Genomic DNA, 144,179 nt, shown 5'->3' with positions numbered 1-144,179 from the left:
CATATCTAATTTTATTGATTTCAGTCTTCTCCCTTTTTTCCTTGATGAGTCTGGCTAATGGTTTATCAATTTTTTTTATCTTCTCAAAGAACCAGCTTCTGGTTGTTTTTTTTGTGTGTGTGTGTGTGTGTGGTATGCGAGCCTCTCACTGTTGTGGCCTCTCCCATTGCAGAGCACAGGCTCCAGACGCACAGGCTCAGTGGCCATGACTCACAGGCCTAGCCACTCTGCAGCATGTGGGATCTTCCCGGACTGAGGCACAAACCTGTGTCCCCTGCATCGGCAGGTGGACTCTCAACCACTGTGCCACCAGGGAAGCCCCAGCTTTTAGTTTTATTGATCTTTGCTATTATTCCTTCATTTCTGATCTTATCTTTATGATTTCTTTCCTTCAAACTTTGGGATATTTTTGTACTTCTTTCTCTAATTGCTTTAGGTGTAAGGTTAGGTTGTTTTTTTGAGATGTTTCTTGTTTCTTGCGGTAGGATTGTTTTGCTATAAACTTCCCTCTTAGAACTGCTTTTGCTGCTTCCCATAGGTTTTGGGTCATTGTGTTTTCATTTTCATTTGTTTCTAGGTATTTTTCTATTTCCTTTTTGATTTCTTTAGTTATCTCTTGGTTATTTAGTAGTGTATTGTTTAGCCTCCAGTTGTTTCCACTTTTTACAGATTTTTTCCTGTAATTGATATCTAGTCTCATAGTGTGTGACCAGAAAAGATACTTGATAGGATTTCAATTTTCTTAAATTTACCAAGGCTTGATTTGTGACCCAGGATATGATCTGTCCTGGAGAATGTTCCATGAGCACTTGAGAAGAAAGTGTATTCTGTTGTTTTGGGGTGTAATGTCCTATAAATATAAATTAAGTCCGTCTTGTTTAATGTATCATTTAAATCTTGTGTTTCCTTATTTATTTTCATTTTGGATGATCTATCCATTGGTGAAAGTGAGGTGTTAAAGTCCCCTACTATGATGGTGTTACTGTCTATTTCCCCTTTTATGGCTGTTAGCATTTGCCTTATGTGTTGAGGAGCTCCTATATTGGGTGCATATATATTTATAGTTGTTATATTTTGCACTTGGATTGATCCCTTGATCATCATATAGTGTCCTTCTTTAGCACTTGTAATAGTCTTTATTTTAAAGTCTATTTTTTCTGATAAGAGAATTGCTACTCCAGCTTTCTTTTGATTTCCATTTGCATGGATTATCTTTTTCCATCCCCTCACTTTCAGTCTGTATATGTCCCCATGTCTGAAGTGGGTCTCTTGTAGATAGCATATATAAAGGTCTTGTTTTTGTATCCATGCAGCCTGTCTGTGTCTTTTGGTTGGAGTATTTATTCCATTTATATTCAAGATAGTTATCAATAGGTATGTTCCTATTACCATTTTCTTAATTGTTTTGGATTTGTTACTGTAGGCCTTTTCCTTCTCCTGTGTTTCCTGCCTAGAGGTGTTCCTTCAGCATTGGTTGAAAGCTGGTTTGGTGGTGCTGAATTCTCTTCACTTTTGCTTGTTTGTAAAGTTTTTAATTTCTCTGTCAAATCTGAATGAGATCCTTGATAGGTAGAGTAATCTTGGCTGTAGGTTTTTCCCTTTCATCACTTTAAATATGACCTCTCACTCCCTTCTGGCTTGCAGAGCTTCTGCTGAAAGATCAGCTGTTAACCTTATGGGAATTCCCTTGTACGTTATTGCTTTTCCCTTGTTGCTTTTAATATTTTTTCTTTGTATTTATTTTTTTATAGTTTTATTAATATGTGTCTTGGTGCATTTCTCTTTTGATTTATCCTGTATGGGACTCTCAGCACTTCCTGGACTTGATTGACTATTTCGTTTCCCATATTAGGGAAGTTTTCAACTCTAATCTCTTCAAATATTTTCTCAGTCCCTTTCTTTTTCTCTTTTTCTGCTGGGACCCATATAATTCGAATGTTGCTGCATTTAATGTTGTCCCAGAGGTCTCTGAAACTGTCCTCAATTCTTTTCATTCTTTTTTCTGCTCTGAAGTAGTTATTTCCACTATTTTATCTTCCAGGTCTCTTATTCGCTCTTCTCCCTCAGTTTTTCTGCTATTGATTCCTTCTAGAGAATTTTAAATTTCATTTATTGTGTTGTTCATCATTGTTTGTTTGCTCTTTAGTTCTTCTAGGTCCTTGTTAAACGTTTCTTATATTTTCTCAATTCTATTTCCAAGATTTTGGATCATCTTTACTCTCAGTCCTCTGAATCATTTTTCAGGTATACTGCCTATTTCCTCTTCATTTGTTTGGTCTGGTGAAATTTTACCTTGCTCCTTCATCTGCTGTGTGTTTCTCTGTCTTCTCCTTTTGCATAACTTACAGTGTTTGGTGTCCTCTTTTCTCAGCCTACAGGTTTGTAGTTCCCATTGTATTTGGTATCTGCACCCAGTGTCTAAGGTTGGTTCAGTGGGTTGTATAGGCTTCCTGGTGGAAGGGACTGATGCCTGTGTCCTGGTGGATGAGGCTGGATCTTGTCTTTCTGGTGGGCAGGACCTCATCCAGTGGTGTGTTTTGGGGTGTCTGTGACCTCATTATGATTTTAGGCAGCCTCTTTGCTTTGGGTTGGGTTGTGTTCCTGTCTTGCTAGTTGTTTGGCATAGGATGTCCAGCACTATAGCTTGCTGGTCATTGAGTGGAACTGTGTCTTAGTGTTGAGATGGAGATCAATGGGAGAGCTTTCACTGTTTGATATTATGTGGAGCCAGGAGGTCTCTGGTAGACCAGTGTCCTGAACTCAGTCACCTCAGAGGCATAGCCCTGACACCTGGCCTGAGCACTAAGACCCTGTCAGCTCCACAGCTCAGAAGAAAAGGGAGAAAAAAAGAAAGAAAGAAAGAAAAAATAAAATAAAATAAAGTTATTAAAATAAAAAAATATATTAAAAAGTAATTTTTAAAAGTAACAAAAAGAAGGAAAGAAAGAAGAGAGCTACCAAACCAAAAAACAAATCCACCAATGATAACAAGCACTAAAAACTGTACAAAGAAAAATAAAAGGACAGGCATAACCCTAGGAGAAATGGTAAATACAAAGCTACACAGACAAAATTACACAAAGAAGCAGACACATACACACTCACAAAAGACAAAAAGGAAATATATATATATATATCTACATATAAAAAGAAAACAGGCAGAGTGCAACCAAATTAATAAATCTACCAATGATTGTAAACTCTAAATACTAAACTAAGGTAAGCATAAAAACAGAAACAAATTAGATGCAGAGATCAGCTTTGGATTTGGCCCTGCCTCTGTGTGTAGGTCACCTGAAGGAGTCTGCTCTTCACTCAGACAGGATGGGGTTAAAGGAGCAGCTAATTAGGGAGCTCTGGCTTACTCAGGCCCAGGGAAGGGAGTGGTATGGAATGTGAGGCCAGCCTGCAGTGGCAGAGGCTGGTGTGACGTTGCAACAGCTTGAGGTGCACCATGTATTTTCCTGGGGATCTTGTCCCAGGATCACGGGACCCTGGCAGTGGCAGGTTGCACAGGTTCCCGTGAGGGGAGGTGTGAATAGTAACCTGTGCTTGCACACACACTTCTTGGTGGCTCCAGCAGCAGCCTTAGTGTTTCATGCCTGTCACTGGTATCCACATTGATAGCCGCAGCTCACACCCTTCTCTGGAGCTCATTTAGGTGGTGCTCTGAATCCCCTGTCTTCGCACACTGCGAAACAATAGTCTCTTGCCTCTTAGGCATCTCCAGAGTTTTTCCCGGACTCCCTCTGGGCTAGCTGTGGTGCACTAGCCCCTTCAGGATGTGTTCACGCAGCCAACCCCAGTCCTCCCCCTGGGATCTGATCTCTGAAGCCAGAGCCTGAGCTCCCAGCCCCCACCTGCCCCAGCGCATGAACAGACAACCCTCTCAGGCTGGTGAATGCTGGTCCACAGTGATCCTCAGTGTGGGAATCTCTCTTCTTTGCCCTCTGCACCCCTGTTGCTGTACTCTCCTCTGTGTCCCTGAAGCTTCCCCCCCAGCACCCCCCATCTCCAACAGTGAAGGGGCTTTGTAGTGTGTGGAAACTTTTCCGACTTCACAGCTCCCTCCCAGAGGTGCAGGTCCTGTCCCTATTCTTTTGTCTCTGTTTTTTCTTTTTTCTTTAGCCCTACCCAGGTATGTGGGGAGTTTCTTGCCTTTCGGGAAGCCTGAGGTCCTCTACCAGTGTTCATTAGGTGTTCTGTAGGAGTTGTTCCACATGTAGATGTATTTCTGATGTATCTGTGGGGAGGAAGGTGAGCTTCACATCTTACTCCTCTGCCATCTTGAAGATCTCCCTCTTAGAGAATATTTAGTACTTAAAAATCCTCTTTGGCTCCATATTTGCTCTTTAGACCCTTCAGGGCGGTGGTTTTGACCCGGCAACTCGGTTGGGGATCCTGCTCCCAGAATTCTGTAGGGCAATGGTAGAGCCCCTAGTGGCTTTAGGCAGAAGTTAGCTGGCCTGCGGGAAGTAAGCCTATAGCTCCAACTTTTGAAGCAAATGAGGCAGTCCTGACCATCTTTGAATTGCCTTTAGGGGTTATTCTTCCCTTGTCTAGAAGAATGATTTTTACAGCCAAGTAACTCTATAGTCCTACCTTGTAAAATTGAAAATGTCGGACAAACTTCCTTCATTCTTTCTGATCTCCTTTTCATTCAGTTCAAACTGCAAGTTTTCTGTTGGGTTGTTGATTAAGCCCCTTGTTCGCACCCATCTTAATTTCTTTATCAAATAGTTGCTTGGCCTTATTCCTAATGTTCTCTTCTGAATGTGCTTTCCCTTTTTCTGAAACATGGATAGGGTAAGAATTTCTGAATTTATGTTCTAGTTCCTTTTCTCTTAACAATTCTGTCTTCAGGTTACTTCTCTCTTCTCACATTTTACTGTAAGCAGACAAGAGGAACTACAATGTTCCTTCAACACTTTGTTTAGAAATGTCTTTAGTTAATTATCCAATTTCATTTCTCACAAATTCTACCTTCCACAAATCACTGGAACAGGGACACAATTCAGTGAATTTCTTTTTGCCATTTTGTAACAAGCATTGCCTTTCCTCCAATTTTCAGTAACATGTTCCTCATTTCCATCTGAGGCTTTCATTTCCATCTGAGGCTTCAGCAGATCTCCCTTAATATCCATATTTTTACTACCATTCTGGTGTGATTATTTATGTTTTCTCTAGGAAGATGGATTCTCTAAAGCAGGGGTCCCCAAACCCCCGGGCCATGGACTGGTACTGGTCTGCAGCCTGTTAGGAAACAGGCCGTACAGAAGTAGGTGAGCGACATGCAAGCAAGTGAAGCCTCGTCTGCAGCTCCCCATTGCTTGCATTCCCACCTGAACCATTCCCCACCCCCCAACCCCGGCCATGGAAAAATTGTCTTCCATGAAACCAGTCCCTGGTGCCAAAGTTGGTGGGGACCGCTGCTTTAGAGCTCTCTTCTATTCTTTGAGTCCTTATCAGAATTGCCTTCCAAATTCCCTTCACAGCAATATCAACTTTTTCTAGCATATGTGTCAGTACTTTTCCAGTTTCTGCCCAGTTCCAAAGCTGCTTCCAGATTTGGGGGTATTTGTTACAGTAGCACCCTACTTCTTGGTAGCAATTTCTGTCTTAGTTCAGGCTGCTCTAATAAATTACCATAAACTGGTTTAAAGAGCAAACATTTATTTCCCACAGTTCTGGAGATTGGCAAGTCCAAGATCAAGGTGAAGGCAGATCTGGTGTTTGAGGAGAGCCCACTTCCTACTTGCAGACTGCTGTTTCTCTTTGTATCCTCACAGAAGAAGTAGCTCTCTGGCCTCTTCTTACATAGGCACTAATTTCATTCATGAGGGCTCTACTCTCATAACCCAGTTACATCCCAAATGCCCACTTCCATATGTCATCACATTGGGATTAGATTTTAACACATGAATTTGAGGGTGTCTAACAATCCCCAAATCTCACCCACATGTCAATTTATACTTTGGCTATGTTCCATGTCTTATTTATTATGGGAATAAATACACTAAGAATACAATTTCTATCTCATTTGTGAAGCAAAAGAAAAGTGCATGGTAAAACCAAGGGAAGGCTCCTACAGTTTCTACTGCAAAATAAAACAGCTCAATTTTTTAAAATTTTATTTATTTATTTATTTAGGCTAAAGCATGTAACCAAAGATGGTCATGCCTACCTAATAGAGTGTGGAAGTATACTCGTCCCTCAGTGAAGCATTGCAAGCCACATGGCAATGTATGGGATGTAGTCATCTTTTTCCAGAGAGAGTAGAAAATAATTTATAAATATATACATTGATTTTGGGGAGAACTGACATGTTTTTCTGACATGTCCTTCTATCAAAAAGTATAATACAAAATTAAAAAATCTGTTCAGGTCTACTTTGTGTGTCTTTGGAGGTTTTCTCATTTATGTTGAAAAAAAAAAAGTTACATTTAATGTCCAGACAGTTTATCCTATTGTTATGTTAAATTAAGACTTTTCTCTCATTGTGTTTAATTCAAACAATTTTTAATGTATTTTTCTTATTTATTCATCAATGAACAAATATTTTTAAAGACCTCAGTCTGGGAGGCAATATATAATGTGAAAAATAAATAAGAAAGTGTCCCTGCTCTTAAACAGCTTGTAATACTATATGAGATAAAACATATTCAGGCAATAGGATTTCTAATGAAATTTAATATAGTAGGTGACAAATATATAAAATGCTTTGACTTTGATGAATTTAGGCCAATATTGCTCCATTGAACAATTAATTTAATTGAGCTGAGTTGGTTTAAACCATGTGGCTGATTGCTATTCTCTGAATATCTCTCCTGAACCAGAAAATCTCATTCATTAATATGAACATGCATGTGAAAGAAAAATTTTCTCTGTCTAGTGACTTGTTACTTAATATAAACCTTCCAAATAAATATGAGAGGTATAGATAAAACACTGCAAAGCAGATGAAAAAGCGATTAATTCTGATTGGCATAGGCACTGAAGTTTAAAGCAAAATATTTTATTTTCAATTTTCTGAAAGTAAGCTAAGATTTCAATCATGTTAGATAATGGATACACTGAAGCACCAATGCTTGAGATCTCAAAAAATGACACATGGTATTATTGTTCTGGGGTATAGGTGCTTGAACAAAATGGTTATTATTTAAAATTCAAAAATATAAGTTTCATTAAAATAATGGAAGCCATTAGAATTTGATTTTTGTTTAATATTTGAGAGCCAAAGAAACTGCAGTCCTTCTGACACCAATAATACTATTAAATGAATTATTAACATGTCAAACATTTTATTAAGTATTTTACATGTATTATCTCATTTAATATTTAATAAACTCCTATGAAACAGGGATAACTAGTTCATGTTGCAGACTAGAAATCTTAGGTTTAGAGAGTTTATGTAATTTACTCAAAAAGCTAGAAGTCAGAACTTAAACTCTGGTCTGCCTTTTCCAAAGCAGAATACTAAATACTTCACTGTGGTTCTTATGTGTATCTTATGTGTTTCATACTTTGCAAGATAAAGGAACTGGAAGTTTGGAAACTGGCTAGAAAGGGATAATATTTAAGAGATCAAGTGATAATAACCTGAATTATAAATTTTCTGTGAGATATTGATTAAAGTGTTAAAAGTAACTTTCTGTAAGATAAGGTGTTAAATACATATTATAATGTATTTTAGTACTACTGTTGCAACCAGATATCAAATAGAAGATAAACACATAGCATTATAAAATTATAAAATTATGTAAGAAAAAAATTGAAGACACCAGTATTATGGAATTATAAACATTATTTAACAAGTTTTCAAGTGATTTTAATTTTAATTATTGACATTCAGATACTGAATTTAAGGGTATAAATTATAGGAAGAATATATAATTACCATTTTATTGTTGGTAAATGCTAATAAGTGAAGCTTTTTATATGGAGTTGATAGGCTTATATTATACAATTAATGTCAAATAAATCACACTTATTTTGAATTATGGCTTTCTCATTTTAATTTTAAATCATTCCTAATTTGTAACATGTTTCTGAGTTTGCTGGGTTTATAATTGCAAAATAAGTAAATAAAAATCCTAATCCTATATTTGATTAAAAAGTAAACAGATTGTTAAATAAGAGTCCATTGTATTATTTGGTCTTTGAAATACTGTCAAGATTTTGAATTAAAAAGAAAAAAACATAAAATGAACAGGTTATACCTCAAGTCAAAAAATATTATTCAAGAAACACAAAAAGTTTTAAATTAATATTGTGTGAAATATACACAAGACAGATTAGCATATTAAAATATAACAATTTTAAAATTTACATAGTGATTAAATAATATATAATACAGCTAATGTCACAACTTAATGGACAACATTAAAATAAGAAAAGAGTAGTAGAAATTAAGAGAAAAATCGATGGTCATATTGGGCACATGCATGATTATTTTTCTTATTTACATTTTTCCAACCAATTTTATGTTTGTTTCATACAATGCATGTGAGAATTCTTTCATTCAGCAACAATTTCAATCAACATGTTTTTGTTGATATGCTCTTTCAGACACTATTCTTGATATAGATACTGAGGATATAATAGTTAACAAAATAAGGTGATTGCTGGTAACAGAACCCTTCCATTCTAATACTAGCATTGTGACTCATATATTTAGATTACAGAAATAAAATTTTATCCTAATTCTTCATTAAAAAATAAGAAAAAATTTCCGTTTTCATTTGTTAATAATTTTTTATGCTAAATGGGAAATAACTGAAGAACAAATTATCTGTATATTCTAACAACCATCCTCTGAACACCGAGGAAGACCATACATAGCCTCAGCTATAATGCTGCATGTGTGCTAAGGTTAGGTGACATCTATTTCCTTTATCCAACTACAAAATGAACCTGTAAGACATGGCCAGTAATAGCTAAATGAGAACAAAGAAAGGTTAACAGTGGTGTCAGTCTCCAGTGCTTCTTCACTATCAAGGCATTAATACAAATTACTGCCATAATCTCTGCAAACTTCTTCAAGAAGATTATGCATAAAGGTAAATATAATAAAGAATTAATGTCTTCCCTTAAAACAATACTTAGCTGTGCTAGGCTTCCATTTTTGAATACTTCTTTTATTATTTGGTGATATAAGATTTAGTCACAAAACATCAGAGGAGGCAGAGATTGTTCACAAAAGAGCAGAGTTTACAACATAGCAGACCCACTCTTGACTGAGGTTCTGCTTTTCTTGTTCTTTAAGAAGAAAGAATCCTACTTTTGAACATCAGTTTTCTCCAAGGGCCTTAGGCTAAGGCTGTTACAATTAAATGAATAATTTATCTCATGTGCTTTTTACCTTCCTAAGACCCTGGGGAAAATAGGAAAACATTTATTATCTTTGTGTTACTTGAAAGAAAATTTAATACCAATAAACATGAAATATTTCTTTATTAGATCCTGATGACCAGTTAACATTATCTTATTATGAATTTTAAATAAAGTATTTTTAACATGCAAAAATAAATATAAAAATATTCAGCAATGGAATTTGTATTAAGAGGGTGACGCCTACTTTACATTTTTCCTGTCTTTCAAAATTAAAGAGTGACAGAGAAAAGTTTAAGAAATCCCTTCTAAAAAATACTTACTTAGATTTTTAAGTTTAAAAAAAATCTTAATAATAGAACACAATTTTTTAACCTATGCTATAAAGAAGAGAGTATTTCTTAATTTGATGTAAACAATGGGGACATTATTTTATTAATATTATATATCAACTGTATAAAGCAATGACAATTTTACCATAAGGTAGAACATGTTGGATTCACATGTTCTCCCATGACATGCTTTTAAATTGAGGCTAAGTTTGGATACTTTTGCCATTAAGGCTTTACAATAGTATATACTTATGTTTGCTTTAAAAACTCACTGAAAGAGTAAGTTTTATGCCATTCTATTGCCTTAAACCTAATATTAAAATTGATTAGTGAAAAAATACTACAATAAAAATGTTTATAATTTCTATTAATATTTTATTCAAAATGTTTCAGGCATGAAGAATACTAGATGATAAGAAAAAGCTGTAAGGATGCATCACTGAGAAAGAAAGAACACGATAAAAAAAAAACTCCTTATCTATACAGAAATACTGGCCAAACTGTTGTATCCTACTGTTCCTGATAAAAGGAGAGGTCATTTTTGTACATATTTTCTGACAGAATGAGGACGTTCATGTTATCCCTGATTAGCTGAATAATGTCCCATGGCATTTTCTCCATTGATGCAACTTAGCAATGACAGCCTCATTTGCTGTTCATCCTGACCTTCCTTTCCCCCCCTTACTACACCCCTCCCCTCTGACAGACTTAAAGAGATCAGTATGTTCAAACTCTAAAAATAAAATGCAATTTTTTCTGGCTTACAATACTAAAATGAGATCATTTTCATTAACATTCCCACCAACATTTTGTTTTTTAAAAGTGTGCTTTTCTAAGAAAGGCAATAATGCTTATAAAAATTAATTACTCACTAGGAAAGATTTTGGTTTGGATAAAATTTAATTGAATTTTCAATATACTTTATCTTCACTATATTTTTGTATATACAAACTGAATCTGTCCATTTAAAAAATATTTTAAATATATTTACTCAATTTAATATAAATAACAAATATAGCTATGAAGTATATTTGTAAGAGAAAAATATATAAAATTAATATTCACTTATTGATAAGCTAAATAACATGTCCACAACTTACCTTTCAATTTTCTATTTACATCATCTAAACTAATTATCAGGAGGCAAAAAAGGCAACTTGGAAAATCTTACACTTACATAACAAAAGTAAATACATTGTTTTCACCAAAAAGAAAATGTTAGTATCTTGAGTGATGATGGAATATAGACTGCTTTCTTAATGACATCATGTAATATCCACTTAGAACATGGGGTCTTTCTTTATAGTTTGAACATCTGCAAGAAATAGATGATATAGTAACATTAACAAGGGAAAGATAACCTAGTACACTTCCCAAAATATGTTTCATGTTTCATTAGTTGTATTGAAAGTTTCATGTATGGCATCACATATTGTTCTTGTTTTTGGTAAAGTTAGAAAGAACTGTATGAAACAAACAAATGCATTTACTTATTTCTGCTTGATTCAGCAGCAGTATTTAATGTGCATTGTGACTTTCATATTTCTAAAATGTAATGAATGTAAAAACATTTTCCCCAGAGGACCTCATGGAATTAATTTTATAAACACATATTTGGGAGGAGGATAATAATTTAGTGTATTTTAGGATGCTTTAAAATGATAAAGAACAGCTAAATAAACTTAAATGGAAACTCAGGTAAGAGAATTATAGTAGGCCCATAACTCAAATAATTAAGTTCCAAGATAGAAACTACATATTCTTATTTAACTTGTTTGAAAACAACTCAAAATGACTAATAACAAGAAAGTAAAAAATTAAAAAATTGAATATCAATTTATAACCATCTGTTGGCTGTTTCAAGTGTCCCTTGTACCTGTGAAGCTAATGAGTAAAAAGAAAGGCAAGCAATCAGCAAGCAAGAAAAACTAAATAAGCAACAATGAAGTCATTTAAAACTCACTTCTACTTCACAAACTCAAGTGAGTGCATCTGCTTGCAAGAATTTAATATATATTCATAATCCAACCTGCAAAAGGTGCTTAAAGATTTCCAGGTTCTGCAGTGAAGGGCACACAGGAAAAAAGATGGAATGGATGAGGAAGACTATCCACCACATAGAACACACTGATGACCAAGATTATGGAAGTTCATTATCAAATGCAAATATAAAATAGACAATTATGGGTTGAATTGTCACCCTAGAACTGATATGTTAAGGTCCTAACCCTCAGAACCTCAGAATGTGACCTAATTTGGACATAGGATCTTTAAAGAGGTAATCAAGTTAAAGTGAAGTCATTAGGGAAGGCCCTAATCCAATATGACTGATGTCCTTTTAAAAGGAGGAAATTTGTATATAGAGACATTCATAGAGGGAATTTGGTGTGAAGAAGCAAAAGGAGAAGACAGTCATCTACAAGGAAAGAGGTTTGGAACAGATCCTTCCCTCATAATTTTCAGAAAGTCTCAACCTAGATAACACCTTGATTTTAGACTTGTGGTATCTGTAGAGTGGTAAGTTACCTATATTTCACATAAAGCAGAAAAATTTAACTATAAATACATTATGAAAATTTAAGGATGCATATTATAATCCCTAGGGCAATTAAGAAGGAGAAGAAGGAGAGGAAGGAGAGAAAGAGGAAGGAAGAACAAGGAAAAAGAGGAAGGGAGAAGCAGCAAATAGGTATAGTTAAAAAACAAACTAAAAAGAAATTCTAAAAATATTAGTAATAGTCACAAAAGAGGCAGAAAAGGAAGAACAGAAACAAAAAATAGAGGGAATAAAGAAAGGAAATTTTAAAATGGTAGTTGTAAATCTATTCATATCAATAATTACATTTACTCTTAAAACTGTAGAAAAGGACATAAAATTAAGTCCCAACTAAATGCTGTGTATGTTAAATGCCCTTTAAATATAAAAAATAGTTGTTTTCAAAACAAATAAGAAGGAAAGTGTTATACAAACCAAAAGAATAAGAAGAATGAGTTGGCAATATTAATATCAGATAAACTTTAACACAAAAAGTATTTCCTGAGATTAGGAGGAACATTGTAATGATACAAGGAACAGTACTAAGACAAACTTAGAAAACTTAAACTACCTCACTTCAAGTCCTATTATAAAATGATATTAATCAAGACAGAGTAGTATTAGCATAAATATTGATAAATAGATTAGTAGGCTGGAATAGAGAGCCCAGAAATAGATACTCAGTTTTATGATCATCTGAGTTTTAGAAAAGGCACCAAATCAATCCTATAGAGAAAGAAATGCCTTTTCAGCAATTGTGCTGGCATAATTGGATAGCCACAAAGAATAAAACAAAACAAAATAAGACAAAACGTTGACTCTACCTTATATCATATACAAAAAAAAAAAAAAATGAGGGTAATTTAACTATAAATTAACTGTAAAGCTTTTAAAGAAAACACAAGGTCCTAGTGATTTGGAAATATGTAAAATTTATCTAGAAAAATTACAGAAAGAAATAATGTTTATTTTTCTTTTGTTTTAAATGATAAATTAGACCTCATCAAAATTAAAACCTTTTGGCTCATCAAGCTACACTATTTGAGAAGTTTTAAATGCAAGCCACATATTGGAATAAAATTATTTATAGATAATATATATGATAAATATTTACAGTACATAGTTACATGTACTATGATATACATATAATATTACTATACTATACATATATATAATACTGATATACAACATATACTTAGAATACTTAAAGTCAATATTGTCAAAAGAAAGAATCTAGTTAAATAATAAGCAGTATTTTAACGGATATTTTATCAAGGATTCAAATGCCCTACAAGCACATGCAAAATTACTCAACATGATTAGGCATCAAGCAATGTGAAGTAAGACCACTTTACACTCAGCAACATTACTAAATGTTGGTAAATTTCAAATTGCTTCTGGAAATGTTATAGCTTGTTTGTGGGTGTGTAAAAATTCCCACATCTTTAGGAAACATTTTAACCATTTCTTATAAAACTAAATATTTAAATATTTCTTATAAAACTCACCCTATGACCCAGCAATTCCACTTTTAGGTAGTTACTCAAGAAAATGCAACATGCATTTCACAATAGCTTCATACTACAATGTTCATAAAAGATTTATTTTTAATAGCCAAAAACTGAAAACTTTGTCATCCATCTGTATGAGGTAGAGGGTGTGCTTACATGGAAAACAAACATCAAACTGAATGACTCTCAAAACCTTATGCTGACTGAGATCAACCTTTTACATAGAGCAAATACTTTCTTACTTCTTACTTTCTTCTCTGCCAAGCAGAGAAGAAAGAATGTTTGTTTAAATCTCATTAATCTTACTTTACTTATAAGCAGCATTTAACATTGACAAACACACCTCATTGATATATCAATACTTTTAACTTGACTTTTAAGAAACACATGTGCTCTTTCTTTTCTAAAAAAATTGAGCAAGCCCTTCATAATTTTCTTTGCTGAATCATCTTACTTTTGTGTGTGTGTGTGTGTGGTACGCGGGTCTCTCACTGTTGTGGCCTCTCCCGTTGTGGAGCACAGGCTCCGGATGCACAGGCTCAGTGGCCATGGCTCACGGGCCCAGCTGCCCCGTGGCATGTGGAATCTTCCCGGACCGGGGCACGAACCCGTGTCCCCTGCATCGGCAGGGGGACTCTCAACCACTGAGCCACTAGGGAAGCCCCATCTTACGTTTTTGACAAACAATCATTGGAGCGTCCCAGAATCAATATATTTTCTTCTCTCTTCTATTTACAAACATTATTTGGGTGCACTCATTTGGTCTCTTGCTATTAAATACTGTGTATATATTTTCAGCTCACAATTGTATATCTTTGGGCCATGCAACTCTTCTAAATTCCAGAGTTTTCCTACTCAGTATCTCCATTTGGAAGTCTAATTTCATCTAAAACTTATAATATCCAAATACTGAGCCACTGGTATTTTCCAAAACATTCTATATACGCAGTCCTCCTTACTTAGTTCATTACGGTATCATCCTTCCAGTTGGCCAAACTAAAAAAAAAAAAAAAAAAAAAAAATCACTGTAGAGTCCTCCTCTTCCTTTTTCTCTCAGACCCCTTCCTACCTACTAGACTGTTCTATTAAATCTGTCTTCAAAATATATTCAGAACCTGGCTACTTGTCTCAATCTCCATTTCTAGGACCCTAGTCCTAGTCACCATCATTTCTACCTGGATTTCTGCACCTGCCTCATGATTGCCTCTTTCCACTGAGTGTATTCTCCAAGAGCAGATAATCCCATTAAAACAGAAAGAAGAGCATGTCATAACTCACCATTTCACATAAGTTAAAGCACAAATCTTACTACATGGTTTAGTTCCATGTCTCTTCTCTGACTTCATCTGCTATTACTCTTACTCAGGTTTCATTACCTCATTCATGACACAAGATCATGTTTACTATTTCTCAAAACTGCCAGGCATATTCCCAAATAAGGGGATTTGTACTGTCTCCGCTGACTGGAAAGAGTATCTGTTTGACTCCCTCCCTCACATCCATCTAAGACATCTGTGTACAGAAGTTGCCTTTCAATGAGGTCAACATTAATCAGGTTATATAGTGTTGCAAATGTTATGTAACGTTAATGATACCTCATGTTACCTCATGTTTCCCTCATTCATCATCTCTAATTTCCATTTAATTATTTAGTTAGTATGTTGATCATTCCTAACCTGTCATTACAGAATTCAACTCATTAAAAGTTTTGTCAATTTTATTCATTCACATTTTCCAAGCATAAAGGCCAAGGCTCAAGGTATAGAAGGTACCAATAAGTACTTCTTTCATGACCAAGTTTAAACAGCATAATTTAGTGCATCTGTGTATTAAAAATATAAAATGAACAACTGAAGAATATGCATTCTTTTTAACATACAAAAGATATTTATATAATTTAAGAGCAAACTGGACCATTTGAGAAAGTTTGTAAACTTAAATCATTGATATCATTAAATAACATGCTCTGATAATAACAGAATTTGGATAGACATTAATAATGAAGAAAGATATATTTTGAACATAATTACACATTTGGAAACTTGTAAACACCATTGTAAATAACAAGAGTTAAAGTATAGTATAGCAATCAAAAAAAAGTAAAAAAAAAAGTAAAGTATAGCAATCAAATTGTAAAATACTGTAAGCTATGCTATAAAAAATTTACAGTTCTGAATACTATTTGTAAATATCTCATGATTCAAAGAAGAAACAATAATCAAATTTTAAAATAATTTGAGCTCTTACATGAGGAAAATGTATATTCTTGAGTGCTAATACCAAAAAATTTAGAAACACTAAAAATGTATTTTTAAATGTGCTTGTAGGAAGTTACAAAAAGAATGACAAAATTTAAAAGTGTGGCAGATTTTATTTTCTAAAGCTGGTTGAAGAAATATATGCTCTTCCAACAATATGACTGACTATTCTCCCAACAAAGGGAGGTGTGGTCTTCATTTGCTTCCCTTGAATCTCAACAGAAATTTGGGACTATTCATTTAAGTAGAGGATATTGGAATGATGCTGTCAAGTCTAAGGCTTGGTCATAAAAAGCATAGACCTTCCACATGACTTCTCACTCCCTAATGATAGGTGCCATGGGAGACCTGAGTGGACATGCAAAAAAGCCCAAATACTTTGAAGCCTCTATGCTAAAGAGGTCACATGTAGACACCACATAAAATAAATATGCCCAAGGAGCTTCAGCTTAACTGGCCCTTAGCTCTTTGAGTTTTCCCAGTACCAACCACCAGACTTGTAAATGAATATGTTTTGAGATGATTCCATGTCCTGGCCTTCAAACTGCAATAGGAGATGCCAAGTAGGGCAGAGACAAGTCTTCCCTGCTGTGTCCTGTCCAAATTTCTGGCTCACAGAATCTGTGAGCATAATAAATAGTTGACAACTTAGCTAAAACTGGAAACTACATTTTCCATATTCTCCTTTCATATGTATTTCTAAGTTAGAGTTGACCAAAACAGGAAAATGAATAAGAAAAGTTGAAAATAAAGAAGGATTACTTTCCAAAAACCTTAGGAGCAGGTCAGAGCTAGACACAGAGGTGCCTAGAGGACTCCAGAATCCAGGTGATCTTTCAGACTACTGGCCCCAGCAGCCAATTGTGGACCCAAGACAGCTGCCAAACCCTTCACTGAAGTTGAAAAATAGCAAATTCCACAGATATCTCTACCAGATTTCCCTTTGTGGTTTCACTTTGACAGCTAGACATGTGACTTCCAGGATTTCCCTTAAAGCTCAAATCTGCCCAACTGTTTTTGTGACTCAGGCTGTTATTGACAGTGATTGTACCTTATTACCAATTCCCATCTTTCTTATTTCATTTAGACAGTTTCACTCACATTTGTGTAAGTCCTAATTTCTACAGTAAACTCTTTAGCCTTATAACATTTTAAATAGTTATGTTCTAATTAAACACTGGTTAATACAACCATGAATTTATCACCTATTATATTAAAAAATGTCTTTGGTAAATATAAACCTTTTAAAAATTCTCTAGCTTATATTAGAGGCTACATCATTGGATAAGAGATCTTGAACATAAAAAAATTTACAAAGCAAACAGCATATATTTAACCTTCAAGGATTTTCATACATCTAGAGTGGGGTTGGCTACTTTTTTTGCAAAGGATGAGATAATATTTTAGAGTTTGTAGGCCGTATAGTCTCTGTTACAACTACTCAACTCTGCAGGTGCAGTGTTAAGTCAGCCATAGACAATACATAAAAAACGATTGTCCTATGTTCCAATAAAACTTTATTTACAAAACAACTGTTAACAGGTCAGACTTGGTCCACAGACCATAGTTTGCTGAACATGGTCTATGGAATCAGGTTGAAACAACTAAAAAGAGAAGAAACTGAGAATCTACTCTACTTTGGATTCTACTTAACTAACAAAACTGCTATGTGCAAGCCATATTTTATTACATGTTCCTGCCTTAACCATTAATTACTCCCTAATTTCTATCACACATGCATTTTTCTTCTGACACTAAATATCTTAGATATTATTACACTTTGATTTTGAAATGTACAGCTCATTTCCAATTAAAATCTAATTCCACATATCAGTTGACAAATTACATAGACTTGAACTCTCACAATCTCTTGTGTATCAGCTCATTTTATGCTCCAAATATCCTCTCATATTTGTTATGGAAACCTGGTAAATGTGTGGGATCCCCTATGGTAAAATGTCAAGGGAAATAGTGGTACATGAAATTTAAATTGATTAAGGCCCACAATACTGAACTTCAGCTTGTAAAGCAAATGTGAGGATTTATTCCCTTTGCTCCTTGCTAATAATATAACACCTGAAGAGTGAAAAATAGAAAGAATAAATGAACACTAGTTCAAAGAGCCTGAAGAACTTGTTAACATGCACATCTTGTGGACTTTACCTCTTTTAGGCAATGAAATCTCAGATTTATTTGGTTACCCTCAGAAGAAAACAAATTACTGTGACATTCCTGAAACGTTTGTAATTCTATCCACAGGCGGCTTAGAGCCTCTCCTTCATTAAGACTCTACATTCTGTAGCTGCTGTTGTCTGTTAAAGTCACAGTAAACATTTCTGACAGTCAGCTGTTTCTTTCTTATACCATAACTGAACTTTTTTTCTCTTATATATATATATATATATTTTTTTTCTTATTAGTTATCTATTTTATACGTATTAGTGTATATGTCTCAATCCCAATCTCCACAACTGAACTTCTTAAAGTAAATCATTAGTTGTATTAAATCCACACACATTTTTGTCACTCAAATGATAAAAATATTCATCTGCAAGTATTACTAATGTGAATTTTGAGTAATATGACATGCTTCTCTGAGAGAAGAATTACATTTCAAGTTAAAAAAATCTATTCTTAATTGTACACAAAAGTTCAAATACTATTGAATATTTATGTCACTATGTTTTGACTTTGAACAGTGACTGGTTAAGATTTGTTTTTTCTCCTATGTGAAATGGCATTATTAGAAATGTTAAAGCACTATCAGTCAACTATAGCTGTTGATTGTTCAGTTTACAGTGAGCTTAAATTTTAGGCATTTAAAGTGAATGTCATCCTTTTTCCCAAGTAAATGATGATATTTTCACCTTTGATTTTAATTCAGGCAGGTATTTTTAACCGAGATACATGGACATATTTTGGTGTCCTTAAATCCCCTGAAATTGTATGCATGCTTGTGCATGTGATTTTTTTCTGGTGAAAAAAAGTCTATAGATATTAGTAGATTAAAAAATGGAACCATGAACCAAAATGATCATTAACAGGAAAATGATTGCTATGACATTAGGATAAAAAATATAACTTTTCCCCATTTTTTATATAATAATAACAACATATGTTTTAACTTTATTGTGAAAACTCAAGACTCTAAAAATAATTCTGTTTCTGGATTTAAAGGCTTTAAATTAACACTTAAAGACAATTTTCATATCACATGCAAAAAGGCATTGCCTAAGACTTAAAAGAAATGACAGCAGAATCAGTGCCTTTTGCTGAAATCAATCAAAAACTAACATTATGTGAAAAATATATTGTAAACCAGAACTTTTCACTGTGCTTCTAATAATGACATGTGGTCTTATGATATAGGAGAGCTATAAGAACTTCTTTCAAGGTTTTGATGTAATCAGGCTTGGGTCTGTGCCAGGGCACCAACTGTTTTCTGCTATATACCATTTGTAAAGTTCCAAACAAGTTTTTATTGGTTGCTTGATTTTGTTGTTTAGGCTTTCTCCTTCAATGAATTTTTAAACCACAAAATCATGTCTTTGGAGCATGTTCATCTAAAAAATTGGTCTGGGTTAGGCTAGAAGAGAGCTAGCAAATAGGACATATTCTAATTATCCTTACATAGCATTCAAGTTAAAAATAAAATAGAAACCAGTTTCAGAAGAATGACTTAAAAGGAAGACATCTAACCTTCCCGATTCTTTAGTTTTATCATTTGTAAAATCTCCTTTAGCTTGAAACTGCTGTGATTTCAGTTTCAAGAAAAGTCTAGCAAATGAACCATAAAAACAATACTGCATTGATCAGGATAATGGATTGAAAAGGATGTAATGAGTATCGGTGATACCCTCTCAGTGGAATCAAGCTATTTAAACACCTAAGGTCAATTTCAGCCATCAGCTACTCAGATATTTTCACTTCAGCTACTAGGTAAATTTAATTGAGCAGAATCTGGGCCTGTGTACTTGACTCAGTAATGTACAGTGAAAACACCACGACATAGTGTCTAATGCTAATGAGGCAGATAACCCATCTATTCCTCCAGGCTTATTGGATTGACCTAAGAACAATACTTGCTAAATATTATAATTGGTGAGATGAACCACTCTTCACTGCCATAGAGCAAGAGGAGAAATAGACCCCGGTGGAGGTGTATCAGAGAAATGAATATTCTGAATTGAAATAAATATGTGAATGCTTCTAAACTGAGAGTCTGCTGAAAAAGAATAACACAACTTCTCTTATTTTTTAACTATATTTAACACTTGGCTATTTATCCAGTATAAAAATGTATAGATATTTTAGTTCTGGAAGCTTTATCTTTTTGCTTGTATGATCATACCAGAAGAATTGACCCCTCCTATTTCAGTGAAATGATACAAATAATTGCTTATATTTAGAAACATGATATTCAGCTACAACTGGCAACATTTTAAAAGTAAGTTCAAGGATGCTAATGAGAAAGTTGCCTTCATCACATCATTTAAAAATAAACATGAGCAATTAAGATTAAGAAATACAAACAATACAAAACACCCAGGGAAAATAATTATAAATGTAAGAGATAAAAATAACTACAACATATTTCTCTGTGCAGTCATTTATGGTCAGTTAGAATGTGCTTTTAAATTACCTTTACTAGAAAAATTATAAGATTTTTTGTCTTAATATTAGTCTTTTTAGGAACTTTGTGAAATATGGTTTAATTTTGTGAGGTGGAATGTGTACACATTAATCATATAAATGAGTATATAAATTGAACATCTAAACAGATTTACATTTAAAATCAGATTTATTTATTGAAGAAAAATGGCACATCTAGAACGTGAGAAACAGAGAAGATTAAATTGATATTTTTGTGAGAGGAGCTACCATTATAAAGAAGCCTTTGAAAAAATAAATGAATGAGTTAGATTTTTAGGTGCTTTTGCTTTCTATTATGAGATGCAATCCTCTATTTTGTGCATTTTCAGGGAACCTGGAAAATATGTTAATTAGTTTACAATAATATTTAGATATCTGATTTAAGAGTTTTTAAGTAGAAAACCATGAAATTTTTCTTTATGATTACATAATTTTGTTCAAATTATGAAGAGTATCATAAGATCTTGTTAGGAAAAAATACTTGATCTTTTAAAATAACTGATTTTGTTCAAAAGTCTCTATTTATGAGAAAATAGAGATGTAACAATTGTCTTATTAAAGGACAATATTACTTAACTGAAATTAAAATTCTGCCTTCCATTTCAGTGATTTTCTCTAGTTTCAAGGGTTACCTGTGATTGAGAATCTAGTGATTAGATAGGAAGTAGGAAGTGTTACAGTCTAAAGCACAACACCCTTCAAATCCTGGCTAAAGTGCCTTGATTCTTTTCATATAAGAAAAAAACAGCTTGAAGTACAAATATTTTTGACATAAAAATATTTATTTTCAAAACTTTCCCGTGCAGACAGCAAACTTTTTCATTCAACCCAGTGGATTTTGTTGGATGGCTTACTAAGTACTCTTGGCAGAGGAATGCAAGAACGTGAACATCAAAATTTTGAGGCTATAGAGATATTTATTATGTGCTGCATTGCAGTGTAGCTTCCAGACACTCCATTTGGTTAATTTAATACATAATAAGTCTTTGGATATGTGAACTGAAGGTCCCAAGCACTCTGAGTTCAATAAATACTTTCTGTAACAACAAGTGGGCTGTGCATTCAGGCAGGACTTAAGACCAAAATAAAATGAATATAAATTATGAATAAAGATGATGCTTATTACATGATTTAGAAATAGAATGTGGAGGTTAAGGTAAGAGATTAAAACTTACTTGGCTAAGGCTCTGGAAATTTATCAATTGTCAGACTTAAGTGGGGATGAATAGAGAAGTAACTAGTATTATTGAGTTATTATTATGTGGCAGGTGCATTATGCATATAGTGTTTCACTTAATCTAATAATCTAGTATCTTAATTCCCATTTTTATAAATAAGAAATCAAAGATATATTTACTTTAAAGATTCCATGTACTGATAACAATGAGGACACTTAAAATCCCATTTAGAGGTCAACTTGGAAGGTGTCAACGTTCTCCTGCAACTGAGCATGTTTGGGGAAGACAAAAATGACTGCTACATTCCAATTTAAGAAGAGTTTTAAGTGAGTTTTCTTTAAATTCTCAAATACCTTTCTTCTTGGCAGGCCCATCCTTTCTTCTCCAAATAAAAATCAAATCTGAAGCACAAACTCTGTGTAAATTAAACATTCACTTTCCATGCAGTGTTGAAAAAACTTGAAAATCTAGTATGTTATCTTTAGAGATTTTAGAAATTTACCCCCAACCTGGAAATATGAAAAAAATATTCTTCTGTTAAAATTATCTCAAAATTAAATAGGATAAGAAAGTACTCATAAATGTAAGATTTGAACATACAGAATCTCAAATGCAAATATTTACGTGTGTGTGAAATCACTAATTACAAAACCATGGATTTTCTATGCAGCTCTATTTAGAAGACTGATGGGGCCCAAATTTTATACAGTGGGCCCTCTGTATCTGCAGATGTGTAACTCGTGGATATGGAGGGCCGACTGTAAGCGACTTGAACATCAGAAGATTTTGATATCCATGGGGATCTTGGACAAATTAGCAAAATTGATGGATGGCAAAAAAATATATACATATTATAATAACCATTGTCCTTTTTGACTATTTTAATTTCAATAAGATTTTGGATGTGATAGTAATAAAACATATACAGCCTTGAAATGATGAAAAGACATTAAATTTTCAGCAGAGAAATGGAAACTATAAAAAATAACTAAATGGAATTTTAAGATTTGAAAGACAAATACTTCAAATTTAACAAATAATTTACTAGATGGGTCAAATGACAAAATAGAGAACTGATGAAAGAGAGAGTAGTTGGAAAGATAGATCAGTGAGCATTGCTCAATCTGAAGAATGGAGAATAAAGATATTTTTTAAAAAATGAATCAAGACTCAAGGACATATGAGACAATGTCAAATGATTTAACATTCATGTCATAGTAGCCTTCAGCAGAGACTTCCCAGATAAGAAAAATGTATGACATCAACCAATTCACAAATCTGGTAAAAGGCAAATGCTCAATAAACAAGAAATGAACAAATATAAAAATACAAAGATATTATAAACAAGCTGCTGAAAAAATTTTAAAATCCTGAAATCCAGCAGAGAAAAATAAAATATTACATATGGTAACAATAATATAAATTACAGTAGATTTATCACCAGAAACACAAGAGGTAGAAAAAAAGAACAACTTAAAAATAAAAATATTTTCAAAAAATTATATGACATTCTACACACCAAACTGAAAAGAAAACAAGAGAAATGGTGACTATCTGGATACATATAAAGGACTAACATTCTTCTTTTAAATAATTTTAAATATATATTACTGTTTAACACAAAATTAGAACATTGGTGGGGTTTTCACTTATGTAGATGAAATATATATGACACCAATAACAAAAAGGGGGGGAATAAAGGGATTTATATGACTTGTGTTATATATTTTATTTGAAATAATGAAACAACTCTAAATAGATTGTAAAAGTTAGTTGTACATATTGTAATCCCTACCTATATGTAAAGCAAAACAAAACAAAAAACCCACCAAATTTGGAACATTCCACTATACGAAAGCTGAGCGCTTATTTGCTGCTTGGCAACAGATTCTTCTTCCATCTTAGGGGAAACCTTTCCCATTTTCTAGGTACACAGTGAATTTCTTTGTATTTCTTAAGAGTGTGCATTATATGGCTTTTGGCCAGTCTCACCAATATATCTCTCCCTCCAGGAAGGGAATGGTATCTTCACCTGCATCACAAGAGAGGTACATGCTGTCCATCACCCTGAATCAGCTATGGGGAGGTCCTGCTTGCTAGTGGGAGACCTGCACACACTACAAACATTGAATTGTTTTATTTCTTTTCCTTTCTGTAAGTAAAACATTGCTCCACCAGTGACTTGTGAGTTGAGTCTTTCTTGGAGATTCCAAACCTGTAAAATATGCCGTGGACCTATGTCTGCAAGCACCTACTTCTGGAGGTTGGAATTATGACTTTTGACATCTTCCACACCACGGGAATCCTCAATTGTGATTTGTAATTTGGAACTTCCTGATCAGCAGGTAGAGTAGCCCACATATGTCTGTTAGATCTAGTTGGTTGCATTTTTCAAGTACTCTATTTACTTGCTGGTTACTCTACTCATTATTTAAAATGTGATATTGAAATCTTTATTATTGTAGAACTATCAATATCTCCTTTTAATTCTGTAATTTTTTGCTTCATATAATTTGATGGTTTATTATTAGGGACATAGGTGTTTATAATTGCTATGTCTTCTCAATATATTGAAACTTTTATTAATAGATGATGTCTTTTTTGTCTCTAGTAAAATTTTTGATTTAAAGTATATTTTGTCTTATATTAGTATAGCCATGCCAGCAATGAATATCTTTTTCCAACATTTCCCTTTCTACCTATTTATGTCTTTGGGTCTAAAGTGAGACTCTTGTAGATAGCATATAGTTGGCTCATGTAATTAAAAAAAATCCATCCTACAAATATCATTCTTTTGTTAGAAAGTTTAATCAATGTATATTTAAATTTCTTACTGATAAAGAAGGGCTTAATTTTGTCATTTTGCTATTTGTTTTCTATATGCCTTCTAACTTTTTTTTGTCCCTCATTTCCTGCATTACTCTCTCTTTTATGTTCAGCTGACTTTTTCTAGTGAAACATTTTAATTCCCTTCTAATTTCCTTTGTGTATATTCTATAACTATATTTTTGGTTACCATGGGGATTACATTTAGCATCCTAACATTATAACACTCTAATTTGAATTTATACCAGCTTAATTTCAATAACACACAAAAACTCTGCTCATTTACAGCTCTGTCCCTATTCTTTTCACTTATTGACGTCACAAAATTACATCTTTGCACATTGTGTGTCCAAAATCATAAAGTAATAATTTTTAATGCATTAGTCTCTTAAATTATTTAGAAAACAAAACAAGGAGTTATAAACCAAAGTTACAATAATACTAGCTTTTAGACCAATAACTTTATAAGGTATTAGTCTCATATCATGTAGAAAACAAAAAATGGAGCCATAAACCATTGTTACAACAACGCTAACTTTTATAATCGCCCATGTATTTTCCTTTACTGAAATTTTTATTTCTTCATATGGCTTTCTAGTTACTGTCTGGCATCCTTTTATTACAACCTGCAGGAATCCTTTTAGAACTTCTTTCAGAATAAGCCTAGCAATAACAAACTTCCTCAGCTTTGTTCATCTGGGAATGTCTTAATTTCTCCCTCATTTTTGAAGGATATTTTTACCAGATATGAGATTCTTGCTTGGAAGTTTTTTCTTGTAGCACTTAAATATATCACCCACTGTCTTCTGGCTTTCAATGTTTCCAGTAAGAAAACTACTGAGGATCCTTTGTATGTGATGAATCACTTCTCTCTTGTTGCTTTCAAGATTCTCTTTGTCTTTGTCTTTCCAGTTTGATTATAACATGTCTTGGTTTGAGCCTCTTTGAGGTCATCCTACATGGAGTTCATTTAACTTTTTGGATGTTTATATTCAGGGTTTTCACCATATTTTTGAATTAAATTTATGTGAAATGGTACTACCTTTTCAAATGTATTTCATAATTCATATGACCAAAGACATTTCTATTTGTCTCTTAAAAATGTTCCCTTGATTTTTAAAAGTCTTCTGTACTTCAGAGAAACCATGTTATTCAGTGGACTAAAAAGAGAACTAATCAATATATAGTTTCTAATGAACATATTTTGCCAATAAATACTTGTGTGAAATCTACCTTTACATTTACACCATCATCCTTTGGGTGGGAAAAAAAAAATAATCAACTGCACTTCCAACTAAGTCTTCCATGAAATGGAAGACTTAAAAAGACTCAGAAAAATACACAATTCAAATAAAGTTTCCAAAATGAAATATGTTATTTTAATCTCTGATAGACTAGAAACATCTATCCATAGACTTATTTAACCTTTCCATTCCACATCACTGATTTCTGAAGGTAAATGTTTAATTGAAGTTTAATTTTTATGTAGTGCTGCCTAGACTTTCCATTCAATACCACAAACATTTAATAGTATTTTGGCAAATTTTAGTAATCTGTCTAGTATATCCCCACCCCTTTAGTTTATTTAATCTATCAAAAAAAATGACTAAATGACTGTTCTCCTTTGTCTACTTTCATTTCTTTTGATACTATACTTTTTTCGTGTGTTATTGTCTGTAGATTGTATATGTCAACAAGAGAAATAAAATTGTAATTGCATTTTCAAAATATTTCTGAAAAATAACATTCCCAGTGCTTCTCAGGGGTAAATGTCTTGTCATCATGTTTTATAATGCACTATTCATAAATAATAGTGTAGAAGCAGTGTGATCATTCACTACACCTACTCTAGGAATGAGAATATTAAAAAAAAATTTCTCACATGATATGTGTTTTATAGCCCTTAGAACATAAAGCTGCTTGCTTTGCTTTGCATTTCCCAGTAGCGTGTTGCGCGTGTACAGACGTAGTGTTCTTATATGAACTGAGTTCTAGTAGACAAAAGTGACCATTTTCTCTAAATACTTACTGAATGATAGTCCAATTGTCAGTCTTTTAAAACTGAGCTTTTCCCCATGAAGCAGTTGCCAGAAAACTTGTCATCTGAATCATACTATTGTAGAACAAAAACTGATTTCACATTAAGAACTCTAGCTTCAACATTTCCAACTGAGAGAGAAAAAGAAAGGGAAAGAAATAACCCTAAAATTGAGCTTTTATAAGTGTGTCATCTCTAGATTGAAACCTCTATAGTATTCTTTAATTACTCATCACTGCAGATGCATGGATGATTAAAGCTTGATTCTTGACTTTAAGAAAAGCAGAGAGTATACTATCTATTAATGCAGGAAGATAATAAGTATATGTAACATGATATAAGATAGATAACCTGCTCTAATAGAGTATATTTGAGTATAACAAGTATAGTAAGCATATTTGGGTGCCCCAAAGGAAAAACAACCAGAACCTGCCAGAAGAGAAGAGAAAAAGAAAGGGTCAGGTTATGGAAAGTTTTATAGAGAAGCTGGCAATTCAGTTCATCTTTAAAGATGATTTCTTAGCTTTATGAAATAAAATTTTTCCCCTTTCTGAATAAACATACGTGTGTGTGCATACACACACACACATTCTGTCTCTCTGTCTCTCTGTCTCTCTCTCTCTCTCTGTCTCTCTCTCTCTCTGTCTCTCTCTCTGTCTCTCTCTCTCTCTCTCTCACACACACACACACACACACACACACACACACACATACACACACACACACACAATTAATTGGAATGGAGATGAAGGCTGTTAAAAGTCAGATTAGACAGACACCTTCAAAGGACATTTTGAATAAAATTTGGCCCCATACTGTTCGGTTGGCTCAGAAGCTAGTACTACCTGAAGGCAGAACGTTATTTTCACTTACATTTAAATTTAACTTAAATCCACATGTTAATTAAGTTGTAAGTGCTTAATAAATAGTGACAAGTAATTATAATCAAGGCCTTAACATTTAAAAGTATATATGTACCTATTCTCCTCCAATTAATCACAGGTGTGGAGAATCAGTTGGAGAAAAAGCTATTTAAAACAAAATATGTTAAATAGCAAAATAGCTAAAAGAGTCATTTACTTTCATTTTTTCTCTTGATGAAACTTTGTTTGGTAGCAATGAGGTTAGTTTATTTAGTGAGATTATATGTATTCAAATGCTGAAGGTGCACAATGAATCAATAAACAGATTTTCTGGACCAACAGAGTATACACTGGTGAATAATGTGGAAATGTTCCAGTTGTTACAAGGGCTTGGAGTGTGCAGAAATGAGAAGGTAGATTGTAATCAAGATCTGCTGCTGTTGTGGGATGACTTCAGGTACTGGGTTAAGAATCAGCTTAGCAGGATAATTTATAAAAACTGGAAAGTACTCTGAGAATAGCATAGGTTATAGGTATGTAAAATAACTTTTCGCTCATGAAGTGAAAAGTCAAAGTGAAACTGCACAGTGGTACCAACATAGAAAGTCAACAAATGCACGTGATGTGCCTATTGCTGATGCTTATGAATTAAGTAGTTTGGAGAGATTTTCCAAATGAAAAATTTGTGGATACGGATTTCTTTTTCCCCCTTGAATTCTAAACACAATTGACGTGGTTTTTCATGACTATCAAGTAGTAATAGAAGACTATTTTAAAATCTATAACGATTACATTCTTTTTCTCATATACCCTGTAATTAATTTCAGTACAGTTAAGACCAGTTTACTGGTTTATAATTTCCAAATTATCATCTTTATAGTATTTAAAGACTAACTTTAGTAAATGCTAAATATATTTTTAGTATTTAATACTAATTTAAACACTAATTTGATGTGAATTAGATTTAGTATTTATATTTAAATTTTCAAATCATAATTTCTATAGTATATTTTACAGTAGCCTTATATCAAAACCATACCCTGATAAGGCCTACAAGATAGTTATAAGATAAATTTATTTGAGTAAATTAGCATGTCTGTGTTTTGTGGAAGAAACTAAGTTATACAGAGGCAGATTATCTACATTTAGACAGATATTGAATGAGAAAAAGTATCCTACTATTTTGATTCCAGAAAATTGTTTATATCACTGACTTATGTTCTCTATTAGTTCTTATTTGGACTATATTTACAATGTCTTTGCCAAACTTATTTAGTTTGTTATTTGTCTTCATTTTACTGAGACTTAAAAATCTGCCTTATAAAATATAACATATTTAATATATGTGAGGACACAATCTGAAGTCTTGTCTACCTATCTTTAGCTCCATGACTTTAAATACAAAGCAAATAAATAGATATGCACATGATATTAGGAGAAGAGAGAAGGAAAGTATAAAACTTACCGGAGAAGAAAAGATTTGGAAAATAATTTCTAGAGACCTTAAACCTTGAGCTGGATCTTGGGTATTAGAAAAACTTGGGATGAGATCAAGTGTATTACAAGCAGGGACAATGCATGAATGAAAGCAGATATATTGAAAATAGGATATTATGATTGAGGAACTATAAATGATTGTTCTGGCTGAGTAGGAATTGAGATAGTTATGGCCTGATTATGGAGAGACCTGTGTACTAATGTAACGAGCTTGCTTCTATACTTAAAAATTGCTAAGAGAGTAGATCTTAAATGTCCTCACCACAAAAAACAAACAGAAAACCAATTTTAAAAAGCTTATGTGAGGTGATATATGTATTAACTAACCATTCTGTGGTAATTATTTTGCAATATATATGTATATCTGATCACCATGTTGTATATCTTAACCTTACACAATGTTACATGCCAGTTATAGCTCAATAAAACAGGAAAAAGTAAAAGAAAGAAACAAAAAACCCACAAAGCAACCAGCTTGGTCTTAATTTTAGTATTAATAGAGAACCACTTAATGGCTTTAAATAGGAGAGATATGTCCAGATTACCATTTGATGTAACTCACTCTATCCATTTTGTTGAAAAAATGTATACCAAGTAGGAGTAGTTTCAAAAATGCCACAGAGTGTGAAAGTTAATAAACACAAAGAATATAAGGAGAAGAACATTTATGACATACTTTTAGGAAATAAGTTTTGAGATACATTTTGAACTAATATATTGTCTTGAATTTCTGTTTCTGATATTTCGTTGTTAGTATATAGAAATGCAATTTCTATATACTGTGTATATAGAAATACACAGTATATATACTGTGTATATAGATTTCTGTGTATTAATTTTTCAACCTGCAACTTTACCAAATTCATTGATGAGCTCTAGTAGTTTTCTGGTAGGTTCTTTAGGATTTTCAATGTGTAGTATCATGTCATCCCCAAACAGTGACAGTTTAACTTCTTCTTTTTCCATTTGGATTCCTTTTATTTCTTTTTCTTCTCTGATTGCCATAGCTAGGACTTCCAAAACTATGTTGAATATAAGTGGCAAGAGTGGACGTCCTTGTCTTATTCCTTATCTTAGAGGAAATGCATGCTTTTTACCGTTGAGTATGTTAGCTGCAGGTTTGTCATCTATGGCCTTTATTATGTTGAGGTAAGTCCCTCTATGCCCACTTTCTGGAGAGTTTTTATCATAAATGGGTGTTGAATTTTGTCAAAAGCTTTTTCTGTATAATACATGTTAATATATAGATGTGTTCTTTCTTTGTGAAATATATATAAATTATAGAGGTATATATTTCACAAAGGATTACTTTATTATATATAAATTGTGCATATATGTTTTTTCTACCTGTTTAAAAATAAATTATGAATAAAGGAAGTTGTGATTATGTTAGATTTTTGTGGGAAAAGGAAGAATGAGAAGACGATTTACTCAAGTGGGTGGGTACAGCTCTGTGTTTTGAGATGATGGAGATGGCAAAGCCCCAGGAGGAAACAATAATTATTCTTGTGAAACTGGAAAACTCTGAATAATTCTATTAAATAAAGATATGCTAATTAGATGATGGAAATATGTAGTAAATATAGGTGTGTATTGAATAAATAATTAGGGAAATAAGAATATAGATGTTGGAGCTGGAAAAGAGATGTCAAGAAGAGAGAGGTTTTTACAGTTCTCTACTTAATATAAACAATACTCCACATTGGTTTTTTGTTTGTTTGTGCATCTTATCTAGACTGCAGGTTATTATGACCTACCTTCAAAACAATGGAGCCTCAAAACTAAAAGAAACTCTGTTTTTACCTGTTCTCATTTGTTATTGGAAGGGGTAACTATATGTATTATGGCTGGGAAATAAGAATTTCAGTGTCTTATTTACTCTGGGCTGCTATAACAAATTACCATAGACTGAGTACCTTAGGGGGAAGAAATATTTCTGCCAGTTCTAAAGGCTGGGATCAGGGTACCAGCGTCATAGGGTTCTGATGAAGATATTGAAAGGGATGAGGATGTCACATACAAAATTAGAAAACTGTGTGCAGAACTAAATGAGCAATATTAATCTTGCATGTTTTGAGTAAAAAAGAAAAAAAAACAAGAATAATTTACAGCGATTGTAAAATTAATCTATATTAGAAGTCATACTAGTTTTACTTTTGGGGAGGTTGGTAACTACAAGGTAGCAAGAAGGGGGGCTTCTGGGTTGCTGGAACATTCTGTATCTGAAATAATCTGACTATATGCAGTTTGAAAAATTATACTTAGAATAATGTATACTTTTTGCTACATATTTTATGTACAAAGGTGAATTTTAATATAAAGTAAAATAAAAAGATCTTTAAGAGAGTTCATATTATAAAATGAAGAACATATACAGAAATTTAGCCATATAAAATCACTTGAAAAATTCAATACATTTTATATTGATCAGTTATTATTTAAACATAGGGAGTATGAGAAAATATGTGTGGAGATTACACTAGAGAAAAAATGCAGGAACCAGTCCATAAGGAATCTGTTGTGTTTAATAAAGTTTTAAAATTTATAATTGATTATATTTGTTCATGGAAAATGATCTGGAAAGCATAAAACAGACAGGAAAAAGTTTTTTTTAATCCTCCTAGACTAAAATCATTGTGAATATTTTGATATAATTTGCGATATTCTCGCTTTTATATTATGATTTAATATGTAAATAAATTTTTTTGGTCTTCTTTGGTAGGTTTATTTTATTTTATTTTATTTTTTGCGGTACGCGGGCCCCTCACTGCTGTGGCCTCTCCCGTCGTGGAGCACAGGCTCCGGACGCGCAGGCTCAGCAGCCATGGCTCACGGGCCTAGCCGCTCCGTGGCATGTGGGATATTCCCGGACCGGGGCATGAACCCGTGTCCCCTGCATCGGCAGGCGGACTCTCAACCACTGTGCCACCAGGGAAGCCCCGGTTTATTTTTTTATTATTTTAGTTTGGTAAAATACCTACAGGATAATTGTTTACCTATTTTTACATTCTATTTTATTTAATCTTTCATATGAGGATTTAATTATGCCAATTAAAATTCCTAGAATATGTATTTTAAAGGCTACATATAGCTTCATTATTTAGCTGTAACATAAATTGATTTGTTGGATCCATTATCCATTCAGTCCACACCTGATGTCTGCCTGAACATTGTCATGCATACATATATACATTATCATGCCTGTCTCAAATGTTTCTAGATAAAATTCTTGATACTAAAATAGTGTTTGATGCACAGTGTTAAATTTGAATATACAGTTGACCCTTGAACAACATGGGTTTGGGCTGTATGGGGTCCACTTATACAGGGATATTTTCAATAGTAAATGACAGAGTACTAAACAGTCTGTACTTGGTTGAATCCAGGGATACGAAAGAACTGCAGATAAGGAGCGCTGACCATAAGTTATATGCAGAGTAACCTCCACCTTGTTCAAAGGTCAGCTGTGTATCATAATTTTAGGGTGTAAGAAGTCTGATTGATTTTGGTGGGAAAATTACTGGAGATTTCTTTGGATATAAAATCAGAATTTAAAATTTAATGAAGGTTGATGAATTAATTTATTCTACCTCTGAACCTGCTGTAGCACTTTAGCTACTTACTCAGTGTGTCCAGCTTTTTATGTAGCAGTCTCATATGGCTAATAAAATCAGGACAGTTTATCTTGATGGTTACACTATTCAGACTGGTCAGTACATATAAAATTGTTTGTGTGGGGGACTCATCAGAATTGTATGGAGTGGTATCTTCCTCAAGGCCAGTTTGTGTATCTGGAAAAATCAGGTTTTGTGTCCTTTCAGCCTTTCAGAAAGAAGCATTTGTGCAGGCTCATAGGCTTTGATAAAGTCCTACATATTCTAACTGGGAATGTTGTTCTGGGGCATTTTTGGCAAATGTAGTATGTGAATGGACATGGGAAGCTCTTACTAACCCTTCAAGGAGGGGTTATTGACAATGAAGTGGTTTTTGGTCTGCTTACTCAGGGCAATAAAGGGGCTTCTTAAATAAGACTTGAAATCTAGGCCCATCTTGCCCTCACTCCAATCCTTCCCTGTAATCTAAAATGTCCCATAGATGGTGGTGGGGATCCTATAAATTTTCTTCTCTTTATAACAAAAGCAAAACCCAGAGCATTCATGACACCTAAATGTTTCTCCCCTTGGATATTACTGGATTCTTCTAAATGCACTCCTATGTCATCTCTTTACCCATAACAATTTGTCCAGATAAGAGATGGAATAATACATTTTAAAAAGCATATCAGACTGCATTATAATATTTATTTGCCCTGAATAAAATTTTTAGAATAAAATATAAATTCTCTACTATCCTCTTGGAAATTATCTTGATGCAATTTCATATGTGTCTTCTCCAACTCCTCATTTTCTTGTATTCTATGACAAAACTGAATATTCTAAAATAATACTTCAAAGTAACATAGATCTAGACTGGTCTAAGAGCCATGCATGACATGTCCTTTGAATACCTCTCCAAATCCAGGATAAATGACTCTTTATCTTACTTAGTATATTCCAACTACACTGGGTGACTTGCTGGTCCTCCAGCACACCAAGGTTTTCCTGTCTCAGTGCCTTATATAAAGCAGCTTTATTTGTCTAAAACATTTTTCCAGTAATCATTCACCTGGCTAAATACCCTAAAAGTGTCAGTTGAAAGGTCACCCAATTAGAGAGAAAATTCACAATCTCACCATCTGACTCATCTTGCTCCTCATATTACTCAGTCAAATAATATGAAAATAGATCTTCTATATTCTCAAGAAAAAAAATCTGTTATGATTATATTCATTAAAAAAAAATTCTGAGCATATTTTTCTTACATGTTTTAAGCACCATTATAGAACTACAGTTAAAAGCCAAAATCCCATTTTAGCAGGGAACTTCTGCCTCCAAAAATGCTTTTGTACAATTTCCATGATCAAACCTCCTCTGAAGGAAGGCTCTTATAGGCTTCAATATGCACCTGGGTGAAAATTAACTTTTAAGCAGCCTTTAAAATAAACAGTTTGTAATTATTATCATTATGCAAAAGCTGCATAAATGCCTTTAATTGTACTTATAAAGTAACATTTGCTGTAATCACCTCTAATATCCAGGAGCAACTACAACAGTTATCTTTTTTTTTATTAAAATAAAAATATAAGTAACCCTCATTATTGATTCATAGGTCATTTTATTTTATGAGCACAAATGTTGTAAATGAAGTACAACAACTGCTAAAATTTAACATGTATTGAATGATAGTTACTCAAAACTGAACTTAAAATATCTTGAAAATATGTTTAATTACTGGAAGATGATTAAAGGTCAATATACAAGATATTCAGGGCTTCCCTGGTGGCGCAGTGGTTGAGAATCTGCCTGCCGATGCAGGGGACACGGGTTCGTGCCCCGGTCTGGGAGGATCCCACATGCCGTGGAGCGGCTGGGCCCGTGAGCCGTGGCCGCTGAGCTTGCGCGTCCGGAGCCTGTGCTCCGCAACGGGAGAGGCCACAACAGTGAGGCCCGCATACCACAAAAAAAAAAAAAAAAAAAAAAAAAAAAAAAAAAATATATATATATATATATATATATATATATATATATATACACACAAGATATTCAGCTATAATGTTGAATTTTATGATTTGATTAGCCCTCAGTATTAGGCATAATATCTTTTCATAGAGAAATAAAATTGAACATGCACATTTAAAAATTAAGAATATATTTCATTTATTTTTAAAAAATTTAATGCTACCATATTTGTATTGTCTCTTTTAAGAAATGATACTGCTTAAAATTTCTGTGTCTGTCTGTGTATGAGTTAGAGAATAATTTTCCACAGAACTCTTGCTAAAAGACAAAATGTGTTGAGTCCATTTTTATTTAAACTTAGCCAGAAATTAATAAGAACACACATGCAAAAAAACCAAAAACACCTTTAAAGTAGTAGCTTTAGGGAGAAATGATGAAGGGGTGGGGAAGAGAGGCAAGAGGCTGTGATAATAGGGGGTGGTATAGCAGCTTTTATACTTTTGTTTTTCTTTTGATTTCTCTCCCTTTCTAGCACTTTTTATAAGAAATGTATAAAAGATGAAGATGTGGTATTTTAAAAGCACTGTTTTCAGTTTTTATTTTTGGATAGAAAAAATATTCTAGACTAGACAATTATTTAAAAATTAACTATCAATGACTAAATTAATTTAACTATGATGCTTCTTTGTAATATTATATGTAATCACAAATCTAGTATCTGTCAGAAAATTCTAATGTTAATTTATTAAATCTTGAATGCTTATTTTCATAAAATTTAAATATATTGTTAGCTACCATCCTAATATTTAAATTAATATTTAATTTAAATTGAAGATGCAAAACTATAGCTTGCCAGGCATCCTAATTGTTACATTAAATGATTTGGAGGCAGAAGCTAATATCTGTGACCTGTGATTTTATTTTCTACTCCTGATTAAGATTATTTCCAGCATTTGTTTGAAATGGGACCTTTATTAGTAAAGATATAGTAAGTTCTACTTGGATGAGGGGCAGATTTATGTGAAAAACTCACTCCCTACTTGGTCCAGTCTACTTTGAGTAGTTTCCTCCTGAAGAACCCTTAAACTGATTCATGTATAAATATGTAGAAGAGAGTTACTAAACACAAAGTAAATGAATGGATAACTCAATCTATGAAGATATCTTGCACATTAATTCATATATCTATGCATTTTCCAGAAGAAAGATTCATAGTATATTTTTATATACCAACCAGTAATGGTATATTTTCAGTTTTTAAACTTTTGAGGGCTTTGTTTTTTTGATTATTAAAGGTATGTTCTGCAAAAGTGATAGAAATGGAGAGCAAATGCATTTTAATATATAATCATGGAGAAATGGCCTGAGAGAAGACTGATCATGTGAACCAGGACATTTAATACAACCAGGGCAGATAATTTTTAACAGGCATATACAGGTTGAGGTAATATCCATTCCTTTATATCCCATGTAGCCCAAGGAATAAAAGAACGAAGACTAACTTTAATATTGTCTTCATACATGTTTTAATTAATTTCAATTAATGCTACTAACAATTCATTTTATCTTTAAGAATTATGTTGTCTTTTAACTAAGTAAACTATCTAAAAAGCAAGGACTGCATTATTTATTCCCTTTTCTACTCTCATCTACTGTTTGTCTACAGTTGACATTTAGTTCCTTTAACAAATCTATCAATAAATAGAGTATGCAAGTGTGAATGTTAAGTGGCAGTATTTTAGTTCTGTTTCCCAGTTGATATGGCTGATCATAGCCTTTAATTTGTTCCTTTCCCACACTACAGGACTTCTTTTGACCAATCCCATATTACTTTGATGATGATATCATGCATATACATGCCTCATTTAAATTAGAAATAAGACCTATTTGTCTTTCTCTATTGAAAGCAGGGAATTTATGAGTTGCTAATATCATCATAATCTTTACATTGACATAAAAATCACAATTGTTGAAAATACACACAAAAGAACTTTAGAATTTGATAAAGTAATTGCATCTTATTTATGAGAATAGTCACATTTTTGGGGAATATAGTATAATGAAACATGTTTGGGATAGCCTATTACATCAACAAATAATTATGATTCCATGCTATTTTGCTGAATGAATATTAGTGAATTAAACTTTGTTGTTGTCTTCCCATGAGATATATTAATACTGTGTATTTGGGAATGATAAAGCTTTTAAATGGGTGCTTTTGTTATATCTTGAAAGTTGGTCATGTATATTAACAGTAAACACCCACAGAATGCATATAGACCTACCTTTACCAAGTATATTTTATCATATATGTATATATCTAAATGCTTTAATGAGGATATATGTATATCCATCTATCATCTATCCGTTTATCTAGATACATTTATATCTGATAGTTGGAAAGACTCTAGAAATTAACCAATGTAAAAAAATCCCAATTTAAATATGAATAAACTAAGATTTTTAAAAATATTTACCTAATATGTATTAATTTTTGTAATATCATCTCTCTCCTTGTCAAAAAATATATGCATATTTACATATGCATATTTACATACACACTTATACACATACCACACTGGCTTTGAGAAGACATAAGAATTAAAAAATATGAAAATAAAGCGAAAAATCTTTCCACTCTAAATCTCAAAGTTCCAGTGCACTCTCTCTTAATCATCACATATAATCCATTAGAAATATATATATATTTCTCTATATATGCATATATAAACATGATGTATGTATAAATATATATTTCAATATAGTATATTCAAATGATTTAATAAGTAATGTCTAGAAAATATTTTGATTGTTATAATTTCAGAATGATATACAATGTATATGTTATGAATAAGATGCATGGCTAAATAAAAATATTTAACTTTTAATATAGGAAATTGAACTACTGACATAAGACATTTGATATTTCTCAATAACATATTGAACAATAAAGAAAAAAATTAAATTACTTTCAAAATAATACGTAAAATTCAAGTGATTTAAATGTTACAACTTTTATTTATTTATTTATTTATTTTTGTGGTACGCGGGCCTCTCACTGTTGTGGCCTCTCGCGTTGCGGAGCACAGGCTCCGGATGCACAGGCTCAGCGGCCATGGCTAACGGGCCCAGCTACTCCGCGGTATGTGGGATCTTCCCGGACCGGGGCACGAACCCGTGTCCCCTGCATCGGCAGGCAGATTCTCAACCACTGCGCCACCAGGGAAGCCCGGATGTTACAACTTTTAAAAATACTTTTAAGAATTCAGATATTCTAAATGGTTTTAAGCAAATAGTTACAAAATATTTAATGCAGTAAGAACATCTCATTCAAGGATCAGTCCCTTGCAAACATATTGGATGCTATTTACCATTAGTTATATTGATAATTTCTACTTTTCATTTACCTCAAATTTATTACTCTAAATTCAGCTAGATTCTACCATTTTGTATTTTTACTCAAGCAAAAATACTGTTGTATGTGAATTTCTGGAGCAAAATAGGCAACTATTCTTTATCAAGTTTGATTTTGTGAGTTTATATACTGCTTTCTGTATATGAGATAAGATCACTTATTTTTTTCTTACAATATAAATGGAATCATTGCTGATTTCCTATGCATATAAGAACTGAATTTCTTCAGATAAATCTTATGTTTCTTTTGTGCCCACAAAGACATCTGGATACTCATCAGAAGTGTAAAAATCCCAACTAGAAGAAAAAAGAAATAATTGTTCTTTGTTTCTTATTTTTATTACAGATACAGCAAGCTATATTAGAAAAAAATCATATATAGTTCTTAAAATATTTCTCGTGTTGCATAGTTCTCTGTCAATTTTCTTTACTCAAGTATATTGCCTAGCATCATATACATTCAATCAATATTTATTGCATAGCTGAATAAACATAAAAAGTATATAGAGATCAAAATAAATCTATTTTTTACATCCTACTGCCACAAAATACTCCCAAATAAGGAATTTTTAAAAATCTCCTTGAATTTCTGAATAATAGTTTTTCATATGTGTATAAAATACTTCTCCACACACATACACACGTACAACAAGCAACATTAATTTTAATCCACATTTTTGTACAGTGGAACAAAGAATTGATGAAAAGGATATAACACATATCCCTTTAATACATGCCGTTCATTACAATTTAACTTCCTTGTGTGTTAAAATGACCAGCGTTCAAGATTACACACTCCTGCTCCCAGCTTTCCCTTCACAGATGCATATGAACACTTGAAGACACAGTACATGCAAGTCTATGCACATGCACAAGAGAGAGTTTAAAATGAAGTGTATTATTATTACCACTTATTTTTAACAAAAACTTGTTGCTTAATAAATATATTTGGACTACATTTTCTAGCTTAATCCTTTTCTAGAATTAAGCCACAATTATATAGATATGCATAGCAAATAATGTTCCAATATATTTTAATACTGCTAAGAAAATCCAAAATAAAAATAAAGGCAAAAAAATCCCTTTACAAACATGCGTAATTTGAGTACTATAGCAATCTGTTCTTAGAAGCCACTTCTCCTAAAGTTGTATCTACTTCAATTAAATGTCAGTAAACATAGATCTCACCTGGCAATGTTTGCGTCATGACTGTGAAACTAATCCATGATCCAATCTGTTAGATTAAAATATAAATTAACAAATATTGATAGTCTAGAAATTTGTTCACTTGTGACATTAAATAAGTAATTTAAAAAATAAACAGTGGGAAAATTCTAAGTAGAAATAAATTTCCTAAAGACAATAATTTCATTGTTAAATATAATAAAGTTATTAAACAATCCCATAAAACAGTGTCATATTCATAAGAAAATGAGACATTATTCCAAAATTTTTGAAAAAAATAAAATCCTGAAGCTTCTCAAGACATTTTATATGATGATTATAAAATTTTCTTTAAATCTAGATAAATATATGCACATATATTCTGTATTCTTCAGGGAAAATTGTGGTTGAACTATTCCAGTTTCCTATGCCTATAACTTAAATTGAAATGTATATCATCATCTATATCTCTGACTATACCTATATCTACAGACAAAACATATACACATATTATATATATATATTAATCTATAATACATGTAAGTACATAAACACATGTATTTAGTATATTATCAAATAAGTTCAGTTATTTGCATACATAGCTAGCATACCTCATAGGTGTAGTTAGGACATGAAACCAGGAAAAACATCCATGTGAAGGGGTTATAATTTGGACTTGGAAAACAGGCATTATTTCCTTTTAAAAAGGAGAGTAAAGTGTCAATGATGTTACATATTGCAACTTTGATCACATATTTATTGTATAATTCTAAATTCCCTAGAACAACTATATACCACATGAAATGTCACCATATATTTATAGAAACCTATTTCACAAATTACTCAGAAGAGACCCAGTTTCAAATGTTATAACCTTTTGACTGAAATAGAATCCCTATCATTTTCTGACCATGTCTACAGCTATGTTGCTGTAACAATACAGAACACCACCACAATAATCAATTGTTTAAGTTTGAAAATCAAACAATATATAGATATTACTTTATCATTGCATACTGAGATTCATAAATGTGTTTTCACAATTGCATGCCTCTTCCTATTCTCCTTTTAGTGTCAAAGAATATATTTTTGCTTGAGATTATTAAATACCTCAAACCTCTTTCTATTAACTTAGTGAAAATCCAAAGGGAAGTTCATAATTATGTCATTTATATAGAAAAGTATGAAAATCGCTTATAAGAGGATTACAGTGAATATCAGTATAGTTACTATTCAGAAATACCATATAAATTATTTCTGCTCAGTAATCAGGATTGTTATTTACAACTCTCATTATACTTAGCATATTGTCACTTGATTTTTGTTAGTTACTTTTTGCCTTTCAAATTTTTTTGAGAAATATTTTGGATAACAAATTTATAATGATTTCAAGTTGAACTTTGAGCTGTGACATTTGTAAAAAGTAAATATGAGTTATAAAATTACTGTTTATTCTCCATAGCAATATTTAATCAGATAACACATCAACTAATCTCTTTTAGTTGTAATTCTAAAGTCATAATGAAATGTCAGAATGTTGTTTTCAAAATTGTAACTATTGTTGAACTATCAAAGTGAAAAATATATTAGGCAATGTGCAGATTTCATGCATTGCTCATTTCAAGATAAGGATAAATATGTATGTCATTTAATAGTACAGGTTCTCTTGGGAACATTTATGTAAACACCTTTGTGTAGCATCCATATATTTGTCAAAAGAAAGATAAATGAGGAACCTACCCATGTTATAGTAACTGACTTTCAGATGCAGAATGTGCACACAAGGTAATTTGGGTTAAAGCCAGTTTATGAGTGTTCAATTCCTGGAGGTAGTGGAATGATCAGGATCCACAAACACACATTTCTTCCAGATGTGGTTTGCAGATTAAATAACCAATGTGTTTTGTGACACAGAAAAACCTAGTTTTCTTTCCCAGTTTTTGGACTTAAACTAGTTGTAAGACACTAAACTCATTGATGGAAGAACAGTCTGGGACCCCAGGGAGAAAGACTGAAACATGGAAATAACTGTATATATATAAGGATTCTCACAACCATTCATTAAAATAACTTCACTAAACTATCTACGGTCATCTGTCTGGGGAACTGTATACTAGTGAGAGCAGACTATCCCTACATTTTAAGGACTGCCAAACACAGTTAGTCCACTGCTTCATAGGGGTTATTTCCCTAGACACTGAATGAATAATTGGAATATACATACTTTGTAGTTTGCATAATCCCATTGTGTATTGATTTATTGGCCTTTGGGACAAGAGCTAGTGGGGAAATCCAAGTGGAAGCCTCTGAAATTGCACTCATTCTTTTGTAAATATAAACAATCTGCATCCCAATGAGAGATCAGTGCTACATTTAAGATCTAAAGTATGCTTGTATGATATTCTCCCATTATATCTCCATTTAATTCACTTCTTAGGTCCTGTATACTTGGCCCCAATAGCATGAGCTCCCACTTACCAGGGCAGATATAACTACTGCTGCTACCAAGTGTCCAAACTGCCACCAATAAAGAACACCAGTAAGACCGTAACAAGGCACTATTCTGCACAGATATGATCTAGTAACCTGATGGCAAGGTGATTTATTGAACACCTTCTATTTTGAAAGAGGCAGCAATTCATATTTGCAGGAAAAGATACATACTCTGTGAATGGATTTCCCTTTCCTTCCTTTAGGTCCTGAGTCAGTCTTATTATCTGAGGATTTACACATATTTGATCAATTAACACATCTCTTCCACAATACACTATTTTCTTTTTGTTGTTTGTTTGTTTTAACATCTTTATTGGAGTATACTTGCTTACAATGGTGTGTTAGTTTCTGCTTTGCAACAAAGTGAATCAGCTATACATATACATATATCCCCATACCTCCTCCCTCTTGCGTCTCCCTCCCACCCCCCCCATCCCACCCCTCTAGGTGGTCACAAAGCACCGAGCTGATCTCCCTGTTCTTTGCGGCTGCTTCCCACTAGCTATCTATTTTACATTTGGTAGTATATATAAGTCCATGCCACTCTCTCACTTCGTCCCAGCTTACACTTCCCCCTCCCGGTGTCCTCAGTTCCATTCTCTACATCTGCGTCTTTATTCCTGTCCTGACCCTAGGTTCTTCATAACCATTTTTTTAAAAATTCCATATATATGTGTTAGCATGTGGTATTTGTTTTTTTCTTTCTGACTTACTTCACTCTGTATGACAGACTCTAGGTCCATCCACAATACACTGTTACTTTAAGAAATCCATTTTTCAAAAAGGAGGTACAGAAATGAGCCCATAACCAAAGGAACAATTTCTCATATCAAGTACAATATCATCAAAAAGTTACCAACCTGATGGATTAATTGGCTAATCTGTTGAAGGCACAGTTGAAATTCTGACTTAGGGGCAAAGTACACCTTTAAATCTATAAGATAAGGTTTATAGTTTAATGGGAATCTACCCATGTTCCATGACAGAAAATTCACCACTTGGAAACAAGGATCTTAAAACCTGAAGACCCCAGTGTTGTGGAGAATGAATCACTACTCTTGGCAGAGTAATTGATCCTGATCATGAAAAGGAGGTAAACCTGCTGTTATACAGTGGGGTAAGAAGAGTATATTTTGCCTCTAGTATTTGGACATCTCTGGTATTCCCTTGACCCATGGACAGGGGCCATGTTCATGTCCTGATAAGGACCCTCAAGTGAGGGTCCATGTCATACCACAGATAATCCCTGAGATGTTAAATGTGTCAGTTGAGGGTGAAGGGAATCTAGAAGTTTCTACTGGTAGCAGAAAGCTTTCACCTATTATACCCTCTGAGAGGATGGCCTTGACAAAAGAGAACTGCCTTATCCTAGATAATTTCCCCATTTCCAGGGAGCCCCAAATCCAATCTACTTGTCTCTAGTCATTCCAACTTAGGGTAACTCAGAAGGGTTATCCTAGTTTCAGATAACCCTAGAGAAATGACTGAGGCCACCCTTCAGACATCACAACTCAGTTTCCTACTAGGCACAATTCTTCCCGTTTTTTCAGTACTTTGTAATAAGCATTTAAAAAATGTGTTCTATATCAAATTGTGTTTTCTGGGGGACACATTTTGTGACATCTTGCTTAAACAGTCAATATAAATGGTCCCCCAATCCATAATTCATGCCTAAAGCATATCTAAGGCACAGATATTACTACAAACTTCAATTAATATGTAAGTGGGGAAATAAAAATCCAAGAGCAACAGAGACTCATCTAGAGCTGACACAGGAACTGAGAGTTGGATAAGGATTCTATGTAAAGAAAAAAAGTGCACTGTGTATGTAGATATCAAGAATTCATGATCAGAAGAAGAGGGTTTACTCTGAGAAAAGTTCTGAGACCTGAGGTTATCAGGACACTGGATACAGAGAACTGAAGTGAAATGATTTGAGAGTAGTGAGTCCGGAGGTTTTCATATTAGAAGGCACTGCTTCTAAGAAAGGAGAAAATGCTTTGAAGGCTTAGAGGGGAAGGGAAATAAGGTAGTATTTCTGGGAATTAAGGAATTTAGAAAACAAAGGAGTGTATAGAGGATCAAAAGACACAATGAAATACCCCATCCCCTCCAGAGCACACTTTATTCTTTAGAGACTTCACTTCAATCACCCCATCTGTAAAAACACTTGTTATTTCTCTTCAGGGACAATCTACACACTTAAAATGAACATAAGTTGATCAATATTCACATAAGGCTTCTATATGAATAAAAATGAAAGCCAGATTTTTTTCCAACTGATAAAAATAATTCCCCCAAAAATTAAAACAGGGAAAAATTTTAATGCACAGAAGCACTTGCAGATAACAAAGAACATAACCATTAAATCCCAGAACTCAAAATAGGTATGGACAAAACAGGAACAAAAAAATAGTTGATTCTTCTCAAGAATTAAATTGTAGAAAAAGAAAGAAATCACTTTACTAATATGGTACATATTTCAGTTTGCCTAAGGGTAGAATGTTCAGTAGAATAGGGGATATTAAGTAGAAGAACAACAACAGTGAAAAAAACAACAAAAATCTAAAAACAGAAAGTGATAGATATATAAAATAGAGGCAGATGTAACATGTGTATAATGTAACCCCACCCTCTCCTCACAATCCACAATGTAACAAACCAAATTTTCAACTATAATACAAGAAAACTTTCTAGAATTTAAAAAAGACATGAGTCAACCTACTAGAAGATTATATCATGTCTCTGGGAAAATTGATTTGGAATTATCAAATCTAAGACACATCCTACAAAACTGTACAAAATTAATAGACTTCAGTGATAAAGAAAAAGTGTTCTGAGTCTAGAGGCAAAAGATTAAGCCAATTAATCAAGGAGGGAAGATTAGATTGGCTTCTGACTTGGCAAGAACAACATACAAAGCAAGGTAAAGGGTGGAGTAAAAGCATACACACACACACACACACACAGAAAAGTCTTTCTCACATAAACGTTTCCAAAGTTTGACTTTGAAAACATGGTGATTTAAAATTTTCATTTTCAAATAATGACTGCATATTCCATATGGATGAAGAAACTTGAGCAAAGTCACATTGTTAGAGGGTCAGGGTCAAGACTAAAAGTTGTGATATTCATAACTTTGGCAATGTTAGCATTTTTATAAAATTGTATTGTGTTCTGCTTCTATACTTAAAAAAAATCAGACTATCAGAAGTTTTTCATCTGGGCTTCACATACTTCCAAGGAGAAATCGGTAGATCTATGAATTTGGATTAGATAAAAATGGCATTTAACCTCTTAATAAAGTGTAAGATTTACTTCAATACAAATGCAGACAACAAAACACAATACTATTTGCATTATTCTGTTAATTTTTTTCAGACAGAGATATTTTCAAATAATATTACAGTTGTTTTAGATTTCCATATATATAATTTATGGTCATCAGTATGGTACTGATTAAAGTGTTATGTAATGTAGGAATCAAAACATTTATGTTATTATATATTATACTACAGCTTTTTATGTGTTCACAAATATTCTAATATAATAAATTTCTTTTGTAATTTTATGTATTATAGGAAAAAATATTCTGGAAAGTGTTTCATATATTTCCCCAGCCTGCCAGAGCTGTTCAAGACAAGAAAATGTTAAGAAATTCAGGTAGCTGTTAAAACAAACTTGAAAAGACAGACACAACTTTATATTTGCAACTAGATTGATAAAAACATGAAATCCAAATGTTGACCATTGCTATTGGAAATTACAGTTAAATTATGTACAATGTACAATAAGCCATTGTGAATCCCTACCTATAATTTAACCTGAATGAGAGTATTGATTTACCAAAAATACCTTTAAGTTATATAGACACTGTAAATTTTTTCAAATCTTTTGGCAAACCAGTAAATTCAACATGTTCTCCCAAACATTGCTTTTTCGCCACCATTGAATTTGTCAGAGAAAATTCACTTTTATTCGAAAAAAGTTTAAGAAGCCATTTGAAATACAGTGGGATTGTAACATACAGTGCAAATTAGATTAAGAATTGAAAGTTAAGCTAAGAAATGTGGATATTCATCAAAGTATTTCATACTTCTTTACTTCATAATCATGTTTGTTTCTTCATATATTTAAATGAGAGAGAGAGAGAGATTGTGTGTGTGTGTGTATGTGTTTGTACATGCACACTTCAGAGAAACCATAATTAGGGAATATAATATAGTTCAAATATTTTGAAAACTTAGGCATAAAAGGATAATAATTGGGGAATACTAATCTTAAATGTTTCCAACTATTTTTTAAAAAAATAACAATTAGCATAATTCACTCTAGAGGAGATTAAAAAAAGTGACTAACCTGTGTGATTGGGATGAGCCAACACTACATTGATGAAATGATTTCCAGCTTCACAAATCTGCAAAACATTTCAGCCTTTTCAGTGTGATATACTTGGGTTTCTTTTAAAAATACATTTTTAGATATACAAATATCCATGTAATATATTGATTCTAAAGATCCAAAAATATACTATTACTCTAACTGTAAGAAGAAGAAATTTTGTATTTTAACAATGAAAGAAGCTGCTGTGGACATATGTAGAATCAAAGGAATGAGTTATATTGAGGTAGAGATTTTGAAGGTATTCTTGATTCCTTTTGATAGTTATGTTCAAATTGCCTTGTTAATCAGGTCCTGTTGATTATCTGCTTTGTATTTGATACAATAGGTAAATTTTCACAGCATGAAGAGACAAGCCATATCACTGAAGATAATTTGGCATAGGTTTATATATTCCAGGTTTATTAACACAGTAGCAACCCTTCCACTGCAAGGGTAGTAGTATGGTTCCTGGCTGGTTTCAGCTCAGTTTAGAAAATGTATTGTAAGCAGTACTGCTCCACAAAGTCACTTGTTGCTTGTCTGTCACCTGACCTCTTAATCATGTACACTCCACTAGTTGTACCTGTTTAGTAGACCACTATACCCTCTAAGAAGCTTCAGGGTTAACAATATCTCCTGAGCTAATACTGTATGAATTTGCAACATGTAGCCTCTGAAGATAGGACTGTTTCCTTTGTCTGTCATATACACCTTACCTGATTTAATGCAAAGTATGTATTCAATATATAAACACTACGTTATTAATAGCAGGTTATGCTATCCAAAATATAGGCAACCCACAGATATTACCAAAATTGCGTTAGTTGTGAAAAACAAGATGATCTAGATTTTAAAATTGCTATTGCACACCAGTATGAATATACATACACTACTGAACTGTACACTAAAAATGGTTAAGATAGTAAATGTTATGCTATTTTTCTTTTTACCACAATTAAAAGTAAAAGAAGCCACTAGGTAAAGTGTTTTAAGTGAGAAAGAACATTAGAATGGTAAATGATAAAAATTCAAATAGACTTGTACCTGGATGCATATGGGTGGCTTAAAGTAAATTTTAAAATATTCATTTGTGCTTGATTTTATAAAACCTTTATTGACTACTTGTTGCTTCACACTAGCATTCATTTGAAAAGTGATTCAACAGTCCACTCTCTTCTTCAGAGTTATCATTAAGTGGATAAATAAGAAATATGAAATTTTCAGCTAACAGAATTGAAAAAAATCACAGTTTTTACATGGAAAAAATCATCATTTAAAAAATGTTTTGATTCAGAATGTAATGAAAACATTTTTACTTCTTTCAGAACCCTTTGTACTCTCAGTTTGTTGAGATTACAATTTTATTTTTAATCAGTACACCTAAACATTTAACAATGTACAATGTGGGGAATGTTAAATTTTAATAAACCACAAAGGACTTTGGTTAATATATTAGAAGTGACATATCATGCATCACATTGTACTCCACAGATTTTTCTGAAAATATTCCTGATTAAATTCCACTATTTTCAGGTTGAAAGACATAATTGGATCAGAATATATAAAATTTCAGCAGTAAAATTCTTATTGTTTACTACTAGGCACAGTAGCCCCTCCCCCTTATCTGCAGTTTCACTTTCTGTGGTTTCAGTTACCCACAGTCAATTGAGGTTCAAAAATATTAAATGGAAAATTATAGAAATTAATTTATATGTTTTAAATTGCCCTCCATCCTGAGCAGCATGATGAAATCTCAGGCCATTCTAATCTGTTCTGACATTCTCTTGCTGTGCTTAATTTATAAATTAAACTTAGCCAGTACTATATGAGGTTTTAGACATTCAATGAGAGCCTTGGAATGTATCCCTCACAGATAAGGGGAGACGACTGTATTGTGCCTCAGTCATATCATGATGGCATTGTGGCAAAGATGCCAGTGGCCAATGACAAAAAAAGGTTCCAGGGAGAGCAACATTCAGGGAGATATGTATCTTGCTCTTTGTAACAAGTTTCATCATGTTAAGCATTCTCTGCTTTAAATAGTGAAAGTGATGTGTCTATTGAAAAACAAACAACAGCAGACAAATGCCCTAATATAGAATTTGTAGCCATCAATCAAGTAATCAGGCTGTCATTATTATCAAAGTAAAATACTTTGTTTCCACAGCAAAAACAACCTTTATTCTATGATCTCATAATATTTTTAGAGGATGACCATAATCTATCTTTTTTCTGCATATGTTATCCGTAAATTTTTATATGCATTATTATTAATTATTGGCAGTTCTAATATCTCATAACTTTATCAGTTAAGCAACATGATAATCATTTTACTAATTTATATGAAACAGAATCTGCTAAAATGTTTCTAACACTCTTAAGCTTGAGTTTCGGCTATTTTTTCTCTATAATAATAATAACTATAATTTTGTTATATTTATTTTACCTTAATAAATATTTCAAGAATAAGGAAAATCTAGGCTAAATATATAATTACACAAAGTTTCACCTGTAAAATGTATCAACTTTTCTGATCTTGGGAAGTTAGTTTCTTGTTTATTTCTTTTTGGAGAGTTAGTTTCTACTTTAAGGGATAAGGTATATCACATACACTGAAATACTATTTGATAATATAAGCCAATATTATACTGTCTCAGCATTCATTAAGTCATAACTTATGATAATTTATATTACTATGATCATAAAATTATAGAACTTTATTCTAATTCCTAATCTCTACTCTTTTATTATAAAACCCACGTATATGGGATTCCACTTTTTAAAAAGGATAATATACATGTGTTTCAGAATAAATATATTCAATATATTAATTATTGGTTTAACAGAAAGTACATGAATACCAACTTATGATTTTTTTCGTTAAGACAGTTGTTTTAGAGCAGTGTGAAGTACACAGCAAAATTGAGCAGAAGTTACAGAGATTTCTTACAGACTCCCTGCCAATACATGCATAACCTCCTTCATTATCAACACCCACCACCAGACTGGAACATTTGTTACATTTGATGAACCTACATTGACACATCATTATCAACTGACGTGCACAGTTTACATTACAGTTTGCTTGGTGTTATACATTCTATGTTTGGACAAATGTATGACATTTATCTATCATTATGGTATCACAGAAAGTATTGTCACTGCCTTAAACATCCCTTGTACTCCTCCTGTTCATCCTTCTCCCTCCAGCTTCTGGAAACCACTGATTTTTTTTTTTACTGTCACCAGAGCTTTGGCTATTCCAGAATATCATAGAGTTTTAATCATACAGTATATAAGCTTTTTAGATTGGTTTAAATATACATTTAAGGTTCCTCCATGTTTTTTTCATGGATTGATAGCTCTTTTTTAACACTGAATACTATCCCACTGTCTGGATATACCACAGTTTATTTATCCATTCACCTACTGAAGGATATCTTTACTGCTTCCAAATTTTGCCAATTATGAATAAAGCTGCTGTAAACATCCCTGTGCCAGATTTTGTATAGACATACGTTTTCAACTCCTCTAGGTAATACTAAAGAGAATGATTGCTGGATCACATGGTAAGAGTAAGTTTAGTTTTGTAAGAAATATCAGTCTTTTTATTTTTATTATTTATTTATTTATTTTATTATATTTTTGCGGTACACGGGCCTCTCACTGTTGTGGCCTCTCCCATTGCGGTGCACAGTCTCCGGACACGCAGGCTCAGAGGCCATGGCTCACAGGCCTAGCCGCTCTGCGGCATGTGGGATCTTCCCAGACCAGGGAACAAACCTGTGTCACCTGCATCGGCCGGTGGACTCTCAACCACTGCGCCACCAGGGAAGCCCTGTCAGTCTTTTTAAAATAGCTGTGCCATTCTCATCAGCGGTGAATGATAGTTCTCATTGCTCCATATCTTCACCAGCATTTGGTGTCATCAGTGTTTTGGATTTTGGCTATTCTATAGGTGTATAGTGGTATCGTGTTGTTGTCTTAATTTGCATTTCCCCGATGACAAATGATGTGGAGCATCTTTTCATATGCTTATTTGCCATCTGTATATCTTCTTTTGTGAAGTATTGGTTAAGGTCTTGGTCAATTTTTTAATCAAGTTGTTTGTCTTATTGTTGAGTTTTAAGAGTTTTTTTTTTTTTAATATTTTGGATAACAGTATTTCATCAGACTTGTATTTTGCAAATTATTTTCCCAGTCTATGCTTGTCTTCTCATTCTCTTGACATTGTCTTTGCAAAGCAGTGTTACATTTTAATAAATTAGCTTACCACTTATTGCTTTCATGGATTGTGTTTTGGTGTTGTATCTAAAAAGTCATTGCCATACCTAAAGTCATCTAGGTTTTCTCCTATGTTATCTTCTAAGGATATTATAGTTTTGTGTTTCATATTTAGGTCTGTGATCCATTTTGAGTCAATTTTTGTGTTGAGTGTAAGTTCTAGGTCTAGATTTGTTTTTTTTTTGCATGTGAATATCTAGTCATTTCAGCACGACTTATGACTGTCTTTGCTCCATTGTATTTTCTTTGCTTTAACCAATATACTTTTGAAAATGAAAAACTGAAGGATTTTAAATAAAATTTCAGACATCATATTTATATTATTGTATGATATGAATGATAAATTTTACTAGTTCATTTAGTAATTTACTTTTTGCATGAGACTAATATTTTATTGCCTAAACTTTGCTATAGGAGAGGATATTTTCACTCATAAATTGCAGCTCGAAGTCTGATTTTGGAATTGATGTAATGCTTAAAAATAGTTTATTTTATTTCTCTGATCCATCTCATTACTCCAATTTTGGGGATAACTGAATTTTTTTAATCCATAGAGCTTTCATGAAATATTGTATGAGTGTGCACATATGGCATAACAATATAGTATAAGAATAGCACAATAGAGTAGAATTTTAAAAATAAATATTATTTTTGAAAAATAAATATATACTATATAGTTAATTATTGTTAAAACACTTGTCATTATTTTGGGGATTCTTTTACATTAGATTTGATATTATATATTTACATATAATTTATCATTTATATATCAAGATGACAATTTTTATGGTTATAGTAACTGCTGATTTTATTTTAAATCACTACTATAATTAGGAGTAAGTCAGTTTTAGCTGAAAAACAATGATAATTATAACAAATTATAATGAAATAGCAAAATATAATATGTTTTAATTTTATATCATTAATTTCTTAAAACTAGTTTTCTAAATAAGTTATTTAAGAAGAAGTGAGTTCAAATTTTGGTATAAATGTTGATTTCTATTTATGTTATTATTTATGTCAGATATTTCAGGGGCTTTGAGAAGAAGTGAAAATGATGAGAAAACATAGAGTCCTAGATTTTAAGTCTTCAGTAGGGAGTAAATGTAAATCATTTTATTGGTATGTCTCAAGAGTTGGCAGAGGATCAGAAAAAAATTGTCATGACCAAATCTGAGCAAACTGCTGAAAATATTTAACTTTGGTACATTTTTTTTTCCCCTCATTCATCTCATCCACAAATACTGAATACTCACAAGCACTTCACTAGCCTTTCTGTGGTTACCACAGCAGGGTTCCATTCTCCTCCACACTTATTAAAAGCTATGATATATCATTCCCAGAATCCTCTCCCCTAATCAAAAATTATTGTGCTATGTACAATGTCCTTTTCAGCTAAATGTTACAAGAGCAGGTGTGACTTCTTGATAAGAGCCTAATTTATTATTTCTCCAAGAGTATTTGCATTTTAATAATGAGAAAACAAACTCATCCTAAATGAGTGAATAACTAATTGTGAGAATGAGGACACAGAGGTAAAACCAGGGAGAAAAATTAATGTCACCACTTTTCAAACCATGTCTTATGCAACATTATCTATTCCTCCCATTTTGTACATTATTGAAGACAGTAAGAAAATCAAGAAAAAAAATTTCTTTTCTGATATAATGCTCAATGTACAAAGAATTGACAACCAATTGTTTCTGGAGAGCAAAAATAAAGTTGAAAGAAAGAGTGGATAAAGAAAACAGGATTATTATTTATGTAAAATATATATTGTTTTGCAATGGTAATTTTGGTGTTTTGTGGGTGAAGTTGGGTTCAGAGGATAATTAGGGGGGTCATAGAAATATGAAGAGCCTGGATTATAGTGTGTCTCAACAATATTTGCAGCAGAAAATCAAAATTACATCTAAAAGTTTGAGAGAGAGATATTCTAAAGTGCTTATAGAGTTGCATGTATTTGATTTTCCATATTTGATTTTTTCCTTGTAGATTTTGTGATACCAGAATATATTCAAAGGAACTAAATTGTGTTGAAAGTAAAAAAGAATTTATACAAAAGGAGGGGTGATAAAATACTTCTTAGAACATAGTTTAAACATGTCAAAATTCACCAAAATCAAAGATTTTCCACAAAGAATCATTACCTAATTTTGGAATATACTATGTACACATTGTGAAGTGTCTTGTTTTGCTTGACATATTTTGCTTAGTGTATTAGGGAACTCAGAATTTTAGTAGAAAGAAAATGGAGGGAGTAGAAGAAAAAGTTATAATTGTTAATGGTTAGTCCGCAAAAGGGATGGTTCATCCATTAATAACTAAGAATTAACTATAATCATATTCAACACAGTTCTAACATATTATCTTCTTACCAAGTGGTAATCTGGCTCTACATAACTACAGAAGTTAAATCAACTTTAATGAATAATACTTTTCTTCTTCTGTGTTGAAAGAGTGTATAGATCAATAAATGAAGAACATGAAGTTTTGCAAATATAACATTTTATTAGCAAAAACATTAGCACTTGCAAATAGGATACACATTTTCTGGTTGAATTTTATATTATACAAGATTGACCCATGGATTTCCCCTTTGTTTCTTCTATATAATTGATTCTACTATATACTGGTAATTTTAATATAAAATAATTTAAAATAGAGTGGACTTAAAAACAGTTTGCTTATTCTTTCTAAACTGTTTGCACATATGTATTTGTGATAAACCTGAAACTCACACATATGTTTTCAGTTATTATGATTGAAAAATTTAACCTTGAACTATAGGGTGTTATGCTCATAATAATATGGTAGGAATCTTCATTTAGGTGATTATATACAAGCTCAATAAACTCACTAGTTGTTATAGTCTGTATTAGAATCAGTTTCCTAAAATTCATATCTTACTATCATATTTTATTAGTAAAAGTTCAATGTGTCTTGCCTACATTAAGAAGTTCCAGGATTAGCAGGCCTTTTTATATTATTTACTTATTTTTATTCTTTTCCATTATAGTTTATTACAAGATATTGAATATATTTCCCTATGCTATACATTAGGGCCTTGTAGTTTATCTATTTTGTACACAGTAGCTTGCATCTGCCAATCCCAAACTCCTAATTTATCCCTTCCCCCACCCCACTCTCCCCTTTTGTAACCATAAGTTTGTTTTCTATGTCTGTGAGTCTGTTTCTGTTTTGTATCATATTTTAGATTCCACATAAAAGTGATATCATAAGATATTTGTCTTTCTCTGTCTAACTTACTGCATGTATGATAATACATGTATTATAATAATATAATTATAATAATATTATAATAATAATACATGATAATACATAGTATGATAACCTCTAGGTCCATCCATGTTGCTGCAAACGGCACTATTTTATTTTTAATGACTGAGTGATATTCCATTATATATACCACATCTTTATTATCCATTCATCTGTCAATAGACACTTAGGTTGCTTCCATGTCTTAGCTATTGTAAATAGTGCCACTGTGAACATTGGGTGTATGTATCTTTTTGAATTAGAGTTTCCTCCAGATACATGCCCAGGAGTGGCATTGTTGGATCATATGGTAGCTCTATTTTTAGTTTTTTAAGGAACCTCCATACTGTTTTCCTTAGTGGCTGCACTAATTAACATCCCTACCAACAGTGTAGGAGGTTTCCCTTTTTTCCACACCCTCTCCAACATTTGTTATTTGTAGACTTTTGAATGATTGTCATTCTGAATGGTGTGAGGTGATACATAATTGTAGTTTTCATTTGCGTTTCTTTAATAATTAGCAATGTTGAGCATCTTTTCATGTGCTTATTGGCCATCCATATGTCTTCTTTGGAGAAATGTCTATTTAGGTCTTCTGCCCATTTTTTGAGTGGGTTGTTTTTGAGTTGTATGACCTGTTTGTATATCTTGGAAATTAAGCCCTTGTCTGTTGCATTATTTGCAAATATTTTCTCCCAGTACGTAGGTTGTCTTTTCACTTGTTTATAGTTTCCTTTGCTGTGCAAAAGCCTATAAGTTTGATTAAGTCCTATTTGTTTATTCTTGCTTTTATTTCTACTGCTTTGGGAGACTGACCTAAGAAAACTTTGCTACAAATTATGTCAGAGAATCTTTTGCCTATGTTCCTTTTAGGAGTTTTATGGTGTCATGTCTTATATTTAAGTCTTAGAGCCATTTTGCATTTATTTTTGTGTGTGGTATGAGGGAGTGTTCTAACTGAAATGATTTACATGACGCTGTCCAGCTTTCCCAACACCAGTTGCCAAAGAGACTTCCTTTTCTCTATTATACATTCTTACCTCCTTTGTTGAAGATTAATTGACTGTAGGTGTGAGAGCGTATTTCTGGGCTCTCTGTTCTGTTCCATTGATCCATATGTCTGTTTTTGTGCCTGTACCATGCTGTTTTGATTACTGTAGCTTTGTAGTCTTGTCTGAAGTCTGGGAAGGTTATGCTAGGAGGCCTTTTATATTTGTCATCACAATTTACAATTTTAACAGAGTCACAGTGGAACTTATGTTGCTTTGAAATGTGGAATTAAAGTTATTACATTTACCTAGTACGTCTGTATTGGACATAGTCTATGGTACTATTAATTGGTATTTGTGTAGTTTGATGCCTTGGCTCCTATAAGACAGCACCTGTGATAAAGTTTTCCTATTTACCTAATTCTTCTTGTTATTATTTAATAAATGTTTTCCAGTGGATAATGTATAAAATAGCACTGACTAATAAAGGCATGTATGAGGAGGAAGAATGAGTAGGTTAATAAAAAAGGCAAAGTTTTAAAAAATCTTTAGGGGGAAATGTACATAGCAAACTATTAGAATTTTGATTATTTCCAATTATGTCCCTTTTCACTTTTTTTTTTTTTTTTTGCGGTATGCGGGCCTCTCACGGTTGTGGCCTCTCCCGCCAGATGCGCAGGCTCAGCGGCCATGGCTCATGGGCCCAGCCGCTCTGTGGCATGTGGAATCTTCCCAGACTGGGGCATGAACCCGTGTCCCCTGCATTGGCAGGCGGACTCTCAACCGCTGTGCCACCAGGGAAGCCCCCTTTTCACTTTTTAAGAAAAATATTATAACTATTATGACATATAGTGTTTTAAAAAGTTATAATTTTTCTTAAAGTTTTTCTTTCACACCAGAGCCATGGATTTATAACTGTATTACATTTGAGGAAAGGGAAGAAATCAAGAATATTATATAAAATTGGAGCTGTGTAAATATTTACAATGAAATAAATGACAGTAAATGAGCTGGAAAAAAAAGTAGGAGATATCTTAAGGAGGAAAATAAAACAATTAGATATTAATCTAAATACATGTCTGAATAAATAGCAAGTGTGTGGCTATTATTTTGTTCACTCATCAATTTATTCTTCAATTTGCTCATTAACTGAGTAGTTAATATACAGAGAACATTAGACTTGATTCAACATAGGTTAATAATGAAGGCATCAAAATAAATGAATTACAAGATTGTTGACTATAAACAGTATACACACATGGAAAATTAAAAGGCAGTGATATATTTACAAACTATTTGCTTTAAAATTCTAAATAAAATAATTTGTAGTTTATTCAAGCAAGTGGTAAGTACACTTGTACAATACTAGGTGCTAAAAAGATAAAAGCATAACCTACCCCTCTCACAGCCAACACAGTAGTGGATGTTATTAACTAAATTATTAATTATATATACATATATATCTATGTGTATGTACACACACATACACATATAGGTTCATATGAGAGCTTTTTACAAAGTGTAGTGTATAATTTGTTCCTTGTATGAAATGATGGGGTATAAGTTGTTCAATACAAACTTCACAAAGGATTTTGTCATGTATGTGAATCATGGATATTTATCAATGTATCAGGGACAGGAATAATGGGAGTTAATCTATCAAGGGCAAGAATGAGGAAAAACACAACTAAAGAATGAAATCATGGAGTTATATGGCATGTGGAGCTAAATATATATATCTAATAAAATAATTAATGCATTTCAGAAATAATAAAGAATATTTTGTAGTCAGATTTATTTGTATCAGATTCAGACAATGCATATGCGAAGTTACATAGAATGATCTAAAGAACTGGACTGAGGACAATTAGTATAGAGCCCTGTTTCATTCACAAAAGTAGACTGTTTTCATTCAGAATTACTTTACAATTATGCCAAAGTTTTCTGCATAATCATCAGGTAGGTTTATAAAACTTTCTGCTCTTAGCAGTTTGTAAATTGGTAAATGTGCAGACAATTGGAAGAATTACTAAGTTTAATTTTTCACCCAAATTTTACTATATTTCAAATAATTCTAATCATCCTTTATAGATAAGTAGAACATTTTGATGAAAAGATTTAGAGAGCTAATGACTTGATTATGGGAAGTTATTTGATTTATTTAATTTAATGTCATTATGCATATAATGTAAAAATAAATCATATTTTCTACATGACAAATCCTTAAATGCAATCTATTTGAATGCTTAATAATGTCACATTAGAGCATGAATAACAAATAATATAAATAATACATACCAGAAAATTGATAGCAGATACTATGACTTGCCTGTTTCCAAATGCTAGAAAGCAGAAGAAGATGTTATGTAAACACTCAATTTTTAGATTGGCAAACTATAGATATAATTCAGGAAAGGTTTATTGGATATCACTACCCTCTAATAAAAAGTACTATGTGATATATGATATGTACTATCTGACTTTTTGGAATGATACTTTTGCAATCTAAAGAGATAACAATATTTTGCTTTCTATGTATACTTTTCTTCCAGTGACCTAATGATATTTAGAATATAAATGGAGTTTATTTATAATTTTTATTATTAAACTCTTTGAAAGAAGATTTAATTTACCTTGTTCATCATTTTAAAAGCATATTAGTATGACCTAGTGTGTAATTGCAGTCAATAATATCTCTTCTTTTTTAATGTTCAACAATAAAAAGAAAAAGGCTAATAATAGTAATTTTTATTTTTGCATTGATGTTTTGCAACAGGCAATATTTTAAGTGTTTTATATATTTTCATCATAAAAACAAACACATGAAGCAAATATTATTGTTCTCACCTTACAGTAAAAATTTATACTTTATATAACTTGACAAATCATGTAATGATTTGTAATGAACAAAATGGAATTTGAAACAGAATTCTAAATTCACCTTGTTTATAGTGGAGAATTTGGAATATACAAAAATAATGAAAAATAAAATTATCTAATAAGCTCATTATCTGTATTAACAGTTGCATTTCTTCTAGTTTTATGTAAATTTCATATATTTATATAAACACATCTACAAATAAAAATTAATGTAATTACTCATTTTGAATCTTGGGTTTTTTACATAAGAATATATTTAAAGACTTTTACAATATTATTAAATATTTGTTGTCAAAGGTATGACAGAAACTACATCACAATGTATAATGTGGCTAGGCTTAAAACATTAAGTATTATCCAATTGCTATATAATTAGAATTACTTTAATTTTATAAATAATAGTACTGTTTCAAACACCTTTCCATATAAATCTTTTATTTAAGTTCTATTTCCATAGGCTAGAAACTTAAGAGGGTAATATAGTTAAATTTTATATAAGTATTTATGCATGGATATATGTAAAACATGTACATGTATTGGAAGTTTTGTTTTTATAAAGTGCATATATATTATTATAAAATAAATATATTAATGGAGACATTTTTGAAAGAGATAAAAGTGTAAAGGGAAAACAAAATTCATCCATGGAAAACCAGTTAATATTCAGATTTTTCCCTTTGGAAATATACATATTTGTTATATACTTTTACCATATTTGATAGAATTATTTTATAATCACTTATTCCCTTAATATTATGTTATACACGTTTTGCCACATATTTAAACATTTTTCTCTAGATAAATCATAATAATTAGCTGGTATTCATCCCTACAGACCATAACTTTTAAAAATTTGTATCTACTACTAGACTAAACTTCACTAATTCAACACTAGTTTTTAGAAATTTATATGGCAGGCTGTGTGATTGTGGATAAATTAATTATAAATAAACACAAATGCAACCCTTATCTTAATAGAAATTATTTTCTGACAAGGAAACAAATACTCATCACATGCTAACAAATGGAAGCATGCAACTTTAATGTGTTACTGAGAAGGATCTATGCAATATTTAATATAAGAGCTAAAAAGAAGGATTTGTTGTAATCAGGGAGATCAGGGAGAACTTTGAGTACATGACTGAACTTTTATCTAAAAAGTGAATAGATATTAACACAGGGATGAGAGGGTTCAGAACATTTCATGCATCAAGACTGTGAAGATATGCCTTGTTTTCATTTTTTAGTGAGAAAAAATAATGATGTGATAAAAGGGTACTGGGCCAAATAGTGTAATTTTAAAGTATTTTTATATTTATTTCCAAAAAAAGTTATAGATAATATAATTTGAAACAAACTTTCTAGAAAAAATGTTAGACACAATTAAAACTTTCTATAATGTTTTTATAACTTGTATAATATTTCACATTTAGATAGGCAAAAATATAGGTCATTTTTCCTTGACTGTTTTTGATACTAAATATTTTTGTGTTAAACTTCCTGAATGTATGCATTCCAGTTTATGGTTAATGGAATATACCTGCCATTGGGCAGTCCAATTATGATAATATATTTTTCTTATTTATTTTAAATATTGTTCAAATATGTAAAGTGAGCTCCCTAATGGTATATGTGTTGGAAAAACATACCAATATGTTGTTTTTCATTTAAGTACTTTTTGTTTGTAAATGTGCAGATGCTATTTATTTTGTGTAGTCAAATCTGTTGAAAATAGGGCTATAAAAAACGTGAAACTATTAGTGCAGAGAATACAGAAAGAGGAGAAAAAAACCCCAGGTGATATAAAGGGCAAAGCACAATGTAAATTATGACAACATAAAAATAATGGAAAATTAATTATCATATCTGTAGTAAGGACAAAATATCCTGAATTATACGCTTGAGTATGTAAGTCAAAAGAACATATACAAGGGCTTCCCTGGTGGCGCAGTGGTTGAGAGTCCGCCTGCCGATGCAGGAGACACGGGTTCGTGCCCTGGTCCGGGAAGATCCCACATGCCGCGGAGCAACTGAGCCCGTGAGCCATGGCCGCGGAGCCTGCGCGTCCGGAGCCTGTGCTCCGCAACGGGAGAGGCCACAACAGTGAGAGGCCCGCATACCGCAAAAAAAAAAAAAAAAAAGAACATATACAAAGTGAAAGCACAGAAAAATATGATGAAAAAATTAAACACGCATAAAAAATACAACCACTGTTTCTTTCTTTCTTCTAATTGTGAGGATGAAATAAAGGAAGATTACATTGTAAGCATTCAGGTTTTAAAGAAAACTTTCAAGGGAAGTAATTTAAAAATTGGCTCAACTATTCTACAACTCTTAAGTACCTGAACTTAATGCAGCATATAGTTAGAGTACAGTGTTTTAATATAAAGGAATTTTTAACTTATTTAATTAGTATGTTTGTTTCATTTTCCTTAAATATGATTATTTAATAAGATTATAACTACTTGGCTAAAAAAGCTTTGATGTGTACTGTTTACTCTTTTGTCACTTTGTCATAGTCTTTTCTGTAATGTTAGTATTTTTACTTTTAGATTTAATAGTTATTTAGGAATAGGTTTTTAAGTATCTAGTTTTAAATTTTTTGTTTAAAAATTTTTTGTACTTATCTATGTTTTCAGGTTTAGTTCATCTCATCTAAAGATAATATAGTTTGTACCTTTTTTTTTTTTTTTGGATTCCACATATAAGCCTATTTACAAAACAGAAATAGAGTCACAGATGTAGAAAACATACTTATGGTTACCTAGGGGGAATGAGGGGAGGGATAAATTGGGAGACTGGGATTGACATATATACACTACTATATATAAAATACATAACTAATAAGAACATACTGTATAGCACAGGGAATTCTACTCAATACTCTGTAATGACCTATAAGGGAATAGAATCTAAAAAAGTGTGGATACCGGTATATGTATAACTGATTCACTTTGCTGCACAGCAGAAACTAACACAACATTGTAAATCAACTATACTTCAATAAAATTAATTTAAAAAATAAAGATAGTGTAGTTTGTACTAATTCTACTTTGAAGGAACAGCATTGGATTTTTACAATCTAATATATAATCAAAAATTTTAATCTACAAATTCTAATCAAAGAGTTATAAAAGGGGAAGAACAATCTTTAAAAATCTTAGGCAGAGATAATGAATGCAAGGATTGAACTTTTTGTAGCATTTAAGCAGAAAAGTGAAATTCTAAGGAAAAAATAAAACCTAACAAATGTCATAATCACATGACAAATTAGATCCCATTATTTGCCTGCAATGTGGGCTAATTATCCTAGGTCCCCCACCACTATTGCTATAGACTGAATGGTGCCTCCCAACATTTAGATGTTGAAAACACAACCTTCAATATAATGGTGTTTAGAGATGGAGCTTTTGGGAAATAATTAAGTTTAGATGAGGTCATGAGGTTAGGGCCCTTTTGATGGGAATTAGTGTTCTTAATAGAAGAGATGCCAGAGAGCTTGCTTTCTCTTTCCCCACCACGTGAGCACACAGTGAGAAAGGAGCAATCTGCAAGTCAGGAAGAGAGTCCCCACCAGGGAACCTAATCTGCCAGCACCTTGATCTTGGACTTCCCAGACTCCACAATTGTTCCAGTTATTTGCTGGTTGTGAGTGAACTGAATAAGAGATGTGCAGTTATCAACCACCACCAGATGTCACTGACCATGATGTGCATCCATTATTTATAGAGTGATATGTGGACTAAAGAGCTAACTGCAAAGTTTGTACTTTGTACAATTGCAATTAGCATATGTGATAACTGAATTTGAAGCACGGTTTTAGGGGCTGGTATTATTTAAATAAACCATAAAAACTGAAATCCATGCATATCAGAACCATGCAAAACATGCAGTGCCTGTACATGATATTCACTCTCCACTTGGAATAGGTATTGTAATGCTCTCTATATTTTCACATTATTTGAGTCCTACTTACATCATATTCATTTAAGAGTCTTAAGCACAGTAGAATTAAACTTTCAAAGCCTTATTTTCCTAATATATAGTGCAGAATATTAACATCTACATAATAATATTGTTTCTAATTACAAAAAAATAGGAATTTTACAGTTCTTGACAATAAGTGTTCTGTAAATATTTTGCATATATTAACACAGTTAACCTCTATTATTTTGTATCAGATATATTAATGTAGCATTTTTCAGAGGCTCTTCGTTTTAAACATACTATGGATAAAAAATATTTAAAATTTTTCTGTTCATGTTCTAAAGTTAGAAGGTACATCTTCTGTTAAAATATTTTAAAAAATCAGTTAGAGTTTTGTGAAATCAGGGAATTTTCTCCTTCAATATTCATAGTTAATTTGTTAGTATTTAGAAGAGTTAAAGTTCTGAACATTGCAATCATTTACTGTGATTGCTGAACTAGATTTGCTGCTGATTTTGGCAAAAACCCTGAATAATGTAATTCTCTGTGTCAGTGCTTCAAGAAAAGATATTAATTTATTTTAATGTCTTTAAGGTTTATGTTATTTTATAAAATCTAAAATAAAGCTTGAATACATCATTTATATCCATTTATTTTCAAACTTTATAAACTAGAAATAGACCACAAAAAATAACTCAGTTAAATATGAAATGTCAACATATAACACTAGGGCTGTGCTGTGTGTGCCTTGTGAGCTGCAGTAAAAGCTGAGAAGAGAAAGTTCCACAGAAGATAAAAGAAATGGAATTCTTTGATCAGATCAGGTATGTTTCCCCCAAGATTAGGAACTGAGGATTTATATTTGGTTCCAGTGTGCAGTTCACTAAATTGCTTCATCTGAGTCAAGGGACAAGACATTTAATAAAGTTATAAATAGGGAACAAAATGTCACAGGAAAAAAAGTCTCTATTTTTTTCTTTTGAAGTTCTATTTAAAAGAATAATTTAATTATTTATTTTTAAAATCCTGATGGTTGTACATGATTATGTGATTATATGGCATGTTTCTTTTTCATCTTTACTCTTTCATTTTATTATCTGTCATTTTGAAGGTTTATAATCAACTTACATTTTTTGCTAGAGTTTCTATGGAAAGAAAATAAATCAAAATATGTCAGTCAAATTTGGTCTTTTAAGCCTACATAAAAATTGAATTGGGCTTCCCTGGTGGCTCAGTGGTTGAGAATCCGCCTGCCTATGCAGGGAACACGGGTTCGTGCCCCGGTCCGGGAAGATCCCACGTCCCGCGGAGCGGCTGGGCCCGTGAGCCATGGTCGCTGAGCCTGCGTGTCCGGAGCCTGTGCTCCGCAACGGGAGAGGCCACGACAGTGAGAGGCCCGCGTACCACAAAAAAAAAAAAAAAAAAAAAAAATTAATGGAGTATTATGAAAGCAATTTATTTATTTATTTTTGCCGTACGCGGGCCTCTCACCGTTGTGGCGTTGTGGCCTCTCCCGTCGTGGAGCACAGGCTCCGGATGTACAGACTCTGCGGCCATGGCTCATGGGCCTAGCTGCTCTGCAGCATGTGGGATCTTCCCAGACCGGGGCACGAACCCGTGTCCCCTACATCGGCAAGCGGATTCTCAACCACTGCGCCACCAGGGAAGCCCATGAAAGCATTTTAAAATGGACATTTTGGTGGTGGGATAGGGAGGGTGGGAGGGAGGGAGATGCAAGAGGGAAGAGATATGGGAACGTATGTATATGTATAACTGATTCACTTTGTTGTAAAGCAGAAACTAACACACCATTGTAAAGCAATTATGCTCCAATATAGATGTTAAAAAGTAAAATAAAATGAAATAAAATTGACATTTTTTCATTATTTTCTTATTCCTTTATATGTTCCATGTTGTTCATCATCTCTATGTAGTTTAGAACAGAGTTTTGATGTTGGCAATTTAGTATCGGTGTAGTAAAGAATAAATTCTACATACATGGTGGTGTATACCATGGGTGATTAATGTAGTAGGCAATCCAAGAAGTGAATCCCCAATAAAAGGCACAACTCTACAAATAAAACAAAATAAAAGTTAGGGAATATATATACATATATATATATATAAAATATATATCACATCATTTGAAGTCACCCCATACATTTATATGCCACACTGCAGCATTTTGGTATAAAAAATGTAAATTTTCTAAGCTAGTTAAATGGAATCCTTCTTCACTCAGTAAAGTAGCATTTTAAAAGTACCTATTTGATATCACTAAGAAAATGCATTTCTTTGCTCAACACTTGTTAATATAAATGAGGATTTAGGATATAGAGAAATGTAACAAAGTATTTTATGAAGATTTTTCAAGAATAACTTTTGTCTATCAAGTAGTAAATAGGAGTGAAGTAATAAACATAATAAAGAGCTATTTTCCAACAGTAAATGAATAAAAGAATGAATTATTTAATCATTAGTAGTAATGTTCCTTGATTGATTATAGAGGGAAATGGCCTGGTTTTAGGTGTACTAGGCTATGATGCTGATCTTACATGATGAATTTTAATACCTTCTCTCAAGAGAGAAGCTAGTCTAAATGATTTTTTGAGGTTTGTGAAAGTTCTAGAGTTTACTGTTTCATTATAATGACAACAGTAGAATGTCTGCTTGTTGAAAGTTTTAGAAAACAGATATTTGCTAAAACTCAGAATATTTTAATAAAGAAAAAATCCATTCTGAAACTAAATTTTAAATTGGAAAATAAATTAAAATAAATTTTAATTTGAATTGGAAAACTGAATTGTACCATGTTATCTAATGTACATTTCCATTTCAATGTTCCACAACATTTCCCGTTTTCTTGATAGTTAATTGATGGTTAATAACATTTGTATTTACCATTTTGGGGAAGAGCAAAGATATTGTCATTACACTGACACCAAACACAAATATAGGGTAGCATCATCATTTTAATCACACAAATGTATATTTATAAGAGGGTTTATATATGAGATTCTTCCTCTTCAAGTGGCACTTAATATGAATTCCGTGCTAAATATTTCCAAAATTAAAGGTGCCTAAAAGTATGTAACTTGTAATGTAAGGTCATGCCAAATATTTTATGTGATGTTATTGGTTGAGGGCAGCTCCAATGAACTAGATCTCTCAGGAAATGGCACTTCAGGAGCAGAATGTTTAAGATATGCTGATACGGCTGAATAGAAAAATCTAAACTTGAGAGAAATAAACATGATTTAATGATGATGTAGATGATCCAAGACATAAAATTTCTCAATAACAATTAAAATTACAAAATATATCAGGTCCCACCTTTATCAAATTTTTCAAAGGTGTATGTCCTGTAGAAACCTTGTGAACAAATAAGGTTTCCAAAAGGTATCGGATATAGTGTATACAATGACAGAAGCAGGCCAAGCTAGAAAGAAAATAAAACACAAACACATTAAATTCCCTTCCAAAAATCTGGGTCGCCTTATACATAAGATATTTTAATGTTTTTTGTTTTTTTTTCCAGTTTACTACAGCTTTCTTGTTCTTATTTTTTTTCATTTTTAATTTTATTATTTCAGTACGCGAGCCTCTCACTGTTTTGGCCTCTCCCGTTGTGGAGCACAGGCTCCGGATGCGCAGGCTCAGGGGCCTAGCCGCTCCGTGGCATGTGGGATCTTCCCAGACCAGGGCACGAACCCGTGTCCCCCGCATCGGCAGGCAGACTCTCAACCACTGTGCCACCAGGGAAGCCCTATTTTATTATTTTTTTATGTGGACCATTTTTTAAATCTTTATTGAATTTGTTACAGTATTGCTTCTGCTTTATGTTTTGATTTTTTGGCCTCGAGGCATGTGGGATCTCAGCTCCCTGACCAGGGATTGAACCAGCATCCCCTACATTGGAAGGCAAAATCTTAACCGTTGGACCACCAGGGAAGTCCCTTTTTCTTATTTTTAAAGTTACATCTTTTTTTAAATTAATTTTTACTGGAGTATTGTTGAATTACAATGTTGTGTTAGTTTCTGCTGTATAGCAAAGTGAATCAGTTATACATATACATATATTCACTCTTTTTTAGATTATTTTCCCATATAGATCATTACAGAGTATTGAATAGAGTTCCCTGTGCTATACAGTAGATTCTTATTAGTTATCAATTTTATACATAGTAGTGTGTATATGTCAATGCCAATCTTTCAATTTATCCTTCCCACACTTTTCCCCCTTGGTAATCATAAGTTTGTTTTCTACATCTGTGACTTGATTTCTGTTTTGTAAATAGGTTCATTTGTATGCTACAACTTTCTATTTATCAGGTAATATTGTTTCTGGTAACCAAAACACAAGTTTTTTTGATATTTTTATTTTATTCTAGAAAATTTCTAAATTTATTTAATAATAAAAGTACTGTAACAACAATTTCTATAAATTTACTTCTGATGACTCTCAAGATATCTCATAATATCAGTCATAAACTGTATGTTCACATCTGCCCAAGGAATATATATATATAAATATAATAATTGTAAATATGCTCATATCAAAATGCCTTAAGATTGAAGCAGAAAATTTACAACTTTAAAAGTATTCAAAACAGACTTACAATGCATTTGACATTTTATAATATTCAAAATATTTTTTTCATTGTCTGATTGTCCTTTAGCAAGTACCATAGACTGAAAAAGTTCGAATTTCCTTTCCTATGGAGTCAATGCAACTTTTGTTTTGTTTAGTTTGTTTTATGTTTGGTCTTTGACTGCCTAACATATTGCAGTATTTTGTGTTGCTTTGTTTTTGTTGCTGTTCTAACATATCACCTCTTCTTGACATTCATATAACTAACATTTAAAAAGTAAATGTCAAATATGATTTATAGAAACATGTTTTCTTGTTTATATTTAAAATATATTTCTATTAATATACACACCTATTTTATTATAAATAAACCTGTAAAACTTCAGAAACTATAATTGTTTTTCAAGAAAATCAATAAGGATCAAAGATTGTATTTTTTCTTTTTTTTTTTTTTTGTGCTAGGCGGGCCTCTCATGGTTGTGGCCTCTCCCGTTGCGGAGCACAGGCTCCGGACGCGCAGGCTCAGCGGCCATGGCTCACGGGCCCAGCCGCTCCGCGGCATGTGGGATCTTCCCGGACCAGGGCACGAACCCGTGTCCCCACATTGGCAGGCGGACTCTCAACTACTGCACCACCAGGGAAGCCCCAAAGATTGTTTTTTATAATGTATAAAGGTTAAGCATAAAAATAAGCATTTCATTTACAATATGTAAAATCAAACATTGAGTCTACACTGTAAGTTTATATTAAACACAATGAATTAATGATTTCTGGTATTAATAAGAATGAATTTAGGGAAAACAAATAATTAATCAAACAAAAACAAACCAACCTGGCTAAATCATTAGGGAATATATCATTATTCATTAATTCATAAAAATATAATTGTGCACCTATTATGGGAGAGACATGTTCTGTGTGATGTGTATATCTAAGAACAATAGACAAATTCTGAAAGAAGTGAGAAAACAAAGTGTAGATATTTGAGGACAGAGACAGTAGAGAAGCAAAAACAAACATCCTGATATAGGAGGTTGCATGTGGGTTCAAAGGAGTGGTAAGAGAATCAGCATCTCTCTTAACTTGTTGGTTCTTTTGCAGAATATTTATATAAATACCTGAGTAGTAGAATTTTCCATTTTGTAAGAAAGCAGAAAAATTATCTTATGCCCAACAGTGTAGCAGAGCACTGAATGAGAAATTTTAATTTAAACTATGATTAAATTAGTTCATATATTTAATTTATATTACACCATTAGGGCATAGATATTAGCATAGCAGCTAGCTATGACTTAATATCTGGATATATACCACTTTGCACATAATTGGACTTTGCACTTACCAAGTTTGATTTCATCCCAAAGTATTCTTTCTATTTAATTATGGTTGACTTCTCTTCTAACATCAACTCTTTCTCTTTCCAGTGCTAAACTAATTGAACATCCATAAATAGGCTTGGGTCTCTATTTTCCAAATGTAATATTTGAAAATATGTTTCATCAAGTAAGTTTCAAGGTATCAGGGCTGTGAAAGAAGATACGTTATAGAGCTGCAAGGGAGGCAGTGTACCAGGTTTCTGTTGAGGAAGAATATGAAGGCAATGTTCAGATAAAAGGTTGACGATATAAGAAATTTTGCTAACAGTGGACTTTGAATTGCAGAGGGCACAGTGGAAGGATTCCAGCAGTTGAGAAGGGCTCAGGAAAGGCAACAAATAGAAGATTTTAGAGTTTTTTTTAGATGGAGTGTGATATATGAGGGATGACCTGACCTCTACTAGACACTTAAATTTCAAAAGTAGTTTGTGTGTTTGTGTGTATCTCCTCTGAATGATTTAATATAAACTTCACATATTTGCTCCTTAGGAAGAATGTGTCACAGATACATTTATCACTGAGATATTATAAAACATGCTGTGTTTGTGTTTAAGAATAATAACCAACTGTTGGTCAATTCCTTTGAGAATGCTGCTGGGGAAAAAAAAGTGTTCTTTTTTCATGCTGTGATATATATCTGGTACACATTATATGTTTGATCTCAAAAATGAGGGCAATTACATTGTCCTATGAACACTCCACCCCAGACTCTTTCTAAATGAATTGGGCATTCTCTTAACTTAAGAAAAAGAAAGGTAGACTTTAACATTCCAAAAGGCCCTGAGCAACTTGCCAGATACTGACCTGACTATGATCCCTGAGATCCAATCTCCCCTTGCTTCTCTGTGCCTCTGCTCTACTAGCTCTCTGTCTGCTCCTACAAAGCATCAAACTGCTATGTACCACAGATAATTTCCATATGAAGATTCCTCAGATTTACTAGTTAAAATCTGATACGTCCCTTCAGAAAACAAAGAAAAATGTTCAAACATAACTTTCGTAGAAAAGCCCATCTCAGAACTCACATCCAGATCAGGTTCCTCTGTTTTTATACTCTAAAAGTGCTTAATGTAAAATAAATTTTCATGTAACTGGTTCATGTATTTATTCATTCAGAACATTACTATTGAGTATTTTTTATAAATCAGGTAATGTGTTAAGCAGCAAAATTGACTGAACACCAAAAGACACCCATTATAGAAATTAAACTCTATAGAGGGAAAGACACAAATGACTATGTAAATATATAATTTTAAAGTAATAAATTGTATAAAGGAAAAACATTTTAGTAACGTATTTCTTACTGAAGGAATAGCAATGGCTAATACTAAGTAATATTGAGCTCTATTTGAAGTTTGAAAAAAATAAAGAAGAGGGAGGCAATGGAGGAAGGATGGAGGAAGAGGGATGGTGTGTAAGGGCATGGTAGGTATCAGGACAAGAAGGGTGGTAATTGTGTCTGGAGTACAGAATTAAGAGTGAAGGAAAGACAAATCTGAGATGAGAAATCCAGGAGTCAAATTATTCTCTGTCTTCTAGCATCCTTATGACCTGAATTTTGCTTCTTAATTCACTTAGAGTTTAGTCATTTGCCCAGGTTCCTTTTTTTTTTTTTAACAGATTGCTAACTCTACATGTCAATGTAGCATCTTGAATGATTATTCTTTCTCTTTGTTATTTGATATGAAGAGAGAGAGAGAGAGAGGGAGACTATTTCCACAATAAATGAATAACTATAGTTGTATATTCTGCTTTGATAATTTTACTGGTTAAAAGTAAAATTTGATTTTGTAATTTTTAAAACTTTTTCTTCCAGTTTATTAGTTCAGTCATTATTTCTTTTCTATGCAATGTTGCCCATGCTTTTAGAGAAGTATTCATATTTTGAGTCCTATATATGGCCTCTCAACTTTGTATTATTAAGCTTTTCTCTTGTTGATTGTGATCATAATTAACTGAAATTACCTCTGCTTTAAGGTATACTTAAAGTGTTAAGTATATTAAGTAATAGTTCCTGTTTATAAACTTAAAAGTTGGCATGCCTACATTATTTCTTGTTATCTAAAATATATTACCCTAAAATTGAATCCACTATAATTTCATTTACAAAAAATATTTATTAGCATAATATCTGTTTACTAGTTTGTCTCCTCCTTAATCTGTACGTTCCATGTATATGTATTACTTACTGTACCACTGGGTGACGTAATCTTCTAGAGCTCTCTTTCATGTCATATATATATGGGATCCTCAAATAAAAGAGGAGATATATTAGCAGAGGTCCTGTGTATTCAGCCAAAAATACCTAAAAAAAGAAGATGATTTAGATTAAACAGTACATTTTATAGATATGATTAAAATTTACTTAAGACAATAATAAACATGTCCACAGACTTAGCCTGCTACGTAAATTGATGAAATGGACAGGTGAGCATCTATTCTTGAAAAAGAACTAAATTAAGTGCTATCACAAATAGCAAGAAGTCTTCCTTGGAAAAATTACCCAAGTGTTAAGGAAAAGAACAATCATAAATGGTTAATTTAACTAAAATTATTGAACGTAATGATTTCTTCATAAATAATACACAGGAATTTATTTAATCAAACAATCATAAATGTCTCTCCAGCCCCATACAAATGAATCTTCTGTGTTAACTGTCTTTGTCATTGAATGGAATGGGAAATAATTTATCTTTCTTTCTTTTAATCTTTTTATGGCCATGTCATTTTGAACTCAATTGATTTGATACTTATTCAGATTGAAATAATTTACTTCTCTCTTTTGGAAATTTTAGATTAATTCTAATGAGTCTGAGTGAGTAGTTTTATAAGATTGACTTTTGAATTCTGGAGCTAAGTGGCAACCATGTATGTGGAGAGAGATATCCAATCTACAGAGAGACAATCATAAAAATTGGAAAGATAATTGAAAATGAGACTTTGTGATTGCAGAAAGATAAATGACTTGTTTTCTAATAGTTTTCTGAATCTGGTGACTGTCAATTATTTGGTTTTATTTTGACGCTAAAACCAGGTTAAAGTCACATTCTGAAAATTTCAGACAGAAAAGCGAAAATAATCTCCCCTACGGGTGTTCAAAGAGAAGAGAAAGAATACAAACATGACAATGATAAATTCGACTGCCATTACTACTTTGCTTTGTCTTTGCCAATTTTCATCATTTTTCTAAGGTAGGAAACTTGAAGTTGTACATATTTTGCTCAAAAATACAGGTGTTCACATTGATTATCAATTATGCTCTTATCTCTGGTGAGAATTTTGTGTAGCTACATGGTTAAAATATATGATATATGGGGCTTCCCTGGTGGCGCAGTGGTTGAGAGTCCGCCTGCCGGGGACGCGGGTTCGTGCCCCGGTCCAGGAAGATCCCACATGCCGCGGAGAGGCTGGGCCCGTGAGCCATGGCCGCTGGGCCTGCGCGTCTGGAACCTGTGCTCCGCAATGGGAGAGGCCACAACAGTGAGAGGCCCGCGTACCACACACACACAAAAAAGTATATATATATATATATATATATATATATATATATATATATATATATATATATATATATATATATATATGATATATGCAATACAAATATAATTACATATATATGTATATATACACACGTATAAATAGCTATTTATGCATGCAGGTTTCTTCAGTTATACTTTTTCTAAATGATATTTATTATCTCTTTAGGCAAGAAAGACATTTATCTGTGGATAAGAACAGTGCAACATCCAATAAATTCAGTATTAAAGCAACATTTTTACTGAGAGAAGAAACTATATTAATTTATGGCATACAACGTTCCTGATTATTCAGATATGGAATAAAAATGTTTACCACTTTTGAATGTCTGATAATAGAATCTAGTTAATAATACTCTAGAATAATTAGGATAGTGATTGTTTTATTACAACAAAAAGTTTAAAATATAGATTTCAATGCCTCTGACCTAGTCAAGTCAATTTTGAGCAAGTTCTATAGTATTATGTCAGAAATGAAAAATGTTGTAAACAATAGTTAATCTGACCAAATGTCACTCTTTATTAAGTTAGTAAAAATGTTATCACAAATATGAAACTTTTTTGGATCAGAGAAAATTAAACTACAATCTTATCTCCATCATCTCCTAAAAAAATCAGGGGAGCCTGCTAGTTTACAATAATATGTTCTAGAAGACCCAGCATTTTATCACAAATATTGTTCACGCTGAAACATGGTGGTTAAAAGAGTACCAGAGTATGAAGGATACATCCAGACCTGAAAGAACTGGAGGATAATAAGAAATAACTTTTAGATAATGCATCTTTCAAGCAAAATGTCTATTTGGGTGCAGATAGAAGGAATGGAGATGTTTGATTATATTTAGGAAGTAATCACAAAATACATTTAGAGTAAAGAAAAACAAGAGCCATGTAGAGAAATATTAATAAAACAGACTTCTGAAACAGGAATTGCTCTTCTTCTACCAAAAAAGAGAGTAAAAACAAGACTAAAGCCAAAAGAAACATACAAACATATGTATTTACAGGTATACAGCCTAAGCAAAGCAGGTGAATTTACAAAGACTGGGAACTCCATAATCCAAAAGTTTAATAGAGATTCTATATTCAAAATAAGCAGATTCACTTTCTTTTTACTTTGAAGATATATACTACTTTTAAATTCTAATTTATTTCTAACATCAAGTTATTTTCATGCTTATCCTTATAGAAAGTTCTCGGTTTTAAACTTAGGTGTTGCTTTAAATGTAAAATCCATTATTTCTACTAGGCAAGCTATGTAATTGGGATTTTTGGAGCTTCTGTGGAATATTCAAATTGGTATATGTCTAAATTGAAAAGGCAGAAGGCAATAAGCTGTTTAGAGAATATAAATTGAAACATTCAGCTGCAATTGTTGTGAACTGATTAAGCTCCTTGTACTCAGACTGCACTTAATGTATTTCATTCTCCCTTAAATTTTTTTTTTAGTCCTGTCATTATTAGGGTGGTGTTGGCTTTACTTATTTTCTAAAATAGCAATTGACAGTCAAAAGCAAAATAAATTGCACATTTCACACTTGTTGGAAATTGCTGACAAAAATAAAGTAGTACCAACCTTAATTTTCCAAAGATAGGAGAGCTACTAAGTAAAATTACAAAAACATTTCCCAGTAGTAATATCACTTTTTACTCAGTGAATACTATTGAAGCTAATATGATACTAGAAGGTTTTTTTTAAAGAAAAATTAACTATTATATGCATAACATATAATGGAGAATTCTATTCCCATATTAATTAAAAAACCATCCTAATGAGATCAGCAAGAAAAATTGATCGAAATGTTTTTCAGGCTCCAAAGAGCTTCTTCATAGATACTGAAGCCAGTCTGAAATCATTTCAATCATGGATTGGAGTGAGATGACCTGTACACAGTAGTGCCATTAGTCCATCTGCAGAATGATAGATTATCTTTGAAAGACAATAACATCATCCTATGCCTCAAATTAACTTTAAATTTATTCACATAAATTTTCCCACACTGTCAGAAATATGCAGGTATACAAGGAGTGAAGATATTGTGACCATAACCGAAGGGCATTGAAAACAAGAGAACTAAAGATTCACATGACAGAATTATCAGTTAGATTTAGAAAGCAATCTTTTAGGGCTTCCCTGGTGGCGCAGTGGTTGGGAGTCCACCTGTGGATGCAGGGGACGCGGGTTCGTGCCCTGGTCCGGGAGGGTCCCACATGCCGCGGAGCGGCTGGGCCCGTGAGCCGTGGCTGCTGAGCCTGCGCGTCCGGAGCCTGTGCTCCGGCAAAGGGAGAGGCCACAGCAGTGAGAGGCCCGCATACCACCAAAAAAAAAAAAAAAAAAAAAACCCAAAAAAAAAAAAAAAAAAAAATGTAGAAAACAATCTTTTAATGTTCAAACAAAAATAAAAGGTTGAGAATTTAGGCAGGTATTTGAAAACTCTGAAAAGTATGAAAACATAATATGAATCCCAGAAGGAGAATACAAAGAGAATAATAGAGAATCAAAAGATGACAAGATTATGCAAATTTTTCAAGTTAAATATATATCAAACCATAGATTCAGATAACACATAAACCCAAAGCAGTATAAATAAAACCACAATCATAACTATGTACACCATGATCAAACTTCGGATAATCAAACAAAAGTAGAATTTTAAATAAGCCAGGGAAAAGACTTAAGGAGTACAGTAGACTTTTCAACAAAAACAATGGGAGTCAGAAGTCAAAATAATGCAGTTTTGTGAGGTAAAGACAAAAATAATTGCCAACATATATTTTTTTCTGCAAAATATTCTCTAAGAATAGAAGTTAAATAAGTTCAATAAATACATTTTAAGATGAACAACAATTGAGAGAACTCATCAAAGACAGAACCAGCATAAAGCATTAAAAGTGTTTTTAAGGAAGAAGGATAATGATACCAGATGTAAGCTCAGTATTAGAAGGAAAACCGAAATTATAGTAAAAAGGATAAATCTAAATAAAGATTGACCACATGATATTATAGTAGTGGATTTTAACCTTAAAGTATATAATTAAAATATATAACAGTAATAGAAAAGTCAGGAGGAGCCTAAATACCTTAAAGGTATTCAACTCTCTGTGAAGTATTTTCACATTAATAAAAAATTTTTATTAGTATTTAATATTTTAAAGATGCACATTGTAATCTCTTGGGTAATCACTAGAGATAGTGAAAAATAAGATATAACTACCAAAATACCAGAGAGCCTAATAGAAAAGATAGTATGACAATTAATCCATATGGAGTAAGGAAAAAAAAAGCCCAAAATAGATTACAGGACACATGAGGCAAATTAAAAATAAACATGAAGTTTGACAATTAAAAAATAGATAATACTTTATAATAAAAAACTATGATTAAAACATAAAATATGAAACTATTAAACTATTAGAATAACTCATAAAAGAAAAACTCCTGGGCCTAAGGCTAGGCAAAATTTCTTACATATGATAGTGAAGGCAAGATCCTTAAAAGAAAACATTACTAAATTAGGTTGCATTAAAATTGAACACTTTTTGTACAGCAACAAAAGTCCTGTTTAAGAGGGTGAAAAGACTAGTTAAAACTGAGAGAAAATATTTGCAAACCACGTATCAGACAAAGGACTTGTATGAAGAATATAAAAGTTACTCTTAAAACTCAACAGTGGTCCCAGAGAAATAAAAAACTATGTTCATACCAACACCTACACTCAGATAGGTAGTAGCTTTATTTGTAACAGCAAAATACTGACAACCACTCAAATGTCTGTCAATGGGTGAATAATTAAACAAACCCTGTTACATACATACAACTGATTACCACTCACCAATAAAAAGAAGTTAAGTATTGATATACATGCAATAGCCAGGATGGATCCCAAGGGCACTATGCTGAGAGAAAAATAAACATCAATCAAAAAATATTTGATTCTGTTTATATAGCAATTGCCATATGACAGAAATATAGACTTGAAAAACAGATTGGTGGTTGCCCCAGGATAGGAAAAAGAGTGTGTGGATACAGAGGGGTAATATGAGGGAGTTCCTTTGTGGGAATGAATAATTCTGTATCTGATTTTGGTGATGAATACATGAATCTATGCAAGAGATAAATTGCATAGGACTATATACACACACGAATGAATATAAAAATGGTGAAAACTGAATAAGATCTTTAGTTAATGGGATTTGTATGATGAGGATTATTGTATTATTATAATAAGCCTTTCTCCTAAGTCTTCCAATAAGTTCCATGAGGCAAGAGTTTTCTCAATATTCTGTAACAAACTCTTATTTCATGACAAATATTATTAAAATCTTAATTTTGACTTTGCTAAATTAAGTAATTTATTTCTCACAAAGAGAATACTTATGATAATGCTTTTATTATAGGAGTACATTTTAATATTTTATGAATGTGCAAGAATGTTATGTGTGGTAAAATATTGCTCTTATTGTATAATTTGGTTGATATAAAGTGGGTGTGATTGCAATATAATGTGTATATGTTTAGCATTTAATAGGACTGACTCATTTGGAGCAAAAGAGTGTGTGAACCATAGGATTGATTTTAAAATATCCAGCCTAGTTTCAGAGTTCTCTTTGTCACCTAAATGACTTTCTTCCCAAATAAGCTATAATTTTCGAGTACAATTGTCATAGAATTCTACCTTAGCACTTTTTAGCCTCAGTGCTTATCCAAATGCTGCAGCTGGAATTTCTTATGAACTCACAGGTATTGTCACTCACTCTGATACTACTTCTGTAGACGGAATTCCCTTTTCATCATAAATGTGGACAAAGACTCTGTGAATATTTTAACCTTCGAAAATAAAAATCTGCTAGTCTAAAATCTCTTTTAGCAAAGGTCTGTAGATATCACATTTAAACATTAAGCCTTTTGCTTATATGATTCATGTATTAGTAGGTTGTTTTGTAAACATTATGAGATACTTCACAAGGATTCAGAATACTATAAACTCAGTTTTTAGTGAAACAAATGAGTAATCAAAGGCTCAGAAAATCTTGGAAACTAAAGGAACCATTTAACCAAACACAGTAAAATAATTATCTAAATACAGGAAGATAATGTATGTTAAAGGAGAAATTGCTGGGAAAGTAAAGCATGTGACAACATTTTGATTAATGAATGTAAACTGGTATTTCTCCTTTTGAGAATTAAATAACAATGTGTAAATTATCCTGTGTCTGTAATAATTTTAAAAATTGATTGTTTAACTATAAAGGGAAAACTCAAAGCACTATGCTGGCAAAAGAAAGCCATTTTGAATAGAAAATATTAAAAGTAATCATATCACAAATACAAAATAGAACGTAATCAGAAAAAAACTTTAAAAATCAGAACAATATAAAAATAAGTTTAATTTAATTGAATAATAGAATGATTGCACTAGTCAAAATTATTTATCAGATTAACTACTTAACTGCCTGTCACTAAAATCACATAGCTTCATAGCTTCTTTCTACTGAAGATATTCCATCCATCTATTCCATTACTCATGAATACATCAATACTTGTGAAGTAGTGTCAAGTATTTTATGTTTCTTAGTCCTCCTGTTTTTTAATATGGTCTTCATTCTTCTAATGTTATTGGATTCAGTTGCCACCACTTTGAAAACACCTCCTTCAAGAAAATCAAAAGAATGCCCCACCCCTGACAGCACAAAGAAGTCTTACTACTTCACTCTCAGTCTTTAAAATGTCCTCCCCACTGCCTTGGAACATTTTTTATTGAATATTCTCTCTCCCCTCTTTCCAAACAAATGGGTCTTCATTATCCCGAGCTCTTAGAAGGAAAAGTTGAGGAAACACTGTGTTATCTGACAAAGCATAGGGAAAGCAGAAAGCCATCCGTCGTAAGATAGATTGACATTTAAAAAGGAATTTATCCTCCTTCTTTCAACTATGTATTTTCATTTCTCCAATTCTTTTTTTTTTTTTTTTTGCGGTACACGGGCCTCTCACTGTTGTGGCCTCTCCCGTTACGGAGCACAGGCTCCGGACGCGCAGGCTCAGCGGCCATGGCTCACGGGCCCTGTTGCTCCGTGGCATGTGGGATCTTCCCAGACCTGGGCAGGAACCCGTGTCCCCTGCATCGGCAGGCGGACTCTCAACCACTGTGCCACCAGGGAAGACCTTCTCCAATTCTTGAATGGAAATTTGGCCACTGATCATAGTAAGAATGGAAAATTTAAAATACCTTTAGTGCAAGATTTTGTTTCACTATGAATTTATTTGAAAAACAAATGTCCTCTATGTCAACAAATTACGTCAAAATGTAGGACATGTTTATTGCATTTCAAATCGATACTTACTGTAGTCCAACTGACTTGTTGACCTAGGTCTGTAAAATAAAGTGTGACAATGGAGGAAGATGCAACACTTTGAATGGTTATGTAGTCCTTCAAAAAGGGCCCACCTTAAACAACAAGGAAATATCATTTTAATACAATTTCAAGGCATAATGATAAATAATTTTAATGTGAAACCAGTGAAAGCTAAGGATGAATTTTACATAGAAACTGCAATTTACAGTAAATCTTTAAAGTAAGATAACGTGAATAAACCCATTTTATAAAATATATCTGACAAGTTTTCAAATACACAGTGGTTTCCCCATGCTATTTAAACAAAGTACAGACTACCACTAGCTACTATGATATTGTATTCTGAGAAAATGTAATATTAGGTGATATCATAATATATGATAACTATGATACAAGGTATTTTAAAAGTATAATTTTGTGTGCCAGTAGATATACATATCAACTGTTCTATAAATAATTTTATTATAAGATAAATTATTTGGAGTAGAATGATTTTAAAAGTCATTGCAAAGCACCTGGGGATAGGCATGATTCACCTTTTTAAAAGATGGTTATGGGTGCTGCGTGGTAACTGGGAAGAAAGGGAGCAAGATTACTTAGGAGGAAGTCAAAATTCGTCAATCAGGGTATGAGGTTTGTTTGGATTAACATGGCACTGGTGGAAATGTTAAAATTTCATCAATCCCAGATATATTTTGAACTTAGGGCAGGTTCAACTTGAGAGAAACGGATTCAGTGAGACACAGGCAGTGCTTATATTTTTGACCTGAGCACTTAAGTGCATTGTAATCTCATTAACTGTCATGAAGAAGATTGAGGAAAGAGCAGGATTTGGGGTGAAAATTAAAATTTCGGTTAGGGTGTATTTAGTGTGTGATATCTATTAGACCTGCAAGTGGGAGCTGTCAAGTAGGCAGTTGGGTAGCTCTGTAGATGATTTAAAAGTCATTAACAGTTAAAGCCATGGGTCATGATGAGATTATTTACGCATTCAGTTTGAAAAGAAAAGATGGAAACGAAGACTGAGATTTCTAGCACTCCAGGCTTTTGAAGTAAGAAGACATATGTACCATAAAGATTACTGAGAAGGAATTTCTCATTAAATAGGAGGAAAATAAACAGAACATGTCAGAAGATGTGTAAGGGAAATGTTCTGTTCTTAAAAATAAACACTAGGTAAGTCTGGCAAGTGTGTCCTGAAAAATATGTACAAAGATGTCCTTTTTAGCACTGTTTGTAATAACAAAACATTGTAAAAAATCTTGTGTTCATAAATGAGATATGGATAACTATATTTTGTTTTATTTAAACAACAGTATACCGTACAGAAAGAAAAATGAATAGATTAGAGTTATATGTACCAATACGGATGTATCTCACAAGTATAATGCTATTAGTATTGCTGTTGTTGTTTTTATTTATATTATAGTTTATGCTAATCTATTTGTGATTTATATTATCTCCAGTCATGTACAGGTTTCATTTTATTCTCTATTATTGAAAGAAAGAGTAAGATGTTAATTTATGACTATCATTAGATGATTTTCAAAATCCAAGACATAGATTTACAATTACAATTATAGGTATTTTAACATAAGATACAAATATAAAATTTTTATATATTAATTTTGATAAATACAACATGAATATAATAGGCTATCAATTCCTTGATTAGGTTATGATATATGGCTTCAAAAGAGATCATCTAGGTGGGCCTGAATTAATAAGAAATTCTTTAAATCTGCATGAAGGAGTCAGAAAGAGGGATACAGAGCTTCAATATATTGATACTAGTTTTACCGACCAGGGTTCTGGCCTCCTTAATCAGTAGAAATTGATCAGAGGCCAGACAAGAAATTTGGGTGAGGTTTTATTGGGACCCCTGCTACAGCAGGGGGAAGAGAGAACAAACAAAAGATTTTTTTGCTTGGCTGCTCTCTGAGGCGGGGGCGTGCTTGTTCCTTATATGGGGTGAGGGTAGGGGTATGTCCAGAGATAGGGCCAGAGGGGTGGCTTAGGTGTTTTGTCTACCTCTTAGGTGGTGTTTTGTGCAGGGGGCATGCGCAGTACCCTGCTGTTGTTCCTGACCCCAACCCCCCCACCGTATTTGCTCCAGGCTCTTCAAAAGTAGCAGTTGGGTTTTTTGGTCTCTTTGTATCTTCTGTCCAGAATTTGTCCCAACTGCACATACATGAATTTATTTTTAGTCCCATACAGTTTATCTGTATTTTGTTGCTTGAGGAGAAGTATGTCCAGGTGCAAGCTTTGCAGCACTGCAGCAAAGGATCCCAGGCTCCAGCCTGTCTCACTAGGAAGAGTCACTGTACAATTGCTGGCTTAAATTTTCCAGTGGGAGAGGAATATGTGGGCCCAGGAGACCATGAATGGAAGCCCATCCATCTACATGATACTTTGACCATTTAAGACCACTGAATTTTCTGCCTGAATTAACTCAAGTAATACATCTTTGGGGGGCATTTTCTCCCAATAATGGGCCAGACACTAAGGTGCATACTTCTAACCTTACGGGTTTGTCAAGGCTGTTGTATAATGGGTATGGATGGTTGGAGTCGGGGATGGGAAGAGAAGGACCAACTCTACCTATGCTTCAACTTTCTATTGAACAAATCTAATGGTTCTAAGAATTCGAAATTCAACCTTGTACTTCCAGGACATTATGAAGTATATTAATCGTAGTAATAAGAGAGAGCACATTTTAGTTACCGTTTGTATGACAGATTTATTGCAATAATGAGTGCAATTATTCACCATTACCATAACAACACCATTTGCAATATGACTTTTAGTTCCTTCTATTAAGAATTGGTGTCTATTTTCCCACCCTTGAATATAGGCTAGCCTAGTGTCTTGCTTTGACAAACAGAATGTGGGACAAGAGATCATATCCCAGTTCTAAGCCTGAATCTCATGAATTCTTGAGTGCTTGTGCTTATTTATTTGCACCTCTGATGCCACCATGATAACAAGCCCAGAATATTCTGATGAAGCATAGAGCAGAGAGGAGTGACTGTAGTTGTGGCCATCTTAAAAAGGTCAGTCTTCAACAATCCACCAGTTGACTGTAGCTCTTTGAGTGAGATTAGCCAAGCAAAGCCAAGTCCAGCCCAGCTCAGCAGAAACACTGAGCTAAATAAAGCTTTGCTATTTTTTCACATAAAAATCAATTGCTTACTCTTTTATTTGTGTTTTAGCAGTCTTTTGTGTCAGGAAACTGTAAAGGACTCTAAATTCACATGGCGTCATTACTTATAGTGCAATCATTCTGGCAAATATATTCTGGCAGCAACTATAATGTAAATATTCATGCCTTGCTTTGGTTTGGTGTTAAGTCTTTTTCCTTAATATTAATAGTTACATCTATGTTCAATGAAGCATCTACCACGTACAAATCATTATAGCATTTTATAAACATAATCTTATTTAATACTTACAAACCTCCCCACCCCCCCACACACAAAAAACATAAGTTAGGTTCTTTATTAACTCTACTTTGTAAAAAGATTCTAAAGATAAGTAGAAGAGTCAGGTTTACAATTCTGAATTACTGCAAATAATCTCTTCTTTGCACCATGTCCTGCTTGTATTACTAAATCCATTGACTCATTTTTTAAAATATGCCTTCATATTCCTATCAAAGAACACTTGGAGGGTTATACTTTTTTCAGATCACACCCTGGAACACTCAACCAGGTATATAACTGAGGGGAAAGTAAAAAGTCACATTCACCAGAAAGGGTGAAGTAACAGAAATCCCCCAGTCCCATATAGTGTCCTTCAAATTGAAGTTACATTTGACATTAACGCCTGTGGCATTCTCAGTTTTCTTTATATAAGAGTCAAGTTCAGAAAACAAAACCACTATTTCATTTTATGTTATTTCAGTATCCGTGTGTTGAAAGGTATTTATGTGCCTGGCACATACTATGCCCTGCAGAGGCAAAAATAAACAAGACAATGATACTCTTTTAAACTCAAGCCAGATGGGAATTTGTCTTCAACAATTGAGTTTGGAAAAATGTGAGACCTTAAGAAAGTGTGACTTTTAAGAATGATGTGGATTCCTATGTTTTCAACATAGAAGTCTCATAGAAAGGTGGAATATTTAAGATAACAATGAAAACAACAGAATATCTTAGAGAAATCCAAGAAAATCATAATTTGTCCTTAAGTGAATATGATATCTAAGAAATGATACACTGAATATTAGGAAAAGCAAAAACTGCAGAAAAATAAAATGCAGTTCACAATTGAATGGAAAAATTTAGATATTGAAATTCCTTAATAGATGCCTCTTGTAGATTTACTATCATGGACCTGAACTGAGTATCCCTCCCATGTTTACATTTTACCCACAGCTTTTATTTAACAAGTCCAAATTTAAGGTCAAGTTGATGCAATGTCAAAAACAATGATTCTAAGCAAGATTCGCTTTAGTGTGTTACTTATAAATTTTCTGAATGGAGGATAAGGTTTGAAATTTTGAAATACTTGAGGGTTATTAATGGATACAATACTTTTCCCTATAATTCATTCATTCTGTTCCTCCTTACCTCCCTTATTCTGCTTTTAAATAAAAAAAAAAAAAAAAAAAAGGAAACAGAGCTAAGCTGTATCCCTGAGAATATATTAGGAAGCAGTAGATTGCAGGAATATAGCAATAAAAGCTTTTGGGACAGATGTTAGGTCAGATCCTGTCTCCAATACACACTGACAGTGAATGTGTGAAATTTATTTCTGTGAGACTAAAATTCCTTGCCCATAAAAGGAGAACACTACCTTTTTGGAGGATCAAATGAGATAATATATTTTAAAATATTTATTACAATACCTGCCATTTAGTAAGTGATAAATAAATATTATCTATTGAGACAGCAAAGGGACTCTAAGTTAAATAAATAGATTCGTGAAATTGGTTCTTACCACGTTCTAGCTGCAGACCCACTCGAGAAGGGTACCATTTTGGACCTATTCAATGAAAAATAACATTTAATTGTAAGCACAGGTGTAAACACATTTTATTTATTTATTTTTAAAGTAAATATATTTATTTATTTATTTATGGCTGCATTGGGTCTTCATTACTTCTTAGGGGCTTTCTCTAGTTGTGGTGAGAGCGGGCTACTCTTCATTGAGGTGTGCGGGCTTCTAATTGCGTTGACTTCTCTTGCAGAGCACAGGCTCTAGGCGCACAGGCTTCAGTAGTTTGGTACGTGGGCTCAGTACTTGTGACTTGCAGGCTCTAGAGAGCAGGCTCAGTAGTTGTAGTGCATAGACTCTGCGGCATGTGGGATCTTCCCGGATCAGGGCTCGAACCGTACCCCCTGCACTGGCAGGCGGATTCTTAACCACTTTGCCACCAGGAAGCCCTAAACACATTTTAAAAGCAATAGTTTCCATTGGAAGACAGATTAGATCTCAGGAAGTGAATAAAAATGATCATCTAGTGCCAGAAATGGAGATAGTGGTTATCCTTTGCAGGGTGCTGAGAAGCACTGTGGATAGTTCTGGAAGAAAGCATGATGGGAACTTTAGGGGTGGTGTTTTTCTGCTTTTTGATCTGGGGACTTTTTAAGTAGTTGCATTCAATTTGTGGACATGTTCTAAAATAAGTGGCCTATGACTTGTGTGCTTTTTGAAAATTATCCTTCAAAAAATAATCTTAAACATCTTCATTTAAAACTGGAGAACCCTGACTTCATTTAAGATTTATTTAACATTAGCATGTGAAAGTGGTTATTTTCTCTATCAGGAGTAAGGCACTCTATCAGAATAATATATACCATTGACTTTTAGTATTATGGGCATATTAATTATAGCAGAATCATCACTTTAGTATCTTCTACTTCTATTAGTAATACATAGATTACTAAAAATTCTATCTGGTTAGGAAAATCAAAATACCTTTATTACACACTGCCATAAAAACAAAGTTGGTTCACAATTACCAGAACATAATTATTTTCTCTTAAATGAATTCTATGTTACTATTTTAAAGTCTGTATTGAAAATTTAATTCTTAACTTTGAAGTACAATTTTAAGCACATTCAGTTAATAAAAAATAAGTTAAAAGAAGAGTATCATCAAAAGAATATTCCACAATTATTATTTCATTCTCAAAACATTACTTTCTAAAGTGTCAGAGTAATTAATGATAATATGGCATAACTAGACTATTGGGATCAATTCTTTCTAAATTTACTGCAAAAAGTCAACTATACATGCAAGTTCCCATGGACAAAAAACTCATAAGTCAAAACTTGTAATCACAAGTTAAAACTATTTAGGATTATATTAAAACAAAATTTAGTAATAGCGAGGCAAATGAGGAAGACACAAACATTTAACTCTGACATTTGATTTTTTTAAATTAGAAAATATGCAGGTAAAGAGACTTTGTTTTCTATTTACTAATAATTGTTATTATTTATATAGCCATTTGTTGTTCTGAAATGCATGTTAACATTATCTGGTGAAAAGTATTTATAAATAGCTACCTTTGTTATTCATACTGAAAATCTGCTGCCAAAGAAACATGATGGAAACAAATACAAAGAGATGTCTACAGTTTTAATTGTTTCCAATTATGGATATTGAAGAAAAGACAAAACTTATGACATTCCATTTATATTTGACAAATAGTCATTGAACAATTATGATTAGTGTGCATAAGCTGTCAAGTTCTATTTTAACAATATTCATGTAAGACATCATTTTCAATAGCACTTTATGATGCCTTTAATGGTGGAAATGCCAATGCAAAACTAACTCTATCATTCTAGGCAAACAGATCTGTCTATGAACTAGATGAATCAATACTGGCTGAATCCACAATGATCAGTCAGAGGAGTTAGAAGCTCTAAACACCTTCAGGGAAAACCAAGTCCTTCCAACTCTCTCAACAAGGTTAAACTATAAATCTACTTATGAAATAAACCTGGTACTTGATGGCTGTGATCTTTGAACACTGTGTCCTAGTGAAAGAGAATTAATAACTGCCTATTAAAGCTATAGATTAGTTTCAGTCATCTTTTCAAAGAGCAAAACATACATTTTCTGAAATGCTCTCTGATTGTTGGGGTGAGATGGAATAGTCTGGAAGAACAGCAGAGAAAAAGACAGTTTATAAAGGATAAAGGACCCATGTTGTACAAGATTTTTTAGCATATATGAATGGTCTAGAATATTATTTATAATGCTGAGTACATTTGAACTTGGACAACTGGCTCACAGCTGAATTATGACTATGTAGTAGATCTAATGCATCTGCCAGTATCTTAAATTATTTAAGATGTTGAACTTAAGATGTGTAACTCCTGTCATATTCTAGCCACGACTTTGCGTTCTATCCTTGATGAATGGAAGTGTTCACATCACTATGTAGTAACATCCTAAATAAGTAATGTCTGCATGTAATTCAAATATATTTATTTTAATAAGATAGGGTTTTCTAAACTGCTGGTTGTGACCCATTAGTAAGTTGAAAAATAGAATTAATTTTATTCTCAGCATTATATAAAGGAGTAGAATAGAATAGAATAAAGCATAAATGGATCATCATGGCACTGGATGTCATATATTAGAATAAATTCTGGATAGGTTCAGTATTGTTTCTTGAACTTTTGTTTCAATAACTTAAGTTGTAGAGATACATTTGTGTTTTTATATAATTAATGTTCATTCTTTATTCTGAATCATATAGATCTAATATATATATATTGCATTTTATTATAAAATAAAATACATTTCCTAAATCTCTGTATTATAGAGCTTTTTCATAAAAATTGGCATCAGTGATTGAGTTAAATCCTGTAAGATAAATAAAACAGATTTAAATGGTTTGAACATTTTCTTTCTTCAAAAAGATTTGTTTTAAAATTTTGAAAGATAAAGGAAGAGGGCAATAATATAATTATATTGGATATAAATAATCTAAAATATGTTATAAGCTACATACACTCAAGTACATATGCTAGATGCCTGTCCTTACTTTCTTTTAACCTAAGAACATGTTGAATGCCATCATTTTTATTATGATTGGAATTCCTCTTATAGAATATTGATCAACAGTATAAATTTTAACTGAAATGCACCATTCATTTCCAGATATTCAATTTTAAAAATGATAAAGTCAGCAATAGAGAAATATTTTATTCTTGACTCACTCATGGCGTGTGTTCTATCTTTGTGTATATGAAAATATAGAGCCAATTAGTAGTTGCAACATACAGACTAAAGCATGCATAGATTAAATTATTTAGTGTGGTATAGTTTATAAGGTATTAAAATTATTCTTGATAGTTCTTGATTACACATGGTATTAAATACTTAAATGAAATATATGTGTCATATTAATATTGAAAGAGGAGAAATTTAGAAGAAAAAGTACTGGAGGAACTTTTCAGAAATAATTAGTATCCTTCATGACCTAGAAATTGACTCCCTTACATAAAACTCTAGGTAAAACTTGCCCCCTAACCTCTACCATTTTCTTGACCACCAGTCCTACTAGGAGGGAGAAATTCTGAGAGCAGTTAAGGATTAATTAAATAAACCACTTAATTAATGTGGTGGAATATTCATAGCGGACCACAGAGACGTTCGGGGAAATAAAGCAGTGATTTATTTTTGTTGTTTACATCTTGAGTGCTTTGTGGCTGGTGCGGTGAGATGGGATGAAGAGTAAAGAGAAATAGAATACAGTTCTTAAAAATATGCTTTGCAGAGCTGGCTGTGTTCAAGAGTTTAGCAGAAGTAAGATAAAACAATGTTGTACAAGTTTCTATGCGGCTCAGTTCAGTGCCTCAAAATTCCATAACTGCATGTAGCAGAAAACAAGTGAATTTGTCTGGATTGTTCACTGTGACCTACCACTAGATACAAGTGTTGCAGTCAGAGTTAATCTGGGAGATGACAGTTCCAGAGAGGAAGAAGCAAAGAAGGCCCATATTTTCTAAATAATTGATATATACAGGATATTAGGAAATACATTTGAAATGTTCAGAAAAATAAATATGCGACATGTCAACAAAACCTTTAGGTAATAAAGCCTCAAAAATGTAGCATCATAAATTTAAAGTGTATTAATTGTTATTTTCAATAACCCATTTGAAAAGTGAACTATATATAGTTAATGTGTTTATATGTAATATACATATGATATATATTATATATATTTACTTTTTTCAAATACAAGTACATATAAAAGGACTATGTGTATATAATATAAAACAATGCAGATTCATTTTAAAGATAAAAATATAAAAAATGGAAAAAATAGTTATATTAATGGATGAATAACAAGACATTAATACAAAGGAACCATTTAGAATTCTATCTTGAATAATAAAGTCGGCATAATGTGAATATGTACTAAAAGTTAATATAATGCAAAATCTCTTAATGACATAACCTATATGAAAATTAATGATGATGAGGTTTCGATGGTAAATATCTGAGCATAGAACACTGCATTTCACCTTCAGTAGACTTTTTTCTTACCACAGAAAATGACAGTAATAGTATAAATACTAAAATAAACATAATTAGAAGGCCATCAAAATCCTATAGGGAAGATACACTCTTTAAAAAATCTCGAAAACTTATGAAATCAACTTGATTTAATCTAAAATGATTTCCTGAAATGAACTAAAGTAACCGCAAGTGTAATTGAAAAACAATTGTGAACCAGTAGCTGCTAAGTGCATTTCAAATGGCATCCTATTTCTGGATAATCTTGTAAGGCAAGCAAATAAAACCAGAGTGTAATGAGAAATAAATTAAAGGAACTATAAGCATGAGGTAAAATAAAGAAATTAATTTTCCAGAAGAGGGACGGTAGTAGTCTCCTGTGCTTAAATTCTATGACATCAGATCTGAGTTTTGAAAATACATCTATACACAACGCTTTGAAGAAAAGATAACAGGCAAGAGGCCATTTGTAGAAAACATCAAGCATGATGATTGATCTTGAAAAGCTGCTTTTCATGAGGTGATTCTGAAACATTGTATATATTTTATTTAAAGAAAAAGATTTAGGGGAAAATGAAAGTAATTTTTAAATACTGAAAAATTATTAAGCAGAATAAAGACAACCACTATTAAAAATACATTTAGGGTTAACTGGAAGAAAGAGTATTCATGCAAGGTAAGAATTTCACTGAAAGTGGTTAACCACTGGCTTCATCTCATAGATATGTGTAATGCACATATTTAAAAGATAATGTAACAAAATTCCTCTATGTGGTGGGGAGGTGGACTGAAAAACTTTTAAGATACATATCACTTCTCAAAAAAGCATTTATTAATTATTCTGTATTATTAAAAAAATGAATACCTGAAACTTTGAATCAGGTTTTGTCAGTCATCCTAATAATATATATTTTTAATCCTTGCTTAAGGTAAATTAAATTAAGAAAAATTATTGGCATAATAAGCATAAACTACTACACATAACATGCATAATGCTTTTATGTATAATAAGCAGACATAAAATTTTTCATCATAGAATATTCATACTGTAAAATTCTTCAAAATATGTCTACTATTAATCATAACAATGAAAAAGATAAGGCCAAAGATGATGAAATTATTTGCCTAAATTAAATCAATGATTTAATGGTTAAGTTTGGTCTAGCACCCAAGACTTTCAATTCTCAATTTACTAAACTTTCTAATCTACCATGTTTTTTTTTCTGATTCTTTTAAATCAGTAAATAGCATGTCAAAGAGTAGTAAAAGGAAAACAATAAGTGAAGGAAAGGAAAATGAATATATGTAGCCACTCTTATTCCTCAATCCCTTGATTGTTCTAAGCCTTAACTGGGACTTTTATTTAATTTATTTATTTCTTATTGACATATAGTTGATGTACAACATTATATATAAATGTACAATATAGCGATTTGCAATTTTTAAGGGTTGTACTCTATTGATAGTTATTGTAAAATATTGGCTATATTCCCTGTGTTGTACAATATATCCTTGTAGCTTATTTTATATATAATAGTTTGTACCTCTTAATCCCCTACCCCTATGTTGATCCTCTCCCTTTCTGTCTCCCCACTGGTAACCACTAGTTTGTTCATCATATCTTTGAGTCTGCTTCCTTTTAGTTATATTCACTATTTTGTTGTATGTTTTTAGATTCCACAGATAAGTGATATCATACAGTACTTTTCTTTATCTGTTTGGCTTATTTCACTTAGCATAATACCCTCCAAGTCCATCCATGTTGCTGCATATGGCAAAATTTCATTCGTTTCTATGGCTGAGTATTAGTCCATTGCATATATCTATATCACATCTTCTTTATCCATTCATTTGTTTATGGACACTTAGATTGCTTGCATATCTTGGCAACTGTAAATAATGCTGCTATAAACATTGAAGTAAATTCTTGTTTCCTCTTATCTTTTATGCACGTTAATTTCTTTGAAATTATGCACGTTAATTTTTTTGAAATTGAAACATTTCAGTTGCAAATTTAAAGGACAAAAAAATCATGTCAATTATAAATGGTTTAAATGACATATCACTGTTTGTATTGCATAATCTGTGGAGTCTCTATGGATGGAAACTTATTGCAAGTTTGCCAAATATATGATCATTTATCTGTGTCTTCTTATGCAGGAATTGAAATGCACTGCAATGTTATAAATTATATTTAATACGTACTAAGTGCCCACTTATACACTATCAGAATCTATATGGCATGATTACCATTCTTCAGTATGAAACTTTGTAGAAAATATGTTATTTCCCTAAAAATAACAAATTAAAATAGAAGATAACAGAGCTGATGGATTCCATTTAGGGATAATTAGTTTTGTGACTTTCCATAGTCAATGATTGCATTTGGTTGGAAACTATATTTCCATGATCATGATTCAATGTATTCACACTCATAATAAATATACCTTCCAAGGTATGTTTATGATATGAATCATCAAATTAATATACTCAATCATCAGTACTTTTTAAAATAAACATTTGAAATGCAGCATATAATACAATAAATGATCAAAGACCAAGATTAAGTCCAGAGGGCATTAGATATGTAAAGTGTCTCATAAACTTAATCACCTAAATTTATTAAAAAATCAGTAAAGATGTAAAATAAAGAATAAAAAAACATGAGAAAAGAATATGGCACTATAAACATTTAGAGTTTTATTTGATAAAATACCAAATAACATTTATGGAAAACAAACAGTTAATTTTATAGTAATAAAAATGTAATGGAATGATGGTATAGTCAATAAGATGAGGCAGAAGAGAGAATTTGTCAATTGGAAGATGAACCAGAAGAAATTACTCAAAAAGTAGAAAATGAAAAGGAGTAAGAGAATATAAAAAACATTAAAAGAAATAGAAAATTGAATGATATTCCATACATTAGACATCCTTAAGCATATGCAAAGAATTCCATTAACTGCAATAGTAAACTATATGTTCTACCCAATTCTTCCTATTGAGGACAGCTAAGAAAGTATGGCAAAATATTTTATCAAAATCTCCATAGAGGGGCTTCCCTGGTGGCGCAGTGGTTGAGAGTCCACCTGCCAATGAAGGGGATGCAGGTTCGTGCCCCAGTCCAGGAAGATCCCACATGCTGGGGAGCGGCTGGGCTCGTGTGCTCATGGGCCATGGCTGCTGAGCCTGCATGTCTGGAGCCTGTGCTCTGCAATGGAAGAGGCCACAGCAGTGAGAGGCCCACGTACTGAAAAAAAAAAAAAAAAAAAAAAAAAAAAAAAAAAATCCATAGAGTTAATAATAAAAATGAAGTATTATGAAGCTAATATCTGGGAGAAAGGGAATCTCAGAAACCTGAGTCCAGAAACTGAAGCCACATTCCTCTCAGGATATCTGCTTATATTAAAAGAGGCAGCTGAGAAAGGCTTTCCACAGACTCACAAGCCTGAGAAAACAAAAAAGCAGATTTTATTCTCAATCAAGAAGGAGAAGTCTTAGTAAAAGCCCATTTTATCAACCGTTTTCACAAAATAAGGACAAATCAGAAACACAAGTTCTCACAAGGAATGAAGCTGAATTTTGAATCATCTTAATACTTGTTTGGATTCAAGGGATCTGTAAGTTCCAAAGTCCAGCCCTACTGCCTGAAGAAGCAAAAGTAAATCTCTGGAGAGATACAATTTTATCCAGAGTCTTTAATTACCTCACATTTTTTGATATTTTCAAATTTCATGAAGGGCAATTAGACTGAGAAAAGATTTTAAAATGATAGGAACAAGAGATATTGTCCAAATAGCTTCCAAATGGAGTATTTTTTAAAGGAAATATAAAATAGTAACATTATTAGTTACACTGACAAATCTTACCATTAATAGACCCTTGTTGTCTGTTAGTACATGAACATCCAAAGGATCAACTTTGAGAAATAGAAATTGATTCTAGGACTGAGATGAGATAAACTAAACAATATTAAGCAAAGAAACTAACACATAATTAGATGTTTTATATAAGATAGCAGAATGTCTATATAATTTGAATATATAAATTAATAAATAAATAATAATTTACATTCATATACAAAAACAAAACACTGGACAGCAATAATGTACAAAGAGAAAAGTATTCTTTGCATTTAAGCATTCTGAATACCTTATAAAATTTAAGAAGTATGTAAAAAATAGTAGTTAATCTCAGATTCTGATAAAAGGTTTTTAAAAATTTTTAAGCAGTTTTATTAGTAAAATTTTATACATCTGAGAATCCAAACTTTTTCTTAGTAATGGCCAACTATGTTCCTTATTCTGGCATCCAGAGATGTACAAAACTTTCTCCTTTCCTGTCCAGCAAAAGCCCTGCTCCAATGGGAAGTTCTCATGTGAACATAACAAAATTAAGGGACAGGAAATATTGACCAGGCCGTGGAATGCTAAATAGGAAACACAGTAGCATTACAGAATGTCCTGTGTACATTGAATTATCACTTTAGGTACATTGCTTTAGTAGTACTTTTATACTCTTTCCAAACACTAAAAGCCTAAAAGCCTGAAGAAGAGGGCAAACATATGAATTCTGTTTCTTTTTTCATTGGAAATAAACACCAGGTATCATACAAAACCCTTCCTTGATGTACTAAAATACTAAAAAAAACTCAAATTTAGCAGAAGGAAAGAAATCATAAAGATCAGATCAGAAATAAATGAAAAATAAATGAAGGAAATGGTAACAAAGATCAATAAGACTAAAAGGTGGTTCTTTGAGAAGATAAACAATATTGATAAACCATTAGCCAGACTCATCAAGAAAAAAAGGGAGAAGACTCAAATCAAAAGAATTAGAAATGAAAAAGGAGAAGTAACAACTGACACTGCAGAAATATAAAAGATTATGAGAGATTACTACAAGCAACTCTATGCCAATAAAATGGACAACCTGGAAGAAATGGAAAAATTCTTAGAAATGCACAACCTGCTGAGACTGAATGAGGAAGAAATAGAAAGTATTAACAGACCAATCACAAGAACTGAAATTGAAACTGTGATTAAAAATCTTCCAACAAACAAAAGCCCAGGAACAGATGGCTTCACAGGCGAATTCTTTCAAATATTTAGAGAAGAACTAACACCTAACCTTCTCAAACTCTTCCAAAAGATAGCAGAGGGAGGAACACTCCCAAACTCATTCTATGAGGCCACCATCACCCTGATACCAAAACCAGACAAAGACATCACAAAGAAAGAAAACTACAGGCCAATATAACTGATGAACATAGATACAAAATTCCTCAACAGAATACTAGCAAACAGATTCCAACAGCACATTAAAAGGATCATACACCATGATGAAATGGGGTTTATTCCACTAATGCAAGGATTGTTCAATATGTGCAAATCAATCAACGTGATACACCATATCAACAAACTGAAGGAGAAAAACCATTTGATCATCTCAATAGATGCAGAGAAAGGTTTTGACAAAAATCAACACCCATTTATGATAAAAAAAACTCTGCAGAAAGTAGGCATAGAGGGAATTATCCTCAACATAATAAAGGCCATATATGACAAACCCACAGCCAACATCCTTCTCAATGGTGAAAAACTGAAACCATTTCCACTAAGATCAGGAACAAGACAAGATTGCCCACTCTCACCACTCTTATTCAACATAGTTTTGGAAGTTCTAGCCACAGAAATCAGAGAGGAAAAAGAAATAAAAGGAATCCAAATAGGAAAAGAAGAAGTAAAGCTGTCACTGTTTGCAGATGACATGATATTATACATAGAGAATCCTAAAAATGCTATCAGAAAACTACTAGAGCTAATCAATGAATTTGGTAAAGTAGCAGAATACAAAATTAATGAACAGGAATGTCTGGCATTCTTATACACTAATGATGAAAAATCTGAGAGTGAAATTAAGAAAACACTCCCATTTACCATTGCAACAAAAATAAAATAACTGGGAATAAACCTACATAATGAGACAAAAGACCTGTATTTAGAAAATTATAAGACACTGATGAAAGAATTTAAAGATGATACAAAAAGATGGTGATATATACCATGTTCTTGGATTGGAAGAATCAACATTTTGAAAATGACTCTAGTACCTAAAGCAATCTAAAGATTCAATTCAATCCCTATCAAACTACCACTGACATTTTTTACAGAACTAGAACAAAAAATTTCTCAATTTGTATGGAAACACAAAAGATCCCAAATAGCCAAAGCAATCTTGAGAACGAAAAATGGAGCTGGAAGAATCAGGCTTCCTGACTTCAGACTATACTACAAAGCTACAGTAATCAAGACAGTATGATACTGGCACACAAAAAAATTATAGATCAATGGAACAGGATAGAAAGCCCAGGGATAAACCCACACACATGTGGTCACCTTATCTTTGATAAAGGAGGCAAGAATATACAGTGGAGAATAGACAGCCTCGTCAATAAGTTTTGGTGGGAAAACTGGACAGCTACATATAAAAGTATGAAATTAGAACACTCCCTAACACCATACACAATAATAAACTCAACATGGGTTAAAGACCTAAATGTAAGGCCAGAAACTATCAAACTCTTAGAGGAAAATGTAGACAGAACACTCTATGACATAAATCACAGCAACATCCTTTTTGACCCACCTCCTAGAGAAATGGAAATAAAAACAAAAATAAACAAATGGGACCTAATGAAACTTAAAAGGTTTTGCACAGCAAAAGATAACATAAACAAAACCAAAAGACAACCCTCAGAATGGGAGAAAATATTTGCAAATGAAGCAACTGACAAAGGATTATCTCCAAAATTTACAAGCAACTCATGCAGCTCAATAACAAAAAAACCCACAAACAATCCAATCCAAAATTGGGCAGAAGACCTAAATAGACATTTCTCCAAAGAAGATATACAGATTGTCAACAAACACATGAAAGAATGCTCAACATCATTAATCATTAGAGAAATGCAAATCAAAACTACAATGAGATATCATCTCACACCAGTCAGAATGGCCATCATCAAAAACTCTAGAAACAATAAATGCTGGAGAGGGTGTGGAGAAAAGGGAACACTCTTGCACTGTTGGTGGGAATGCAAATTGTTATAGCCACTATGGAGAACAGTGTGGAGGTTCCTTAAAAAACTACACATAGAACTACCATATGACCCAGCAATCCCACTACTGGGCATATACCCTGAGAAAACTATAATTCAAAAAGAGTCATGTACCAAAATGTTCACTGCAGCTCTATTTACAATAGCCAGGACATGGAAGCAACCTAAGTGTCCATCAACAGTTGAATGGATATAGAATATGTGGCACATATATACAATGGAATATTACTCAGCCATAAAAAGAAATGAAATTGAATTATTTGTAGTAAGGTGGATGGACCTAGAGTCTGTCATACAGAGTGAAGTCAGAAAGAGAAAAACAAATACCATTTGCTAACACATATATATGGAATCTAAGGAAAAAAAAAAAAGGTCATTAAGAAACTAGAGTCAAGATGGGAATAAAGACACAGACCTACTAGAGCATGGACTTGAGAATATGGTGAGGGAGAAAGGTAAGCTGTGACAAAGTGAGAGAGTGGCATTGACATATATACACTACCAAACATAGGGAGGATAGTTAGTGGGAAGCAGCCGCATGGCACAGGGAGACCAGCTAGGTGGTTTGTGACCACCTAGAGGTTTGAGAGGGAGGGAGACGCAAGAGGGAAGAGATATGGGAACATACGTATATGTATAACTGATTCACTTTTTTGTAAAGCAGAAACTAACACACCATTGTAAAGCAATTATAGTCCAATAAAGATGTTAAAAGAAAACGCTGCATAAACAAATATTCAGAATTATAAAATAGAGTATGAAAGCAAGAGACATAAAGTAACAAGCCAATTTCACAGTAAAATACAGGGCACAAAGCAAGAAAATGTGGGACAGGAAGAAGAGCATACAGAGCACAACTGAACTATTTCTTTGTCTTGCCTGGTTTAAGTTTATAACCAGTTTGTTCACATAATTACCCACCATACTTCTAAGGAACCACCAGGATTGATCATCATGCCTATACTCCCATTTACTTTAGATATCATTCAGTTGTTGAAGTGTCTCAGAGCATCCAACATCAGAGTGATACTTCTCCCAATTTGGCTTTGTACAACTAATCAGACCTAACTGTCCACCTCTCCATGTTTTCTCAGACTCCTCCAATGTACTTCAGGGCATTTATAGTCTGTCATCAGCAACAACTTTTTTTTTTTTTTTTTTTTTTTTTTTTTGCGGTACGCGGGCCTCTCACTGTTGTGGCCTCTCCCGTTGCAGAGCACAGGCTCCGGACGCGCAGGCTCAGCGGCCGTTGCTCACGGGCCCAGCTGCTCCGCGGTATGTGGGATCTTCCCAGACCGGGGCACGAACCCGTGTCCCCTGCATCGGCAGGCAGATTCTCAACCACTGCGCCACCAGGGAAGTCCAGCAACAACTTTTAAATCAACAACTTCCACTAAAAAAATCCCTCAATCTTCTTACTTTAATATAAAACTTTTCTGCATGTTCTTCAACTGGTATTTATTCTTTATTCCAAACCCAATTGTGTGCCTAAGAGTATATTAGGAATCATCCTTGCTATTAAATCCAAAACATTTTTTCTCCATTCTCCTCAGGTAATTCCTATCAACAGACTTTACTACCTAGCATTATTTCTTCTTGTTGCCATCTATGATCCACAGGTACTTCCATCTAAATCACTGAGGACTTAACTCAGAGCAACCTCTCTACCACTATTCATTTTCCATGGTACCATTGTAGGTGATTTGAATATCACTTAAATTCCCTGTCCTTTAGTTCCTTGATCTACTCATCCAGATATTCTCTGTCTACTCTCTCACTCTTTTCCAGAGTCTTATGCTCACCAATAAATACATTGCCTCCAAAACACATATTTCCAACGTCCTACTTCCTCATCATCACTACCATTCCTTCCTATTTAATTAAGTTAGTATTTCTAGCTAAGATAATTTTTGATTCTCCAAGGACTTCCCAACTATTATCTTACTATTTGCACTATGATAAGCTTTTTATTTCTCCCACATTTAAATTTTTCTCTAGGCTCAATTCTAGTATCCATAATTGTAATCACACCTAATCAATGATCTTAACTACTTCTCTACTTAGAAAATGCTAAACCTTGTTATATTCAACTATTCCATACTCTGTGTCTGTATCTGAGTTTTTGAATGGTTTTCCTCTGATGCTATCACTTCCCTGCTTTCCCTGGTACTATCAGAATGAGCAGATCCCAGTACTACTTCCCAGTTACTTTTTCACATTACTTTGCTCTTTGATCTTTCTATCTGAAATGATTTTATGTAGCCATTAAGATGCTTAGTATACATTCCTCCTTACTGTTTTGCAACATCATGAGGATAGTTAGCTATAGTCATTTGTATTACCACTATATAGAGAGATTAGAAGATTACCTGGCACAGAAGAGTGTGTGAATTTATAAGATTTGAATAAACATATGGCCTCTTATTGAAGAATAATAGGCAGAAGATATGCACCATAGTTTTAATAAAATGTAATATTAGTTATTTATAATAAATCATTTTCCCTGTATAATGAATCAGTGTCTTGTTACTAGTTAATTGCAAAGTCTGTGGACATTGACTGGGTTTAAATCCTTAGACTATAATCTACTAGTTGTCTTACTTATCTTGAGCAAGTTACCTTTCTGAATCCTATTTTTCTCATATGTTAAGCAAAATTTGTTTGAAAACAAATAGTGGAGGAGTAACAAAGTTATCTAACTCTTTGGAATGTTTTGAGACTTAAACGAGATAATGCACTCAAATAAACAAAAACTCTTAACAACTAATTGAAAGATGTGATGTGTGTAAAAAGATTTGTGACTGCTGAAATTAACAAAGATAAGGGAGAAATAGATTGTAATCATTTCCAAGACAGAGTGCATGGGCAAATTGAGCCAGGTAAGAAATAAACACTGTGATACAGTGTCTATTTGCCTATGTCTTCTTCATGTGTTCATGTTATTTACTTTGCAGTAGGTTACTGTTTCTCAGTGGTGCAAAGTGATCATGCTCATAAAAAATGTGTATGAACAATTGTAAATTTCACACTATGCTAATATAATTCTCCTATTTATCAATCATATATGAACTCACTAGAGTTACAGAAACAAATAGAGCAAATAAATAATAGAGTATGAATAATGTCACAGTCAAAACACAGTTGCTCTTCAACAGGGGCAAAACCAAGGAAACATTCCTCATACCACACCTCAAATTATACATTAAAGAGATTTTTCTTTGCCACCACCAAGTTAAACATACACGCAGAGGATAAGGACATTATGAGAATCTTCTGTGCCATAAGAAGCTTGACGCTGATGCTGGAGGTAGTTAGGTATTAAGGACAAGATGCTAGAGCAGGTCAGTATATGAGAAAATGTATCCAACAGAAGTCTATGCAGGTATCTAGATTTAAAATTACAAAGACTTAAACTGTGGTTATGAGACTTATGGTGATGTGCAGATTTCAAATATACCAAGGGTATCAAATTGGTAATTTTTTCAGTAGTAGTCCTTTATTTATTAATCAGAGGCCCCTTTCAGAAAATCACATTGCAATTTCTGAACACAATCTAAGAATTTTAATAAATATACTTGTAATATGGCTTTATATACACATGCCTATACAGCCATACCTATATACAAACAAACACAAATTGTTGCTCTTATAATTGAGATATTTTGCCTTTTTTGGGATTAGGAAAGTTTACATAAATTTGTCATTCCCCAAACCCAATAGCTTCAAATATAAACAAAATGCTTAGGATATATATGACTTCTCATTATCTAACTACTACAATTACTGAGAAATCCAAACACAGTTTTCAGCTAAGGCATATAAACAGTTCATAAGGTGAAAATCTTCCACGTCAATAAACCATAGGACTTTTTAAATGACATTTTTATATCACAAGATGATTTCATATGAAGTACATTTTATTATATATTGTCCCAAAGATTACTTCTTTTCAGTTTTCACCAATTGTTAGGACTTGGAAAAAACCTTGAATGCTTCCAGATTGAGTCTATTCCCCCAGGTGTGTGTATCAAAATTCTAATGAATTGCTCTTAGGTGTCTGCAATATGTAGAAGATATTGAGATGCCAAATTGGCTGTTTAATATACAGTTGAAAGTTCTAAGAAGGAGACAGTTATGACTTCAGTTATTCATTAGTGATATTTTCTAAACCATGGGAATTGTTGAGAACATAACATAAGAGAAAGAAATGTAGAATTAAAAGGGGAAATTGTTGAAGATAGAATCTGAGAAGTAATGAATATTTAAGAAGCCAAAAGATGATGAGCGGTCCTCAAAGGAGTCTGGGAACAAGAAGTTAGAGATGACAAAAGTCAAATATAATATCTTAAAATCAAATGGGCAGAGAGTTAAAATCAAACAAACAAAAGAAGACAATCAAAGAGAAGAATGGTGTATTAAGTCAAATGCAACTGAGAGTTCAAGTTACACATGACCAAAAATTATCCACTGCCTCAGCAAAAAAGAAACTGCGAGTGACCTTAGATAGGTCTTTGGCATGCTGACAAAGAAAACTATTTTGAAGTGGGTGCTAAGTGATGGACAGAAGAAAGAGTGATGGTATTGCTAGAAGTGGTTTGTAAGTTGAGATATTCTTTTTTATTTATTGTTTTAAAATTTTTATTTATTTATTTTATACAGCAGGTTCTTATTAGTTATCTATTTTATACAGACATTCTTTTATTAAACATCTTTGTTGGAGTATAATTGCTTTACAATCGTGTGTTAGTTTCTGCTTTATAACAAAGTGAATCAGTTATACATATACATATGTTCGCATATCTCTTCGCTCTTGCATCTCCCTCTCTCCCACCCTCCCTATCCCACCCCGCTAGGTAGTCACAAAGCACTGAGCTGATCTCCCTCTGCTATGCAGCTGCTTCCCACTAGCTATCTATTTTACGTTTGGTAGTGTATATATGTCCATGTCACTCTCTCACTTCGTCACAGCTTACCCTTCCCACTCCCCATATCCTCAAGTCCATGCTCTAGTAGGTCTGTGTCTTTATTCCTATCTTGGCTCTAGGTTCTTAATGACCTTTTTTTCCCTTAGATTCCATATATATGTGTTAGCAAACGGTATTTGTTTTTCTCTTTCTGACTTACTTCACTCTGTATGACAGACTCTAGGCCCATCCACCTCACTATAAATAATTCAATTTCGTTTCTTTTTATGGCTGAGTAATATTCCATTGTATATATGTGCCACGTTTTCTTTATCCATTCACCTGTTGATGGACACTTAGGTTGCTTTCTTGTCCTGGCTATTGTAAATAGAGCTGCAATGAACATTTTGGTACATGACTCTTTTTGAATTATGGTTTTCTCAGGGTATATGCCCAGGAGTGGGATCTAGGGGTCATATGGTAGTTCTATTTGCAGTTTTTTAAGGAACCTCCACACTGTTCTCCATAGTGGCTGTATCAATTTGCATTCCCACCAATAGTGCAAGAGTGTTCCCTTTTCTCCACACCCTCTCCAGCATTTATTGTTTCTAGAGTTTTTGATGATGGCCATTCTGACTGGTGTGAGATGATATCTCATTGTAGTTTTGATTTGCATTTCTCTAATGATTAATGATGTTGAGCATTCTTTCATATGTTTGTTAGCAATCTGTATATCTTCTTTGGAGAAATGTCTATTTAGGTCTTCTGCCCATTTTTGGATTGAGTTGTTTGTTTTTTTGATACTGAGCTGCATGAGCTGCTTATAAATTTTGGAGATTAAACCTTTGTCAGTTGCTTCATCATATATTCTTGATAAAAGAATAAAGAGGAAGCATTTGAAGATATAAGGAGAATGAGATTAAAGGAATAAATCTTATTTATTTAAAGGATATGGATAGAGGATTGCACAGTGGAACTAAGAATTTGTTATGAATCAACCAGAAAGAGAGCAGTTTAGATAAAGTACCAAAAAAAAAAAAAAAAAAAAAAGCTGTGTTAAGCTAGATGATAAATCCTAAAACAGGTGGTGTTCTAGAGACTATGTATCTCCTTGAGTTCCAGAAACTGGAAGTCCTGAAGCAAAAGAGTGAGATGTTTAGAATAATAGATGGTCAAGAGATTTGTTCAGAGTTTCAAACATTGAAATTAACTTCTAAGTAATGCAAATCTCATGGTATTGATAAGGGGGTAAGTAGCTAAAGCAGAGTGGAAGTGAAAATAGCAGAAAATCAAATAGTTCTGGGACTAGCATACTGGATGGTTATTATTTTAGATGTAATTTTCAATGAAATGCCAGAACTTCGAATGAAGGTGAAATTTTAGTCAGATTGTAGAGCCATCAAAGAAAATAGAGAAAGGTTATGTAGGTAAGTACAAAACAAAAAGGAATGAAAGGTAGTAAACTAGAATAACACTAATCTTACAGAAGGTGAAATTTTATGTGAAAGAAAATTTAATGACTTAAATTTTAAAAGTTTACTAGATGAATGATATACTGTGGATTATGACAAAATATAGGAATTTTACTTGATGAACATACAGTCAACCTCAAATTATACTATAGATATGTCTATCTAAAGTATTCTTTTTAGATTAAATCATTTTACTTTTGACTCTCCTACATTATTTAGGTACAGCTCAGAAATGACCAAGATAGGCTTTTAGACTCAAGTGAATAGGAAATTAAGATATTCTCTTGTTAAGAACATATAGATATAACAAGTAGTGATGTGTTAATCATAATATGTTTGCATTATATATACATTATTTTGGGTTTCTGAAAATCTTTTGTCTTTACTAAATAAGTTAGGCAGGAAAGATTGCTTAATTCATACAAATGCATTTGATAATTTTCTGAAAAGACTTTAGAACATCTTTATACTTTCCCAGCTCTATGGTGGAAAAGGTAAATATTTTAACAATATGTTCAATTGATGATATGCCTTGCCCTAACATCTAATCACACACACACACACACACACACACACACACACACACACACACACACACACACCTAAGTTCTGTGTACTAAAATGCACAGAATACTTATATAATACTGCATAACTCTACCCTAAAATCATTTAGATGATACTATGAATAAAAGCTGTTTCAGTGTGGCTTTATTTGACAATTTACTCAAACTCATTTCAAGAGAGAACTAGTACTCATTAAAATATATGGTGAGGGCTTCCCTGGTGGTGTAGTGGTTGGGAATCTGCCTGCCAATGCAGGGGACATTGGTTCAAGCCCTGGTCCAGGAAGATCCCACATGCCGCGGAGCAACTGAGCCCGTTCACCACAACTGATGAGCCAATGCTCTGGAGCCCGCAAGCTACAACTGATGAGCTTGCTTGCTGCAGCTACTGAAGCCCGTGCTCCTAGAGCCTATGCTCCGCAACAGGATAAGCCACCGCAATGATTTCAAATACCTGTAAAAATGAATACTTAATACACACCGCCCCTGCACCGCGGCAAAGAGTGACTCCTGCTTGCCACAACTAGAGAAAGCCTGTGCTCAGCAATGAAGACCTAATGCAGCGAAAAATAAATAAAATAAATAAATTTATTTAAAAAATAAAATAAACTATATGGTGAAAAGATAAGAGTGCTATTCAGGGTGATATTTGGTAACTATTAAAATTAAATATTGCTGATTTATATAAATATTGGGATTCTAAGTTTGTAAAACATTATGCCCCTGAAAATGTTTAGAATTCAAATTTGTAGAACCTTAAAAATAAATGAAAGGAATGTCAAGAAGTTATCTTCTGAGAATTATGAATGAAAGAACAGAGAAATCATGATACAAAATAAATGACCGTGGGAACATTTTTAAAGTAGAATTAATTCTCTAAGATTTAAATATCTAAGATTTAGATATTTTAAAAAGAAAATATATAAAATATCGAATGAGAGAAAATAGCTATATACATTTATTAATAATATGTGAGTAGAAGCTAAAATTTTAAAAATGACAAAGACAATTGAAATGGTGAGAATCCTATATCTGTTCCTTATACCAGGATATATTCCGAATACCAAAAATATTTTATGTAAAAAACAAAACCATAACTTACAAGTGTGAAAATAAAACATCAATAACATTTTTAAAGTTTTGAGGATGAAAAAATCATTCTAAGCTACACAAAACAGAAAATATGAAATTTGTAATTGGCAAATTTAGATTTATAAGATTTATTTTTTTCCAGAAGAAAATAAAAAACAGTGACTGTGGCCTGTACACCAATTCATAAAGACATATATCATTAAGGCAATAAAAACATCTAAATAAACAAAAATGTGGGTAAAGACCTTGAATGGGCAATATCCAGAAAAAATACATATAAATCACAAACAAGAGTATGAAAAACTTCTCTAGTGATCCAATACATGGACTCTAATACTAAATGAAATTGTTTTTCCAATCCTTAATTACTAAAAATTGATATCTGTGAATATCCAGGGTAATTGAGAAAAGGGAAAAAAGACATTCTGAAGTATTGTTTTGAGTCTGTAAATTAGGAGGGTAAATTTTGCAATACAAAATTAAGATTTCAAATGAGCTTATTATTCTTACAAGTATGACTAAAGTTCACAAACATAAATATATAATGAATAATGTATTACATCAATAATGAATACATCAATGCATAGTACATGGTACATGTTTAATAAATATTTTTCAACATTCAACAAATATTGCTGAATAAACAAACATAATATTGCTTTATTATGGAAACAGTTAGGTATGTATCCAGAGAATGTGTATTGCTCATCCAAGCAAAAGTATATCTCCAGTAATATTGACCATGTAGATTATAAACTATTTACACAAAAATTTATCTAGAAAATATGCTGACAGAAAAAGCTATTAGAGAAAAATGTGTAAAATATGTGAAATTATGTATATAGACAGAGAGATATCAGCATCATATTAGTGAAAATGTTAATAACAGGTGGATAATGCTTTATTCTTTTAAATTTTCATATTTTTGGAAATTTATCTTGTATATTCATCATTTTATTATAGCAAAAAGTGAAGCTATTATTATCTTGCAAAAATAATCTTATTCATTGAATCTGTTGTTTTGCCAACAAAGAATATACAAATTAAGCAAAAAAATCATACATGAAAAAGAGACATTGGCACACTACTATCTTTTGAGATGATAGAGAATATTGTCCTATAATTTAGCACATCTAAATTTAACAGTGAGATTATTTATATTTTCAAGTGATTTATAACAGGATCTGAGTAACTATTTGAATATGACCTGTTTTGTGGAATGTGGAAAATGAAATTGTTTGTAACCAACTAGATAGATGAGAAAATGTATTCAAATAAATAAACCACTTTATGACATTTTCTTACAATAATGAAACATTATTAATAAAAATTTTTAAAAGCTCATGTACTTGTTTTTAGATTGTTTACATAGAATTCCACCGTGATGAATTCCCAGTCTTTTGGAACATTTCCTTAAGGAAGAAAATCCCAGGGAATAGATAAGACTAATCCTGCTTCAAGCTATGTCTTAATACGCTCCCTTGCTTTTTTACATTACTTATCATACATTATTTCCATAATGCTGCTAATGAATACAATTTAATCAGAAACAGTAGTTGCCAAAAACAAAGCAAAACAAAGTTTAGAAAAAGAAAGAAAATAAAAAAGATCTCTTTGAAATTTAAATGTTCTCACATAGTCTCACATTCAAATATGAATTGGGAATCAATAATTTGCTGTCTATAGACTAACTCTTCTAATAGTTGGTGCATCTATAATATAGGTACTTGCTTAAGATCAAATATTGCTAACCCAACCATTTTGGTGCTTGGGGATTATAAAATAAAATATTTCATAATATCAGGCTCAGGAAACATCAGCATGTCATGAAATATGAATCAAAATAACCCTGACACTGCAAGCAATACACAGGCTTAAATGCTGTATCATAATGAGAGACAGAACAATTTACACAAGATCACACCTCATGCACTTTTTGAATTGTTATTATGACAGTTTTATTACTTGAACCTTGACTGGTAGAATGTCCATCCCTTAACTGTTTGATCTCCTAAGATTCTGCAAACAATTCTGTCTGTCACATATATAAACAGAATTCTCAACATTTATGTGAGTATCCAATGACATTAAGAATACAGCAGTGTAAATTTGACTAGTATTTTAAAGTAGCGACAGTGAGAAGAGGTCCATTTTCAATACCTAGGATATTAATATGTGCCAGTGGTTTTTACTGTGGTTTAGATTGAAACCCCAAAGAAGTCACTGGCTAAAGTAAGAAATTCAAGAGATGTACATATGGTAAGGGCCTGTAAGTCAGTTAAGAAGACTTTGAGACAACAAAATTGCACTATTCTTTACATCATTAGTTGATTTTCAAAATAGAAAACATATCATAAAAATATGTTTTGAGCAACATGTTATTACACTTTGTGACTTACAGTACATATCACATAGCATAATAAGATAGATCTGAAATAGAGTTTCTTCTCAAGATATTGTTTCAGTATGTTTGCAGCTCTTAATATGTTGATGGATTATACATTATTTAGTTCTTTTATTTTTTATCTCAATATGTCAATCTTAAGGGCAAATAAATTATAATTTTCCTGAAATTTCAAGATTAGGGAAGCCGTCTTCATCTAACATCACTTTTTTAAAAAGATTTGACATCTCTCTTTATTAACTTGTAAGTTGTTGAACTATTTTGAAATTTGCTTAAGAAAAAGAAAGGTGGAAATATCCTGTCAACTACTTTTGAGGATCAAGAGAGGATTTGTGGATAAACAATAATATTGATTAACATTAATGTAAGGTAAAATTTTTGAAATTTCTAACTAATACATTCAGTATTAATCAATATTATAAAGTTATTCAATTTATGTGTGTGTGTGTGTGTGCGTGCAAACATGCATATTTCTGCATGCTAGAAAGTCCTGATGGCTAGACTATGAATATTCACCTTTTTAGTAGTATAGCATAGTTCCTGATTATTTAACTTGCTTAGTAAGTATCTGATGAATTAAATTGAATTAAATAATTATCTTTTGTTACTCAAGTAGCAAAAAAAGTGTTTTTTAAGGATAAAATTAAAAACACAAACAATTTAAACTATTATGTTGTGAGCTAATCATGTGGAAACAGAAAACATCTGTGAAATAAAATTTTGTAAATTACCATATACACTGGCTTCAAAATTATAATGATTCTTTCTCTAAAACTGAAGAAAAAGAAGAGTATGTGGCATAAAATTGTAAAAAATACAATAGCATACAATATGCTGAAGAAGAGATATTTTGAAAATTCTGTCAAATTTTAAAATGAGTGAACTATGATTCATGAAATTTCACTCTCTTTTCCTGAAATATTTTTTTTCTAAAGGTCATTAAGAATACAGCCAACTGATATCTTTTGTTATTTTCAGTTTACGGGGGCCCATATAACCCAGTTTCTCTTTGTCCAGTGGGACCTTTGTTAGCATTTCTTCAAACACCAGAACATACGCATTGACAGGTATTATTAATTTAGCTCAGTCTTGAAATCTACATGTAATATGAAAAAACTGGTGATATTGCTGCCCACTTGTAAAAGGGTCCTATTAGTGATTAAATTTCTGGAAGGCAAATAGCCACTTAATTCCCATAGTTTTCACAAAATGTAACCTTGACTGTTACCAAAGAATAAATAAGCTGCCAAATTACTGCATTTCTCCATCTAAATGATTGACAAGGCTCATAATTCCTTTTGCTGAGGAAACTACTAGAGAAAGAATATTAGCTGCTTCTTGAATTAGCAGTAGAGGGCTTTTTTTAAAAAAAGCATTCTGGCACTTCTTTCTTTGGTGGCATTTATCATTTTTCTAGCTTCTTTTGTTGAGAGATCAGGGAATTCTACAGCCTTGTCCTGGAGGCTCCTTTCAGATTGCCTGGAGAATGTTCATTATTTTATCCTATATGTGATAAATCCTTCTACTGTGTTATCTTTGTTTGGAGTTACTCTCCTTGAGCCTTTCAAAGTTTAGCATTGTTTATATCCCCCTGATATCACAATCAATTATATATCCCTTCATGTGGCTGAATCTGCAACTGGACTGCTAATTCCATTGTTCCTTCTCTTGCTTTTTTTCCCCGGAGCTCTTTTTGACAGCTGCAGAGACAAGTGGTCCAATAGATTACAAATATCATTGAAACTTCTTATGATGTTGTCAACTAATAGATACCATGCAAGTCATGGGCAAATAATTTTTCTTTCAGAAATGAATTTTATGACTTACAGTCAGTGTACAAATTACACTTCAGCTGATTGTAGTTCTTTTTTTTAACCTCAGTTTATATACTACTAATTTTTAGATTAGTTTCACAGTAGAAAATTCCATTAGCAATTTTAAGCCATATTTGCATTCTTTCCTTTTATTCATATTAATAGGTATTTTTTAACTTAATAGTTGGTCTTATGGTGCCATATGACATTAGACAGGGATTTCAGTTATTGTAACAAATTGAGAACTATGCTTAGACTGATAGCACTATTATTTATTACATAATTTCTAAAACTAACTTTCTACCTAGTTCCCTACTTGCCAATGAGGATTAACAATAGCCTTTCCTATGTAAAATCAATAGGTATTGTTTGGATTTCTGCCTGAAGAAATTAACAAATACATGTCTCAGTAAAACAGAGGCAATGGAGGTTAGTGGTTAGAGTACAGGGTATAGAGTCATAGTCCCTAAGTTTAAATTCCAGCTCAGCTACTTATCTATATGACTTTGGGCAAGTTGCCTAATAAATTTTTTAAAGACTTTTATCTGTAAAATGAAAATTATAATACTACTAGATGATCACAGAGGTGTTGTGAACATTTTTTAAAATTTGCTACATGGGACTATCTTAGAGGATTCATGTCACAAAGTGAGTATTTGATAAAAGCTAACTATATTTATTTTTATTATTATAAATGTTCATGCAAGGTAGCTAGAGCTTGACATGCAAAGATACTATAAGGCTTAGTATTTCATAGCAAGTTCTGAACATTGATGTTGGCTACAATTATAAACCACAAGACAAATGTCACAAGAAAAGAGCTTTCCTTTTCCTTCTTCATGGTTTCCTCCAATTTGCTTATACAAGTGTTTATCAGTTTTGACAAATATGTTGCTAGTCCATATAAACTCTGTGAATAGAAAAATTCCATAGATTGCTATTCTAATTTCATGCTGGTATTATTTCTGATGGTTTTCTTTATTTAATTTTTAAGCATCTATTTAGGGTTCTGCAGCCAACTGCAACAAGTGTGTGGTAAGGTAGTGTTCCCCGCTACACCAACAAACAATGTTCAGGACACCACCATGGTATCCTACAATTTGATTCAATTCTAATGCTATCTACCTGGAGATAGCATCAGGTTCCACAGGTTAAATGTTCAATCCTACAAAACTGCCCTCCCCCTCCCCCGGCACTTCAGATGCCAGTTGCAAGTCCAGGTTATAACCTGTGCTTCTGACCAACTTCAGAGGCTTCAGAGGTTCTCATGACCCCCTCCTTGGGCTCAATTAATTTGCTAGTGCAGCTCACAGAACTCAGAGAAACATTGTACTTAACTATATAATGGGTTTCTTATAAAAGGATATAACACAGGAACAGCCAGATGGAAGAGATGCAAAGGCAATGTGTGGGGAAAAATCACAGAGTGTCCAGGCTCCCTCTCCAAATCTCCACCTGTTCACCAACCTCTCTGAACCCCATCCTTTGGGGTTTTTATGGAAGCTTCATTACATGGACATGATTGAGTAAATCACAGTCCATTGACAATTGATTCAATTTCCAGCCCCTCTGAAAATTCCAACTCTCTAATTATAGCTTGACAATCAGCCCCCATTTTTTGATGTGGTCCAAAATTCACCTAATTAACATGACAAAAAACACCTTTACTGCTGTTTTCACTTAGGAAATTCCAAGGATTTTTGGAGCTCTGTACCAGAAAAAGGGGATGAAGACCATATATATATATATATATATATATATATATATATATATATATATATATAAAATAAATCACAATATCACAGCATCCTAATATTATTGATAAGAAATATGAGCTAGAAACACTACAAAGCATTTACTACTTAAAAATTTCTAAGTAAAAAAGTAATAAAACTTTGTTTCAAATAAGGATCCAAAATATTTATGGTGAATTATCTGGAAACAATTCATCAAGTGTTTGGTACATATGCTTACATGAGTCAGAATCCCATACAGTTAGTTTTGTCAATTATGTATAAGCTTTGATATAAACTTTGAACATATGTTTTGATATAACTTTGAAGTTATTTAGTAAATGTTATATGATCTGTTACTGCAAAAAGATTGAATCTCATTCAATATTCTTGAAATATTCATTGGAATTTATATCTCAACCACCTTTAAAACTATGGTTTTAGTTATATAATGAGGGTATTTACCTCCACTAAACAATCATAAAAGTGGACATTCATAATAACTGCTTGCTGGCTACTTTCTTTTTAGATATTCTGCATGACATTGGAATGCTTTTGGGGGCAACTTATCTTGTGATTGCAAACCATTTGAACTACAAAATATATAGCAGTTTTTAATAATTAGAATAAAAGTTGTTTTAAAAAATTTATATGAAAACTACCTCTATAAACTTTTGTACAGCAATGGCATTTTTCCAAGTTCTGTTAGAGATTCCTTGGTTTTCAACAAGGACACAGTTCCTAAAGCATATATTCACTAGGCCTTTGCTTTGAGAATTCTTTAAATTAGTTTTATTAAAATAAAATAATAATTTTATCAATGCCAACTAGCACATTCATCCCTCTTCTATGGAGATATAGACTGTAGGAATTTAAATAATTTTGAGTATGATAAAGCATAACAAAATAACTTGTAACATTCAGGCAGAATTTGTTTACTGGAATTTATTTGTTATTCTGACAAACATTTTGATTGTTAATTAAATCCACAAAATAGAGTATATCATTACAGATTTAAATTAATAAATACCATATTTCAAAAAGACATGTGCACCCCAATGTTCATTGAAGCACTATTTATAATAGCCAGGTCATAGAAGCAACCTAAATGCCCATCGACAGACAAATGGATAAAGAAGATGTGGTACATATATACAATGGAATATTACTCAGCCATAAAAAGGAACAAAACTGGGTCATTTGTAGAGACGTGGATGAAACTAGAGACTGTCATACAGAGTGAAGTCAGTCAGAAAGAGAAAAAAATTATCATATATTAATGCATATATTGGAACCTAGAAAAATGGTACAGATGAACTGGTTTGCAGGGCAGAAATTGAGGCACAGATGTAGTGAACAAACATATGGATACCAAGGGGGGAAAGCGGTGGTGGGGGTTGTGGGGGTGGTATGATGAATTGAGAGATTTGGATTGACATATATACACTAATATGTATAATATGGATTATTAATAAGAACTTGCTGTATAAAAAATAAATAAAATAAAATTCAAAAATTCCAAAAAAAGAAACAATGCTAAAATATGTTACAACTTTAAAATAAAAGTAATCTTTGTAGTTACTTTCCTAATAAACATATAGTGAATTTGTAATAAATAAATAAATAAATACATGGTTGTGGCTCTTTGTGAGTTCTGTTATTTTCCAAAATGAGTAACGATTATTATTCTATTAAAGTTATATTGTATCCCAAGGGAGGAATAAATTACTTTTGGAATAAAAAATATATGGAATAGGTGTTGAATTGAGTAACATGAAATAGGATAATCCTACTCAACTAGCATATGTTATAGTATACATACAGGAAGTTTTTTTTAAGTCTCTTGAAATCTTAAAAAAGATTCACATAGTTTTAGGCAGAGTGTCACCTGGACTTGTATAATTCTTTATTTTTCATCTCAGTTTTTAAAGCAAGGCTTAATTCTTCTGTGAGACCTTTGTGAGAAGATGAGAATGACTAGAGTGTGGTGTATAGAGACATGAGTATGAAAATCACTGAAGTTCTCCAGGAGAGACTTCAAGATACAAACCAGAATGATAATTACAAGTGTTAATGAATAAATAGATGGAGATAAAGAAAGACTAGTGGATGATTTGCAGCTGAAGGCTTTTTATCATTTTGGTCATGAAATAAGAAGAGGAGAAATAGGCAAAAGTATATATTTGTGTGTGTATGCATATATATATATAATTTATAATTTTATAGGTCTCTTTTTTTCATGAAAACCATTGCACTTTCCCTTTTGCCTTAACAGCTAATATTATGACTGTAGTTTCCTCCCCTTTCTACCTCTTCACCAGTCCAATTGTTATGGTCACCAAGGTAATCTAAAATATGACTCATAACAAAACAGAACTGAAAAATTATGAGCCTTAGAAGAGCATAAAATCGTCATTTTATAGGACAAGAAAAATCACTGTAAAGAAAGTTCTAAAATAGAGCTAAGACAAATGTTACACTGACACAAGTCAGAGAAATAGGAGGAAGACAAGAAATCAAGTTCAGTCAGAACACCTAAGAGAAGAAAGGATAGAGATAAACGACATGTAGGGAGAATTTTCCCCTCAGGAAACCTAGTCTTCCGGTAAGAGTTATATATATATATATATATATATATATATTCTTTTTTTCTTTTTCTTTACAAGATTAACAATTCCTATTATAACTCCAGGGCCTAAAAATAAACATCATCCAAAACATCTTAATAAAAAATGATTTGGTGTCAAAAAGTAAAGAAGTAACTGTAAAAACCTTACTGTTACAAAACTGTAGTTATAAAACAACTGTAGATATAAAACTACATATATAATATATAATTTTATTGTTAAAATAATTCATGAATTTGAATAAATTATTCAATATTGGTCAATCTTAAAATATGCTAAAACATGAAATATTAAGGTAATCAGCACATAATTTTTTTACCATTATATATAGTCACATATTGTTAGATTTAGCAATATTTTTTATTTCCTTTCACCATTTGGCAAATGTATTAAGCATAATGTCCAATTTAATTCACTTCTAGATATTTCTCTGTAATGTGATACAGAAAAAAATGTTTTTGTGTTTCTGTACTTTGTAAAACCTGAAGACCAATTCGTTTTTGAAATACACTCTAATAAATACAAGATCTTCTGAATATTATTTTTCTTTAAGTGATGGGTATACTTTTAAAGTAAAGGTAATTTTGAAAAAGTTACAATTTATTTAAAGCTGATAAAGTTTAGAATCGTGCTTCAAAAAGTGAATAAAATAATAGGGGTCAAGAAATCCTTAAATCTTGATACAGGTATTAAAATTAACCATATTATCATCATATTTTCAACTGTCCAGTTCTGAAACTGGATGTTACTAGGATTTTTCACAAGCTACTACACTTCACTTTCTTAATTACTAGAAAAGGCTCTAGACCACATAAATGTAGAACTGGCTCTAAAATTTTAAGTCACCGTATAATTATGTCTATAAGTAGATACAAACTAACATAAAAATAGTCATAATATCACACATCAAGGTGACTGCACATTCTTTCTAAACATATATTAGCTTTTGATTAACTTTGTTTCCAGACAGTGATAGAAATAATATATCCTTACATTGTCATTATTAGCTTAAATGAAATAATTTTGTTGTATCTTTCTGCTTTATAGTAAAAAAGTCTTTTTCAAATGTCTTCGCACCTATTATTACAATCTAAACTTTCTGAAACAACTTTACTATATAAAATTACTAAGTCTTTCAAAGGATGGAGATTCAATTGCTAGCTTAACAAAACAAATGCATTTAGAATGTAAATAAACTGGAAATACTTGTGGAAATAACCAGGGTAACATCTTTCGCATATATTATGTACTAAGATACAAATTTTGAGTTTTCAATAATTTAAAAAATATTGGTATAAATATACAGAGAATTTAATTACCAAGCTAAAAGTTAGAGAATTCATCCACAACAGATCTCTGCACTTCTCTTGTTTCATTCTTTTTTCTCTACTATAATGCATTTCTGGTTCTCTTCTGCATATCCAAATCCTACATGTCTCAATGGCAAAATATCAGAACTCACCTGCTTCAAGAATTTTAAACTGGCTAAGCATATTTCAAATAATTCTATTTCATCCTGTATCTGCTTTATGTTCCTATTAAAAATTCTCAATAGAGCTTTCCCCAAATATTTATAAATTTTATATGCATTGATTACTTGGGTTTTATTTTTATATTCTTTAGATATATATATATATATGTATATAAAATCTTCTTGAGCAATTTTTTGAAGGCTAATAAGATGTCTTCTGTCTTCATTTGATTATTCATTATGCCTAGCATAATGTCATATACACAAAAAGTATTCAGTAAATAGTCTACATTTTTCCTGAAAGAAAATAATGAAAATAGTAAAACAGTTCTACCACTTTACTCTCAAGTATTGTTAAACAATTTGATGTATTAAATTGTGAGCTTTAACTATTTTCTGAAAAGAAATGTTGTTCAACTAAATCCAAAAGTATTGAAAATGCTCCTTAGCAAAATCCACAGAATGTACAACACCAAAAATGAATCCTAATGTAAACTGTGGACTTTGGGTAATAATGATGTGTCAATGTAGGTTTGGGGGGTGTAAAAATGTACGACTCTGTGTGTTTGTGGTGGGGAATGCTGTACCCCTGTGGGGCAGGTGTATATGGGAACTCTGTATTTTATGCATAATTTTTCTGTGAATCTAAAACTGCTCTAAAAATTTAGTTTCTTAAAAATTGTTATCTAATAATTATAGACATTATCACTATGATAACAATTATAGCTAAACTAATTGAAAAGTTGTAAAAATAAAAATTAATCTCATATAATTATTTCCCGATAAATAGTAATTGGAGACCTCTTAATGAGATCTCTTAAATTTAGCTATTAATAAAATTAAATAACAATTTAAATGCATTTAAAGAATTTCTATGTGGAAGATATTTGACCAGTATAAATACTGAAGTAAAAATTTTGCTCTATATTTGCTTAAATGTAAAGAAACATCTTGTATTGATTAATGCCATTCACATATAGGAAGTTTCTTGTTAGTATGAAAAAAGTTCAAATAAAAACTGAAAGAGTGTTGAAGCTTAAAATGTGAATTAGAAAGTTAGATATGAAAATGTTCACAATGAAGAAGTATTAAGCATAGTATTATTTCTGAGTTCCATGTAAAAATATGATTTCCACACACTCTTCCCATTGTAATATTGAACTTATTCTTACAGTTAAATCTTAACCAATTTGAGAAAAAAAGACTGTAATATAAATTCAAAATTTTATATAAAACTTACATGCTTTGTGAAATTTTTGTTTCACGTCATGAATAGTAGATTTTTGTGTCACCTGAAAAATAAAATAGAATTATAAGGAAAAAGTGATCATTTGTTTGCTACATATTTGTTTAAGAAGAAAACATAATTTAATATATTCAAAATATAAAATAAGTACAAAATAGTCAGCTTGTTTTGCTTAGCTCTTTAGGCTCTACTGCTTTGACAACCTTGAAATTTTTCATCAATATAGCTTTTTCCAAAATTTTTATACTTGTATAGAATAATAATAGTGTAATTATGTGAGTTCATCCAAATTTTTATCTCAAAATATATTTTTGAATTTTCTCTGCCTATAATATTAAATTTCTGGTTTCTAAATTGATGAGACTATTAATTAAAAGTATGAGTAAATGCAAAAAGAGAAAAAATATATAGTAAAAGAGTTTATCAGAGGAGGCCAGGGATATAAAATTGATTTACATGGTCAAAAGAGGGAAATGTTTACTTCAAAATATTATAAGAAAAAAAATATATCCTATCTAAGACCTGTAGTTAGTTATGTTTTTAAAACTTCCATCCAAAAATATAATAGGTCTATCAAAAATCTATGTTAGATACATTTTGTTTGGAATCTTTAAGTATATTATTTTTATTTGATCCTAATCTACTAAAATTACCTTTTTCTAATGTTAGAAAACTGAATAAGGGAAAAATGTTTCTTCATCTAAATAGGAAAATTCATGAGAATAAGAGTTTTATCCAAACACCTCAAGCCATCACAGTACTTTTTGACTTTCTGATTTTGTTCATATCAAACTTGCAAACTGAAATTCCTCTCTGCCTCTGATTCTTCGCTGGCTTATGAAAAACCCAACAATCCTTCAAAGTCTACATCAAAGACATTTTCATGATCATGCAAGTCAAATTTATTTCCTTTCTCTAAACATGTATAGAATACTGCATACATTATTTTGTTTTTTGCTACACTAAAAATCTTCTTATGAATACTTTGGAGGACAAAATGAAAAAAAAAAGTGCATAAAGGGACGCCACATAATAATACTCCAGGCAGTTCTTATTAACATTATTATATTATATTTAATATTGTATTATATATCAAAAGCATTATGATGAATACATTTCTTTTACTATATTCCACTCCCTCCCATAACCAAGTGTATGATATACCATTCAGAACTTTTTTCTTATTTTTTCTATGTATATAGTTTACTAACAAGAAAGTTCTAAGATTTGGGCACTGAAAAATGATATTAATTTCCATTTATGTTATGCTTTAAATAACAAAAGAACCCTAAATGATTCTGTTACTATGAAATTTTAAATTGTTCATAGCACTGTCTTTTTCTGGAAGATGTTAGGAAATATTTGAAAAAGTTTTTAGAGAGGATAATATATATTTATTTGCTTGAACATGTCATATTTCATTTTAATTTTGATTATTGCATTTGATATTTGAATTATATTTTTAAAAGGGGATGATTTGTTTTAACAACGTTCATTGCTTTATCTCACTGTTACTTAATCACGAAGCACTATTATATGTTGTGTCCTCTGACAGGGATGCCTAAAATCCACGTGCTATCTCTAGAGTAACAAATACCAGTCCATCAGTCTTTTCAAGGGCCATCTAATTTTTAAAAAAATAATAATTTTCATGATTAACAACTCCTCTGTTAGGATTTGCTATATGCTTAGCTTCCACTTTATGAGGGCACATAATCTTGTGCTTATGCGCTGGCGGTTCCAACAATCTATCAGGTCCTTGAAAACAATGATTTGGTGTATTGCAGTTTGTGTTTCAACATGTAGCAAACCATATAACATATAAGGAAGTGTTAAGTCACTTTTGTTGAAGTCAAAAATAAAGCTGTGAATGCAAAGTCACATGAAAACAGAAGCTCCTTGATCTGACATGAAGTGTTTCACAAGTAGATTACTATAGAAAAGCTGTATGCTTTTTTCCCAAACCAGCATACATTAATTGACAATCTTCTAATTTACATAGGCATATTTTTTTCTGAATTTACAAACTTTCAAGACTAAGTTCTCCTGGAAATACCTACATGTGGGAAGTGGGTTGTTATTAAAAGCTTTCTTACAAAGTTTTAAATTTATTTTTTATTTTTTAAAATTACCTTGGACTTTCACTTGTTAAAATGTTGATTTTGCATAAATCTTTGAGAACTGACCTTTCTGGAGCAATTTTAGACAAATACAGCAGAAAAGAATATAATTAACCATTAAATGATTCAGACAGTGTTGCTCAATTAGCCACAAGACTATGCTTGATCAACTCTTTCAGTACTTTAGCTGTACTCAGAGCACAAAGAAAGGAAAAGATGATAATTAACAGAGCATATAGGACTTTCTGATTATTAATTAATGACTCTGTAGCTTCATCAGGAAGTTTATTCGTAATAACTTCTACTTTTTAGCCAGTTTTACCTCTTAAAAAGGACAAACTATCATTACAATAATGTATTCACTTTTATAAATCACCATTAATTGTGCAGATGGAAGAAATACGTATTCTGTCATCTGAAATCCTGAAATTCTGTTCATTGTTTCCTTCTAATTAGAGGAAATTAATCTTAAAATGTTAAGTATACAAGGTAAATGATGTTTGAAACAGAAATTTACCTCTGAATTTCAACTGACCATAGTTGAATTTTGGGTCATCAATACTTTATTCAACATTTAAGTTGATAGACTTAGAAAAAGCTTTTCACATTCAAGTGAAGTTTAGGATTTGCTTGAATTTGCTCCTGTGAAGATACTGCAGTATTTCACAAAAAACTTTTTTTTTGCACTATTACTAATTTTAAAAACTATATTTTAGCCACTTTCTCAGGAACTCCTTAAAATGAACAGGTATCTCCAGAATACTGTTTATCCTGCTTAGAGAAATGAACATTATGGTAACGAAAAATAACAACTTGAAATTTGTTTGACAGAATAATTGTAAAGTGCAAACCAAAAATTGTTAATGAACTTTGTAAAAAAATGTCTTTACTAAAGACACAGAGAGAATATATAGTATACATAAAACAAAAAGTCACATAGAATATATAGTTGCATATACATTACTCAGAATAGACAGGAAGTTTTCTGAGTAAAAATATTTTACTAGTGAATAACCTTCAGATTATAACTAAGATACAAATAAGCAATCTATATGAAAACATTCTTATAAATTCAGAACATGTTTGGTATTTTATAGAATATCGAGAATTTTTGCTATGAAATAAATTGACATGATACTATAGATATGCAGAAATATCAGTTTTAATAAGGTTTAAACATTTTAAATTTAACTGGATTTCATTTACTATTTAAGAAATTCGATAATTGTTTTTTAGCCTATCAATTTTACTTCTTTACATACTACACTGGATTATTTAAAATGAGTTTTTGTTATGTCAAAGTAATATATGTATGTATATACACATATTTTTCAATTTTTAGTATCATAACAAATGATTCTTTATATGTTGCAATAATGCATTTGGTCAATTCATTTTTAATTCAAAAAGAAAATAAACATTAATAAATTCTTTAAAATTTTCACCATAGAAATTTTCAAAAATATATTCTTCTGAAACAATATGCTTTTTTTTTTAAAGACCCTTTATTATTATTCTCAAGTTTCATAACTGGAAAAAATCTATTTGCACATTGTTTTAATATAACATTACCCTGATGATATTGATTTTATTTATTTATTTAATTTTTAAAACAGCTTTATTGGAGTATAGATGCTTTACAATGTTGTGTTAGTTTCTTCTGTATAACAAAGTGAATCAGCTATATGTATACATATATCCCCATATCCCTTCCCTCTTGCATCTCCCTCCCACCCTCCCTATCCCACCCCCCTAGGTTGTCACAAAGCACCGAGTTGATCTCCCTGTACTATGCAGCTGCTTCTCACTAGCTTGAATAATAAGCTTTTAAGTAAATACTTTACTCCCCAGTAAATTATGTGTAAATATAAATTTTATTTAGGAGTATAGCCTAGATATTATTTATTTTCTTATTACATATACATATTTACCATATAAATATTATAAATATGAGTAGAGGGAAAATATGGTGAAAAATATGACTGAATATCTGATTTTATATATATAATTTTTGTATAGTTATTATATTATTTCAACATTGCAGACATAAATAAAATCTCAGTAACCACTCTAAAACTAATATTTAATTTTTATAATCCTTCAATAAAATTAAATGTCCTTTAGTGATTAGAATATTTATTTATAGTATTTATTGCAAAGCCATTTCATTTTTATTCAATATGAAAATTGTAGTCTTTATATATTATGTATTGAATAAATGGTTATTTATATACACTTGTTTTCTGTCTTATAATTTGAAATTCTAACATATGGAAGATATATGAAAGAAAATTTAATATTGCAACTAGAGTTTGATACCCTATCAAAATAAAGAAAAAAAATGTTTTATTAAAGTAGAAAATAATTCTGGTTTTATAGAACACACAGTTTTCCATGGTGAATAGTCTTTCTGGAATATTTTTTAGGATGTATGATTTATAAACTAGGTGAGAATGTTTTAGGAGTAGAGAGGATCATGAAGACCCCAGAATTAAAAGCATATATTTAAGAATAAAATAAAGCCTGGTGAAATTAATGTGTATGATTACTTTTTAGATGACTTTGATTATGCTTTCCTATTGCAGGTTTGTGAGGTCAAGAAAATAATCCTTACATTCAAGAAAGTTTAGACTTAACATGATATTACTGAAATAAGGAAGCTCAAATCCAATTTAAATGAAGTGGTTTCTGTATAAGTACTGAAGGACTATTTCAAATAAAATAGTATTACCTATGGGCAAACTAATAAGTAATCATTAAGAAAACAATCTGTTAAAAACACTATGATCAGTTTTACTTTTTCTCTTCCAATTTTATTCCTTTTATTTCTTTTTCGTCTCTGATTGCCATGACTAGGACTTCCAAAATTATGTTAAATTATAGTGGCAAGAGTGGACATCCTTGTCTTGTTTCTGATCTTAGAAGAAATGCTTTCAGTTTTTCACCATTGAGAATGATGTTTGCTGTGGGTTTGTCGTATATAGTCTTTATTATGTTGACGTAGTTTCCCTCTATGCCCACTTACTGGAGAGTTTTTATCATAAATTGGTGTTGAATTTTGTCAAAAGCTTTTTCTGCATCTATTGAGATGATCATGTGGCTTTTATTCTTCAATTTCTTAATATGGTGTATCACATTGATTGAGTTGTGTATACTGAAGAATCCTTGCATCCCTGGGATAAATCCCACTTGATCATAGTCATGGTGTATGATCATTTTCATGGTTGTTGGATTCTGTATGCTAGTATTTTGTTGAGGATTTTTGCACCTATATTCATCAGTGATATTGGTCTGTAATTTTCTTTTTTTGTAGTACCTTTGTCTGGTTTTGGTATCAGGGTGATGGTTGCCTCATAGTATGAGTTTGGGAGAGTTCCTCCCTCTGCAATTTTTTTGAAGAGTTTGAGAGGGATGGGTGTTAGCCCTTCTCAAAGGGTTTGATAGAATTTGCCTGTGAAGTCATCTGGTCCTGGACTTTTGTTTGTTGGAAGATTTTTAATCACAGCTTCAATTTCATTACTTGTGATTGGTCTGTTCATATTTTCTATTTCTTCCTGGTTCAGTCTTGGAAGGTTATACCTTTATAAGAATTTGTCCATTTCTTCCAGGTTGTCCATTTTATTGGCATAGAGTTGCTTGTAGTAGTCTCTTATGATGCTTTGTATTTCTGTGGTGTCCGTTGTAATGTCTCCTTTTTCATTTCTGATTTTATTGATTTGAGTCCTCTCCCTCTTTTTCTTGATGAGTCTGGCTAAAGGTTTATCAATTTTTTTATCTTCTCAAAGAACCAGCTTTTAGTTTTATCGATCTTTCCTCCTGTTTTCTTTGTTTCTATTTCATTTATTTCAGCTGTGATCTTTATGATTTCTTTCCTTCTGCTAACTTTGGGTTTTGTTTGTTCTTCTTTCTCTAGTTCCTTTAGGTGTAAGGTTAGATTTTTTATTTGAGATTTTTCTTGTTTTTGAGGTAGGCTTGTATAGCTATAAACTTCCCGGTTAGAACTGCTTTTGCTGCATCCCATAGGTTTTGGATCATCGTGTTTTCATTGTAATTTGTCTCTTAGTATTTTATGATTTCCTCTTTGATTTCTTCAGTGATCTCTTGGTTATTTAGTAACGTATTGTTTAGCCTCCATGTTTTTGTGTTTTTTATGTTTTTTTCCCCTGTAATTGGTTTCTAATCTCATAGTGTTGTGGTCAGAAAAGATGCTTGATATGATTTCAATTTTCTTACATTTAGCAAGGTTTGATTTGTGACCCAGGATGTAAGGTATCCTGGAAAATGTTCCATGTGCACTTGAAAAGAAAGTGTAATCTGCTGTCTTTGGGTGGAATGTCCTATAAATATCAATTAAATCTATCTGGTCTATTTTGCCATTTAAAGCTTGTGTTTCCTTATTAATTTTCCATCTGGATGATCTGTCCATTGGTGTAAGTGAGGTGTTAAAGTCCATCACTATTATTGTGTTACTGTTGATTTCCTCTTTTATAGCTGTTAATAGTTGCCTTATGTATTGAGGTGCTGCTATGATGGGTGCATATATATTTATAATTGTTATATCTTCTTCTTGGTTCTATCTCTTGATCATTATGTAGTGTCTTTTCTTGTTTCTGGATGACATGATACTATACATAAAGAATTCTAAAGATGTCACCAGAAAACTACTAGAGCTAAATCAATAAATTTGGTAAAGTTGCAGGATACAAAATTAATGCACAGAAATCTCTTGCATTCCTATACACTAATGATGAAAAATATGAAAGAGAAATTAAAGAAACACTCCCATTTACCACTGCAACAAAAAGAATAAAATACCAAGGAATAAACCTACCTAGGGAGAAAAAAGACCTGTTTGCAGAAAACTATAAGACACTTATGAAAGAAATTTAAGATGATACCAACAGGTGGAGAGATATACCATGTTCTTGGATTGGAAGAATCAATATTGTGAAAATGACTATACTACCCAAAGCAATCTACAGATTCAATGCAATCCCTATCAGATTACCAGTGGCATTCTTTACAGAACTAAAACAAAATATCTTAAAATTTGTATGGAGACACAAAAGACCCCAAATAGCCAAAGCAGTCTTGAGGGAAAAAAACGGAGCTGGAGGAATCAGACTCTGTGCCTTCAAACTATACTACAATGCTACAATAATCAAGACAATATGGTACTGGCAGAGAAACAGAAATATAGATCAATGGAACAGGATAGAAAGCTCAGAGATAAACCCATGCACCTATGGTCAACTAATCTATGACAAAGGAGGCAAGGATATACAATGGAGAAAAGACAGTCTCTTCAATAAGTAGGGCTGGGAAAACTGGACAGCTACATGTAAAAGAATGAAATTAGAACACTCCCTAACACCATACACAAAAATAAACTCAAAATGGATTACAGACCTAAATGTAAGTCTGGACACTATACAACTCTCAGAGGAAAACATAGGAAGAACACTCCTTGACATAAATCACAGCAAGAGCTTTTTTGATCCACCTCTTAGAGTAATGGAAATAAAAACAAAAATAAACAAATGGGACCTAATAAAACTTAAAAGCTCTTATGAAGCAAAGGAAACTGTAAACAAGATGAAAATACATCCCTCAGAATGGGAGAAAATATTTGCAAATGAACCAATAAACAAAGGATTAATCTCCAAAATATATAAACAGCTCAAGCAGCTCAATATTAAAAAACAAACAACCCAATCAAAAAATAGGCAGAAGACATAAATAGACATTTCTCCATAAAAGACATACAGATGGGCAAAAAGCACATGAAAACCTGCTCAACATCACTAATTATTAGAGAAACGCAAATCAAAACTACAATTAGGTATCATTTCACACCAATTAGAATGGGCATCATCAGAAAAACTACAATAAACAAATGCTAGAGAGGGTGTGGAGCAAAGGGAACTCTCTTGTACTGTTGGTGGGAATGTAAATTGATACAGCCACTATGGAGAACAGCATGGAGGTTCCTTAAAAAACTATAAATAGAATTACCATATGACCCAGCAATCTCACTACTGAGCATATACCTTGCAAAAACCATAATTCAAAAAGAGTCATGTACCACAATGGTCGTTAAAGCATCATTTACAATAGCCAGGACATGGAAACAACTTAAATGCCCATCAACAGATGAATGGATAAAGAAGATGTGGTACATATATACAATGGAATATTACTCAGCCATAAAAAGGAATGAAATTGGGTCATTTGTAGAGACATGGATGGATATAGAGACTGTCATACAGAGTGGCATATGTCAGAAAGAGAAAAACAAATATTGTATATTAACAACATATATGTGGAACCTAGAAAAATGGTATAGATGAACCAGTTTGCAGGGCAGAAGTAGAACACAGATGTAGAGATCAAATGTATGGACACCAAGGGTGGAAATCAGTGGTGGTGGTGGTGGTGGTGTGATGAATTGTGAGATTGGGATTGACATAGATACACTACTATGTATAAAATAGATAACTAGTAAGAAAAAATATATATATTTATTCAAACCAAAGTACAATTATGACAAACTTTTTGATAGCAACAGTAATTAAGTTCTGTAATATGTCAGCTTAAATATAATTCCCAAGACCCTTAGTTAACTTTAAAATCTAGTATGAATGATAAGTATAATTTTCGATATCTGGGTATTTTCTAAGTAATATATGAGGCTCAAACATTTGTCATGAGGTGTAGTCTATATCTACCTTTGCTTCTTATTTTTATATGTCATGAAATAGGTAGATATTTGTGTCAGTCAAATTGCCACTAAGAAAGTATAAAAGGTATGTTTGGGCTTCCCTGGTGGCGCAGTGGTTGAGAATCTGCCTACCAATGCAGGGCACACAGGTTCGTGCCCCGGTTCGGGAAGATCCCACATGCCGTTGGAGCGGCTGGGCCCGTGAGCCATGGCCACTGAGCCTGTGCGTCCAGAGCCTGTGCTCTGCAACAGGCTGGAGAGGCTACAACAGTGAGAGGCCCGTGTACCACACACACACACACACACACACACACACACACATGGTATGTTTGTAGCAGTGGGGGTTATTTCATGTGTTCTTATAAACTCTTTTGGTTTGTGTGAAACTGTGATTTATATTAAGAAATACATATTTTGTCTTCCTCGTGTTTCTGGCTCTAAAACCCTTGGAACTTCCTAAGTGATGAGAGTAATAAAGGTGCCTTTTGTTATGTTAAAAAGAAAAAAACAAACAAAAAAAACCCTGTAGTGATCAAATGACAATCATATATCTTTCCAAATAGTCACACATATTTTTACATGAAAATTAACTATATGAAGAAAATAGTTAAAAACTGAATAATATTCTACTATCTATTGATTAATCATTCAGCTTCATAATCATAGGGAAAAGACAATGTATCTATGCATAATCCAAATTAATTTATATTCATTTCTTTGAAAAAGGTGATTTTTCCATAAAATTTTTTTCCATAATTTTTTTCCAAAAAAATTCTACATCAATAATACTGTTCATCAAAATATAAATGCAGATAAAGGGGAAATAAAATGTCCATGTGATATATTTTAAGTCTAGTTTGAATTTTCTTAATTGCAGTCTGTAAAATGTTTAAGGGACATTTTTAAGTGATATAATTGCCTGATGATAATCAGAATAAAAAGTCTTGGAAGAAGTAAGGATTTATATTACATTGAAAAATTATTGCTTAAAACATAATTGGTTTCTATTTGTTGATTTGTGGTGACAATGGCAAGAACATTTACCAAAGTTGCTTTGCTTTTAGTTGTAAATGGAAAAGGTGATGTTTATGAATACTTCAATTATAAGTGCCATGAAATATATTTTGAATAAAGGCTCAAATATAGTGAAAATAACAATGAAGGTGATAAGTAATAATGGGCTCAGTATTAGTAGTATGTATCAATCTGTTTTGCATATATGTACATATGTATATACTATTTATTAGTAATAAAAGTATACATTATTCTATACTATTGTGGTGATTGTAAAATTGGCCACAATATTTTGCAGATCCTCCCATCAAGAAGTAGAGTTTGTTTCCCTGGATGTTACATTTAAACTAGCCTTATGATTTGATTTAACCAAAAGCATGTGTTTAAAGTGAGGCTGTGCAAGTCATGAATCTAAGATTCGACAGGCCATGTATTTCTATTCTTTCTGCTAACACCCTCACATAAAGAAGCCCGAGTTAGCTTCCCCAGTGATGACAGACACATGGCCCTGTTGCACCCTTTCCTAGAGCTCACTCCCAGATCAATCACCCAGCTACCTGGCAGCTGGCTTGAGCCCAGCAGACATCAGCAGATCTGCTGAACAACTATAGGCTAAATCACCAAATAACAGAATAATGAGATAAATAAATGGCCTTTGTTTTAAGTTGCTAAGTTTTCTAGTATTTTCTCTCAAGTGATAAAGAACTATTAAAAACATTAATCATGTAAGGAGGACAAGGAAAATAAATTTATCACTCAATTATTTCATTGTACAGATTACAAACAAATTCAGAAGGGTGATGTTTACTTTTTAAAAATGTACATCAGGTTTGTAAATCACCTACGATGTTAACTGTTGTGTAATTAATTTTTGGCTTTTTTTCTGCTGACGATGTTAGAGATATGTCAATTAACTTTTAAAAAATACACTCAAATGTCAAATTCTGTATGCAAAAATGAAACTAACATAGTACCACTGTGAAATATGTCATATGTTTAGTTTTATAATAAATCTGAAACTATTCATGACTCCATAAATATTTAACCTTAATATTCAAGATACCTAGTATTTGCTTTTGAAAGATGCACAATGCAGTTAAGCTGAATTTCAGCAAAAAACAAAACAACACAAAACAAAAATCATTAACAAAAATATAGCCACAATTTTATACTGCATAAGATCTTAAAACGTGAGGTTTTTTTTTTTCCCATGGTGATTCAAGGAAATCCACAGCTTAAGAGTTATAATATCTCTTGGGAAAATAATTATTAAGGGTGGCCAGTTTTCTAGAAATGTAGGATTTTACCTACCTCTTTATGCATCAAATATTTAAATCCATCCATTTTGAATAATTTTCTTCCTAAAATATATTATATTTTTTGCCCTATCAAAAGAAGGATAATTTTAATGGTTCTTAGAAACAACATCTGTGGCATATTAGTTATTTTAACAAATATTTGTTCTATTCATCATTTCCACTTCTCTAGAAAGTGATGCTGGTTGTGTTGGACTTGGCTCTTTGGCTTGCTTTGTACAATGGAATGTGGAAAGATGAGGCAATGTCAATTTCAAGCCTTGGGTCCTAAAAGGCATTATGAGCTTTCACATGACCATCTGGGAGCTACTGAATTCTACCATGACAAGTACATGTTCTGGAAGCTGGCTCTCATTTCTTAACTTTTCCCTTCATTCTCTTGCTACAGTGTCACTTCTCTTTTTTGCTTATAAACCAGGCATCCAATATTGTTTCCACTAAGTAAATCAGTGAGTAAAATTTGAATGAGAAATTGGAGCTCCATATATGATTAAAGTGAATGAAGTTTGGAATATGAATTTTGGAATAAATAACTTCATTGCAAAGAGTCTGCTTACTCTGGTAGATTTATAATTGCTCAAAATACTTGTTATCCTTCCCAGGGCAGGCCTTCTAGAGGGAATAATTGGTATCTCTACCATGTTGAACTCAGCCCTGACACTTGACCAGTGAAATATGAGAGGAAAACAAATGTTTAATGTCCAAGCAGAAGCTTTACAAGCCAGAGTGTGGCTCACCAACAGCCATGGACTGAATGTTTGTGTGTCCCAAAATCCAAATGCTGAAATCCTAACCCACAATGTTATGTTATTAGGAGCTGGGGGTCTTTGGGAGGTAATTATGTCATGAGGGTGGAGCTTTCATGATGGAGTTAGTGTCCTTACGAAAGAAACTCCACAGAGTGTTTAGTCTTCTAAATAACATAAGAGAATGACAGTCTGCAACCCAAAAGGGGATCCTAACCAGAACCTGACCATGCTGGCACCCTGATCTTGGACTTCGAGCCTCCAGAACTGAGAAGTAAATTTCTGTTGTTTAAAAGCCACCCCATCTATGTCACTTTTTATAGCAGTCAAAACTAAGATGCCTCCTCTCTGTTCACTCTGCTTGGAAACTGACATGATAATGACAATGACAAGAGCTGCTTCATCAACCTGGTTACAGAACAGACAGCTCAGAGCACAGCCACAGCTCATTCACATTGACATGCCATGAGTGAGAAGTAAACCTTTGTTATTGTCCATCATTGATTATTTGGAGTCATTGCTTAATCTAGAATGAAAGTCACTCTTACTTGTTTTATAAAATAAATTTCCCGTGTTCAAAAATTCGTGGGACTTTTTTTAGATAACTAGATTAAACCTATTGATGTGGAAGGACCCCATATCTTATAATCTTGATAGATAGATTTAAAATGACTTCCAAAACATCAGAGATTGCTTCAAATTTTGAAGTGACGGTCATAAACTTCTTTTAAGCTACTTCAAGATTTATGTTACAGTTTGAACGTGAAATGAGTTTCAAGCAAAAGTAATTAGGGATGAAAACCAACTTTAGAAAGTTTATATTATTAATTAATTGTTTGACATCAAACCACAGAGATAGATGTTACAATTATTTCTGTATCACTGGCTCACTGCCCTCATAAATGCTACTACAAAGTGCCAGCCACTGAAAGTGATTGCATTACTTTTCAAATTTCACTGTGTATTGCATGTTCATGGACAAATTCATCAACAATTAAACAAATTTGGAGTATATTTCATCTTAGAACAATGAAAAATTTATTATTTAATATGCCTGAAAATCTAAAAAATGTTTGATGATTAAGTGAGCCATGAAGCTTCACTACCTTCATTACATCATTTTACATTACATCCTGGGTAAAAATAAGACATGCTTTATCTGTAAAGCTGCTCTAATGCATTCTCATGACTTTGACTGCCGTATATTTTCATACCCTCAGGTGTATATCTCCAGCACTAACTTGTTTTCATATCTGCAAACTTATATATACAACTGGATATTTGATACATTTACATGGATATCTGACAGTGATCACAAATTTAAACATCCAGAACTGAAAGCTATGTGGGTTAAGCCAAGAACTGTTTCTATTCTATTAATGACACTAATATTCAAAGAGTTTTTCAAACTAAGATCTTTTTTATAAACCATGAATTTTCAACTTCATTATCTGAGAAATTTCAGAGTTCTATTGATCCAACCTCCTATATTTAGAATCATGCCCCTTCTGCTGCCTATTTTATTCAATATCTCCTACTAGAAATACACTAAGTACTCATTAAACATTCACTGAAGTAACTAATATCCAGTAAATAGGTGGAGTATCTAAAATAGTCAATTTATTGAATTATCTTCTTTGTATAATAAGATATTTTATTAACCTGCTCTACAGTTTTCTGTATGTGTTTATTAAAATATTTTATTTAAAATTTGTTCAGGTTTATTGAGGTAAAATTAAAAATTAAATGATAAGATACTTAAAATGTACAACACGATGACTTGATATACGTATACATTATTAAAGGACTCCCCCAGTGAGTTAATTAACACATCCATCACCGTACATATTTACTTTTTTGGTTTTGGTGAGAACATTTAAATTGTACTCTCAGCAAATTTCAATTATACAATACAGTGGTGTCACCTATAGTCATCATGTTATACAATAGATCCTCTGGCCTTATTCATCTTATAACTGAAATTTCATACCCTTTTAACAACCTCTCTTTATTTCCTCCAACCCCCAGCCAACAGCAATCGATTTTCTACTCTCTGATTCTATGAGTTTAACTTAAAAACAAAATCCACATATAAGTGATACCATGCAGTATTTATTTTTCTCTGTCTGACATTTCTCATAGCATAATGCCCTTTAGTTTCATTCATATTGTTGCAAATGACAGAATTTCCTTCTTTATAAAGACTGAATAATATTTCATTGAATATATATACAATGAATATATATATATACAATATATATACATATTTTCTTTATCCGTTCATCTGTAGATAGACACTTAGGTTGTTTCCATAATACTGGAAATAATACTTTGTAAATAATACTGCTTAGTAAATAATACTTGGCTTCTGTAAATAATACTGCTATAATCATTGGAGTACAGATATCTCTGAGATAATGATTTTACTTCCATTGGATATACACAAAAGTTCGATTATTGGACTATATGGTAGTTCTATTTTTGATTTCTTGAGGAATATCCATACCGTTTTCCATAGTGTCTGTGCCAATTTGCATTCCCACCAACTAGTGCACAAGGTTTCCCTTTTCTTCACATCCTGGCCAACACATATTATCTCTTGTCGTTTTGATGATAGCCATTGTAACAGGTTTGAGGTGATATTGTGGTTTTGCTTTTCATTTTCCTGATGACTAGTGATTTTGAACATCGTTTCATGTACCTGTTGGCCATCTGTATATCTTTGGAAAAAAAATGTCTATTTAGATCCGTTGTTATTTTAAAGTTGGGTTATTTATTCTTTTGCTATTGAGGTATATGAGTTCCTTATATATTTTGGATATAAACCCCTGTTGGATATATGGTTTTCAAATTTTTCTCCCATGTCATAGGTTGTCTTTACATTTTATTGATGGTTTTCTTTACCATGAAGATTTTTAGTTTGAGTAGTCCTGCCTTACTGTAATCCTACAGTTTTAAATGGAAGAGGAAACATTACACATATATACGTATATATATACATATATATGTATAACTGTTTTTCCTCTCTTTCTCTTTGTTATATTTTTCTAATGATGAAAGGATCGCTAATATTGAAATGACAAAATCATGAATCTCATCTTTAATTCAAGTTTCATTGAATGCACCTCTCAGAATAGTTTAGGATGTGTTGCAAAACTCATTGGTTTGAAACAACATATGCTATGTTTTCACATGCACTACATGTATATCACAGGTTGACTGATGCAACTACTCTGAATTTTCCTTAGTCTAGGATCTATATTGACATAGCAGACAACATATGGAACATTGCTTGTTTCCAAGGCAAAAGTTAGGGGGAAAAATGGTATTGAAATTAGATTAGGTTTTTAAAGCTTCCCTCAGGAAATAAGTACATGTGTTTCACTCTCATTTCACAGAACAAAATCCGTTACTTCGAAGAGGTAGGCAAGTTTAATTCTACCATGTTTCTGTGTGAGAACAAGAAAAAATCTTAATAAACAATACTAATATTTACCAGAGTTCAATATTTACCTTCTGATCAAATAGTTGGTTCCCTATCCTTTACTCATGAGTATCCTTCACTTACCCCTATCATTTACTCAAAATACAACACGATGTCCTCACAGAAGCAATGAAAAATTCTTTTCAATTATGATATCAATCTCAATGTCCAAGATGCCTGAATGATATGAGGTACTATATACTTATGCAACTCAGAGACCTATGAACCAAAAGACAAGGTATCTGCTCTCCAAGAGCCCAGTTCCTACCCATGGATGTTGAGAAACCAAAAATGCTTTTAATGCTTCTAAAGTCAGTATCCAAGATGATTAAAATTTTATTATCTAGAATATTCTAGAAGACTATAAAACCAGGCACTATTTCCATCATTTCTCTGTGTGTCTTAAGTAAGAATACACAATGCATGTTATTTTACTCTCATGATAGATAGATATAGGTATATAGATATAATGTTACATATATATTTCAAACATTATTTTATACATGCTAGATAGAGAGAGAGAGAAGAGAGGGAGGCCAGAAAATTTAGGTTTTTTTCAGGTTGGGGAGACAGAATATGAAATATAATTCATTTTCCCTGCTTTACATAAGACATAGCCTTTCCATCATTGACCAAGAAAGACATTAGTTTCCTAGGCACATGACAGAAATAAAATACAGTCAGCTCATCAGCTATTAAATAAATATAAGATCAACTATTTTGTTACATGAATTACAAAACTACCTCTATCACCAGTGTGATCTTATATATAGTGTCCATAAAATCATGATAGCAAATAATAATCAAAATTCCTTCCCCACTGCATATGTCTGGCAGTTTAGTTTCTGTTCCTCATGGTCCAGAAGTGGTAGCTATTAGGCATGAAAACATTATCATTCTCCTCATTGTTGTACAGTTAACATTTTTTTGAAACTTTTATCAGTTTCTTTTGAAACTAGAAAAATTAGTCTTCAGTAGTTACGCAGGGCATAGGCTTCTAGAATACACTCATCTCACAGGCTTAAATGTAGAAAAGACAAGCACAGAATTCGTAGTCCCAATTGACAGTTTTAAATGTAAAATGTTTTCATTAAATACACCACAACACAAGAATAAGAAGTAATTTATAGGTAAGGAATTCTACCTCTGGACATATGTTTCCTGGCTTCTGTAAATTGAACAGACTCTAGGTGACAAAGTGATAATGCAATAACAAAACTATTTCACCTGCAGTAACAACTGCCAAATTCTATTTCACCTGGCAATATTGTGGAAACTCTGTGGGCTTTAACTACATCTGATAGAAATAGTATATTTTTAGTATATATAGTATATTTACTCTGTTTTGCTACATATACTGTGGGTGTTCAGTGAAGAATCATGTAGAGTGTAGGTCAGTCCGTATGTTAGAGATGATGGTAATTTAAACTAGGATGGGTACAGTTCAGTAAGGAGATATATTGTGTATAGAATGAAGTGATTTATTGATTGATTGCATGTAGTAAAAACAGGGAGAGATTCTAGAGAGTCAGCAGCTTGATAAACTGGCTAAGGTGAGACTTTCTCCATCAGTTCATTAAATAATTATATTCATGGGTGAATTCTCTATTGATGCGGACACTTTGATCATGTTGCAATCACTTGCTGATTGTTGGCCTCTTCAACCTCCCAAAAGAATAACTTTGAGGCAATGAGCAGATATGGAAAAATTGCACATTCCATCACATACACATTATGCATTATTTTAGTGATGAGTAGTATGTGTAAATAGAAGAGCCATAATCAGGTAAAGAGGAAATGGGTGTGTTTCTGTACAGAAGCAAAGCTAACCTTTGAGTTCAGATTTTTTTTCTATTATAATACAGAAGAGCCTCAATATCAGTTAACTAGAAAATTAGGTATTTTAGCCAAATTGTACTTACATACTTAAACTATGACATGGAGCATTAAGTTATTGAATTCTATTATCAATAAAGGCCTAGGCAGACATTATGTCTATACAATGCCAGAAATGCCAATTGAAAAGTGAAAGCTAACAAGTAAATTTATGGATCCATTTATTTATAATTACAAAAAACCTATTTGATTTATTTCTTCCCAGTTTGAAATAAAGCCAGTTTTATTTTAGCAATCAACACCTCAGGGTTTGTGGCTATTCTTGCTGTTTGTGTTCTTATCATGTCAAGAGATAAAAGAATTCTACATAAAATAGCTCTTTAGATAAAAGTAGTTTCTCAGGGATTTTAGAATGAGAGCTTTTTGAAACTTTTCTATCTATAAAAAAGTAGTAGCCTATATCTGAATGATTGCCTCAGGAGTCTATGTTAAAGTTGTGATTAAATTAAATTCAGACTATTACAGGACTTTATTAAATAAAGTTTATGAGAAGCAGATAATATATATTTAATGGCATACAGATCAGTATTGACAAGTAAAGGGCTCAGTTAGGCAGTAATTCATCAAATGTCTTGCAAAAAGATATTACTAACTACATCATATTTTGATTTTTTAAAAAAAATCGAATAACCAATAATTACAATTCAGAGACACCCAACATGAAGTAACATTACATGGTTATTTGGGAGGCAGTAAAAATGTGTAATGAGAAAACAAACTACAATAAGAAAAAAAGGAGAGGTAATAATTAATTCAGTCTTTTTACAATATGATGTTAGAATTATGAGTTTATAAGAAGACAGAAGTACAGCATTCCTTGGTTTAAGAGTAAGATCAATTCTGAAATAAAATATATGCTAGCTAGATGTAGTAGGCAGTTCAAAATAAATCTGTCTAAAAGAGAACTAACTTCTCAAAGGAAAATAAATGTGTGTGACATTCATAGGCTTTATGTGGTGACAGACTGGTGGGCTCATGTTACTTAGTTGAATCCCAGTAGATCAACAGGGATTGAAAATTATTTAATGACTGTCAGTTTTAAAATTCACTAATAAAATATAGTATACTAATGGTATATAGAGCCTGAAAAGTGTGCACATTTGAAGTTCTTAAGTAGGGAGGGAGTTCATCTTTGCCTTCCTTCCTAAATTCTCTAGAGGTGTGCTTATAGCAATATGCTTTCAGTTAAAGCCTGAAAGGCCGAGGATGTAAGGCATTTAGAGGAGATAATCTCTACTTTAGGAGATTGCCCTTTACTGTTAGAGCCATCCCCAGAATGATCCTTCAGTGTGCTGGGACTCCTTATAACTGGAAGAGATTTCTAAAGCCACTTTCTTCAATAGAAGAAAAAAAATCATCCATCTGTGCTCAGCATCTTGTTCTTACCTCTACTTTAGCTTAGGTTATATTATTTTGTGTTGGATTACTTACATGTAATTATCCATTACCATATGCTGAACAATGGAAGAGGAGGGAACAGATTTTGTGTGGTTTGGATTGGTTTCTATGCTGATGTTCCTAGTGTCTGTTAAAGGGCCTACCAACTGGAAGGCTGGTATTCTTCAATGTATATGAAGAAAAACAGGGGAAAAGGAAAGTAGGAAGGAGGCGAGGAGAGAAATGGAAGGCAAGTGCTGTTCTAGGATTATGCCCCTGCAAGATATTCATGTAGGTACTTGATAATAGTCAATTGAAAACATTTTAAGGGTAATATCACTCAAACAATGATTGCCTCCAAACCTTTGAGCTCATATCATGTAGCCATGCAAATAACATAGCTTTACATAGCTTTTACAGCAGAAAGTAAGATGCAAGTACATCTTCTTAGCTTAACTGTAAACAAAGCCAGTTTTCTTAGATAGTGATACAATTGGAAAGTGGAAAAATATAGACATAATTTAGTTGAGTATATGAAATACTATATATAGTTTTGTAAATTCCACTCATGAATAGTTTTCTAGAGTATATATATATTTTTTCTCTACTATTAAATTTACATGCAATGTTTGTATATCCATTGGTATCTTTCATGGTATAACATAGTATAAGTAACCAATGCATATTATTTGGAGTATGAGAGTTGGTTATAGAATTCTAGAAACGGATGCTACAAAGATGTGTCCCTGTGACTATGCTTTCTAATTCTAATGCTTCCTAATAATTTCAGAAAGGGATAATAATAACTATCATTTTAAAATGCCTAAATTTTTATAGTCTTAATAGAAAAGTATCAATTCAGTTATTTTCCCACTTTAATGGAATAATAATATTTTAAAATATATTGCCACTATCTAAAATACAATGTTCATTAGCAGAAAAATAACCATGTGGCAGACAAGGTGCTACATTTTGCATACAAATATAAAATCCTTAGATACTCCTGGAAGATAGATATTTACCCTACTTTGATTTGTGATTTACCCTACTTGGAAAACCAAGACTCAGAGTAGTTAAGTAATATGTTAAGGTGATAAGACACTAATGATTTGCAAAGCTCAAATTCAGACACAAATATGTCTGACTTCAGAGCATAAACAATTTTACCACATTGTCTCTCATCACATTATATATTTGGACTATATATCATGACCAAATATATATAATAAGTCTACCTTTTCTGAGAGAAATATAAGTCAGAGCAGATAATATAAAACACTGATTTTTTTGAAATTCAAACCACATGCTGTATTATGGAATTCTCAAGTATATATAAAAGAGAGGTCGATATTGGGGATCCTCTGGGTTCATAGAAAATGATTACATTAATTACCTCTTTGGGGAGGAACTATTTATTTTAATTTCTTAATTTTTAATGATGTAAAATTTTGAGCATATTTTGTCTTATTATTAAAAGAAATTTAAAATATTTTAATTTCTAGGTTTGAATATTAAATAATGCTATTTTATATTTATATATATAAAATAGAATGCTTAAGATCCTTCCTACTTCTGTCCTGAAACACATTGTATTGGAAGTCAGATGCCCGAGTCGTGAAATTAAATAGAGCATGAGAATTTTGGCTAATGGAGGCCATTAATCTTTCACATTATAGTGTGTATAATAGTTAAGAGCAAGGCACAGAATGTGTATTAGCCAGGTTCAAAGCTTGGTTCTAACACACACTAAGTTCTTCTTTTCAAGTCTCTGTGCCACGTTTTCCTCATCTACACAGGGGAAGAATAATAATATCTAAATCCTTTTATAGAAAAAGATAATAAGGGGCAGAGGTATTGGACCATATCCAAGGAAAAAGAAAAAGCAGGCCAGACTTGTATTAAAATTGTAGTCTATGTAAATCCAAAGGTTATAAATTTTCAATTATATCATGCTGCATAATAAGAAATAGGATGAAGGGAATGGGGGTGGAGAGGAGAATAAAGGGAACAGGCATGGGAAGAGGAGAGTAACAAAATAGAGGAGGAAAAGAGAAATAAAAAACAGAAGAGAAGGAGAAAGAAGAGGAGTAATGGAAGATAAAGAAGATATTGTTACTTGCTTATACATGAAATTCTGAAAACTGCCATTAGGCCATTTTAAGGCAGGTGCTATTCTCATTTTACAGATGAGCAAATTAAGGCATAAATATGCTAACTCGCATGTGCAAGGTGAAATATTAAAAGTGGCAAACTCAGACATTAAGAATTCTCAAATTTTCTAACTGAAGTATTAAAAGTACAGTTTTTATGAAATCTTACTACCCTATTATTCTCTCTACAGTTTTCTGGTGAACACTGGTATTTTTATCATTAAAAGGATAGGAGAATTATTGAGTACTTTATTTTATTCATAAGAAGCCTTTAAAAAACTTTTAGAATTTTTACTTAGAGTATATACGTGATAGAGGGCTCTTGAGGTCAAGTTCCTTGAAGAAAAGATTACAGAAAAAAGAATGTGATGATATTGGAAATGTTTATCAATCCTAACATTTTAGAGTTCTTTCCTTGCTCTTGAATCATCAACTTGTCACTAGATAAGCTTCTGACATTTTAAAAAATAGAAGTGAGACAGGAATAGTTAGCAACTGGAAATTATTCCATTTTACACTGTTAAATTTTAGAATGTATTTTTCATATACATTTTAGATATTCAAAAAAATAATTAAGGTGATATTTAACAATATTTTTTAAAAATCTCTCCATTTTCATAATTCTTTATAGTTATATTATTTTAATTATTCATGGGAAATAACTACATCAGTTAAATATTCCCATCTGCATTTCCTTCTTTAGAAGAGCTTGTTAGCATTTGTAATCAGAACATGACTATTTGTTAGTAAATTATACACAGTACAAAGTTGAATTCTATACATTTTTGCTGGGAGCAAGCCAAGAGGAATTTGGGCATTCAGTGGAATGATTTAATTAAATGTCCTTTTCTGTGAATATATTTACATTTATTTGATTGATAATTCGATTTAGAAAATAGTAGAAAGTACTTTCAAATATCATACTCCTGCATCCAAAAACTGTCACTGCTAAACATGAGTGCATTGTCAAATCCATATATCCCTTGAACAGGCATCGATTTATTCAGTAAATATTGGTTAAACACTTTCTTTGGGCCAAGCACTGTTTGAAATATTGGAGATACAGGAGTGAAAATATCCAAAGCCCTGATTTTGTGAAACTGGCATAATAGGGGTAGGCCAAATGATAACCAAAATGAAAAAAAAGGAAAATAAGCAGTATGTTAAATAATGATGTGTTAGTAAAGGAGTAAAGCAGGGAAGAGTAATAGAGGATAATGGCAGATTTTGCAATTTTACACAGGTAGTCAGGAAGGGCCCCAAGGAAAAAGTGACAGGTAAGTAAAGACCTAAAGGGGGGGGGGGGCTTCCCTGGTGGCACAGTGGTTGAGAATCTGCCTGCCGATGCAGGGGACACGGGTTCGTGCCCTGGTCCGGGAAGATCCCACAAGCCGCGGAGCGGCTGGGCCTGTGAGCCATGGCCACTGAGCCTGCGCGTCCGGAGCCTCTGCTCCGCAACGGGAGAGGCCACAACAGTGAGAGGCCCGCGTACCCCAAAAAGCCAAAAAAAAGACCTAAAGGAAGACACTGACTAGTTCTGAGTAGGGAATGATATTATCTGACATGATTTTAACAGGCTAGTTCTGGTTGCTATGTAGAGAATATATTGAATGTGCTAAGGACAGAGCAGAGGAAAGATTTAGGAGAGCGGGCATTAGAGGTGGTGAAAATTGGTCAGTCTGGATATATTTGAAAGTATCACCATGAAGATGGATTGTATGTGGGCTGTGAGATTAAGAGATGAGTCATGATGCCTCTAAGTGTTTGGATTGAGCTATTTGAAAGATGTAGTTGCTATTTGTTGATTTGGAAAACTCTGTGGAAAATTTGTTTAGGAAGACCAAGCGCTCAGTTTTAGATACACTAAGTTTGAAATGCCTAGTAAACATCCAAGTAGATTGATAGATAGATGGACGAATACATAGATACATAGATAAATACACAGATAGATACATACATAAATGGATTTGTATTTCAGGGGAAAAGAATAAGCTGTAGTTTTATGTTTATGAGTCATCAATATGCAGATGATATTTAAAGCTATAGGACTCCATAAAGTAAATGACTAAAGATGTGGAAAAGTCCTGATGACTGAGTTGGTGACAGTCCACACCTAATAAGTCAGATAATGAAGAAGCAGCAAGAGAAAGGGAGAAGCCAATGATGTAGGTTTTTTAAAAATGTGTGTGTTATTCTGGAACTCAAAGAGCAAACGTTTTCAGGAGAAGGAAGTGCTTAGCAGTGGCAAATGTTGCCCATAGACTGAGTACGTGAAGCATGAGAACTGACCTTTGGATTTAGCAAGGTATTTATTACTGCCTCACTAGTGACCTCGGCAAGTTCATACTCTGAGAAGTGATAGAGACAAATGCCTGAATACAGTGAGTTCAGTATAGAATGAGAAGGGGAAAATGTGTACAGACAACATGAACACAATGAAAGTAAGGAGAGAAATGGGATAGAAGCTGGAGAAGATAATGAAGGCAATAGCAGGATTTGTTGTTCTTTGGGGGGGGGGGGGTGTAATTAAAAGAACATGATTCAATATGTTTTCTTTAATCCAAAGAATTCATTTAATGTTTTTGTCTTATGAATATCTTGAGTAAATACTTTGTCCATTCTGAAGTTAAAGTTATAATATCTAGATGCAAACAAAATTTCTGAGATCAGCATATATTACTAAAATACATACATCCTACTCATATTTGAAAATTCACATCTAACATAAGCATTATACCAGATCATGTCAATAGGTAATTGTCAAGAAGTCAAATTTACAGACTGTGCCAGTATCACGAGTTTCATCACTTATTTTTTCTTGGATTTGTATGCAAATTAAATTTCTCTTTCCAAGTGATTATTAAATTAAAAAAATATTTTCCCTACTACGTTCAAGACACTATGCTAAATGTGTTACATAACTTGCTCTTCACTATAGGCTTACAAAATAGATGTTATTAACCTATGTTCTAAATAAGAGTCCTGGGGATCAGCAATTCAGTGACTTTCCCAAGCCTTTGATAAATATGACTGATGTATCAGGGATTCAGTCCAGGTATACTTAGTTCCAAAATATATGACCTTCAACTTTGACTACTTTATAACATTATAGTTACTGAAAGACAGGGACTAAGTTATATGCAACACTTCTTTTGTATTCTGGGTAGAACCAAGTCTAATGAGAGGCAATTAACATGACCTTACTCTTAATATAGCTGTTAATTTGTCCAAGAAAAAACCAATATATTGGACAACAAACAAAATTTTTCTCATGTTTATAATCATTAAGCAAAAAAAAAAAGTAAACTAATCCAGACTTTTTTTTTCTTTTAAATGTCTTGTCATTATTATGAGACAGTTTACCAAATTACAAAGCTAAAACAAGACAAAGCAAAATTTCTGCTGCTGACAAGTCAGAGATTTGGATGCAGTAAGTTGCACATCAGATGGTGTTGATTGTGCAATAAAGGCTGTAAGGAATCCAGAATTAATCCTCTAGCTAGCCTACTGAGTTTCCCTAAAGGTTTGCCACTGGAGATGCAATTACCAGGACTCTTACAGTTCAAGTGTAACCAAATCCTTACCTCAAAGGAATGATGGCTTTCTGCATGCTTAAATTTTGTGCAGTTTAATTAATACCTAAAAATGTAAAGCTCCATGTCTTAGAGTCAAATAAAATCTCAAAAACAGAACTGTTAAATGTACTAGGAAAATAATTAGGAGCCCAACATTTTCTCATTACTTTAAAGTAGATTTTGTGTCAACATTTAGACACATATCAGAAAAGACACAACCAGCCTCATTTTAGAATTTTGGTCTTTGGAAATCTTTGACCAGTATAATATCTATTCCATTTATTGTTTTATTCCCCTTCATTTCATTGCATTTTCCTTGTAAGTTTTAAAGTTTCAGTAGTGAGAAACTGCAAACATCAACAGCCTCTGGATGAAAATTTTATTTTTAAAATTCTACGGATGTAGAAAAAAATCTTGTGGTTACCAGAGGATAAGGTGGGGGAGGAACAAATTGGGAGATTGGGATTGACATACGCACACTACTATTTATAAAATAGATAACTAATAAGAACCTGCCTTGTAGCACAGGGAACTCTATTCAATACTCTGTAATGGCCTATATGGGAAAAGAATCTAAATAAAAAAGAGTGGATATATGTATATTTATAACTGATTCACATTGCTGTACACCTGAAACTAACACAACATTGTAAATCAACTCTACTTCAATTAAAAAAAATTGTCCTATTCCTATATGATATAAAAAATACATTTTACTGAGATACTTAAATGATAACATGCCTGAAGTTTGTAATTTAAAGGTCTATTATACATAATTCATATTTATCATTTATATATGGGCCCAGTGGTACTATAGAAAAGAATATGATTTAGAGTTGCAAAGAAATGGTTTTGAATTTCATATAGTTCACATATGACCTGCATGAACTTGTAAAAGGTCTGTATTTTTCATTTCTATATGTAACTAAAAGTTAATATTACACGAGTAATAGGCTGGTCATAGTGTTATAATTACTAAATAAGAAAGTATATATTATCTTCTTGGAAATTAAAAGCAAGTAAACAATTTCTTCTCTTTTCCTCTTATCTAGAAACACAGCTAGAGCATAGATAAATGGAATCAGTGATTGAATTTTAATTTTAGAAAAACAGAAAAAACTTATTCAACCTGTCTGTAAAGCAGAATAAAGATATGTTTTATTAAAAATGTCAATCTTTCTCATAATAAATTGAAATACTAATGCTTTCTCCAACTTTAGAAAAACTGAAAATGCCTGGAATATTTTACATACACATATATATCTACAATATACACATATGTTTGTTTTTTAAGTTTTCTAACCTAGGAAGTATATATCTTATCATTCCTTAGTGAAATATTGATATGTGATATGAATATAGAGGACTAGCATATTAAGCAAGACATTCTTTTTAGGAATTTAAACACTGTAGTTTTGAAATGAGTTAACTTTTCATAAAAAGTGAAATGGTTATATTTCAAGACAGTTAAATGAATTATAAATAATTTTCAAATGACTATATTTTATCACATACACTAAATATTACTTTTAATAACTTTGGGGCCTTTTGCTTGCTGTTTTCTACAAACACTATTAGGATCCAATGAAAATTTGAATATGCAAAGAAGTACATGGAGAGAAAGACATTTTGTCATGTAGGCTGAGAAGGTGAGCATTAAAATTTTACCTCCTGCCAATGGCCAATGTTAGGAAGAAAACCAAAATCTAATAATTATTAGCCACCATTTAAATTGAGTATGAAAATTCAGTGAATATTTTCTACTGAAACAAAGTATATAAAGTATGCTTTAAAGTATATTATAAAGTATCCATCCCACTCATCTTAAAATTAATATTAAAATCCAGAGATTCATTTTGGTATTATCTTATCAGCATTAAGCAAGTGATCAATAATCTGGGGCAAAAAAGAGAAGTTTAAATAAATAAATGAAACTCACCTTGTCCACAATACATATCTGCTTTCTGGTTTGAGCATCAAGTATTTCAATCTCAAAGTGAGTAGTTTTTGAATGTTTAACTGCTGGAATTGTTTTTAGAGGGCCTGCTGAGAGTATAAATTGCGACAAAGAGTGAAAATTTCTCAGGTCATTCTTCAGTATGGACCGTGTAGCTCCTGGGGAAATTAATTCTCTCTTGCGTTGTGAAGCAAGGAACTTGTGCCTTTTGAACATTGTGTGAACTAGCAGAAGAATCTGTCTTGTCAACAGGAGACACTTGCAATGTGTTCCCTTCAAACAAGTTAAATACTGCTGGTGAAACCTGGAAAGGTCAAGTGGCATGCAATTCCAAGAGTTCAGTTTTATTTAGCAGGCTTGAAAACAATGACTGATCTCTTTCTATATATAACACACTATTGTGAATTGCTGCAATGTAGATTACTTGACCAGCATTCGAATTATTTCTAGCTTTCTCCTTTTATCTCTGCTTCTTAATATGGCCAGTAGTATCTGAAATTCCAAAGACAGAAAAGAATAGACAAGAGTTTTATCTCTGAATTCTGGATACACTAATCTTTAAACACATATATTATTATTCACACATTCACATGTAGATGTATTTAAAATTAGCTTATTGCTATCTTATAGTTAGATTTTAAAATACCTAGTACATTATTACATAACATTTTTTTGGTAAATTCTGCCTAGGATAAAGATTTGTGCCATGTTTTGAATACACACATATACATCTAATAGAAAACAGACAAGTTCTTCATTCCATACAGGGAGTAGAAAAATGGCAAATCATCTATGAGATTGGAATATGTAGAGAGGAACTTTATAATTTAAGGAAAAGGAAGTAAACCTTATTTTAACATTTTTATGCACATTACATCATAAGGAGATCATTAAGTTTATATACAAAATCAGTACTAAACATCACATTTATCACAAAACTAGGTTATGGCAAATTCAAATAATCTCAAAATGAACACTGAAAAGTGATAAACAAACTGGAAAGAAGGGTTTGTGAAAGATTACAGGTACTCTGAGACCTGTAAATCTGGTGAAGGAACAACTGACAAAACTCCAAACTATAGTGTCACTGATTCAAAGGAATATTACAGGAAAATATTCTGGGATGTTATTTTCAATGAAAACATGAAAAGGAAAATGGCTACAATAGTAGATGGGGAAATCTAAATATCTACGTGAAACTAATCTTTACTTTTATAATTAAATAAAATAATGTAGTTTTAAAAATTTGGACTACACATTATGCGCTGGAGATTCACTTACACATTGTTCAGTTATCATTTTCATACTCTAGACCACCAGCACACTCAATATTTATTATTAAAAATAGAAGACAGGGATGTATGTGTATATATATTTTTGTGTGTGTGCGCACACACACACACACACACACACATTGTCAATTTTATCACCCCAGTTGTTCAGGACTTTAAACTTGGGATTACCCTTAACATTTCCCTTCCTCCCACACCTCAGATCTAATCCATCAGAAATCCAGAACATAATCTTGTCAACATCTCCATAGCTAACTTCAAAGCATCAATCTCACCTGTATTGCTTTTCTAAACTGGTCTCCCTTTGTCAATATTGTTCAAATTATAGTCTCTTTTTAAAGCAGCAGCTAGTGATCAATCCTTATATTAAAACAGGTAATGCAATTATCTGCTTAACACACTGCTTGGGGATTCCTATTTTATGTAATGAAAAAGCCAAATTTCTCTGAAAAGGTCTAAAAGGCTCTGCACCATCAGCATTTTTTGTATCTCTGATCTCATCCTCTAATCTACAGTGCTCAGAACAGTGTCTGGCACACAGCAGGTGCCTAATACATATGTATTAAACAAATAATCAACTAATAAATAATTGATCAATAAATGTATCTTAACGGTGTAGGCAAAATGATGTAAATTAATTGCATGCTGAGGTAAACTACTAGCACATTATAGCAAGGTAACATAACTGTGCAACCCATATAATATAATCTTCAGAGATAGTTTCTATTTAAAAAAAAAAAAGAGAATTGTTGAATGACACAGGTGTCAAACTGCAAGAGCTCCCATTGCCAACACTGGAATAATTCAAGTAAGAACATAAATACTGATGATAATATATTTTAACTCAAAGAACAGTGTAAATATCTGTGAGTCCATACTGTTATAAATAAGTGATTGAATAAATAATAAATAAACTGGGACAAGGGGTGAAATTTTCATATACAAGAATTGCAAATTATATATAAAAATCTCCTCTTGAATGTGGGTTTCACTTAAGTAGCACAATGAATGGAAGTGGAAAATAGAAGCTTTATGGTGGAAAAACCTGGCAGGCAAACAGCATTTTAACCTAGAGGCCAAGTCTAATATCACCATGAAGAGTCACGCTGATATCACGTACCAACTGATATCATGAGATGAGGGCACTTCACCTCTGGGGTAGTCTTCCAAAAGTTCATTACCTCAGTCTAACTATGAGAAAATATCAGACAAACACAAATTGAGGGAAGTTTTACAAAAATACCTAATATTCTCTCAAACTGTCAAGAATATTAAAAAATGAGGAAAAATTGAGATACTGTGGCAGATCAAAAGAGACTATGTAAAGACATGAATAAAAATGCAATGTGGTATCCTGATTGTTTTCTGGAAGACAAAATAAATGGATAGAAAATCCAGTAAAATAAGAATAACATCTGAAGTTTAATTAATAGTGTTATACTTATGTTAATTTCTTAGTTTTGACCAAGGTTATGCAAGATGTTAAGATAGGGGAAACTGAGTAAAAACTTTCTTTTCAATGTTTTTGTAAAATTATTCTAAAGTAAAAGATATGAAGTAAACATATACCGACACAGGCAAAAAAAAAAAAAAAAAAAAAGGAATGGAGAAAAAAATTGCTGCAAAATGGCATTATTTAAAAGGAGAAAATTGTAGATTTTTGGCTATGCTGGTCACCTAAGTTAAAAATTTTGGAAGAATAAAAAACATTTCAGATATTATGCTATTTATTGTTTCATTTTATATTTTGAAGTAGCTTCAAAAATAAAAAGTTTTATATATGCTGAGTTGTGCTTTTAAGATTATTGCTAAATAGATCATAATGAAATTAATACCATGAATTACTATTTGTTTAATACTAGACCTGGCACACCACTTTAAACTAGATTGCAGTTTAAATATATTTATAATAGAAAACTATTATAAAACAATGCAGTATAAAACAGGAATCTTTATTCCAATTGCATTTACTTACAGTAAAGTGTGAAGAGGGGGGCTTACAATATCATTTTTCTTTATCCTCATATTTTTCATTTCTTTTTGACAGAAAGCATATCATTTCAATTTATTTTCCATTTGAAGTGCTACTTCTTATGAGATCATTTAAAATAACTAATAGACATTTTTAGAGCAGTTTTAGTTCAAACAAAAATTAGGCAATTAAAAGTGTGGAGTTCCCATATATTTATTCTCTTCCATCCCAATACACTATACATCCTATTATTAATATCTTGCATTAGTGTGAAACATTTGTTACAATTGATGAACCAATATTGATAGATATTTATGAATTGAAGTCCATACTTTATTTTAGAGTTTAGTCTTGGTGTTTTAGGACTAAACTAAATTAAAGTTCTATGACTTTTGACAAATGGAGAAATTCATGTATCCACCATGATAACATCATACAGAATAGTTTCACTGACCTAAGAATGTCCTGTGCTCTATCTTTCCATCCCTCTCTGCACTCCTCCTGAATTCATGGCAATCATTGATATCTTTACTGTCTTTGTAGTTTTGCCTTTTCCAGAATATCATTAGTTGGAATCATACAGTATGTAATGTTTTCAGACTGCCTTCTTTCACTTAACAATATGCATTTAAAATTAGAGCTTTTTAAAAAATCACTGAATAATACCCTATTATATGAATGTACCACAGTTTACTTATTCATTCATCTATTGAAGGACATCTTCGTTGTTGCCATGAACATTTGTGTTCAAGTTTATGTATAGGTATAATTTCAATTTATTTGGGTAAAGAACTAAGAGTGTGATTGCTTAATTGAATTGTAGGCCTATGTTTAACTTTGTATGAAACTGTTTGTCAGACTGCCTTCCAAAATGGTTGTACCATTTTGCATCCCTACCATCAGTGAACGAGCTCCTGTTGCGCCACATCCTCTACAGTGTTTGGTATTCACTGTTGCTGGAATTTGGCCATTCTAATAGGTGTGTTGTGGTATCTCATTGCTTAAATATGCAATTCTCTAATGACAAATGATGTAGAGCATCTTTTCTTATGCTTATTTGCCATCTGTACATCTTTGGTGAGGTGTCTGTCCAGATCTCTTGTCCATATTGTAATTGCTTTTTCTTCCCCCTACTGTTGACTTTTGAGAGTTCACTTTGTATTTTGGATATAAGTCCTTTATCATATATGTGTTTTCCACATCCTTTCTACCTGTTTGTCTTGTTTTCTAATTCCCTTAATAGTACCTTTGGCAGAGCAAGGGTTTTAAATTTTAATGAAGTCCAACTTACCACTTTTTCTCATTCATGGACTGGGCTTTTGGTGTGTTGTTTTCTATAAATTGTATTGTTTTGCACTTTACATTTATGTCTA

General features: G+C 32.3%; 1 protein-coding gene across 4 annotated transcripts; it reads right to left on the bottom strand.

The window, feature by feature from the left end:
• Window positions 1–34,216: 34,216 nt before the first annotated feature.
• Window positions 34,217–139,859, bottom strand: TECRL (trans-2,3-enoyl-CoA reductase like). 4 transcript variants are annotated; one of them, XR_010841013.1, is made up of 13 exons: window positions 139,525–139,859; window positions 113,181–113,232; window positions 82,192–82,236; window positions 77,239–77,342; window positions 69,550–69,665; window positions 64,727–64,832; window positions 63,392–63,464; window positions 56,885–56,928; window positions 46,011–46,068; window positions 39,770–39,855; window positions 39,183–39,228; window positions 37,810–38,291; window positions 34,217–34,397 (listed from the first exon to the last, which is right to left on the bottom strand). XR_010841013.1 is itself a non-coding variant. In XM_059066330.2 (13 exons), the coding sequence occupies exons 1-13, from the start codon at window positions 139,560–139,562 to the stop codon at window positions 38,164–38,166; spliced, it is 1,110 nt and encodes a 369-aa protein (XP_058922313.1). In that variant the 5' UTR covers window positions 139,563–139,803; the 3' UTR covers window positions 36,083–38,163. The 4 variants fall into 4 exon arrangements, 3 of the variants coding, with proteins under 3 accessions (XP_058922313.1, XP_058922314.1, XP_066891832.1); XM_059066330.2 differs by lacking the exon at window positions 34,217–34,397 and adding an exon at window positions 127,610–127,823 and having other exon boundaries at window positions 36,083–38,291; window positions 139,525–139,803; XM_059066331.2 differs by lacking the exon at window positions 34,217–34,397 and having other exon boundaries at window positions 36,083–38,291.
• Window positions 139,860–144,179: the final 4,320 nt, after the last annotated feature.

Source organism: Kogia breviceps, chromosome 6, assembly GCF_026419965.1.
Source record: "Kogia breviceps isolate mKogBre1 chromosome 6, mKogBre1 haplotype 1, whole genome shotgun sequence".
NCBI classification, from domain to species: domain Eukaryota; kingdom Metazoa; phylum Chordata; class Mammalia; order Artiodactyla; family Physeteridae; genus Kogia; species Kogia breviceps.
Note: the sequence above shows the minus strand (reverse complement) of the source record. Positions and strands in the feature narration are given on the sequence as shown.

Bases quoted from the DNA above. Each gene is read 5' to 3' on its own strand.
- TECRL (XM_059066330.2), bottom strand. From the start codon at position 139,562: ATGCTCAAACCAGAAAGCAGATATGTATTGTGGACAAG. The intron at 77,343-82,191 runs GTAAGAACCAAT...TTGTTGTTTAAG, and splicing joins GGGTCTGCAGCTAGAACGTG to GTGGGCCCTTTTTGAAGGAC. The intron at 39,229-39,769 runs GTATGCTAGCTA...TTAATCTAACAG, and splicing joins GTCCTAACTACACCTATGAG to ATTGGATCATGGATTAGTTT.